This window comes from Rattus norvegicus, chromosome 11, assembly GCF_036323735.1.
Source record: "Rattus norvegicus strain BN/NHsdMcwi chromosome 11, GRCr8, whole genome shotgun sequence".
In the NCBI taxonomy this organism is placed as follows: domain Eukaryota; kingdom Metazoa; phylum Chordata; class Mammalia; order Rodentia; family Muridae; genus Rattus; species Rattus norvegicus.
In genome coordinates this window covers 43,451,780-43,575,327 of record NC_086029.1, presented here as the reverse complement: position 1 = coordinate 43,575,327, position 123,548 = coordinate 43,451,780, and the positions used below count along the sequence as shown (strand labels likewise).

At 46.9% G+C, this 123,548-nt stretch overlaps 3 protein-coding genes across 8 annotated transcripts; 2 read left to right on the top strand and 1 right to left on the bottom strand.

Moving 5' to 3' along the window:
- Window positions 1-23,929: 23,929 nt before the first annotated feature.
- Window positions 23,930-84,695, top strand: Urb1 (URB1 ribosome biogenesis homolog). Of its 3 annotated transcripts, NM_001191661.1 has the most exons (39): window positions 24,012-24,153; window positions 28,107-28,246; window positions 29,159-29,310; window positions 30,257-30,389; window positions 33,679-33,775; window positions 35,769-35,854; window positions 37,274-37,408; window positions 38,350-38,474; window positions 41,281-41,476; window positions 42,693-42,830; window positions 44,989-45,162; window positions 45,838-45,967; window positions 46,624-46,740; window positions 48,011-48,123; window positions 50,752-50,871; window positions 51,999-52,115; window positions 52,701-52,839; window positions 54,060-54,230; window positions 54,683-54,876; window positions 56,365-56,583; window positions 57,580-57,759; window positions 59,010-59,862; window positions 60,445-60,643; window positions 61,132-61,318; window positions 64,412-64,470; window positions 66,682-66,875; window positions 68,173-68,283; window positions 68,390-68,453; window positions 69,292-69,463; window positions 69,719-69,827; window positions 73,927-74,087; window positions 74,561-74,672; window positions 75,829-75,935; window positions 76,383-76,526; window positions 78,033-78,142; window positions 79,697-79,894; window positions 81,014-81,255; window positions 82,610-83,212; window positions 84,047-84,695. In NM_001191661.1, exons 1-39 carry the CDS (start codon window positions 24,012-24,014, stop codon window positions 84,238-84,240), a joined length of 6,837 nt encoding a protein of 2,278 aa, NP_001178590.1. In that variant the 3' UTR covers window positions 84,241-84,695. The 3 variants fall into 3 exon arrangements, with proteins under 3 accessions (XP_038944355.1, XP_038944356.1, NP_001178590.1); XM_039088427.2 differs by lacking the exons at window positions 73,927-74,087; window positions 74,561-74,672; window positions 75,829-75,935; ... (4 more) ...; window positions 82,610-83,212; window positions 84,047-84,695 and adding an exon at window positions 70,658-73,918 and having other exon boundaries at window positions 23,930-24,153; XM_039088428.2 differs by lacking the exons at window positions 64,412-64,470; window positions 68,173-68,283; window positions 68,390-68,453; ... (9 more) ...; window positions 82,610-83,212; window positions 84,047-84,695 and having other exon boundaries at window positions 23,931-24,153; window positions 66,682-66,866.
- Window positions 84,696-86,209: 1,514 nt separating this feature from the next.
- Mrap (melanocortin 2 receptor accessory protein) lies at window positions 86,210-97,946 on the bottom strand. 4 transcript variants are annotated; one of them, XM_063270431.1, is made up of 3 exons: window positions 96,465-97,946; window positions 88,619-88,713; window positions 86,210-86,761 (listed from the first exon to the last, which is right to left on the bottom strand). In XM_063270431.1, exons 1-3 carry the CDS (start codon window positions 96,734-96,736, stop codon window positions 86,523-86,525), a joined length of 606 nt encoding a protein of 201 aa, XP_063126501.1. In that variant the 5' UTR covers window positions 96,737-97,946; the 3' UTR covers window positions 86,210-86,522. The 4 variants fall into 4 exon arrangements, with proteins under 4 accessions (XP_063126501.1, XP_038944142.1, XP_038944143.1 ...); XM_039088214.2 differs by having other exon boundaries at window positions 88,614-88,713; window positions 96,465-97,944; XM_039088215.2 differs by having other exon boundaries at window positions 96,517-97,933.
- A 10,224-nt stretch (window positions 97,947-108,170) lies between these two features.
- Mis18a (MIS18 kinetochore protein A) lies at window positions 108,171-121,199 on the top strand. The gene is made up of 5 exons (NM_001127523.2): window positions 108,171-108,500; window positions 111,111-111,177; window positions 115,636-115,758; window positions 119,907-120,000; window positions 120,715-121,199. Exons 1-5 carry the CDS (start codon window positions 108,194-108,196, stop codon window positions 120,793-120,795), a joined length of 672 nt encoding a protein of 223 aa, NP_001120995.2. The 5' UTR covers window positions 108,171-108,193; the 3' UTR covers window positions 120,796-121,199.
- Window positions 121,200-123,548: the final 2,349 nt, after the last annotated feature.

Below are 123,548 nucleotides of genomic sequence, written 5' to 3'. Positions count from 1 at the left end.
CAGTTTGCATAGTCTTGGGTCGGGGAGATGGCTCAGTGGTTAAGAGAGCTTTTCCAGAGGACTCTAGTTCAGATCCCAACGCTAGCAGCTTGCAACCACCATGAATCCCTCAGCATCAGGGGACCCCAAACTAGTCTGGCTTCCTCAGGTGCGTGCGGGCTAACACACACACACACACACACACACACACACACACACACACACAAATCTTTTAAAAAACAAAGCCTCAATAATCATGAGATATAAGTTTAATATGGGGGCTGGAGAGATGGCTCAGTGGTTAAGAGCACTGACTGCTCTTCCAGAGGTCCTGAGTTCGAATCCCAGCAACCACATGGTGGCTCACAACCATCTGTAACGGGATCCGATGCCTTCTTCTGATGGGTCCGAAGACAGCTACAGTGTATTTATACATACATAAAATAAACAAATTTTTTAAAAAAGTTTAATATGAACGTCTTACATTGGGGAAAACTGAGGCTGGGAGAGTAGGTAAGGTTGCTCAACTCATAAAGACCGCTGCAGAAAGAGTGTGCAAACCTCGGGTCCCTGTGGTACTTCTATCTTATCCCCTCATCTAGATATAGATTGGCTACAGTGTGTGCAGATTCTTTGGCAGGGCATGAAGATGCTGGCACCGGAAGGGAACCATGCTCCCTGAGGGGTGGGGACAGGAAGCATTGTGCTGTTGGGGCTGGAGTTTTCCAGACGCCGCTGACACTGTGAGTGCATTCCCATGCGTCCATATTGTCAGGCTGTGATCAGGTGATACAGCAGGGGTGTGTGAAGCATCCTGAGACACATAGGGGGTGTTCAGTCCCTAAGCGTCACTGCTATAGGCAATAGCATTGGAAGACAATGGCTTGGAGCAACCACACTGAGTGAATGTCACAAAAGTCAAGAATCTGGAAGAGCTCAGGGGCGTGAGAGGCAGGCTGGGGGCGGGGCGTGTAGACATTAGGGAAATGCTCATCACTAGACCCATGAGAAAGACAGGAAGAGCTGACGACAACATTCAAGACAGTAAGACCAGCAATCTGGAGGTGAGGGACACCTTAGAAAGAGGAGCTTGAGCTGGAGAGATGCTGGTGGCTAAGAGGGCATACTGCTTTTGCAGAGGACATGAGTTCAATTCCCAGCACCCCCATCTGGCAGCTCACAACTGCTTATAACTCCAGGGAACCTGACATCTCTCTGTCTCCTCATGCATATGCATACATATACAGGTATATAATAATAATAATAATAATAATAATAATAATAATAATAATAATAATAGTGAGAAAAAAGAGGGACCACAGGTTAAAGTCTGAGATGGGCGTGTCCCCACAGAAGGATATAAAGTGGAAAGTCTAGGGTGTCTGGAGCAGAGAAGTTGGCAGAGAAGATGGAAGTCTCCTGCCTCGGAGACTCTGGCAGGCCCCAACTCAGGTTCTGCAGGCTTGGCTAAGCATGTGCATGTCTACCTGATGGGTATGTATGTGGGGTTCACATGTTGTGCATGCACATGGGGGTCAAAGGACAACGTGTGGGGTGGTTCCCCAGGTACCATCCACTTGTTTTTCTTTTTGATCCAGGGTCTCTCACTGGCCTGAAACTCACCAAGGAGGCTAGGCTAGCTGGCCAGTGAGCCCCGCCCGGGACCTATGTGTCTTTATCACAAGTTATCTACCTCATTGTGCTTTTTCTTGAATGCGTTCTGGGGCTCTAACTCACATGTTCATGCTTTATGAGCGGAACCATCTTCTCAGACCTTAACGGGCATCTCAACGTCAAACTGTCAAAGGTTTGTGAATAGAGAAGTAGGGTGGTCGGACATCTGTTGGTAGAACTGTCACTATCGATAAGGCCTAGGGATTAACTCAATGACCTTTGCCTAGATTATTCAAGTCCCTGGGTTTGATTTTCCAACACTGGGTGGCGGGGGAGGGGCTCTGTGGCAGATGAGTACAAAGGAACTGCAGGCACCAATGGTTGATCCAGCTCGATGTGATGTGCATGCCTGTCATCCTCAGGAGGCTGAGGCAGGAGGATGGCAAGTGTGAGTCAGCATAAGAACACAGTGATATCATACCTCAGATAAAAGGGGGTCTTCATAGAAAACGCACCACAGAGAATCAGAATTAGTGACTGAAGTAGATAATTGCGCACCAGGATTCCTTCCTCAGAGTAGCCGGATGGCAGAAGTGGTCTACGCACCAGTCGATGGGTGAAGAAGGCACAACAATGCAGAATTTTATTTGGCAGTAAAACGGTGAGACGTTCTGGTACGTGCTGCAACATGGATGAACCGTGAAGACATTATGCTAAGAGAAGTTAACCAGACGCAGAAGGACAAATGAAGTTACAGGCGGTGTCTAGTCTGCAGGGTCAGAGGGCAGAACATTGACTAGAGGCCAGGAGTTATTGCTTAATGAATAATTGAACTTCTTTTGTTTTTTTTTTAAAAATATGGGATAACAGCATAATTAAAGGTCTCTTGAGTTATATGCTGGAAACGAGTTAAAATGGAAAAAATTATATAAGTGTATCATAGCTTTAAAAACATAATAATGTAATATACTCCGAACCACTGGATTGTACATTTTAGACAAGTGGGTTAATAGTATGTAAAATATCTCTCAGTGAAGCTGTCTTTAAAATCATATGGAAATGGTGGATCTAGGGAGTTGGTCACAAGGAAAGCACAGAGCTGTACTTCAGGCTGGCATGAGAGAGTCCAGAGGGAAGAAGAACCGTAGGAGAGTTGAAAAGATTGTGTGTATTTGGAGAGAGTGTGTGTGTTCATATGGGTGCTGTGTGTATGTGTATACACAAGGAGGCCGAGGTCAGCCTTGAGTATTGTTCCTCAGGCACCATCCACCATTTGTTTTTTGAGATAAGGTCTCTCCTTAGCTTGGAGCTCATGATTCAGGTAGGCTGACTACCCAGTGAGTGAGCACACACACACAAACACACACACACACACACACACACACACACAATTTCTGGGATAAAGCTTGAGAGTGTTCACACTTACACAGCAAGCATTTCATCAACTGAACTGTCTCCCTAGTCCTGTGAAGAGTTTTATGAGGATAGATGATTACACATGGGAGGAGGCAGTCGTGAAGAGGAAGAGGAGGAGGAGGAGGAGGAGGAGGAGGGAGGGGCTGACGGTGATTCCCTGGCTTCTTTTGCTTTGCCCCTTAGCCTTTTTCATTAAGATGAGATATTTCATTTCCTTTTCAAGAGGCTGGAGATGTGGCTTAGCAGGTAACAGCAAGTGCTGCTCCTGCAGAGGGCCAGAGGTTGGCTCACAACACGCATCCTGCTGCTAACAACTGCTGTTTCTTCAACTCCAAGGCATCCAACGCCCTTTTCTGGGTACTGTGAGCAATTGCACCTACACTCAGGAACAAACACTGAATTTGTGTTAATCATAAATAAATCTTTAGACAAATTAAATTTACGTGTGTGTGTGCGTGCGTGTGTGTGTGTGTGTGTGTGTGTGTGTGTGTACATGTGCCATGGATACATGTGGAAATTAGAGGACAACTCGGGAGAGTTGGTGTTCTCCTTCTACTGTGGGAGTCGTGGTGATTGAGCTTTTACCCACTAAGCCATCCCACTGTCTCATGGGCCTTTCTCTTGACAATGGTGGACATCTGTCACAGGGCAGCCCTGGCCATTCCCAAAGGCACCAGTGTTCAGCTGCTCTTTTCTAGACAGGGAGACAGCCAGTCTTCTGTGTCACCTGTGTGAATCCCAAGTGGGCCAAAAGGCACGTGTGAGCTTCTAACCAGATTGTCTGTTCATGGTTCCACTCTGTTCATCCCCTGTGAGTGACTGCCTTAGAAGAAGGGACCACAGCCTGGGGCAGCACAGGAGTCTGCCTACTCTCTGCCTCCCTAGGTTACCAGGCTAGCCCTTGCAAGAAAATGAAACTCCATCCATTCTCTAGCCCAGCTTCTAGTTTTCTCACTCTGCTTTCTGCATGTAGTTGAAGATGTGACCCTTTACCTTCTCGCTCTGACTACCTGCTGTCATAGCTCCCAGCGGTTTTCAATTCTCCCTCTGGAACAACAAAGCAAATAAACTCTTCAGTAAGCCACTCACTTACAAATAAGTAAATAAATAAACGAATAGCAAATGAAAGTGAACATACATATAAATGAAATAGCGAGATACCACTCCCCCAAGCTCTTTCTTCTATGATAGAATTTGGAAGCTAAGAAATGGCTACAATAGTTTGATTATCCAGCCAGGTTGCAGGCACTGGAAGCCACATTCATTCAGTGTGAAAAGCAGGGGCTGTATCTCAGGGCTACAGCACTTGCCTACGGTGCACAAGGACCTGAGCTCCACCCTATGGTTGGAGAGAAGAAGAAAAAAAAAAGAGTGAATGAAGTCTGATAAGGAGTGAGCTAAACTGTTCCCAACGCTTTGAGATACATAGTTTATAAAAGACGTCATTTATCAGTCCATTATAAAATGATAGATAGAGTCACCAAGGGTACTGGCTCACCCAGAGCCAGGAGCTGAAGGAAGCCCCCTGCTCTGAAAGGAATAGATAGCAACTTAACAGCGCCCCCTCTGTATGCTGTGTGCCATTGGGCAAACTCGCCTCAGACTGAATGAGTTTGAGATGCTACTTTGTATCTGACACAAAGGACCTTGTAAGTTGGGTGTCTCACTTCCTCTCTCCTGTGAGATCTTCGCTACTTAGCTCCACAGATATCTAAGTCTGCTTCAGAGCAGGTGGAGGGCTTTGAACTTAAACTTGAGGTCTCATAGAGTCTTTTCACCTGGGCTATCAAGTCAAGGCATCCAGTTTCCAATAAAGATGGGCTGTGACTCCTCTGAGGAGATTAAGTAGCCATTTGTCAGCCTTGAAGAAACCAACCTTTCAGCTCAGGAGAGAAAGGCCACATACCCTGCAGGCCTAAAAGGGCTTATTTTTAGAAAACAACAAATGGTGGTTTGTTTTTAGAGCTGTACCACATCAATAGCAGAGAGCCTGAGTAGTTGGGGACTAAGGAAGCTAGAAAGTACTAGAAAATTTGTTGAGGCAATGTTTAGGCCAAAAGACTGCTGAACCAGGTCTTGAAGAAGATACAGTCTGGGGCTGGAGAGATAGTTCAGCAGTTAAGCGCACTTTGGCTGCTTTTCCAGAGAACCTGGGTTCAATTTCCAGCACTCACATAACAGCTCACTAACATCTCTAATCCCAGTCCCGAAGGATCCAGAGCCCTCTTCCTACCTCTCGGGCACTAGGATGCACATGGTGGACAGGTGTACCTGCAGAGAATGCCCCTTACATGTACAACGAATGAACAAAAGGAAGAGCGTAAGTATGTAGTGGCTAACTGGTTCTTGCACCTATCTATCTAGAGTCAAGTGTCCAAAAGTATAGCGTCCACCGATACTCAAATAGCCCTTCTAGAGACCACCAGTGCAATCCCAGCTGTGACACTAAAAGACAGTCACCAACGGTGGGATCTTCTCCCGTCACACCTTGCATATTTTTTTTTTTTGGTTCTTTTTTTCGGAGCTGGGGACCGAACCCAGGGCCTCGCGCTTCCTAGGTAAGCGCTCTACCACTGAGCTAAATCCCCAACCCCCACACCTTGCATATTTAAAGGTGCAAAATGAAAGGTCTATTTTGGGTCAAGGTTGTGGTTCAGTTGGTAGAGTTCATGCCTACCCTATATGGATTTACTACCCAGCACTGCATTAAAAACAGAAGTGTGTGTGTGTGTGTGTGTGTGTGTGTGTGTGTGTCTATAATCCCAGCAGCCAGGAAGTGAATTTAGGAACAACAGAAGTTAAAGCTCACCCTCAATGACCAAGTGAGTTTAAGGCCAACCTGGACTACAACAGACTTGCTTTTTTTTTTTTTTAATTATAAAAATCCATTTTGTGGAGCTGAGGTAATGGGTCAGCAGTTAAGAACTTACACTGTTCTGACAGAGGATCCAAGTTCAGTTCTTAAACAGCCAGATCAAGCGTTCATACCCACCTGGCACTCTGGCTCCAGGTGATCCAACACCCTTTCCTGGAGATGTGAGTGCAGGCTCCTGAACTCACGTGTGCAAAGTCCTACATACAGATACACGCACATACAGGTCATGAAAGCATTGCTTTAAAGGGTTAGGGGCTGGAGAGATGGCTCAGTGGTTCAAAGCCCTTGCCACTCTAGGATTCAGGTTGGCTTGCCGGTATCCAGTTACTTTCTGTAACTCCAGTTTCAGGCAATCTGATGGCCTCTTCTGGCCTCTGAGTACACCAGGCACACGCAGAGTATACCCCCACGCATTCAGAGAAACATGAAATAAAAATAAACACATCTTTTAAAAAATTAAGGTGCAATATTATTTTTTTTCAGGTTTCGCAGGTCTTGAAAGCTGAAGTTGTGTTCAACTGGCATTTCAAAGAAAAGCTAGAGTCTAAAAACTCAGGCATGTCCCAGAAGTCTCTGTGACAGGGACGGTGCTGGGGAAAGGAGGAGACTGAGAAGTATCTGCCATGGGAAGACAGCAGGAGAGGAGGGAAGGGGAGAATTCAGAACCGGGAATTGAGAAGCAGGGTCAGGCAGGGTTCCCAGGTAGTGAACCAGAAAGACAACAAAGTCCCCGTGTCCAGCAGAGAATCGGGGCTGTTGGCTCACAGAGGAGCCATCTGGAAGCTGTTTGCATAACTGCCTAAGAAGAGAAATCTTTATTTGATCATGAACATTTGGGGATGTGGCTCAGTTTGGAGAGAGCTTTTTTAGCACTCACTAGGCTCTGGGTTCAGGTCACGGCACCACAGAAATAGAGTTAAAGGATGTCTGTACTCTTAGCTGCTGGGTTGTAAAGACAGGAGGATCAGGGGTTCAAGGTGTTCCTTGGGCTGCCCAGCAATTTCACAGCCTGCCCCAGATACCCAAGACCCTGCCCTAAAGAGAAAAGTAACCCCAAAGGTTCAAATTAAAACTAAATATCATCACATAAACAAACAATAAACAATAAATCTACAAAATGATTTTGTTCATCCCGATGGCTCCCCACATGGAAAGCCCCAACCCTAGCTGACTCCTTTAGCTATGAACTCTTTCCCAACCCACAGCACAAGGACAAGTCTTGGCAGAGCTCAGATTTGAAACTTTGTTCACTGACCACAGAGCCCATACCATCGGCCACTACTCTTCACTAAGCTGGCGTGCAGGGCAGGAGCCTGGGTGCCAAGAATTAGGGCTGCAGCTTCTGCTGTGGAGGGAGCTTACATCCATCTGCTATGCTTTCTGGCCTCAGAGAACTTAACAGGAAGAGTCCCTGGTCTCCAACCAGAGCTGGGAGAAAGGTGTAGTCAGAGGTCTCTGAGGGGCTCCAGAGGGCTCAGTATCTTAATTACTGTTTTACTGCTGTGAAGAGAGCACGCCCATAGCAACTTATAAAAGAAGGCATTTGGTTGAGGGCTGGCTCGCAGTTTCAGAGGGTGAGTCGTGAAGGTTATGGTGGGGGAGCAAGGCAGCAGGCAGGCAGGCATGGTGCTTGAGGAATATCTGAGAGCTTACATCTGATCCACAAGTTTGAGGAAGAGAGACAGCAAGACTGGTACACGTTTTTTAATCCCAACACCCGGGAGGCAGAGGCAAGCCCGGTCTACCGGGTGACTTCTAGGACAGCTAAGATGGGACAGAGAAACCCTGTCTTGGAAACAAATAACAAAAAAAACAAGACAAGCCTCAAAACCCACCTCCCCCAAGGCCATACCTCCTAGTTCTTCCCACATGGCTCCACCAACTGCAAACCAAACATAAGTGTATGAGCCTGTGAGGCCATTCTCATTCAGACAGCACACCTCTCTTTACCAAAAGTCTCTCGGGGCAGCCTCAGGGCTTCCCTTGGATCCTGATATTTCCCACCTCCAGAATCAAATCCTGCTCTCCCCTAGAATTAGATTTTACCATTCTGAATACCTGCAAATTTCCACACCTGAGAGTCCTGTGAATTAGAATCAAACTGTTTGCCACCCTCAAATTCATCCTCAGGCATTCTTTTACCAAGAAGAAAATACAATCCCATGCAATCCAATGGATAGCACATGCGGAAATTAACAAAAACGCACTCTTCCTTAAACTTTATGCGCGGGTATATACCCATGAGAGCAGGTGGCTGCAGAGGGTAGAGGTGTCAGATATCCCTGGAACTGGGGTTACCGGTGGTTTGTAAGCCAACTGATATGGGTGCTGGGAATCGAACCCTGGCCATCTCCAAGAACTGTGTGTACTCTCAATTGCTGAACCATCTCTCTGCCCCCCACCCCCCGGGGATATTTCCAATGTAGGGTTAATAGCATTAATTATATCGCCATGCAACCAGCATCATTATCCATCATCTGAGCTCTACTCATCATGCAGAATGGAACTCTAACCCACTAACAGTAACTTTGCTCCCCCTTGTAGCCTGAGGCAACCACCCCACACCCCACCCCTTCCCTCCTCTCCCACCCTCTCCCCTACTCCCCCAACTCCCATTCTGTCTTTCTATACACAACAACTCTAGTAGCCTCAGGTAAACAGAATCCATAAAGGGTTTGCCCATCCTTGGCTGTGTCGTTTCTCAGTTCACCCTGTTACAATGCAGGTTGGACTTTCTTTCCTTCCTTAGGGATGAACAATAGGCTCGGTGCTACTGATGATAGCCACATGGTGTAGGACTGCATTAATGGTGCAGCGACTGGTTCAGGCAGGATGCAGCCCTTGGAGATGGCTTTCAGGCCGGTCCTGCACACTCAGCAGGGACATGATGCTGTAATGAACCCCCAGTGGGGCTCTCCATGGGTGGAAATCTTAATCTCTGTCTCACAGATGTTTACAGTGACCACGAATTTAAAAACATACATGAAGGCAGCGTCTGTATAACATAAAATTATCCATCCAAACCCTTAGACGTGCATTCAGCCCGTCCACACTGAGGACCCAGAGCTACGGTCCACAGCTCTTCATCTCCCTAGACCTGTGGCAGTTGCATACACTACCTTTCTCCTTCGGGTCACTAAACATCTGATGAGAAGCAAATTAGGGATTATTTTAGCACACAGTTTCTCAGAAGAGAGAGCAGGCCGCTCTTGCCTGTGTTGCAGTCTGCCCTGACGAGCCCGTGGCCTGGCAGCTTGCGCTCACAGCTTTGGGATTCAGTAAGCAGATAGTTTGGGGGAATCTGAGCCTACCTCTAACTCTCAAGTCCTCGTCCAGTTTCTGCTGGGGAGACAACCCCCCATCTGAAAGGTTTCATCGCATCCCTAAACAGCACCACCCAAGCTGGAAACTGAGCGTCCAAACACATGAGTTTGTGGGAGACATTTACACTCAAACCACAGCAAGCGTTAAGTAATAACGCCATACCCCTTTATCCCCAGTCCCTAGTCAATACTTTCTATGTCTATAAATTTGAGATAATACTTTATGAGCCTCATTTAAATGGTTGTCCTTTTGCAAGTAGTCCCTCTCCCACCAAGTGCAATGTCTTCAGGAGCTATCCATTCTGTAGCCTACGTCAGAATTTCATTCTTTTGCAAGGTGGACAACAGCCGTTGCACACACACATGGTCTGAGAAACATCCCACGCATCTGTTACCCCACCATGTTTCCCACCCATCCCTCACTGGCAAATTGGGTTGTTTCTACATTTTGACCACTGGGACTATCCTGCTATAAAACTGGGTGTACAAAAAAATGTAAATTATAAGTGGTTGTTCTCAGCGTAAGACTTTAAACTACACAGAACGAAGTCAATCAAAGCCCAACAAAAGCAATTCAGAAGCAAACACGTGATCTCTGGTTGGGTAAAGAGTACAGAGCAGAAGGTTTCACATTTTCCCAGGTCCCATTTGCTCTTTGTGTCTTGATAATTCTTCACGGTGGCCCTGGTCAAACACACAGACACCCAATGACAAACTGAACTTTTCCTGTTTAGGAAAAAGATCCAAAGAGCTTAGTGAGTATTTGCGTTATAATAATTAAGTAGCAATCTGAAAAAAGTTACCACAAAGTAAATTGAAAGGAGAGATATTTTTATTTTATTCTTAAGTAACCATGGTTATTTACGCATGGCGTGTGTGTGCCTGTTGGGTTCGTCACGGTCCTACGGGGCAATACTATTTCCTGTCCCATGTTGACTTCTGTCTGCCCCTCCCTTCCTTTTGAATCACAATCACCGCTGAATCCCAGGTTTTTGAGTTGTGGCATTGCTGACCGGGAAGTAGTACAAGGTGTTGAAACAGAGCCAGCTTGGACCAGCAGTGTATGTGGGACAAAGAGACGTCAATAGCTATCGTGTCTCTTCTGATATGCACAAATATTTTAAGACACTCTACGTGCCCCCCCCCTCCGTGCTCAGGGTGAGAAGTAGAAATCAAAATTATTCGAATGTTAGCAAGGCCTTATCCTCCCCCTAAGATGCCATGTGAGCCTTCTCATGGCTGCTTCTCTCACCAACCTGTGTCAATAAGTGAGCTCTCAGCTTACATGCACCCCTGTCATGGGCTACCTGATTGGTGTTCCCCTGTGTAGGAGGCCCTGAAAGAATCTATGTAATGGTGGTTGGACTTTTAGTCCCCAAAACAGTTAGCTAAAGAAACCTCTGTATAGGTTATTCAGCCCCAAGTATTTTGTTACAGCAACATAAAACACACATTGGCCTGTGGTGTGCTGCCCCACTCTGTCATGCTCCACCTCAATGTCTTGTTCTCTGGGTTGCCATGGCCCTTTTCCCTAACCTACTTGTGGAGTCTGATAGCTGCTGGTCCTAGTTTCTTTGACTACGTTCTCTGTCTATAGAGTACTCATGGTGACCGGCCTACCAGCTCTATCACTCTTCCTGCATTTGCCCGACCCCCTGGAAGCACAGTTACGGTTGGACTTAGAAGTCCGGGGTTTCCAAACTTGATGCTATTAAAATATCAGTGCACAAAAGGGAAGCAGAACAGTAAAGACCGAAGTAAACACAGAGGATGATGTAAATACACGGGATCATAGTAATTTAGATAAATAAGCCAGGAGCATTGAAGGAAGCCAAACGAGAGATGCTGGCAGTGTTGAAGCTGGGGCCAAGCTACTCCTAGAGCTCCACAAGTCCAGGCTGCTCCTCTACAAGTGAGAGACATTACCACACCCTAAAAGGAAGAACTTCAAGGTTAAAATGCAAAGAGGTATGCGACCTGGTGGGAGGAATTTATGACTGCATCGTGCAGGTGTCCACAGAAACTTCTTTGGGTTTTGAGCGCTGTCCTTATCATCTATCAAACACCTGGAATGTCCTCCAGGTCTTCTCTCTTCTCAAATATGGCAAGGTTCCTGTCTTAGTCAGGGTCTTATTGCTGTGAACAGACACCAGGACCAATGCAAGTCTTATAAAGGACAACATTTCATTGGGGCTGACTTACAGGGTCAGAGATTCAGTCCATTATCATCAAGGCGGGAACATGGCAGCATCCAGGCAGGCCTGGTGCAGGAGGAGCTGAGTTCTACATCTTCATCCGAAGGAAGCCAGGAACAGGCTGGCATCCTCAGGCAGCTAGGAGGAGGGTCTCTAAGCCCACCCCACCGTGACACACATTCTCCAACAAGGCCCCACCTTCTAATAGTGCCACTCCCTGGGCCAAGCATATGCAAACTATCACAGTTTGCATCTTTGAAAGGGCTGAATAATATCCCATTGAATATGCCTGTCATTGTCTTTATACAATCATCCGGCCATTGACTTCTGAAGGCCTAGGTGTAAATGATGTTATTGTCACGAACCCAGGAGTACAGATATAGCCTCACGATCCTGATTTCTGTTCTTGAGTAATAAGCCGGCCACCAAAGGACAGCTACTGAATTGCCATTGTACCTACATGCAGTATTTAGAATGCTACAGCTCACAAAACCAAGAATAAGTCCATGCTTGATATAGTGACCCACGCTAGCAATCCCAGCACTCAGGAGTTGAAGCTGGAGAATTGCCATGGATTTGAGGCCAGCCTGTGATGCACACTGGGTTTCAGGCAAGGATGAGATGCTTGGGGAGACTGTCCTGCAGACAGAGGAAGAAATGGGAGCTTGTTTTGCGGTTGCTATAAAGTTGGGGTTATGAAAGTTAGTTCTAAAACTCCCGCAGCCCTCACCACACTCCAGGGGCACAGGGAAACTGAGAGGTGATGGTGACAGACATGTCTTACCTTGGTGGGGCCGATGGTTTAATGCTCAAACTCACAAATGTGTACGAGGCCACTATGTGCAATTTACTACGTATTGATTATACTTTAACAAATGATTCTGGGGCTGGAGTGATGATTCAGTGGTTAAGAGCACTGACTGCTCTTCCAGAGGTCCTGAGTTCAATTCCCAGCAACCACATGGTGGCTCACAACCATCTGTAATGAGATTTGATGCCCTCTTCTGGTGTGTCTGAAGACAGCTACAGTGTATTCAGATATAATACATAAATCTTTTAAAACAAATGATTCCTACGAGTTGTCCTCTGGTTTCCACGTGCAAGCCATGACATGCATATCTCCCTACAAATACATACAATAGATAAATAAATACAAGCTATAAAAAGAGAGACCATGGTCTTCTACTGGGATGCCACTGTTCCTAGGTCTACCAAACCAAAAGATAACGTGCAATGGTCATAGACCTAGGCAGAAGGCATAGCTGTGTTTGTTTCTGTCTATTCAGCTCTAGCTATTTTCAGGTGAACACAGGGCCACCATACTGAATCTCTCCTGTAATTCAGTACTAAAGGGTTAATTCCAACCTTGCCCTCTGGCTCAGGTGTGTCTACCCAAGTGAGGAGTAGGGCTCTCTCCACCCTCCAGTTGTTGACTTAGTTTGTCGATCTCAGGATACATGGCATGTTTCCAAGTCATGAACCCACATTTCCATGACGTCATGTCTATATTCTGTTCTTTTGAACTATTTATCTTTTCTTTTACCATGACATTCTAGCTGCATGGTTCCAAGGCATGTATGTCCTCTTGCACGAGAAGGCGAAGATGTCTTTAACTCTTTTGAAGTTGACTTGGGCCATTGATAAACCTTTACTTTCCCAGATAAGTTAAATCAATGTCTTTTGTTTCTTTACTTTGATATCGATATGGCTACGTTTAGGTATATGATATGGCTGCATTCAGAAAGAATTTACAGGTTTGTAATGTGGAGACGTTTTCCGTGAATGCGGTATGTCTTTCTAATCAGGGTTTCTTGTACAATTTTCTCTTTATAAGTGGCGCGTAGCGTTCTTAAGTTTTAAGTTTATAAGTCGTGGCTTTCATCTTTTGTAAGTGAGTCTTGGTTTCTATCATGCTTTTATAGTGTATTTATTTTTGGAAACCTTATTTATTTTTATCTGAGGCTGGTGTTCCAGGAGGTTGGGATGCAACTCACCTAGATGCTGAGAACTGAACTTAGGTCCTCTGGACTGTAGTCTAGAGCAGTGGTTTTCGAACCCTAATGCCCCACCCTTCAATACACTTCCTCATGTTGCACTGACACCCAACTCTACAATTATTTTTGTTGTTACTTCATAACTGTAATTTTGCTACTGTTATGAATTATATATGCAGGCTATCTGGTATGGGAACCCCCCCAGAAAGAGTCATTTGACCCCCAAAAGGGTCTTTCTTGACCCACAGGTTGAGAACTACTGATATAAAGGCATCACTACTAACTTTGGAAACTTGACCTAATATGCGACAACTTCGATGAACTCTCAGCTTGTGTGGGGACAGGAGATGGTTCTGTGTCTTGGTTCTCTCGAGTGTCTCTCTTGGCTTCTCTCGTTAGCTAGGATGGCTGGCGAAAGGCAGTAGCGTGGGCCGTATACAGCAGTGTCTTTTCTATTCTTTCCAATCCTAACTCAAGTGCTTCTCAGGAGTTTCTGTTACTCGTGACAGTTGCTTGAACTTGGGGACACAGAATCACATCGGAGCAGAGGAAGCTCCTCTAACCATTGTCCTGTGTGGGTTCTGAAAACAACCATAAGCAGTTTTTTCAAATGCTCATCTTCGTAGCCTCTCAGTTGTTTGTCTTCAGTTCACTAATGTGGTGAATTATATAAACAAGATATTAAATCATTCTTCTGTTTCTAAAGTGCAGTCTTGGACTCGGTTAGCTAATGTTTTATTTATACAAATTTATGTCCATCGTTGAAGCAAGAACATCTTTTTTTCTACCTTGAATTTCCTTTAGATGATTTTTAAAAATATATATAATGCTTTGATTAATTCTTTGAGAACTTCATAAATGCTTACATTGTATTTTGATCATTTACCACCCACCCCTCCCCTAACTCCTCCGAGATCCACCCCTGCCCTGTAACCCCTCCTGACTTCGTGTTCTTATTTGGTTGTTTTGAGGTAGAGTCTCATTATGTAATCCTGGCTAGTCTAGAACTCACTGTGCAGACCAGGATGGGCTTGAATTCACAGATACCTGCTTGCATCTGCATCCCAAGTGCTGGGATTAAAGCATATGCCATTCGTTGCCCTACCTGCTCTTGTGCCCCCCCCCTCCACCTTTCCCTCCCTCATTCCTACCTCCAATCCGTGCTGCCCAGATGAGCATGTGTGAAGTGGGCTATTCACCAGAGTGTGTAGTGGGTGGGGCTATTCACCAGAGTGTGTAGTGGGTGGGGGCTATTCACCAGAGTGTGTAGTGGGTGGGACCTATTCACCAGAGTGTGTAGTGGGTGGGGGCTATTCACTAGAGTGTGGCTGAGCTACCAAGGACCACACCTTTAACAAAAACTGACTCTTTTTCTCCAAATGTCAATAGTTTCTCAGGGGTGTGTGTGTGTGTGTGTGTGTGTGTGTGTGTGTGTGTGTGTGAGTGTGTGTGTGTGTGTGCACGCATGCACATATGCATGCGAGTGTGTGTTGTGGGTGTCATGAATCCTGTTCCATGTAGGAATGCTAACTGGTGATCTTGGGCAGCTAACCACAGCTGCTGAGAGATCCTCAGTGCAGAGATTCCTTCAGGTCCAGGAGATACGGTTTCACCTTGGTCCTCACCAACCTCTGGCTCCTGCAGTCTTTCCAACCCCTCTTCCTTCATGGTCTTAGGGGAAGATAATTAGTGCAGTTATCCCACTTACAGTGGAGCACCCCACTTCTTATCTGCACTTCAAACAATTGTGAACTTCCGCATTCGCAGTTGCCGGCTGCACAAAGACGCCTCTCTGATCAGGTCTGAGATCTGCGCCACAATGTAGAGATATAAATCTAGAGGGAGTTTTGATACCAAATCCTTTTAGCGGAATGGAATGTTCACCCCAAGGAGCCTAAAAGCTCTCTAGCCTTGAGGTCTTAATTCGATTTTAGTCAAGTTCTAGTTTGAAGCATGAGTTTCCTCTAACAGAGCAGACCTTAAATGGGATCCAAAAGTGATTGGTTATCCTCATAACCTGTGTGTCATTATTACCCACGGCAACACTGGTCATTGCTGCAGCTCATGGGGTTGACTGATGGGAAAAACCATTGGTGACTTTTCTCTCTAAGCAGCTAGCTTTGTAGGGTTTTTTTTCCAGTGCTGTGGATTAAGTCCAGGTCCTAACCCTTGACGAATAAATGCTCTACAACTGACTTACATCCCCGACCATTGGTGTAGCATTTAGGGTTGTGATGCTTTGCCTGCTTTCATGGAAGAAGCTGAGGGAACTAGGGACTGTGAATTTCGTTAAAGATTGTTAGAAATTTGAAACATCATCAGTGTCTTGGGGAAGGTTTATTTTATAATTTTAATGTCTGTGAATGTTTCCAGTTGTTCTGGGTTCTTTTTAATGCCCACTTTGGGATTTTTGTCCCTTCTAATAGCGTGTGCATTTCTTTCAGCTTTAATATTTTTGAGTAATCATTTGCCATTTTAAGGCCTATATAGGGTTTGGAGAGGTGGCTCAGTGGTTTTAACCACTATTAAGGACTGACTGCTCTGGCAGAGGACCGGGGTTCAAGTCCCAGCACCCACATGGCATCTCACAGCTGTCTGTAACCCCAGGTCCAGGGGATTCCATGCCGTCTTCTAGCTCCTGCAGGCACTAGGCTTGCTCATGTTGCACAGACACACGCAGACGAAACAGCCACACCCATAGGACAAAATAGTGGTTTTAAATACCGATGTTGTTCGTGTGCTAATTTCCTCATTCAGTCCTGCAGTTTTTGTAGTCTCTCTCATTTTATTCTCCTAATTAATCATGTCACAGGTTTGCATATTCAACCGGCCTCCTTGTAAGCCTGTGAATATTTTTAAGATGTTTGTCCCCTCCCCACTTTATACGTCTCCTTTTCGTTTACCCATTCCACAGTCTTATGATTTGACCCTTTGTCACAGTGCGCTCATTTCCAGTCTTCCCTGACTTTCAAGGTGTGTTTCAAGGCAGAAAGCATTCCTGCGTGCACTCTGCTCAGTGGATGTCACTAAGGTTCATTCACTGTATTCCAACTCACACGGTTTTCATTATGTTTCCCAAAGATGACGTGGTAGAAATTGTATCCCTCACCCAAGACTAATGGGATTTAAAAAAAAAACTCTTATTATCAAGGACTAACTTTTATTGGATGATGGTTAGAGAACATGGCCTGTTATGATGTGGGTATCCTGGAATTTATGAAGCCTCCTCTGTGGCCTAAAATGGTCAGCTTTTTACGACCATTCCTTGTTCACTTAAAAACAACATGTATTCTCTGTGGGTAAAAAAACCCAAAACTTTTACAATCTATTAATTTAAAAACTGTTATTTATGTTCCTTGCGTTTTTAAGATTTCTATCTAATAATTAAGATGTCAGCACGGTTTGTGTAATAGCTTTGAAATGTATCCGCTCTTTTAATCTCTAAGCTCACTGCAGCCTTTGCTATGCTTTGGCGTTCAAAGACTCTGTCCATGAACTCAACGGCCTAGCGTTTCTGAGCATCCCTGTCTAAGACAATGGCCATTGACAGGATATGTGTTAGCTAAGGGCGTAGCCTTCAGAAACGTGGATGTAGTAGGATACTTGTGTACTTTCTGAATGGATTTTAAAATCTGTCTTTGAAAAGTCTCAAGATCATAAAAATGTAATGCGTGGACAGAACTCAGGTAGATGGATGTCAATGTTCTAAGTTGTTTTTCTTCATTGCCCATGACCAGGCTCCTCATTCTCACCTACGCCTTCCCTAATGACGCAGCGACTAAAACACACTTGAAATTCACTGGGGTAGTGTGCTCCAAATGTTCTTTTAAAGTATAAAAGTAATCGTGAATAGGCTTCAAAGGGTACTGTGCTCCTATACCTGATGGTGAACATGCCAAATGACCCTATGTTCTGATAATTGTCCCAGAGAACTTTTATGAGGGAAGAGGTTTTGGATGGGGGCCGAGGAAGAAGGGGTGTGGGGAGGACAATGCAGGCTCAGCACTGGAAGGGAGGTGGAAGCAGGAATCATCCAGGCACAGTATCTCCACAGGAAGATCAGTTCTGGGAAAGCTGAGTCAGCTCGACTCAGATAAACAGGGCATCTGGAAGATGCTCTGTCTGGGCAGAGATGGGTGGGTACTAGAGTCCTGGTAAGCTTTCACTGTCAGGTTGGCACAGCCTAGAGTCACCGAGAAGACAACCTCAGTTGCCTTGGTAAGAATGGCCTGTGGGCAGGTTTGTGGGGAATTGTCTTAGTGTTAATTGATGTAGGATGCCCCAGCATCCTCAAGGAAGGTGGCCCTGGGCTCTATAGAGATGCTAAGTAAGCATGAGTCTGTGATAAAGCCAGCAGGCAACATTCTTCTACAGCTTGGGCTTCAAGTTCTAGTTTGGGTTCTTGCCTTCGCTCTCCTCAGTAATGGACTGCGGAACTGTAAGTGTAAGGCAAACAAACCCTTTCTTCTCCTAAGGTGCTTTGGTTCAGAATGTTTTATCACAGCAACAAGAACAAGTAGACAGCAGACTTGGGGGCAATCTAAGATCACAAACTTCACCTACACAACAAGTATTTTAAAACCAAGACTAGCTTCACGTAGCTATTTTATTCTACATTGAATAGTAGGAATATTTTCTATTCTTCCTCAATTTTCTTCCTCAGAGAAGGAAAAAAAATCAACAAACTCATTGTTTCTGCTTTTTCTCTTTTTTACTACCATTTCAGTAAGATATCGGTGATGAAATAATCTGGAGTTTATAACCATGATGCAGTCATTGCCCAAATATTTTATTTAATTACCATGTGGCCTTTTAACTTCTCACCTTGGATTCTCGGTGTAAACTGTCTTCACTGAACTTGTCAGATGTGTTACATCCTTAGTGACCCTTGAGTGGGGTGAGTGAGCTGTGTTATGCTTTCTTGAATGTTTTATTGTTGATTATAAAAAGCAACGCCCATGGCTGCTATTGGTGGATGTTGGCCTTTTGTAAACTTGAACTGAGTATCCAGATGCTTGCTTCCCATTTCTGTCCGAGGTGTACTGTGTTCTGCACTAGAGCTTGAGGTTACTGCCTTCGAAATAACACAGTGTTCCATTTGCTCATGGTGCAGGAAATTCAATTGTCCTGATCTCAGTAGATATTGCACTAAGACACTTATCAACTGAAGAAGTTAGAACTGGAATCAAAATGAAGAAAGGCATTGTAAGACTCAAAGTGGGCCTTAGCTACCGGGAGACCCCCAAGTGAGACTCGAAAATGGAGTTCGATGCAATACCAAGAGGTTTATTGTTCCAGCACCCTGGGGTCGTCCTGCACCCAGAGTAGAGACGGCCCCTTCTCTCTCTTTCATAAGCTTTTTATACATTTTTTGAGGACAGATTATAGCAACAGCAACTTGTCACATAATGATTGGTGGTCCTGGTAACCTTTACATTAATTGGCTGGGCAGGGAGGAACTCATGGACCTTCCCTAAGGCCTGGTGGGAAGTTCCAAGTCTGGGCTTTCTCGCGTTCCCTCCTTTTTCTTGTGAGTATGAAATCTTGGAGTGATTAACCACATTCTGTTGACACATGGGTAGAATCATTGAGAGGTATATCTTCATACTGTTGTCTAAGTATCATCAGCTGTACTGTATTAATTTGTTCTCCAATAAAAGTAACTAAGCAATTTAAAATGCAGGGTCTAAAGGTTAGCAGCAAAAGTAGGATAGTCAAGGGTCCAGCTAGGGTCCACACCATGGTAGTTAACCATGGGGAAGAATTAAGCCAGAATTCAAACCATCCCTGGCTCTGTTCTCTTTTTCTCTTTCTTTGGGCCAGCTCCCCTCATACATTAGTCATTGAGTCTTTAACTACACCTGAGTGGTCTATGTAGAAACAGCATACCTCATTGAGTGCAGCACGTAAACCTCCCTGTTGAAGGAACAATAAGTCTAACCTCTTATGGTTCTTGTCTTACTCAGGGTTTCTATTCCTGCACAAACATCATGGCCAAGCAGCAAGCTGGGGAGGAAAGGGTTTATCCAGCTTACACTTCCACATTGCTGTTCATCACCAAAGGAAGTCAGGACTGGAACTCCAGCAGGTCAGGAAGCAGGAGCTGATGCAGAGGCCATGGAGGGATGTTTCTTATTGGTTTGCTTTCCCTGGCTTGCTCAGCTTGCTGTCTTGTAGAATCCAAGCCCACCAGCCCAGGGATGGCACCGCCCACAATAAGCTGGGTCCTCCCCACTTGATCACTAGTTGAGAAAATGCCTTACAGCTGAGTCTCATGGAGGCATTTCTACAACTGAGGCTCCTTTTCTGTGATAACTCCAGCTTGTGTCAAGTTGACACACAAACCCAGCCAGTACAGTTCTCAAACACAACTTCTGAGAGGGAAGTGAGTGAGTGACTCCTGGAGATGAGCGATGGAAGTTTTAATCCTCTCAATATCTATGTCTGTCTTTTACTGTTATAGTTCCCTCTCTCTCTCTCTCTCTCTCTCTCTCTCTCTGTTAGCACAGTTATCTCAGTGCCCACCAGGGCTAGCCCCAGCCCTAGCCCTAGAATTAATGTTAAAATCAAAGAAATAGGGTATGTGGGGCACCAAATGAACCAAAATACAGAGCCCATCTGGGGTAGAAGAATTAATAACCACCCCATTCATGCAAAGGGGTCAGTCTTGTCGAATAGGTCCACTATGTCTGTTTTGAGGGAATAATCTGTTTAGAATAAACTGTGGGAATGGTCCGATTGTAGAGGTGTTGATGTGACAAGGGGACTTTCCATAGACAGATACCCTGTTCCAATACGGTCTGGAGGGTTAAAGGTGGACCTTCCTGTGACCATCTATATGTAGAAACATATTTAACTATTAACTCAATGTCTTCATAAAAGGGGGATATAAAACACACAGTACATATAGTTAGCAGGGACAATAGACTTGGTCAACTTTAACTTGAGGGGGTTGGTGTCCTTTTGAACCCTCCATTTTGGTACAACTGGAGCCAAGTAGTCTTCTTTACTGGAGAAGCAGGTCTGGTGTGAGTGTAATATACCCAGGCAGTGATTTTATCCACTTTGATGGCAGTTGGTGTGGTCAGCGGGATGATGTAGTGTCTTTTTTACCTGGGTTTAAGTGCGCCTTGGTGGAATCTCACGTAGATCCAGTCTCTTTGACCTGTGTGGTTCTAGAACTGGGCCTGCTTCATAAAGGGCACATAATTTAGGCCAAACATATCCATGAGCCCATTGTGTAGCTCTGACCCTAACTATTAAATCTTTCAGTTCTGCAATAGCTTCCGACGGTAGGCTGGGAATTGAACTCAGGATCTCTGAAAGAGAGGTCATTGCTCTTAACCTCTGAGCCATCTCACTAGGCCTAGAGTTGATGCTGCCAGCAAGGACGGAGCTGGCTGCTGGGCTGGAGTAGACTCTTTTTGCTCCTTGTCACCTTGTGGCCATCCCTGTTGATGAAGAAGTGTTAGCAGGGGGAAAGAGGGAAGATTTTTGAAACATGGTAACCTCTACTGCTGGGGAGATAAAAGGTGGCCATCTAAAATCAAAAGCGGGCCACTCAAAGTTGCAATAAGTGGTCCTTAGCCCTAACTTCTTTAAAATGAGTCAGAATAAGATTAAGGCGAGAATCAGTCTGTCCCATGTCCAAAAATTATGCCAGTCCAAGTCCAATAACACAAAGAGACACAAGGAAGACCCAAACAATCCATCCTTGCCACGGACAGAATAACCCAGTACAGATGACTTGGCTGGCTTCTGCCAGAATTGAGTCTAACAAGATCCCAAACGGAGTGGGGTGTTCCCGACCCCCTCGGGGTAACGGAAGCATCCTCCATACTCCCTGAGGTCATGCTGTTAAGGCACATCTGCATCCTGCAAACCACCACCCAGACCAGACAAACCAGAGGGTTCTCTAAGCCTTTCTGACACTCTTGAACAAACCGAAAGAGAGACAGAAGACACGCAAAGACAGACAATTGCAGTAACTGACTCTAGGCTCAAGCCGGACATTTCTCTGACCACCGACCACAGACCCCTGCTGTCACTGGGGGTCTGACTTCCTAGCCAATGCACCAAATGTAAGACTCAAAGTGAGCCCGAGCTACCAGGGGACCCTCAAACGACACTGGAGAATAGAGTTCAATGCAAAAGCAAGGGGTCGTTCTGCACCCAGAGGAGAGGCAACCCCTTCTCTGTCTTTCATAAGCTTTTAATACAATTTTTGAGGGCAGATTACAGCAACAGCAACTCGGCACATAATGATTGGTGGTCCTGGTGACCTTTACGTTAATTGTCTGGGCAGGGAGGAACTCACGGACCTTCCCTAAGGCCTGGTGGGAAGTTCCAAGTCCAAGATTTCTCTCAGCATCACACCTCTGATTTCTACAATCTGACTGTGCCAATGAGCTCTTGTCAGGGTGAAAGTTCAAATTATCAAGAGAAGTTCAGCTCAGGGCCATGGATGTAGGTCAGTTAGTAGGGGTCTTGCCTAACCTGCTTGACTCTCTGGGTTTGAATTCCTGAGCTTCAAAACAGCAACAGTGATAATACTGTGATAGCATTCTCCTGTGGGTGGTGATGCTATGATTCTCTTATTCTGCATCCATGATAAACAGTTTAATATGAACTTGATATGGATTCTGACTGAGCAGAATTCAAATTTAAACCAAGGTGAAAACATAGGTCCATGGATTCATTCATATTCATATCCATTCAGATACTTATTAAACATTTGTTGGCCCAGTCTGAGTTCCAGGCAATGGAAACAGAGTGTCCAGCTTGGTGTTGCCATGTTTGGTGCACATTAACAAAGACTATTCTGTATCACCAATAGGTAAGAAAGGTGAAAACCAAACAAAACAGAGGATGGTAGAAAGCTAGAGCGAAGAATGGACAAGGAGTGGGGTAAGTGAAGGTCTGAGCTACAGAAGGAAGGTCAGGCAGCTAGTACAGAGAATTGGTAACTTCCCCCAACATCACATAAGCCAAACTCAAGGCTTTTGACTGCTTCTTACATCTTCCTGCTGCTTTGTGTGGGTCCTGGTAAGTGTGGATGATCGTTATTAATCAGCAAGGAGGGCCCACGTGGACAGTTGGTCACAGTCTGTCTTTATCCTCTTCTTAATATTATTACATGGCTTCAGTCATCTTTATTTTTCTGACAGGCCTATGACCTAGGGATTTCCACCGATGCTGTTGTCTCTGTAGACTACAGGATCAGGGTCAAGGGTAAATTTTTTTTTCCTGTTAGGGACTCTAAAATCCTAGTAGCAACAGGGACCACATTTTTTTTCAGAGCTGAGGACTGAACCCAGGAAAGTGCTCTACCACTGAGCTAAATTCCCAACCCCCAGGGACCACATTCTTAAATGCTTAAAAGACATTTGCTTTCAAAAGAGTACCTCACTAAACTAGAAGACTATGACAGAGGATTTCAGAAACCATCTGAAATAGTTACCCAGCTATAGGCTAGCTTGGAATTTTAAATACATACCCAAGTATTGATACAATCTGTTTTTTTTTTTTAATGCAACTAACTGCCTGTTTTTACTTTCCCACATTTTGCCAGAGCATTTAATGTAGCCTGTAAATCAACAGCTTACAACCAATAAAAGAATCCTTATGGTACTCTCTGTCCCCTTAAAGCAGTTCTTTTTTTTTTTTTTTTTTTTTTTTTTTGGTTCTTTTTTTTCCGGAGCTGGGGACCGAAACCAAAAGCAGTTCTTTAAACATTACATTACTTGCTGTTCTCCGGCCCAGGTTTGGGGAGAGCAGACTTTGTTGTGTCCTTTTTAATGAGGGTGCTGAGACGTGGACACTGTCCCAGGGTTTTTTTCTAAATGTTTACTTTCTTTGATCTCCCATGGCCTTCAGCACCACAGGAAGGAATGCATCTAAGCTTGGGGAACCTGGAATGGAGGTTATTCGAAGTCACATCTAACCAGCCTAGGCCTTCTGGCTAGAGTTAAGGACACCTGATCAGCCTGGGACCCACATTCTCAAGCAGTAAGTCCACCTGATGTCAGGCCCTCGTGAAATCACCCGGTCTACACGCATGGGGATTGAACTGAGGAAGTATTAATCCCATGAAGTTGTTCAAAGGACAAAATTAAGGTGCCCAGAGAGTTTAAAAAATCTGAGCTTTTTGTGCTGCTCTTGTAGTCGTCTGGAAGTGGCCTTCGGGAAGCATCTGAGAGTTCTTCCCGCTCAGGGACCCCAACAGCGCCGCTGGGACAGGAGAAGTGCATTGATCGATCCGCCCTAGATTGTTGCAGCTAAGGGCGTGAAAGTCTTTCCAGAGGTGATTTTTCTTTGCGGAGAGCTAGTGGGGAAATCCCAGGCCCTCCAGGCCCCGCCCCGGCACCAAACCACGCCCAAACCCGCCCAGAGACACGCCTCCCAAAGACCCCGCCCCCAGGTGTTCTACCTTCTCCACGCCCCTTTCAGATGGCCCCACCCCTTTCGCTCTTTCTCACCCGAAGACTGGCTCTTTTACCGGCTTCCCCTCTCAGGCCCCGCCTTTTCCTCCAGTCCCGCCCCTTCCTTGCTGCCAGTGTTTCCGGTCGCGTGGGTTTTCCGAGGGCGCCGTTTTTCTGGGCCGGTGGTTTGGACCATGGGGGTCCCCAAGAGGAAGGCCTCAGAGAGCCCTGGCGGCGCGGCGTCCCCCGCGGGCACATCCAAGCGAACTCGAGCAGAGGAGTTCACTGGCGTGCGGTTCAAAACCCAGCTGAAGGATGCGCAGGGCCCTGGACCCGGTGAGTGAGAGCGGCGGGCCGGGAGGAGACAGAACCAAACTCAGCTTCGGGACTGTAGCCGTCACAGCCACGCCTCCGGGAAAACAGAGGCTCCGACGATTGAGCGTACAGGGTCCCCAGGACTGCATGTCTGTGCTTTTGCGGCCACGCGTTTCTCTTCCGGGCAGCGACCCCTAGACACCTCCAAAACCTCTCGGCTATCAGGAAAGTAACACTGCAAGCGTTTACCGAGCCCTGGCTCTGAGTTAGTCTAGAATGGTTCAGTGAGACAGCTTGCGTGAGCTGTCAGTAGCCGTTCCCATAGGCACTTGCAAACCAACTGTCAACCCTGATAATGCCAGATGTCACGTGTAACAAGTTCCATAAGGACCTACCACTCCTTGTCAAGTGACTAGGATTGTCCGGGGACCGGTGACTGAGATGGACCAGATTCTGTAATTTAATTAATTTCACTCTAGGCAGAGTGTGACTACAGGTCACAACTACTTATAATCGTGTAAGGGGTACATTGGTTGTCAACTACAGTTGAACCTGTTACCGTGTTCCGACGTCGACGCTGTGGTAAAACAAGACAGTGAACTATATTTCTCTCAGGTTAACAAAATTACTAAGTTAATAAGCTATCACAGGGCTTGATGGTACATGCCTTTAATCCAGCCCTTGAGAAGGAGGCAGAGGCAGGAGGATCTCGTGAGTCGGAGGCCAGCCTTATCTACCTAACAAGTTCCAGACCAAGTACACCTTGACTTCCTACACTGGAATTACTAGAAGATTAAGGATAGAATTGGTGCTGTCTGGACAGTGTCAGTGTTGGCACTCCTGACTGCTGCTGTTGACAGCCCCAAGAAGAGTAAGCTGTCTGTCTCCCTGAACTACCCCAGGCTAACTCACAACCAAGGGACTCTATAAACACTATAGTGAGACCCTGACTCAAAAAGTATTCTCAACTAATCTTTTCTTACAATTTTTATTTTTAAACATTTGGTGCCTAGCCTTGGTAGTTTGCTTGGAAGAGGATGCCTTTGTTAGCACAGAATTTAGCGCCCCGCGCATTTATTTGATATTTAATCACAGCCTCGATTTGCTAGGTAGAGACAGAATGGGTGAATAAATCCTGGCACAGGTCTTGCCTTTTTGAGTCTGATAGTTTGGGAAAGCAGAAGTCACATAGTCAAAGTCTTCCAAAGGAGCCAGGTGTCCATTGTGCCTAAGGGGCCTGGGGCCTTGATCTGTAAAGTCAAAGAAGGCTTCCCCAAGGAAGCAGGTTGTCAAGAGTTGTGGAATGGTGTGGGGAGAGGAGCCTCTCTGGCAGAAGAGAGCTAGCTTGGTTCCTGAGAAGCTTCTGTCTGCATTTCAGGACAGCTACGTTGATGGGCACATGATTAGTGAAGTGATTGAAGGATGTTGCAAAGCTGAAGTCTGTGGGTAAATGTGGGAATTTGGAGATTTTTATTTGAATGTAATTTCAGGATTTTTTTTCTCCCTTCCCTCCTCCTTGGCACACACTGAGTTCCTGTCATGGAAATACTATCAAGGATGGATTGGTGGGTGTGTGTTAGGAATCTTTGGTGGCTACTGCTGTTCCCTTGGTGTAGTGGAGAGGAGCTTTGGGTTCAATTGCAGAGGATGCTCAGCTGACCAGTGTCAGCATTAAAGTGATGATCGGTGAGTCAGAATTCTAGGTCAACAAGGATCTGCCTAAGTCCAGTTTTTGAAAATGTTTGCCCTTCTCCAGTGCCGGTTAAATGTTACCCGTTCCTCATTGCAGTGCCAGGCAGGTCCAGTCACCTAAATGTTTCTCCAGAGCCCTCCTTGTGCCTCAGTCACCCCTTGACTCGGTGGTCCTCCATAGTCACTCTCATCCAGGCACCATTAGTCTTTCTGTGGTGATGGCCAGAGCTGCCAGGCTTGGTCTTTTCCCTACATTTGTTTCCTTGCATCCCATCATACACGCAGTATGAGGTGATCTTTAAAACGGCCAGTCTGCTCATGTCACTTCTCTCAGGGCGTCCTTTGGTGTGATCCTACTAATAGCCAAAGTCGTCACCCCCACTAGTTCATCTTGCCTTCCTACTCATTTGTCTCTGTCTCAGACCTCCTCCCCATCCCAAATACCATCCATCCCCTTGTACCTACTCACACCCTGTTCCCCCTTGCCTGTGACTTTTCACATCAATAACTTGAAGCACTGTCTCACCCTGCCCCAACTCATTCTTTTAGCATTAGGTGCAACCACAGAGACACCTCCCCAGGCCCTGGTCAAAATCACATTGTACAGTTATAACGTCTTAACAACCTTTTCTTCCCCCTCGTGTGTGTGGTGTGTATCTACTAAGTGACTGGTAGGTCCAGAATACATATCTGTGTACCTCTGCATTCCATTGGTTGTACCGTGTTGGTGGAGACCTTTTCCAATTCATTCACCAGCACGTCCCAGGTCTGCTGTGTGGTAAGAGCTCAGTCAGTAGTGAATGAAAGATGGCTGTAGAGCTGGCAGGTGTAATGATGGATCAGCAGTTCCCACTTTACAGTATCCTGCGCTACCTAGAGTTTTAGAGCTTGGCAAGTGCTTCTTTAAGGAAGTATTAGCACTACTCTCTCTGCAGTGGCAGGCCTTACTGTTTCTCGGATTCTAAGCTTGCTGTCTGGAAGAGGGGTAGGTATTGTGAGTGACTCTTGGAGACCTGAGGGATAGAGCCACTGTGACACTGAACCACCTCTCTCAGGTGCCATGGCCCTTGCTTACTATTTCTCTGGGCTGTGCTGCAGTGCCTAGGGCAGCAGCACCACTTGAGAATGTTTAAGGAGCGAGTACAGTTGCAGGGGAAATGCTTCCCTCACTATAAAGTGAAGTTGGGAAAGGCGTTGTGAGGTTAGCGAGGTTAGCAGAGGCCAGAATGTGAGCAGATGCCACCTAAATGCAGCTGGCTTTGAAGGGCTTCCTTTGTGCCGTATGCAATACCAGAATTAAACTTTGTATAAGCCCTGTTAGGTGGGTTCCTGCTCCTGCTCATGTTCTAGATAAGGTATCAGAACTCAGCATTCAGTGATTTGCCCACCACCATGGAGCTAATAGGTGGCCACTCTAGGATGTGGGTCCAGGTGTTTGCCACAAACATGTTTTGTTTTTGTTTTTGTTTTTTTTTTGGTTCTTTTTTTCGGAGCTGGGGACCAAACCCAGGGCCTTGTGCTTCCTAGGTAAGCGCTCTACCACTGAGCTAAATCCCCAGCCCACAAACATGTTTTTAATTGGTATGTCCTTACTTGATGTGTTCATAGTGCCCGGCCTTGCTCCTTGATCCTCATACCTGACCAGATGTTACAGAACGGCTTGAGTCAGCCACATAGAGCTGCTGTCCAAGGCGTAGCTGGCTCTTAACAGTTTATGGCTTTCACCTGCAGAATCAAGTCCCCTTCTAGGGCCAGAGCCAGGATTGCAGCAGGAGTTCACTCACCCCCAGCTTCTTTCTTACACTGGGCTCATTTGAGTGTTTTTATAATGTACACGTAGGTTCATCTGCCCGGGGCTGCTGTAACTAAAGACTGTATACTAGATGCTAAACATTTATGTTCTTGCAGTTCTAGGTAGAATGAGCCCAGTGTCATGTACATGAAGGCTCTCCCTAAACTCACACAGTTGCCTCTTGCTGTGTCCTCATATGACCTCGCCTCTTCCAAGGTCTCTCTGGTGTCCCTTATTACTAGGACATCAATCCTATGGACCTGGGCCATCAACCTGATGACCTCACTCATCCTTGTCTCTTAGAAGTGCTGTCTTCAGATAGTTTTGTAGGAGTTACAGCCTTAACATGAACCCTCAGTTCAGGGGTTCTTCGCCTCTTTGAGTACATTAGAGGTGTGTGGGAGACACTGGAGAAGGAAAGTGTGGTGTCGTAGTAGCTGCCCTGGTTTCTGAGGAGACTGTCCCCTTGATCTCTTAACTCTTATTTCAGCTTTGGAAGCCTTTGTCTCTGCTGCCAAGCAGCTGCCACAGGAAGACATGTGCGATGTTGTCGAGGGCTACATCAAGATTTCCATGGAGTGTGCAGAAATTTTCCAGCTCCTGAGTGGAGAGAAGCGACCCGAGAGTGAAGTAGGTTGTCTCTTACTTGCATGATGACAAGAAGTCAGTGTTGTGTAGCAGTGAGCTTTGCCAGGTGTGCTGTCCATATCTTGGTCAGTACCAGCTTCCTTCAGAAAGTGATCTCTTACTCCAGTGCTTTGCTTCTGTGGCCTTTGTTGGAAATGCAACTTCCCTTCAATAGTTTATAAATAATGTCATAAGTCAAGATTTTTAAAAAATGTTTATTCATTTATTTTTATGTGTGTGAGGTTTTGCTTATCAGTGTGTGTGTGTGTGTGTGTATGTATGTATGTATGTATGTATGTATATATGTATGTATGTATATGTGTACACCATATGCATGCTTGTTGCCACAGAGGCTAGAAGAAGGCAGTGAGTCCCCTGGAACTTGGTTACAGACAGTTGTGAGCTACCATGTGGGTGCTGGGAACTGAACCCAGGTTTTCCGCACGAGCAGCCAATTCTTTCAGCTGCTGAGCCATCTTTCCAGCCCCGGGATTATAGATTCTCACAGTACAGCCCCGGGATTATAGATTCTTACAGTACAGCCCCGGGACTATAGATTCTTACAGTACAGCCCCGGGATTATAGATTCTTACAGTACACGAGGTTTGCTTTAACGAGGGAAATGCTATGTGTTACAGACGCAGAACACATATGGAACTGGACTTTTGTAGAACTGAATGTCTTCAGAGCACTGAATTTCATACTCAAAGTTTTGTCCTTTGCTTTTGTCTTGTAAAACTAAGCAGCCTCTTGTCTGTTTCTAAATCAGAGCCTGGGTCTTGCTGTGTAAGGCTGGTACACGCTTGCCTACTTCCCTCTCGTTATTTTGGCTCAGGATCTGGGGAAGGACTAATGTCATAACTCTAGCTAAGTCAAGGATGAAATGATTGACAGGGTTCAATTCTGCCTTTGCAGGTGCTGTTAATATTTCAAGCTTTTGAGGCCATATTACTGAGGACAGCCAGTGATCTTACACATTTCCACGTGGTGGGCACCAACATTGTGAAGAAGCTTCTGAACAACCACATGAAGCTCCTCTGTGAATCCCTGTATGCATCTGGTTACAGGTGAGCCATCTGCCGTGTGGCCCATGACCAGCCTTTACGTTGACTTTTACCAAGATTTTTCAGCAGGGACCAACAGGGACCATGGCTGACTTCTTACACCAAGTGTCCCTTCTGCTCTAGCCTGCTCTCTCCACTGTCCTGGGACTCAACCTTGACTTGCATAGCCTGTTCTGCCCAGATGGTTCTTTTCTCAAGTAGTCATGGTCTATGTCTTCCTCAATACTTTGCAGAAGAAAGGCCTGTATGGTTGTCACTGACCTTCTTAGGCAGGTAACAATCCTACTGTCCTTTTCTGTCTCCATGTCCCACTTTGGTTTTCTTCATGTAGACAGTACCTGTGCACTTGACACAATGGTCTATATCTATTGACTTCTTCCCTAATATGTGTGCAGAGGATCATGGATCTTATTTTCCAGCATCTAGAACAGTGTCTTGCATGGAGCCACCAGTTCTGGCAAGCTCAGAGAAGAAGGCTGCCAAGAGGGCACTGTTGGAGACACCTCTTTAAAGTTGTCCTTTATGTCCCCAAAACACAGTGACTGTCACTGATGGTTACTTGAGAGATAAAATTTTTGTCTTTAGTACTGGGCATGGTAGCCTTAATCCCAGAATTCAAGAGGCAAAGGCAAGCAGATATCTGTGAGTTCAGGGCCAGCCTGGTCTCTACATAGTGAGTTCCATTTCAGCCAAAGCTACATACACAGTGAATCTGTCTCAAATAATAATAATATTAATAATAATTTTTTCACTTCTGTATTATAATCTTTCCTTGGCTTTTTAGTTTCTTTTAAAGTTTTGGTTATGCTTTAAAAGAAACCTGAAAGAGAAGGACATTCAGGCTTTCTCGTTTCTGGTTTTGGGTAGCAAATCCTACAGCAAGGTGTGCGCTGGGCTCCCTGACAGTGCTGCCCCTGGGCCTGATCCTTGGTTTCCTGTCCCTATGCAGGATGGCTCGAGCCTGCCTGGACCTGATGACTGCTGTGGTGACCCAGGGCCCTGAAGCTGCCAGAGATGTGTGCAGCTGTTTTGATTTGAATAAAAAAGCCTTGTATGCCCTGGTAACCAAGAGGGATTCAAAGGTGAGAACCCCCAGTGTCACCGTGGTTGTCCACAGCTCCATTCCCTTTGGGAGGCTTTGGTGGTGGTTTTTCCTTCTCTCTTCCCTTGGTCCTCACACAGCTGCAGAAGTTCATGCCTTTGAGTAGGGCAGCAGCCTTTCTCTCACCCCACATCCCCTCCAGTCTGCCTCTGATGGGGCCAGTGACTCAACAGAACCTGAACAACTCCGTCCTCTGAGGAGGATCTGGACCTATCCGGTATGAGGTTGTCTCAGAGGCTTTGTTCTTGGCCTAAGTGGATAGGCTTATCTCTCTTCCGAGTGAATAGGAGAGCCCCTCTCTGCCTCACAGCTGTGAGTTTATACAGCATCCCTGTCCTCTTTTTTCCGTTCTGCCCCCTTTAGGGAAATCCTTTGCAACTCTAAGCTCCTGGGGCTCTGTGCTAACTGACATTGGCTTCTCAGTTATAGCCTTCAGTGGGTAGAGGCTGAACTAACCAGTGAGAATGGGAGCAGGAATGCTTGGAGTTCCGGAGCTTGCAGGAGTTCATGGGTAGCTCTAGAGGTAACACTTGGGTTTGGAGAAGAAAACACAACAAAGATGTCTAAGCTCCCAGCACAGGGTCAGTCATGGGTCTTGATAGCACCTGTTCCTGCGTGCCAGATCAACTCCTAATGGTGCTCAACACTGTGCACAGCCAAGGCCTGAGTGCTTTCCTCTGAGGATAGAGCACAGTGTACACATATCACACCCTGGGTGAAGTGGAAGACTGTTCTGTGCATCTCCTGTGTGAAAAAATGAACAGTAGGCTAGCCCTTGTCCTAGTATGCCTGGCGATTAAACTTCTTAATTGTTAGGAAGTAGTCTGATGGGTTCATAATAATGCCATAAATTTTATGGCTCTTCAAGACTAGCCTGGTATTAAGGGCTTATAGAATTACAAAGATGGCAGTGTCTGAGGGAAGAAAGTCCAGGTCTCAGTGTTCCTTAGATGCTAGACTTTATTAGCACGTCAACAGACTCCCATCAGCGGATAAGGCTTTGAACATGAAATACACTTATAGTCAAAAGAGTTATCCATGCTGTCTGATGTATCCAGGCTGCCCAGGCCCACTAGGGCTTTCCCTCCCAAACCCTGGCTACAGCAGCTGCTCCACCCAGGCTCCCAGGGGATGCTGTTTTACCCCTGGACTCTGTAAAGTGGAAGGCTCTGTCCCACTGCAAGTGCTTATACTTTCCTTGTGTGAGCTGCATAAGCCCCCTTAGGTATATTGTGGTCAGTGACATTAAGGTTTTTCAAAAGTCAGAGGCATTAAAAATAGAGCAGCACAAGGACCCCACGTTCCAGCTTCAGCTGGCATCAGCCGCCTTCACCCACTTAATAACATCCCACCATTTCAGTTGACTTTTACAGCAAGTCTCAGAAGAGACTCATATTTCAGTATAAATATTTCAGCATGTACTCTTAGCAGAAGAGTGTCTTTAAAAACGAAACCGCAATGGCATTATGACACTGTCACCTTTAATACTTTCTCAGTGGACAGCCAGTTTGGTCCTTGGGTCTTCCAGTCTCAAAAACATTTTATACTCTTGGTCTAAGCCTGGGTCTAAACAAGGTCCATATGTTTGTTGTATTTGGTTAATAGGTTCGTCGGTGTCTTTAAATATCTCGAGCGTTTGAGTTTCCCCTTCTTTATTTCATACCCTGAAATAAAGGAAGGTTGGAGGTGGAGAATCATTTCTGTTTTGTAAATATATTTTAATGTTTTAGAAGAAAGTAGATCATGTCTCTGTTCATGCAGCCAAAGAAAGCATTGTTAAAATCTTGTACCAAATATCAGCTTTGCCAAATGTTTCAGTCTATTTTAGAAAGTACTCTTCAGAACAAGTTTAGAGAAGTCGAGGGATGGCACCCCTGTGAGGCCATAGGGTAGGAATGAGGAGTAGGCACAGCTGTTCAGTGGGAGTGAGGTGATTTGAAGAGTAGTCTGGAGACGGAGGTCTGTGGTGGCTGGCCTAGGAGGGCGGGTGCCCTTGTCTCAGTCTAGTTTCTCTGCAGTGTGTCAGACCTGGGATTTGGGGTTGGTTGGGGGATCTAGGATAGGGACCAATAGATGGTAATCAGATTCCTTTTCATTTAGACATTCTTTGTGGGAAGATGTTACAGGAAGATCTTGTCCAGGTCTACTATGTACTCATAGTCTAGAAGATTCTAAAGTGACAGAAATGAGGATTAGAATCCCAGGCCCCAGACTACTTCAGTGGAAGGGGAAAGGGTGGGGGAGGGGAAGTCTTTTTCTAACTCATTTGCAAAGTGTGAGTGCCCCCACCCACATGACTGTCGAGATCTGAAGAAGATGACAGTGATTCAGTGTTCGCCATCGTGCCTACCGCCATTGTCATCACCAGTCACAATGACTGCCGCCACCTCTTCTGTTACTATTAAGTGGGCCAGGGTGGTCTGGAAGGCAGGGATGCTGACTTCTTGGTGTTGCCAGGTTCAAGACCACGCTTTCTATCCTATTAACTTAATTCTTGCAATGCATTCAACTCCGGGAATAACTGGGAATTGGAAAGGTTTTCCGTCTGAGTGCTGGAGGCTCTAAGTACACATTCCAGCGCTGCAGCAGCTGTGGTGACCCGGGCCTTCACTTCCTTGTGTTGAGACGAATGTATCTTAATGCTGGGAGGGAGAGCTGATGAGATGGCTCAGGACTTCTCCAGAAGTATGGCTGGTAGTCATGGCCTTTGTGCCCGCCTCCCATGGTCATGCCAGTGCCTGTAAGCTGTGACCTGGGATGTCCATGCCTTTGTAACATGAAGCATCATCTGCACTTTTGTTTTCAGTGTGATGTAGTAACTTATTTACTATGCCTAATAAAAACCAGATATCACCACATTGGCCTCTCATCAAAAGCAGCACCGTGTCTCTATTATCTCTGGCTTTTCTAAAACACAATAGATTGTTTGCATTAGCAAGCAAGAGGGGATGGATTCCAGCAGGGCTAAGGTTCTTTGGCCCTGTCCCAGAGTGAACTGAAGAAGCTATGTCCTAAGTCAGGGGAGGGGCACAGCTGTTTTCAGCCATATGTTTCCATTGAGAACGGACTTAGACAGAAGGAAGCAGAGAAGACCCACAGAGCTGGGGTGCAGAGAGAATGTGCTTTCCGTAAAGCACGAGGAATCACATGCCAGTCAGTGCTTGAGGTAAGGCCAGGCAGCTGTTGGCACTGAGCTGAGAGGCATACGGGCCTTCTGTGTTCTTTTCTGTAATGGCTGATGTGACATGTGAGTCTCCTTTGTCCTACAGGGAGTGCATGACGTACGGCTGGCCTATATCCAGTTTGCCCTTTCCTTCCTCATTGCAGGTGATGACAACACTATAGGGCAAGTGCTGGAGATAAAAGGTAGGAGTGAGTCCCTTGTCCCTTGTCAGAGAAGCCTACTCGAGTGTTTCTTCCAAAAGCGCCTGCAGCCTCTAGCTGTAGTGCTCAGAGCAGGTGTTTGGGGCAAGGCTGTGAGCAGTCGTGTGCTGCTAGCACTTATCTGGAATGCTGAGCACAGCCTTGAGTGGCTGACAGGAAGCTTTATGGCTTTCGTTCCAAAGCACACAGATTCACAGCCCTGATTCTCTTTGGTACTTGTATTTTTAATTTTTAATTATTTAATGTATATGGGTGTTTTCCCTGTTTGTATCTATATACCACATGCTTGTGGCACCTATAGAGGACAGAAGAGGGCATCAGATCTCCTAGGACTGGAGTTATAAACAATTTTGAGGGTTGGGGATTTGGCTCAGTGGCAGAGCGCTTGCCTAGGATGCGCAAGGCCCTGGGTTCGGTCCCCAGCTCAGAAAAAAAAAAAAAGAACCAAAAAAAAAAAAAAAACAAAAAACAAAATAAACAATTTTGATCTGTTAATATGGGTGCTGGGAATCAAACCTGGGTCCTCTGGAAGAGCTCCTGATCCTAACCACTGAGTCATCCCTCCAGCCCCAGTAATTGCATTAAAAAAAAAAAGTATAAGGGGTTGGGCTGTAGCTCAGTTGTATAGCACTTACCTAACATAACAAGGAGTTTGATTCCCTGCATTATGATAAGTAACATAGACAGATACATTAATGGCCATCATGGCTGTACTCCATGTTATCAGGATACGAAGGCACCAGGGAGCTTCAGTTTGACCACCTTCTGGTGACTGCCTCCTTAGAACAAAGCTTGTCTACATTGTTAGGAGCATTAGTGTTTTATCCTATGGTAGCATGTGGCAGTTGTCAGAGGTCCAGAGTCATACCCTTATGTCCTGGGCTGAGTCCTTAGGGGAATCCCCATGTACTGGAGCCTAAGTGGCTGGTGACTAACTCTTCTGTCTCAGCCGGGACAGGGGAACTGAGCTTCATGCTGCAGGTGAGGGTGCGAGGGGAAGGAGACTGTACGTGCCAGCCTGGGCTGGGTTGTGGGGTGGGGGGGGCGCCGTTGCTGTTGGGCAGCGCATGACAGGAGGAGATAGACTGTTTGCATAAGGTCTGCATTAGGGACTTTTCTTTTTGCTGTAACAGGTACCTACAGAAGCAACTTAAGGATAGGATGGACGGAGGGGTTTGTTTGGGCTTGCCTTATTTTAGGGAACACTGAAGGCAAGGAAGGGCAAGGGTGACACTGAATCCATGGTCAGAAGTAGAGAGAGATGGATGTAACAGCACCATCCCGTGGGCTGGATCCCTGACTAAGTCATAGTGAGGAGGCAAGCCCACTACCAGCCTTCATCTTCCTCCACCTAACCATTAGCAGGGCTGAGGTGAGCCAGTGGGGTACTGGGTGTCAGTGCACACTGAGTGAGTGAGTGAGTGACAGGCGGGTGAGTGTAGAACAGCCTGAACGTCAGACAGCGCATGTGGCAGAAACCAACAGTCAACTCGGATGGCACGGTGTTTGCTGGTGAGTAGAGGATTATGGTTGACTTGAAATTTATACTTTGACTTAAAGAAACAGAATGCGTTGTCTTTGTAGACTTGCTGGAGCCAGGGAGCTGATTGGTGAGCACTCTGCCGTGTCACCTCTAGGTCTGTAGCTGTCTTCTTGTAGAGGAAAGGGGCAAGTCAGAGAGAAGGGCAGACTACTGCCCTCTGCACTGTGCTGTTCAGAACCCACGAGCACCCTAAGCTTCTCTGAGCTCACCCTATCCTCCCAGCTCCATGTTGCCTTTACTTCATGTAAGGAAACAGGAAGTGGGGATTTCCGTGGTCATTTCACCCTGAGATGCCCTTGACTCCCTGTGCCATGGAGCCGGTTTACTGTTGAAAACTTGTATAATTGGTGCAGAACCTGAATCGGGGTGGCGTTATTTGCTCTACATTTGAAAGTACCATTGACTTTAATTCTTTGCAACATTTATTTTCAGAGTTCATCCCCTGCATTTTCAGCTCAGGCATAAAGGAAGATAAGATTTCTACTATCAACATTTTGTTGTCCACTCTGAAAACAAAGGTACATGCCTACTGTCTAGTGTCTGGTATGTCTCTGAGAAAGCGTGAAGGCCAGCCCCACCCTCACACCCAGGGTGTTTCAGGACTCAGCTTATAGTGCGGTCATTTGGACAAGAGCTGCTTAGGCTTACACTTTGGATTGGTGGGGAGTTAGTTTTGGGGCTGCGGGGTTAAGGAAGAGCTAGAGCTCAAGCAGCCTGATCCTTTTGCTACTGAGAGAAAAGCTGTCAGCCTGCAGTCCATGGGGACTCAGCTGCAGTATTTCGGACTGTAACTTACAAGTGATACTTTACAGACATGCCCAAGTGTTATTTGAGTCATGTTGCATATTCTGCCCTTTTCAGTTATCTTAAGAGACATTTTTAAACTTGGTAAAAAGGATCATGGATTTTATATGCAGATACTTTCAGTGGTCAGTGAACAAACTGACCCTCTGAAATGAAAAGTTAGAATCCAATGCTTTAAAACAGGCTAAGAAGCATGGCTGACATATCAGGTAGTGTTTATGTCAGCGATTCTCACTAAGGGTGACTGACCCATTCTCCTCTAGGGGAGAGCACTTGAAGACATCTGAAGAGATAGTTTTGATTGTCATGGTGGGATGGTCCCACTAGTCCCTTGTGGATGAGACCAACAATGTTGGAACACATCCTTCAGGACAGCTCCCAGGATAGAGGTTGAGAAACCCTTAACCTAAAGTACTATGAACTTAGTACAGTAGTACCCAGCTAGCAAAGATGAGCAGAAGTGAGGGCTTTCTTGGAGAAAGTGCTGAGCCTCGAGGCATGCTGCGTCAGAGTCTGGTGTGTATTTACATGTTTATACCTGAGCTTACGGTGGGTTCATTGTATTATGTGTTCAAACCACCCAAGGATGCATTTGGAATACAATTTCCTGAACCACAGTAACAGGGTAGCCCTGGATTGGGCTGAGATCTTGATGTAGGTCCTATATATAAGAACCAATGCCTGCCCCCTAGACAGAAATGTGCTTAAAAAACAAAAAACAAAGAAACTTGTAGCCAGAAGCTGGTCGTGCCTTTACAGGGAATAGCGGAGTGTGGGATCACTTAATACACACACTGCAGGAACCATGGCATTAGTTATGGACCAGTCAGAGCACTGGAGGGCATTTAGCTCTTCAAAATGATGCTCTTAACAAAGCTAAACTGTGTAAATAAAAGAAACATCCAAACCATAAATAAATATGATCAGTGTGCATTGTGGGTGTAGGTAGGAGGGGCTTAAAAAGAAACACACCAAAATACTAAATGGGTAGTCTAAGATTCATGGGAATTCCACAGAGTCTCTATTTCTATTTTTCTTTGGTAAATTATCTTCTCCTGGCATGCGTACTTTCATAGTAGTAGAACATAGATATGATTGACTTCCGTTTTTCTTTCTTGTCTTACTGTATCCAGGTGATTCACAATAAAAACATCACAAAAACCCAGAAGGTTCGTTTCTTTACTGGGCAGCTTCTGAACCATATAGCTGCCCTCTACAACTGGAACGGGGTCTCAGATATTGTTCCAGAGAACCCAGAGAGTACGGAGGTGAGTCCAGGGTTTCTCTTAGCTTTGTTCTTGTATGACCTCACAGTCAGGATAAGCAAACTTCTGTGCCCTGCCTCAGACCTCTAAGGGAACACCATCTGATCTATTCTGACTTATATTCATAGAGTTAAATTAATTCTTTGCCAGGTATAATGCAATTCCTGTAAGATTTTTATTCTGGTCTTGGAACAATGAGTAATACTCCTTTTGTTTTTAATGAGAAAATAATTATCTCGTGGTGGAGTGGCACTCTGCCTGGCCCTGCAGTACCTGACTGGTAGGTTTGTAGGGCTCCTCCGGGCTGCCGCTTCCTCCTCTTCCCTTGGCTCTTTTCCTTTTTATGATATCTAGCTTTTGCAGTATAACTTTCTTATTTCAGAATTCTGTCCAGAAGACCTCACATTTTGCTTATGTTGTGATTAATTCATGAGCTAAATTAAAGCTGCACCCTCCCATTGGCGAAAGCCTAGCTTTCATTTTGGTTTTCATTGAATGCTTCTGAATGTGGGCTCTGCTAGCCTGGTAAGGGCTGGGCTCAGTGTCACTGCTAAGTTGATGGCCATCTTGAGAGCCTACTTTGGCTTCCTTCCATCTTGTCCTTGTTCTTCTGCTTTAAACATTGTTGTATGTTCCTCACCAGGAATCCCACAAGCCAACAAAGGCAATCATAATTGTGGGCTTTTATTCAAAAGCACAAGACAAATCAAGTCATTTTTAACCTTTTAAAGTTTAAACGTACAAGCTGAATCTTCTTAGGAGTGTTCCTTGGTCCTGATCAGTGTGTATCTATTGCCTGGGGTTTGCTTGTTTGCTATTGAATTGATCTCAAGTATTTGATTTAAAGTACATCCCTAGTTACAACATCAAGTGTTATTGCCCAGTTTTTATTCTGTAGCTGTCACTAAGGACCTTGGAATTGATAGTTTATTAACCCCTTCTAGATGTCTGCTGAAGAGGCAGGGAAAGCCATGGTGAGGGACCTCGTTCATAACTTCCTGATAGACCTCTGCTGTTCTCGAAAGCATGGGATTAGTTTTTATGACGCCTCTTTGGGGACTTCTGGCAGGTGAGTGCATTGATCTGGGAACGTGCGTGCGTGCGTGCGTGCGTGCGTGCGTGCGTGCGTGCGTGTGTGTGTGTGTTTCCTAAAGGTTGGTACATCCTGACTGTCCAGTGGAAACCAGCTAAATGATGGATATTGTAGTGCTTCAAGTCAGAATCATGGACCTGGCTGAACTCATTTAGGGGAGATTTGGAGAGTCTGTATCTATCAGTGCCCTTGGAGACAGAGGGCTCACAGATGCAATTCAGGCACACAGATAAAGGTCCCTTTACCAAGGGAGTGGTAGTGCATGTGTGTATTTATAAAGACAATAGTGTCCCAGGATCAGAGAAAGAGCTCCCTGCTGAAACAGGCTTTATAGCAACCCTGAGCTCTGTTAGCCCAATTTTACATAAGAGAAAGGTAGCTATAGGCCAAGGCACTTACCTTGTGAGTGGCAGAGGTTCCACTGGGTGCAAAAATCTGATTCCAAGGCTGATTGATGTAATGGCTAAACAGCCCCTGCTCCTCCAACGTGCTGCCACTGGGTTGGACTTCAGAGTGGAGTTTTGAGGTTTGTATTTCCTTGTTCACAGGTACAAGATTTTATCAGTAAGGAAAGGAGGACCAAGCCTAATGGTATTAATTTTTTTAAAAATGCTTTTTTTTTTAAAGGTTTATTTTATGTATGTGAGTACACCATCACTCTCTTCAGACACCAGAAGAGAGAGTCAGATCCCATTACAGATGGTTGTGAGCCACCATGCGGTTGCTGGGAATTGAACTCAGAACCTCGGAAAGGGCAGTCAGTGCTCTTAACCGCTGAGCCATCTCTCTGCCCCCCCCCCACATTTTTTTAAAATGCTTTTTTTTTAATTAATTTTTTAAATGTATTTGTGTAGTCAGATAACTATAATATATATGTCCATATTTGTTTTGCCCCACCTCCGTTCAGTAATAAAAGATGAGCATGCTTTCTACTCCTCAGTGCTTTATTTCCCTCCTCCTGATTGCATAGCATTTCTTTTAAAACTTTAGCCTGGGTATGTCTTTAGCCTGGTAGCATGTCTTTAATCCTAGCATCTGGGAGGCAGATGGCTCTCTTGAGTTCAAGCCTAGCCTGGACTACATAGTAAGTTCCAGGACAGACTCAGCTACATAGTAAAGAGACTCTGTCTTAACAAACAAACAAACAAACAAACAAACAAACACAAAAGAATTCAGTTACTTATAACTGCTAACTGGAGCAGCTGCAGGGACATAACTAACACCTTCAGCATGGTGGCATGGTGGGAAATCTGCCTATGAGTATAGATTTGTTTTAAGGTTATTCTGATTAATTTACTATATTTATTTCACCCTTTACTATTTATTTACTATTTATTTTTATTTTATTCTGTGTGGTAGGAATGAGCTCTAGGGCTTTGAGCATTCTAGGCAAGTACCCTACTGCTGAGCTATATCTCTAGCCCTAACTTTTAAAAAACTTAATTGGAACCTTTTTTTCCTCATCAGAATGAATTAATTTTCCTGTTAAAATGCAACTTAGGGTTTTAGAATTCAGTACAATGTTAGAACTGTTAGAAACCTGTTACTGACATGCCTTTAAGCAATTTCCCTTTTATTACTACGCCCCCAAAAAAGATGGTCACTTAGTAAGCATTAGAGCATCAGTTGATGTGCTATAAGTTTGCAAAACGCTGTAGTTAATGTGGAGTTTTAAAACCTTTGGCAAATACTAAGTGTTGTGTTTAGGAGCTGAGGGGACAGTGTGCTTGCTGTTCAAAGTGGAAAGGACTGAGGAATTAGAAGCAGGGCCCCGACAGTCATGACACTCACCCCCTTACTTCTGCTCCCACACAAGTGTCAGCACTTCAGGGAAGCTCACCCTGGTAATCCTTGTTGCTCAAATAGCCCCTCTCTTGTGTGGCAGGCTTCTGTGGCTTTTCACCACCATGCAGTTATTTCTTTGTTCACAGTCTGATTGGTGAGAAGAGCAAGCAGAGACTCCTTATTGTCTAGGATGGTGGCTGCTGTCCCCTAAGTAATCACTGAAGACAAGGGGCCAGCATAGAGCAAGGGGTGGCAGCCTTTTCTGTGAGGGCCAAGTAGTAGACTAAGATTGATAGGCCAGTCTCTGTGACTACCCAGCACTGCTGTTGTGACAATGAAGTGACTATAGATGAGGACAAATGACTATAACTGCCAAATATGACTTTAAAGCTAGGTGATAGCCCATAGTATGGCAACCTAGTAAGCCAGTCAAGAGCAGATGGCGAAGCATGATTGCATCTGGATGCTCCAACTACCCAGGGTTAAGCAGATGTGGAAATAGCCTTATGGCTTTGGGCAGATGAAGCACAGAGCCCTGGAGGAGCTTCAGCTGTTGAGATCCTGGGTTGGTGCTTCCCTTTGAGGTTTTATGTCAGCAGGGTTTTTCTGCTTGTTTTTGTTTGTTGCACAGTCTGGTCTAGAGCTTGCATGCTTAAAACTATCTTCCCACTTCAGCCTCCTGAACAGCTTGAGTTTCAGGAATGTGTTACCATGCCTGGCTTTCCTCATCTTCACTTTATACTTGAAGATACTTTGCCTACTTGGGGACACCATGGCTCTTTTCCCATAAGATTCCTTCCCTAGGGCTCCAATTGCCAAGTGAGGTGAAATAGAGACCTTTTCAGCCATTCAGAAGCAGAGGAGGGAGATTGCAGCCCCTTGTGTGCCCTCAGGCCAAGGCATACCTGTGGGATACCCTGGAGTCGTGTGACTCCAGTGCTCAGTGTATTTGAACTTCTCTTGCTGACCTTTCTGGTCTTGTCTCTGTTCCTAACAGAGGAGGCAACCTGACACTCTTGCACTTCCTGTTGAGTTTGAAAACTGCAGCAGGGGATGAGCTGGTGGCCTCACTCGTGGTAAGCATCCTGAAGGTGTGCCCAGACCTGCTGACCAAATACTTCAGGGAGGTCACATTCTCCTTCCTCCCAAGAGTGAAGTCCACTTGGCTAAACAACGTGAAGCTGCTGAACAAGGTACAGGGCTCAGCAGAGCTGGTGTGTGGGCCGGGTGCGTCTGGCAGGTGGGGCCAGCGGGCATCTGCTCTGCCGGGGTGTGCAGTGAAGCCCGTCTCGGGGATGGGGTATTGTGGACCACACGATTGGTGGCCTTACCCTGTGGTAGCATTGGTTTCTCACTGAGCTGGATTTGGAATTTTCCCTTTTGATTCAGTTGAGCTCATTTCTGATCCTTGGGAGTCACAATTTAGGCTGATATCAGTGAAGTCTGAACAGAACAGTAAAACTTGTAACAAAAATGTTTGCGTGATGTGTGGATCAGATAGATATCCCATCCTGAATGCTTGTGACCGGGAAGGTTTGCATGAGTGGGGTGGGGTAGGGTAGGGTGGGGTGGATTTTGTAATTTTGTACAACCTCTACAAGGTTTTTGGAGGCATGGTGACCCTCCTGTGTCTTCCCACACACACCTGGGGCTGCCCAGTCATGCCTGGTATTTTATGTAAGTCCTGGGTGTTGAGCAAAGGTCCATATACTTATGTGTCAAGTGCTCCTACTCACTGAGACAGCTCTGCTATGTGAAACTTGAACATCATATTGGTACTCAAAGAGCTGTGGATCTTGGATCTGCAGATCACACTTAACTGTAAATAAAGTAAACAGCTTTAGCAGTGACCATAATGTAGCTCAGCCTTCTCTCAGACTTATGGTCTTCAGTTGGGTACATTTCTATGATTGTTGGCTTATGCCTCAGCTCGTCCTGGGCATTATCTGTAAAACCAGCTCTTTTGATTCATACATGGTTTTCTTAGAGCACATGTGTGCAGGCCTTGTGAGTCCTGTGAGAAGCACTCACCTTGGCCATGTGTAGAAAAGCTGCCATGTGCCAGCATCTGTCCTGGGAGCTGCTTCTATTGCTGTCCAGCCCCATGCTGCTGAAGGGGCACTTGTGTGGTTTTATAGTGTGGTGTGAATCCTTATGGTGTAGCTTGTTTACTGTGAGGCTGGTCATCTCATTGACGTTTGACATCTGAGCAGCACATTTGTGTGTTAAGTGTCTGTCTAAAGGATTTTCATGAAGCTTCAAAGGGATTGAGTGAGTGGTTTGTCAGTAACCTGTCAGGGGCAGCAGGACCGGGTCTAGCAGGTTGTGTAGTGATAGGTAATGGATTTGGGGGATTTATACCTAGTACCTCTTCCATCCATAACTCAATCTCTTTCTTCCCTTTTGTAGATCTATGAGGCCCAGCCAGAGATTTCCCCGGCCTTTTGGACTAGAGAGTTTATCCCCTTGCCAAGGCTCCTGGCGATGGTGATGGTGACCACAGTGCCTCTGGTGTGCAATAAGATCATGTTCACTCAGGCATTAAATGTAAGTCACAGGGAAAGAGATGACTCAGTCAGAGAACTGAGTTAATAAGTTCCTAGCAAGTATTGGCTTACAACCTTCTGTGACTTCAGTTTCAGGGGATCAGATGCCCTCTTGTGGCCTCTGCTGTTTGTGTGTATGTATGTGTATACCATGGATCGATCGATCTACTTATCTATCTATCTATCTATCTATCTATCTATCTATCTATCTATCTATCTATCTATCTATCTATGCTGCACAGACATACATGCATTTAGGCAAAACATTCACACACACACAAAATAAAATTTAAAATGTGAAAACAAAGGTAAGTCATACACACCCAGCTTTCTTCTGCTGCCATCTGCAGCATGTGGTCCCTAAAAACACCTGCTGATGGTGTCTGACTGTTTTGTCAGACAGAGCTTTGCCTTGAAGTCACTGACGAGGACAACTGTGCACCTGGGGTTAGCCATTTCTTCTGGCAGTGACTAGCATGGTGTCTTCAGCTCTGCTTCAACATTCTGTGGGGACCCCAACCCTGTACATTTCTGTAGGGTGTGTGGGTGCCGGAAAATGTTAGGAAGGGAAGGTATTGTGGTAAAACTTCACTCATTCAGGATATCTGGAAATAGCATCAATCTCTTAATTCTTTGAAGGGCCTTATGGACCAGGTGTTAAGATTTACGGGGACCATTTATATTGAGGGTAGTGTTTGAGGAAAAAGTGATACTTATTATATTTTCAGGTAGTGTTGGAGGAAAAAGTGATACTTAAGTTTTGTATCCTTATTTGGTGGCTGAGAGCACTTGCTTTTCTTCCAGAGGACCCAACTTTAGTTTCTAGCACCCATGTTGGGCAGTTCACAGCTGCCTGTATCTCCAGGACTTCTGATACTGTCTCCTGATGTCTACAAGTACCTACATTCACGTGCATATACTCACACTCAGACACACATACCACACACACAAAATAAACTTCAAAAAAAGAATTGATATCTTATCTCTGGTAGAATTCCTCATATCCCATCAGAAACATCATTCTCAGGGTTCCTTTTTTTTTTTTTTTTTTTTTTTTTTTACCACAGTGTCCTGGGCCCATCCTGTTTTTGCTGATAGGACCTACAGGTCCTTGAACATTACTCAGTCTCTGAGGTCACTTAGGTCCTTGACACTCTTCTTGGTTGTTCTCTAACTGAGAACTCTGGGTATCAGAAGTCTGTGGTGTGTGTGTGTGTGTGTGTGTGTGTGTGTGTGTGTGTGTGTGTGTCTCCGTGTGTCCATCCTTTGTCGCTATTCCAACACTTTAAGTTGTGTACTTGTGCATAACTTTAGAGGCTAAAAGTCCAAGATTGAGTGACCTTGTGTGTTTAGGCTTTAGTGAGGCCCCACTTACTGTGCCATGAGTAGCAGTGGATGAACAAAGAGGCTACAGTGTGTGAGCAGAGTGGGCAGGAACACATGGTGAGGGGCTGGCTTACTTTTCTTTGATTTCTTGATGGTCAGGTTGGCCTTCAACTCATGATGATCCTCCTGCCTCAGTCTTCTGGGTGCTAGAATTATATGCATGCACCATCAGCCCTGGCCCAGGATTTTTGGTTTTTGTTTTTTTGTTTGTTTTTTGGTTTTGCAACAACCCTTGCTTCTAGAAATCAACTCATCCCGTGAGAACGGACAACTTAAGCCTACTCAATAATCCTACCCCCTAAATATTCTGTCACCTCTCACTGCCACCGTTTTGGAACTGGGCGTCTAGCATGTAAACTTGGTGGGCAGATTTCATCTAAGTTACCAGAGTTGCTTAGTCTTTATAAAGGTGCAACCTTTCCTCACAAGCAAGCTGGCATGTTTCCTTGACGTCTCACTATCTTACTGCATGTGAGTGCTTCTTATGGGTCCTAAGTGGCTGCTGGGCAGAGATCCTGTGCTCTCACTGCAGATAATTTGTAATAGCTGAGTGGTTGTCAGGGAAGGCTGACTGAGAAGTATGTGCAGAGCAGTCTACCATGGGACTCCGACAGGATAGATGTCTATGGGGAAGGTCCCCAGGTCACCACTTCTCAGTAAAGAGTCCTGTCAACTCTTTGGCTTTTCCCTAATAGTAACGAGAACAGCAGGAACCTGTCAAGCACAGCTGTCCCCGAGAGACACATATGATTTCAGTTCTCTTTTCTTCCTAGTTGGACAGCATACCTGTAAAACAGTCAGCATTATCCCTTATTTCGATCATTTTGAAGAGAGCATTAAAAACAGTTGACCACTGTCTGGACAAAGAGATCTGGCAAGATTCAGACGTGTACACAGCTGAGATGATGGAAGAATTTGTTCAGCTCTTCAGAGAAGCCTTGAGCAAGGTAGGTGCATGGCTAGGTTTAAGTTTTCACTGCAGACCTGGTCTCCAAACACAGATGAGAGAAAGTGTTTTCTTGGGACATGGGGTGGGAGCTGAGGGATGTGCCCTCTTAGCTGCTGGATGGCGGAGCTAGCAGGCAGTGTCCTGGCACAGTACTCAGGAGCAGCAAATACGACGTTTGCTTAGAGATCTCACTTAGAACAGATCTTTGAGTGAGCTAGGAGTCAGGCTCTGACTTGCCTTTGCACAGAAACAGTGGATTGTCGTTCTAGTGGGGCCTGTGGCTTATTTCCCCTAACTGTAAATGCACACACACACTGATGGGACTGTGGCTCAGGTTAGACGGGAATGGCAGTTGGAGGCTGGTAGATATCTGCTTTCTCCATGGTTAAGTCTGCATACTGGCCAGCAGTGCGGAGCGCCCTGGTGGTCCTTGGCAGATTCCTGGAGGTGTTTCCAGGAAGAGGCCCTCCAGTCCCACCACCTGGGCTGAGTGGAAGACTGAGTGCAGTTCTAGGATGTACCGCAGGAGCGAGCTTACAGGGATGAGCTATTCTCCCTTAGGTTTCCTCTCTGGGTTTGTTTTTGCTTTTTCCCTGTCAGTACGTCAGTTCATTGATGTCTTTCCATGCTTCAAATGACGAATTTGTAATCTTTGCTTCTCTTTTTCACCTAGATTTTGCCAGATCTGAACACTGTTATTTGGGTCTGGCAATCATTTAAAAAGCAAGAGATTAAGGAGAACCATGAGAAGGGGAAGAAGAGCAGTAGCAAGACTCCTGCTGCCTCCAAAGCTGTCCATCGTGGTGAGGGCTTCAGCTACCTCTGCTCTTGACCTTGGACAGAGATGTCAGGCAGCCAGGATGGCTCCTCAGAGGATCCTTAAGCAGTTCTGTGTCAAGGCCCCTCTAGCCATGAAAATTCTGTATCCTTCTTTGCCTAGGGAGAAGCATTAGGTGGAATTGTACATTTTAGTGAGTTTTAATATCAGAAATACTTTAGTGTTTGTATGCCAGCACCATGTCTCAAAAGGCTTGACTACCCATGCATGCTGTATGAATGGGTGAGGACTCTTGGCTGCTGTACAGATAGGGGTGGGCTTACCAGGCCTCTCTTGTGTTAAAATTTGGTGTTGGCCAGGTGTGGTTTTCCATATCTAGACACCATAGGGCAGTCCTTACTGTGCATCCCTGCTGTTCGGATGAGGACAGGAAGCCCAAGATTGGTAGGCAACCTTGGCCTGAGCAAGCTGCAGCAGTAAAGAGTGCTTAAGAGCAGGTCCATGGGACAGCATCAACCCTGCTACCACACTGACCCTTCAATGTGCTCACTATGTCTTTTGTAGCCTCAGTGCAGAGGATGCAGTTGGCTGGGGCTAGTTGTGTAGGGCTGTGAATGCTCACCTGATCAGGGACAAAGGACAAATATTTGTCCTAATGCATGTTGTCTCCCTTTGGTGCAGATGATGCAGAAACAATTCTTCTGAAATCCGTCCTGCTCCAGGTCATATGCCTCTACCAACAGGTTGTTCCCCATGTGGTCACGCAGTACAACTTTGACTTCAGCAAGCTCCTAAAAGGTGGGTCTTAAGGGACAGCAGGCGAGGGCTGGAGAGATGGCTCAGCAGTTAAGAGCACCGTTGCTCTTCCAGAGGTCCTGAGTTCAAATCCCAGCAACCACATGGTGGCTTACAACCATCTGTAATGAGATCTGATGCCCTCTTCTGGTGTGTGTGAAGACAGCTACAGTGTACTTACATATAATAAATAAATCTTTAAAAAAGGAGGGGGGGGGACTGCAGGCGAAGCTGCTTCTGTTTCTGCCAGTGGGGGACAAAGGTCACTCCAATAAACTACAGCAGAGTCTAGGAGCAAGGACCAGGAGGGGTAGATGGGCAGTTTATCAGCAGATGTAATCCACCACCATGATTTATTTGTACCACTATTGTCTCTGACAGTGAGGCTCCCATATTACTTACCTAGTGAACACCTAGGACAGCAGTGAGAGGGCAAGCTGCTTGGGCATGCTGCTCAGGGTTGTCCCCAAACCAGGTCATTTGGTACTTATTCCAAGACAAGGCTGCAAGGGGAAGAAAGGAGAGCCCTGTAGAAGGGACATGCCATCCTGTTTGTACAGAGGTGCAGTGTGCATGGTTACGTTACGTTACCCGAGTGAGTCAGCTCAAACCATCTTGTCTAAATTATCATCATGCTGGTCTGGATACGGTTCCTTGATGGTCAAGTTTGCCTAATAAAATCGATTTTATAATTGGCCTATAGTGACTTGCAAAAATACCATTCTTGGAATTTATATAAATTCTTGAAATAGTTATTTCTCAAGACTTATAATTAGCATTTTAATCATCAAGGGTGAAAAGTTGCCTTTCCATATAAAGGCCATGTAGGTCTTAGGAGCAGTAGCCTTCCCAAGCAGGGGAGGACTCTAGAGACCAGGCTAGGGAACAGAGTCAGTGGTCAGGCTTGGTGCTCGTAGTCTCTGTGTACAAATACTTACGGCCTGGCTAATAGGCCTGCTCTCTGCATGGTATAATGGGGGTGTAAGGTTCATGAGTTTGGGACCATACTTTAAGGGAGTGGTATATAGTATGGTGACCAGTTATAGGACAGGCTGAAATTGGCTAAGGGACAAACAAGGGGTATTTTGAGCTTGTAGAATTGGACTTTTGTTGACAAATTCCGATAGACATCAAATGGGGGGTTGTCAAGAGAAGTATGCTGCTCACAGCCTGAGTGAGGGAGCATGGAACACAGGGAGCAGTCTACGTCCTTCTCTGTCCTTTCTCTCCCCTATTCTGGGTAATATTGTGTTTTCCGGATCTCTGGCTGCAGGCATCATCTCTGAGCAGGGCCCTGCTGAGGAGGCTCCTCCCATCCTGCAGCACCACATGCTGAAGGTAGCCCTGGAACTGCCTGCTAACAAGTTTTTGTGGCTAAAGGCACAGGTAGGAATTGGGCATCTCCAGTCTTCTGCCAGTGTGCTTGACTTTTCTCTCCATTCTTTCCCAGTTCTTGTCAGTGAACACATTTGGAAATAAAGCACATGACTTTCCCTTTGTTCTCACCCTGAGAGAACTCAGTACCCAGAATGGGAGCACCACCGTGCTAACAGAGAGCTGAGGCTGGGAGCACCACCGTGCTAACAGAGAGCTGAGGCTGGCAGATACTGGACACAGTGTCTGCATGCCTTCAGCAGCATCTTCTAGGACTAGCATCTTCACTCATGCAAGGAAGGTCAGCAGGCACCAGATGTTCGCCTGTGTCCTAGGTGCTGTCCCTCCTGTGCACTGAAGGATGACTGACAAGGTTACATGTGCTTTTGGGTACCTCAGATCACACAGTGACTTGGTTCCTACAAACCTTTTTTATATGGAACCAGGGCATGGAAAGGCATGTTGACATTTACACACAACATTTTCAGAATTCTCCTTCTGAGTTGAGGACAATTCATAATTGCATAAGGACTTACAAGATGGCAGACTGCACAAAGGGTGCTTTGACCTCTCCACCCATACCATGTTGGGCAGGCTGCTGGGGTCAGAGAGAGTTCAGGACACTTCTGCAATGCTAGAGCTCTGTGGTGGGCCCAGATAGTGCTGTCCTGAGCCCTCCTCTCAGCCTTCAGCTGTCTCCATCCTGAAATGGCATGCTATATGTTGGTAATTTCATTCCAGCTGGGTTGGGCCAGTAGCTCTTGATGATATACTCGGAAAGTTAGAAAAGTTGTCCTTTTCCACACTGGTGCAGGGCATAGAACCTAAAGCCTGTGTGTGCTAGTTAAGTGCTCTACCACTGCGCCACTGAGCCACCTCCTTCACACTTTTCTTTTTCTAAATGCAAGAAACTTGGGCCTCATTAAAAACCAAGCAATCTAGACCATAATACGTTGTGGGGTAGCAGGAGTGGGTCAGAGGAATGCGAAAGTTTCCATGCACAGCAGTGCAAGTGCATTGCTTAAGATGGCAAAAGAAAAGATAACAATAGCTGTCATTCCAAAGGAGGGAATACACACCTGGATATGTGCACATGTGCTTGTACATTCACAGCTATTCACACACGTATGTGTGCGTCGTTACTAAAAAGGCATGGAAACCAGGACACCAGCTATCCCCAGGAGGAGAAGTGGAGGGTGGAAGAAGGAGGCTTAGTCCCTGTGCTTGTGTTTCCCGGGACAAAGGCAAACCTTTACAAGTGAAAGTAAAGGTGAACAGTCCTCCCAGAGTACTGTCACTACCCAGTAACCGCCATCTTATCTGCACATCAAGTCAGCATGCACCAGGAAGTTCCTGCTGATGGGTCACTTGTCCAGGTGTGTTCAGGACAGTCTTTAAAGAGTGACAGAAACAATGGAGGCCGAGAGCAGTTTATCAAGTAGAAGGGACAGCACATGACACACTGTGCTCTGTAGTTCTCCTTTGGCACTTTATGGCATGACACTGTGAGTGCTTTTGGATCCTGAGTGTCACAAGAAGTGTCACACTATAAGATATGTTTTCCACACAGTCTTTGTCCATGAAAATTTGCCCAAAAGAGGCCACTTAATGTGAAAGAAATGGCAACTCTAAGACATTGATTGACAGCCTGGAGGCAGTTGGCACAGGCCTTTAATCCCAGCACCTGGGAAGCAGAGGCAGGTGGGTCAGCCTGGTCTACAGAGCAAGTTCCCAGCACAGCTAGGGCTACAGAGAATCCTGGGGGTGAAGCGTAGGGTGGGACTGCACACACGACATTGACATTCTGTGCTCTACCCATTTCATGCTTCTGAAGTTCGTCTTCTATGCTGGTATTGTGTACTGGACCAGGTTATCCCCACTAAGGGCCATTGCATATCAACAGACTTTACAGAATGTGGGCTCTGTGCCCGTCTCTAAGACAGAGGTTTCTCAGCGTGTGGGTCACCCAAGACCATCAGAAATCACAGATATTTACATTACAATTCATAGCAGTAGCAAACTTTCAGTTATAGTAGCACTAAGTCCTTTTGTGATTGAGGTCAGCACATGAGGAGCTGTATTAAAGGGTGCAGCACAGGAAGGGTGCAGACCACCGCTCTAAAGCATGTGTTCAGAGTCCGGAAGCGGTTTTAAAGGCCCTAGTATGTGGCTGGTGAGCTCACACGGTGTCCTGATGAAATGCAGCCCATGCAGCTGAGGTGGACAGCTCTGGGTTGCTCTTCACTGCCCACTTGTGTGCATGGCTATGCCAGATCTTGGTTTCCAGGACATTGTTACCTTCTGTGTGAGTCAGATAGGACAGCAGCTCTGCTGCTTCCTAGGTGAGGGGAGGATTCCGTGAGCCATATACGTGAAGACTTGAGCTGTGGCCCCAGAAGTGCTTATGTGCTGCTCTGTGGCTTGTTACCATCTGCTGCTGCAGGATCTGAATGAGTGGCCTGCCTTGTAAGGTTTTCTGTGTGTAGCGTCCCTGTACTGCTCTCCGATTGGTAATTAAAGTGAGATAGCATGTTGAACCTGGCAATGTGCTGAGCATGCAGTCAGTCACACGTTTGCTCAGCAGGTAGTGGCCTTGGTTAATTGTGCATATTAACAGTTGAGATAATGTCCAAACTCTAGGAAGGCCCTGAGGCAGAAATCGTTGGAGGAGAACGCTCGGTGTTTTACCTGTTGATGAAGATGTTTGTGAATAGTAGCCATTTACAGCTCAAGTTATCCACTCAGCGTCTGATCATGAAGGTCAGTATCTTGTAGCAGTCTCTTGTCTGATAGGAGGTTGCATGGCTTCCCTATGGTGGTGACTTAGAATGTTTTAGGAGTATGTAGAGTTTTGTGAATTCTTTTATTTGGAATTTAAATTTTTTATAATGTACTTGTTTATTTTGTGTCTGTGTGTGTGTATATGTGGGGACTGGAAAGGTGAAATATGAAAGTCAGTCAGGACACACACTCTCCCTAGGCTCTGTTCCCATGGGAAACTGTTTCAGAGCTGTGGCTTGAACCTCCTTCCCACACTTCCCTGGGCCTCTCACTTTTCACCCTTGTCCATCACCCCCATCTCAGTTGTTCCCAGAGTCAGGTGCAGGAGTGAGGACTTGGTCCTCTTGTCTTATCTCTTGGATGTGGCCCTCACTTCTCCATGGGCACTTGACCAGCCAGACATGTAATACAGTAATAGGTACCTGTAGTCTAGACTAGACAGTTCTGAGGCCACATTTCCACACCCTGTCTCAAAAACACTAATGGTGGCAGTAGGTGCCAACATGAGACTTTGTGTTTTTTTCTGAATTTTTCTGCATTTTGAGCTTCTTACCTGAGCAACTTGAGACTCACCCTGTTTTAGTCCCTGCTGGTGCAATCGTGTCCTTACTGACCTCATAACCGATAGCCACAGAGGTGCAGATTACAGTTGTGGGAAATTTGGTGCACACTGTTGCAGGGCTCTGTGGTATAAGGGCACTTAGCCCTGAGCCTCCCACACCAGTGGACCATCTCATCCCAAGCTCAGACCCTGGTGGGAACGGTGTGCTTCCTACCTAGACTTGGAGGTCCCCATGCTGAAGGTGGAGTCGCACATGCTTATCGGGTCTTTGTGGAAATCCAGATAAAAACGAGCCTCAGAACCACCTGGATCATTCTCCTTACCAAGAACTAAGGCAGGAAAGGGAGTGCACAGTAGTGAGAAAGGTACCATGTTGTCCCCAGTGGGGGATGGCGTGATCTCCGCTCTGTGTCCTCAGCAGTGGGTTTCCGTCCTGGGAGAAGAGCTGGTGTACCTGTACTCTGGTACGTTGGTTTGAAACGTGTGCAGCTGCACAGAAAAAGTAACTTCTGTTCTGACCTTTGCATGGCTCCACTGCCCACAGATTCTTCGGGACACAGGCGTGTTCGAACACACGTGGAGAGAGTTGGAGCTCTGGCTGGAGCGCCTGGACAGCACTGCAGAAAAGCACAAGGAAACCGTCATTCAGTTCCTGGAGCGTGTGAGTGCGGAGCTCCGTGGAACAGATTGTGCTGGGGGCAGCTGACTGGGCCACACTGCCCAGTGTGCATTTACACCTGAAGGGCTCCTGTCTTCCTAATCTTGCTGACACTGAGAACCCACTCCATGTTAGCCTCTGAACAGCATACTCTACTGCATGCTTCTTGATTTCATTTGGGAAGCTTGTTTTTTTCATGAAGGAATAAATTTATCCAAAAAGCAAAGTTACAAAACTGTAGAACAGAAGAGATACTTTTAAAATTGTATAACAAAAAAGCTTTTAAAATCTTTTCAGTAGGGGTTGGGGATTTAGCTCAGTGGTAGAGCGCTTGCCTACCAAGCGCAAGGCCCTGGGTTTGGTCCTCAGCTCCGAAAAAAAAAAATCTTTTCAGTAAAATTATACTACTACTACTACTACTACTACTACTACTACTACTACTACTACTAATAATAATAATAATAATAATAATAATAATAATAATGGCGGTTAATATTTTCTTACTTTATTTGATTTAGACCAAGGGCATTTTGGGCTTTTTTCTCTTGTTGCCATTTAACTGTCTTCACCTGCCTCTTTTATGTTCAGATTTTATTGACACTGGTGGTGAATCCTTACTCATACACAGACAAAGCTTCTGAGTTTGTCCAAGAAGCCAGCACCTTGCAAGGCGCTGTGGGAAAGCAGGATGCAGATGATGTCAGCATTCCCATCTCCCATATTGATGGTAGGTTTCATGCCCAGAACCTGCATGTGTTCTGCCTCTCAGGCCACAGTTAGACAGAACAAGACTTGTGCAAAGGCTTGGCTTAGAGTACAGACAGCCCGTTTCCTCGTGTGAAAGATGAGGCCTCTCTGCAGATGAAGCCATCTCACTTACAAACTGGACCATGCAAGAAGAATTTAGCTGCTCTGTATGTGTGTATGGTCTACTGTGTACTGGCACTGTTAAATTCACAGATCTCAGAAACCTCATTAACAGCTCTAAGGTGAGGAAGGATTGCTTTCCTCCTTAGTATATATATATATAGTTCAGAGAGCTGGGAACAGAGAGACCAAGTCACTTTGGCTATCACAAGTGCTTCCTTGTAACTTCAAGATTTGAACCTGTTCACCCAGCAGTTGATGGAAACAGATGTAGAGCCCACAGCTAAACATTAGGCAGACCTCGGGGAGTTTTGTAGAAGAGAGGGAGTAAGGATTGAAGGAGCCAAGGGGTCAAGGCCTACATAAGAAAACCTACTGAGTCCATTAATCTGGGCCCATAGGGGCTCACGGAGACTGCACTATAAACCAGAGAGCATTCGTGGGATGGACCTAAACCTCCTACACATATGTACCAGATGTGCAGCTTGGTCTTCATGAGGGACTCCTACCAGCAGGAGCGGGGCTTGTCACTGACTCTGTTGTCTGCCTTTGGATCCCTTTCCCCTAACCAGGCTGCCTTGTCTAGTCTCAGTAGGAGAAGATGCACCTAGTCCTATTGCAAATTGATATGCCAAGGCAGGTTGATAGCCAAGGGAGGCCTCCCCTTCTTTGAAAAGAAAGGAAAGGGGATAAGAGGAGGGTAGGTGAGAGGGAAGGACTGGGAGGAGAAGAGGGAGGAGAGAGAAGGTTTGAACCTAGGTGCCCAATTACTGGTCTGTGCTATAGCCCTCTCAGATGTCAGCTTGTCTGTCTGAGTATGGGGTAAGGTCCTTGGGCTTTAGTTACCACCTTAGCAGAGTAGCCTGCACTTGTCAGATCCATAAGAACCATAGGCCTCATCGTCACCTGTTCAGGCCCAAACTCCGGGAAGCATTTTTCCCCAAGAGAAGTTTGAGAATTTTTGTTGGTTTTGTTTCTCTCTTTCTGTAAACATTCTTTAGCCTCTCCCTGTCTTGGGCTGTCTCCAGTGGGAGCCTCTGATGGCCCCTACTTAAGCTGGCCTCCCCTCCTCTGTTGCAGATGTGCTGGACATGGTGGACGTCCTGGTGGAAGGCAGTGAGGGCCTGGATGAGGATATTGGGTTCTTGTTAAATGAAGACATGATTCTGCTCACCTTCCCCTTCAGTGCTCTGGTCCCTGCAGCTCTGGAAGCCAGGAATAAGCTGCTCCTCGGGACAGAATGTGAAGCAGGTACCTTGTCATTGACCAGTACAGGCCTGATGACTTTTCTGATGGCTGTCTTCTGGGAAGTGGCCCAGGGTTACAGGCTCTTCCTGTCTTACAGCCATGCCATCTGAAGGCATGGTTTCTATGATACCTGGGCAAGGCAACCATGCTTACCCTAGAGGATCTGGTCAGGCAGGGAGTGCTATACCTGGAGAGTGACTTGGAGAGGCCTATGTGCCAAGGCAGAGGAAGGGACAGGAACATCACGTGCAAGTCTTTGGCCTAGGTAGTTTTGGTCTGGCCGTGCAGACCTGAGGACCTGATTTCAGACCATGTGCTCTCCCAGGTGGGTGTCTGACCCTTCATGGAGCTGGTACTCCTGGGTCTGATGTGACTGACTATGGAGGGGCATCACATCAGTATCTCAGAGGCAGTCTTACTTTTCCCTAACCCTGCCTGCCTCAATTCCTTTGCAGGGGAAAGCATCGTGGCATACATGACTGCAGTGTTGACTGACATTCTCCATACCCAGAGGGACCCCCTAGCCCTGTGCCTTCTGCTCCAGTCTTATGACAAGTTCGAGCCTGCTAGCCTGCTCTGCTGTCAGCAGCTTGCCCAGTTTCACAGATACTACAGTCTCTGGATTCCTGAGCAAGCCCAGGAGGCCTTGGTGAGTTACACTCACTGCTCCCTGAAGTGTTTCTGCACTTGTAGCTGGACGTGTAGCTGGAGGGTCCCGATACTGTACAGTTTGCAGAGCCAGGGCTTAACCTTCCTCTGTCCTCTGCTGAATAGAGGAATGTCAGTCATGTTAGCGCTGCTCAGCTGACGTGAACGGAGTGGCTCCCTTAGGACAGAAATTGTCACTGCTTCAGCCTGGCCTCTTCCTCTCTTCCCTTCCCAAGTAAATGGAGTGTTTATCTCCACTCTTCTGCAGACCTTGGTGTTCTCAGCTAGCATGTCTGCTCCTCGTTATACCCCATGGGCTCTACACCAGGAGAGGAAATGGGTGATGGGGAGGCTCTGTGTAATGGCATTCTTGTTCAGATGTTGTATGTCTAAACACTGCTCTGGATTTGTGTAGATTCAATCCAGTTCAGCTATGCTTAAAAATGCAGATAAAGACTCTTTTCTTGCGATGGTAGCCATGTTGATGGTATGCCATGTTGATGGTATGCCATGTATATTTTAAGCCATTTGAGCCACTACCTCTGAGAGGTAGGTCAAGAGTCTGATCACCCGTTATCACACGTGCAGAGAGCTTCCACCCACAGTTGGTGGTGGGACAGGACTTGGTCAGTCTGTTTCCAGAGCTAATGTCTAAATCAGTGATTGCCACCTTCTTCTACAAAGAGGCCTTGGTCACCAACAGTGCCACTCTGCCTGTGCACTGGTGTTGGTGTCTGCTCCTAGTGAGGTGGGTCATAGTTGGACCCGTCCTTTGTGGTATTTACTTAAACCTGACTGCCAGGCTCTGACCATCATTGTCACCTAGCTAGCGGGTATGGAGTGGAGTGGGATCCTGAGACTCAGCCTTGTCCCACTGTCTCATGTACTGCTGCTGCTGTCCTTGTCCTCAGACCATGCTTCGAGAACCACTGAGCTTCCTGACACAGTGCCTGAGCTCTTCAGCTGAAGGAAGCCATGTGCTCTGAGTCACATGTGTAGAATTAGATGGTAGCCTGGTGGTTATAAGCAAGTAACTTGTGTTTGGAGCAGGACTACTCTGGATCCTTCTTTTCCTTTACCTATCCCCCTACAACCCACACACCATGCTCCCTTAGGCCTTTGGACAAGGTATTCTGGTGTGGACAGGTAGCTTGCAGTAGGCCTTTGCTTTGGGTGGGATGCTTTTCTAGTTTGCAGCAATTTGTCCTGGTAATATAGTAGTCACATGCCGTGTCTTGGCAGTCGGCTCCTCTCTAGAAGGTGTGTGTGTGGTGAGTGCCAGTGCCTATGCATCCCTTCAGCAGACACACACTCTAGGATGATCTCTGCTGTCAGTGTTGGGATGGAGCTCCCTAGATACAGTGCCACACTGCCCTGCGTGCTCAGTGTGGAATGCCCTTCATTACACACTACCACAGTTGTCAGCAGTGTGTGTAGCCTTTGCTTCTGAGGTAATTTTTTTCCTGTTTTATCCTTTTTGATACCTCAGCCCTTGCAGGTGTCTGGCACCTCAGGACCCTATACGCCCCCCTCATCTGCCTGCTTTTCCACCTTGCTGCAAACAGCGTATGAAAGCCAAACACTTGGGGATAAGAATGTCCAGGCAAAGCTTCTAGCCGCTGTCCCGTGCCTACCTCTGCAGCACATGCTGCGCTCAGCCAAGCAGGTCCTGCTGTACCTTAAGAGCACCGTGGAGAACTTCAGCCAGGTCAGTTCCTTTCCTTCTCCTCCCAGCCCCCACATGCACAGCATGTGCTCTCCTGAGTCTGTACCACAGGGAGGGACAGGAATCCTGATAAGGCCACAAGGCAGACCCCAGTTCTAGAGCCTGACTCTTAGCTGTGCAGTTCCCGTGCTGGAGCCTCCTGGAACAGCTGTGCAGAGGCAGCAGTACTCTTCTGTCTGCTGGTGTATGCACTCAGGACAAGGCCCTTCCTTTGGTCGCCTGGACACAGCAGCATGGCCAAGTCTTGTCTTTGATGGTTTGTGAGTCCAGTAGCTCACTTTTGAACCTTGTGCTGATGTGCTTCTACACTTCCTTACTTTAGGTTTGGTTATTGACCCATTTCCCTTATTTTAAAAACAAAGCCAGGTGAGGTAGCACATGACGTTTAATTCCAGCACTCAGGAGCAGAAGCAGGCTGATCTCGGTGAGTTCCAGGATAGCCAAGGCTACACAAAGAAACCCTGTTTTCCTGAAATCAACACCACCCCTTCCCCCAACCTTACTACATTTATTGATTTACTTATTTTTATTTATGTGCACATGTGGAGGGCAGAGGCTGGCATGTAGGCGTTGATTTTCTTTCACAGTATAGATGCTGGGGACTGAACTCAGATTGTCATGCTTGGTGACTAGTGCCTTTACCCTCCTTACTTTAGCCAAAGTTACCATTTGTATTTCCCTGAGGTTTAGGACAATGAGTTTCCTTTATCCCACGCTCCTGTAAATATCGAGTCCATACCCATGTGCTCTCTTGTCTCAGCATGGGCTCATCTGGGGAAGAATGGTGGGAAGGGGAGATTGCCTTATAGTTCTGGAGGAAGCCAAATCTCACATGTGAAAGAAACTTGGAAACTGCATACAAGTCTTCCCTGGTTTGCCTAACCCTCTAGTTTTCTGCGGTGACACCATGGGGCCTGGCAATCACTGCTCTGTGACGGGTCAGCCCTGCCTTGTCTGAGAGTCATGTGTTTCTTACAGCTGGGCAAAAGTGTGGGCCCAACTCTCCTTCAGTTCCTACTGGGTCTCCTTAAGCACCTGGTTATCCACTCTGAGCAGCTGGACACCCAGAATCAGCAGAAGTTGGAGGCTGCCCGTGCTGAGTCTGATCTCTTTCTGGACATGGAGTCTGTAGCTTCACTTGAGTTGGCTACTGACAAGGTACTCCCCTCCCTCCACCACTCACATTCAGCCTGTTACCCTTTTCCCACAAGGTTGCAGATACTGGCTAGTTCTGAGTTATATGGTCACTGTAGGAAAATAGAGAAATGTAGAAAACTATACCTGAGATGTTGCAAGCCACCTATGACCTCTGCCTAAGGAGGGCTCTCTTTCCAGTCAGTCCTTTATAATCATGTCAGCCCTCAGCTCTTGTTTGTGCCTGTGCCCTGAGCCTTTTCAGAGCATCAGAGTGGGGGTCAGGCAACTGTCCTGCTGACTGGGGCACATGTACGCAGCAGCATTCTTCTGTCTGTAGTCACCTGTTTCACTGGGCCAGATGGCTATTTCTGTTGTAGTTTGCCAGGAAACTCCCAGTGGGCTTGGGGAGAGGTATGTTCTCATTTCGTAGTCTTATGAAATAGGCTGCTTTCTTCCTTGATCTCCACATTGACTTTGTGGGAGATGTAGCTCTGGTTTCTGTTTGGCAAAGCCTTGTTGGAAAGGGGATAGGTTTCTTTCTTCCTTCAGAAATAACCATGGTATAAGGAGCTTGTTTTCTTCCCTGGGAATTAGCAGACCATCTTCCAGGTCATGGTTGGTAAGGCTATGAGAGATATACCCAGACTACATCATTCCCTATCCTGCCTAGGAGTTGTGGTCTGGTCAGTGTGTAGAAGTCGCCTGGGCCAGAACTCATTTCTTGGGGCCACCTAAAAGTGGAAACAGGGTTGACTTTAGTTCTTAATTGTGCCTTAGTCTCTGTCCAACTTCCCCAGGGACATTGTCTGAGTATAAACAACTGCCCCGTTTGTTAAGATAGACCATGGCCCTCTACCAGATCTGTTCAGTAGAGCAAAGCCACCAGAGAGGCACTAGCAGGCAGCAGGTGGCTCCTTTTAATCCCTTGTTTTTGCATGGCCACCCAAACGACAGGAAAAGGCAGTTTGGCTGTATTGTGTCTGCTCTGCTGGGTAATGACATGCTGGTGGCTAGGTGGGGACAAACTGTACCCCAGGTTGGTTGTCATTGTTGTGCAGGGAATGGATGGGAGGTGCAGCACACCCTGGAGGACTGTAGTGTCCTGACAGCCCAAGTCAGGAGGTGGCGAACGTGCCTGAGAGTGTCACTAAAATTTGGGGCTAAGGATAGAGCAGGTTTGCAAAGTGTTCCTTGCTCTATTTCACTGAGAACACAGAATGCTAGCTGTGGCCTCCCTTCATCTCTGTGTGACGCACAGCTTTGTCTTTCAGACAGTAGAGGAGCTGCTGGTGGCCATCCTTAAACACCCCACACTGGAGACTTGGTTCCTGGCCCTGGAGCAGAAAGCCTTACCTCCACACACACTCAGCCCTGTCCTTGTAAAGCTCCTTGCAGCCCAGTTCAGTGCAGGGGTCCTTCAGCTACTGGTGGCAAGTTCCCCAATTCTCCATAAACTGGGTCAGTTAGGCCTTCTGGCAAAGTACTCAGAAGCCATCACTCAAAGTGTATTGAGAGAGCTCCGCACTAGGACTGTGAACTCAGCCATGACACCCAAGACCCTGCCTCAGCTGGAGGCCCTGCGAGAGCTGCACCCATACATGGAAGGTGTCCAGATCCGAGAAGTCACCTTGGCTCTGCTGGGACTGCCAGAGGCCCACCTGCTGACCCAGCAAGGCACACAGTGTCCCGGGAAGGAGAGACAACTGAGCAGTCTTGGAAAGACCCTGGTACAACTGCTGACAAGCAGCCATCAGAATCGGCTGCAGAGCAGTGAGCTACTCTGGTGTGCCGAGTATGTGCGTGGCTTGGGGGCTCTCCTCCCCACTCTGGCTGAGCAAGAGCTGGACACTGTATTCCTTCAGACTCTTCAGAAAGACCCTGTGCTGGCCCCTGTGGTGCCAGCTGACCTACTTGAGTACTGCCTGGTCCGACGGACGAAGGCAGCCCTGGACATTGCCAGCCTCCTCCTCCAGTACAGCAGTACGCACCTACTGAAGTTTGAGCTGTGGTGTGGGCAGCCTGGTGTGGGGCCCAGCCTGCAGGAGCACCTGGATGACTTCTTCCCCCTTATCCATGTGTACCTCCAACACAGGATGCAAGGAAGCTTCATGCGGCCAACAGAAGGTATGGGAATAGCTGGCTTTGGGCAACTTACAAGTTCCCACCTGGAAAGGCAGAATAGTTGCCATCTTAAACCCTGTCACTCAAGTATGGGTACACTACAGTCCTGTTCCCATCCTCACTGGAATCTCTTTAGGCTGAGAAAGTTGAGATGTCTCAACGTCCTGTCTCTTGCCCTTAGTAAGTGAAGTGCGGCCCCAGGTGCCTGCCTGTCCATTCCTAATTAGAAAAGCAGGGTGGGGTGGGCAGTCATTGGGGTGGTCTGGCTGTTTCTGATTGAGCTGAAGTAACTGAAGGCTGATCTGTCCTTCCCATCACACTGTCCCATCCCTCAGGAAAGTTGTTGGTAAGTTCATACTGAGTCTGGGCAGCGTGAATCCAATTCTCTCCCCCTGCTGAGCCTCAAGTCTGGCACCAACCACCTCCAACTTAGTCATTTATAGTAAACATAAAAGCAATTCCCCTATTGCTTTGTATGTGTGTCCGTGGTGACAGGTGCTTTCTGAAGGGCGGCTCCCACAGTCACCCTCTTGTTCATAAGTACTCTGCATTGTCTACAGTGACTTCTGCTTTGTGTCTACCTAGTATCCTCTGCTGTCACTCCTGTCTTGAGAGCCCTGTGGAGACAAGTGCGAGACAGGTTCTTTCATATCGCTGGGCCTTCCAAACATGCGCTGCATCTGGAGGCCCTGGCCCAGCTCATTCCATTTGCAAGAACCAAAGATCTGCGTGTCCTCATGGACCATTTACCCAACTTGCTTCGGACTCTGAGTAATCACAAGAGGTATGAAAACCAAGGCCATTGGGTGCTTTCCCCCTTCTTGCTGTCACTTGTCTGTTTGGCACACAGAATGAAAGTTAAGGGAAAGCAGCATCTGACATCTCACTGCATCAGTAGATGCACCAGCAGCAGGTCTGACTAGAGCAGCCATCGGCTGGAGAAGTGCATCTCTGCATGTAGATGGCTGTGGTTGATGCCCTGAGAGCAGTGTTCTACTAGAGTGGCCTCCCCAGAAGCTGTTTTGCAGGGTCTAACCAGCGTGAGGTGATGTGGTTTCTGGTCTCCAGAGGGTGGAGGGGACAGAGTGCCACTAAGTGTTTCAATAGAACAGTCTTCCAGAGAAAGCACCAGGCTCTGTATGTCACTAGTGCTGAGGTGGGAGGCCCTAGTTAAACCTCAGTGGAGAGACCTGTTGTTCCTGACGGTGTGATGCTCAGAATGGCCAGTGCCCTTAGCAGTGTCGTGATCTGCCACCTGCTCTCCTGCTGCAGTTGGATCGTGGCGGACTCTGTTTCAGCAGCCTTGGCAGAGTCAGCAGAGGAGCTGGCCTCCTGGAGGAAGACCCTCCTGCGGTCCTGTATACAGTGGCTGGCTGTGTCCTTCAGTGGCAGGGAGCCAGAAAACGAGAACACCCAGGAGCAGGAGAAGACAATGCTGCTCCGATTAAGCGAGTTGTTGGTAAGTGTCTCTCCTTAGAGATCTTGGCTGCATGCTAAGGGGACAGCAAGCCAGACGAGCCAAACTTCAGAGGTGCATTTCTAGCTGTGTGCTGCGAGTGTGGCCTCATAGGGCATGAGAGGAGCCACAGCCGGGGCAGAGCTGGGGTAGGAGGGCCCTGAATCTGTAAGCCATCTTTTATCAGGAGTGGCATCTACTGAGATGTTATAGTCTGTATCTTGATTAGTCTATTAATAGGGTGGTTTCTATTAGTTAATGGCTTTGTTAATAGGGTGGTTTCTATTAGTTAATGATAAGCCAGCCTTGCTTCTTAGTGCATTATTGATGTATATTGATCATAATGTATCAACCTTGCTCTGTCTCTTGGATTTGCCTTGCTAATGAATGTGTTAGGTGTTGTTCTATTGTGCATAAGGAATGGCTGTGTTTCATGTGGCTTTACTGGAGCGGATGCTTCTGTGTTAGGTAAGGCAGGCCTCATGGGATGAGTTGGGGAAAGTTTTACTAGGTTTGAAATTCAAAGTTGACAGTTTAGTATTTCCTTAACTGTTTTATAGGAACTGCTTTCCTATCTTCTGGATCACTTTGTTTCTAGGAAAAAACAAAAAACAATCTGTTACTCTTACCCTCACTCATCAGTACATGTACCCTTTCCTGTGGCTGACTTCAGGGTGTTTGAGAATGTGGGTTGAACAGTTTGCTTATGATAGCCCCAGGCCTTTCATCCCTGGTTTCTGAAGCATTGGCTTCAGTGAGCCATTTAGTCTGCAGATTGGTAATTGTTAGAGAATTTAGAAATGCTCCTTGTTTATTCCCCTCTATTAAAGCACCGTCCCCTTTGAGCTGCTTGGTGGTGGGTGGTGGGTGGTGATGGTAGTGGTGTGTTTTGGTTTTTTATGCAAATAGCGTCCCCAAAGTTACTGTTAGCTCCAGAGTGTGGCATAGAGTTTCCAGGCAGGTACCGTGTATTTGTCCATTGTAACCCTGAGCAAAGCTCCCTCTTCAGGAGTTGAAGCATGTAGGGTTTTGGTCAGGGCAAGTGTTTGCTTGAGTGGCCACTTCAATCTAGCTGTTGTGTTTTTATTCATGAGTTTATTACAAATCATCAAGTGGTATACATCACACAAAGCCCGCACACGCACGTGTGCCTGTGTGTGTAAAACTTACAGCCTGTACTTCTGACTTAATTTGTTATGTCATAGGTTTGTGAATTTAAAGTAAAAGGAACCCAAAAAAGGCATAACTTCAATGTGTGTTCTTCAGTGTGGCTTCTCTGGGTTAAATACTTTGTAGGCATGAGAATGAGTAACTAGGCTTTTGTTTCTTAGTAGTAATCCGTGTGTGAGATGTCTACCATCCTTTTCCTCAATCCCATGATGAAAATTTGAACTTCCTGGGTTTTGTGATCATAAAGCTAACAAATGACCATCCCTGCTTAAGAAACCAGTGGTGCAGAGCTGGGAGGGAGCCGAATGGCCGAGGGCAGGCTTAGCTCCTGTGACCCCTTAGCTCCATCCACAGCCCCCGCTTCCTCCTCTAGGAAAACCAGCAGTGTGAAAATAAGAAAGCACTGTGAGGCCATTCCACCGTGTTATGTGAATGAATACCCTAGAGAGGTCATGGATCTCTGCATGCATGTGTTTGCAATAACTAACTTTAAGTGTTAATGGAGCTGTGTGCATGTCATGCATAGCCTGCATTTTCAGGCATTGGTTTTGTTTTGTTTTTAACATGATAGCATATGTTCAAGGCTTTCCCCCCACAGCAGTGTCTGTGGACACATTTTGGTGTTGGCAGTGGCGCTGACCTCCTAGTGAAATGTGCTTAGCACACACTGTTGAGACCTGTGCGTGGCTTTCCATGATTTTTGCTGTTAAAAAGAGTGCTGTGATGAGTCCTGCGTGGCTACATGGGTGACAGTAGCAGGCTCTGTTGGGCTCTCAGCCTATAGCTATAGCCCATGCAAAGAAGGCAGCATGACAGGAACGCATGGCTACCTCTGTAAGGAGGTGGAGATGGGTGAAGTTGTGGGTTTAGCCAGCCTTTTCCATGTGCGCACACTGGGACCCATGGAATGGACCATGCTGCCCTTTAGGGTGAGTCCTTCGCACCTCAGTTAACCCAGAGTAGAAACTCCCTCACAGAGATGCCCAGAGGTCTGACTTCTAGAGTATGTAGATCCCGTCAAGGCAGCGCTAGCCATCGTCAGTATGTGTAGGTGAGTTCCTGACGGGCAGCTGCTGCGGCTAAGGATGGATGGCTCAGAGCGGTCCCTCAGTGGAGGCGTGCAGTGCTCTGGAATTTCCTTCACAGCCTTGGCACTGAGGCCTCGTGTGGCTGGCCTGGTGGAGGAGACAAATGTGCACTGTACTCAGCTGGTGCCTCAGGGCCAGCATTGAGACTCGTGTTTCACAGACATCTTCCCTTTGAACACTGCTTCCTGGGTTGAGTTAGAGAATCCCCTGAGTACTGTCCGCTGGTTCCTCAGTAAAAGGCTAACTGCAGATCCACCTGTGCCCTCTGAAAAGGAGGCATGAAGATGTAACAGGGTCACTAAGGAAATGTCCTTTTGCACGTTAGATGTACATGGGCGTGCTAATAAACCATCTGTGCTACTTTTTAAAAAATATCAAAACAAAGGGTTGTAGAGAGCTCTTGCTCAGCTGGTACACCAGCACTGAGTAAACAGAGCCTGGTAGCCCACACCTATAATCATCACTCAGGAAGAAGGGCAGGATGAGTAGAAGTTGAAGCTAACTACATTTTGGGATCCTGTCTCAAAGCGGGGTCTGGTTTGGATATTTTGTTTATATTTGCGGTAACTTCGAAGTCTGTGTGAGTTAGTCTTTCTTTAAGATCATTGTGCTTTCTCTGCCCTCTTAGTCTCAGCGGGAATGGTTGTAGGTGGCTGGGGCAGCTGCCGTGAACTGACAGACTTAATAGGAGGGATGGCAGGGTTCTTTGTGAGCCTGATTCAGAGAGTTGTAAGAGGGACTGGAGGTAGCTCAGCTGCCCCTGGAGACTCAGGGTGGAGCCTCCATGTTTTCAGCTCACTGACATGTTCCGTGTGCGTTTTTGCTTGCCTTTTTCTAGCATGCAGTTAAGGAGGTTGACCCTGGTGACTGGCAGCAGTTTGTGAAGACAGGACTCAAGTAAGCTGATTTCATTTCCTTGCTGCGGGCTTATAAAGATAGGGGTGTTCTGACCGTGCAGTCCTTTCCCTTGTCATTAGCCTCAGTCAGAGCTGCTGTCAGCCTTGTCTGTGAGAAGGAACATCTTAGAAATGGGAACATGGAAGGGTATGCTATGCTTGTTGTGATGCAGCATTGGGGGGAGATTCAAGCCCTCCCCAGCTATACAGCAGGTTCAAAGCCAGCCTGGACTGAGTGAGACTTTATCTCAAGAAAGCAAAACAGGCTGGCAAGATGCCTCAGTAGGTAAAAGTGCCTGCTGCCAAGTCTGAGCATCTGAGTTTGTTTCTGGCCCAGGATGCACTTGGTCTTCTGGCCTTTATATGCATGCTGTGACATGTGCACACCCACATGCAAACATACATTGTAAGTAAAACTGAAATAGAAAAAATAGATTATAACTGTACTCAAGCATGATGAATGTCACAGATGTCTGTCATTCCTAATAATTTTTCATCTGCCCGCCCCACATTTGTCTCCTTCCAAATGTGCTCTGCTTATCTTGTTTTATTTATTTGTTCTTGTGGTACTGGGGCTGAGCCTCTGACCCTACAAATGCTAGGCAGTATTTGATCCACTGAGTTTTATGGCAGAGAGTGTCCCAGCACAGCGCGTTATTGCGTGCCTGTGTTTGACCTCTTGAACACTCTTGTCATTCTTCTACACTCAGCTGTTTCTAATTTAAAAATCTATAGATCTGAAAGTCATCAGGCCTCCCACTGAATAGACTCCATCTTTAGACAGTATGGTGGTTTATTTCACAGTACCCTGCCTGCGCACACCTAGGCTGTTCCCTAAGCCATCTCCACTATTGTGGCCCCTGCAATGGCTCCCACATGTCTGTGGGTGCACACTGATACCCATTGTACACACATGCTGGGGGACCTGCTGACTGCTAGTACCCATCTGCACACTGACTGCCACTAGGTGAGCAAAGTTGGGTGACTTTGCGCTCCCAGCAAGGAATGTATAAGAGTTCATGTGACGTCACTCACACTTGCTATGGTTCAGTGTGGGTGTTCAGAGAGTCAGGAAATTGTGTATAGTGCCTATAATCTTCATTTCCTGATTACTCATGGCAGCCAACATTCAGAGAAAATGTTACACAGGAGAGTGAAGTGAAGGGTGGTTCCAGGTTCTAGCTCTTCTACTACTACTACTACTACTACTACTACTACTACTACTGCTCCTGCTGCTGCTGCTGCTACTACTACTACTGCTACTACTACTACTGCTACTACTACTGCTGCTGCTACTACTACTACTGCTACTGCTACTACTACTACTGCTACTACTACTACTGCTACTACTACTACTGCTACTACTACTACTGCTACTACTACTACTGCTACTACTACTACTGCTACTACTACTGCTACTACTACTGCTGCCACCACCACCACCAGTACTACACTACTTCTTCCCCTCTTCTTCTCTTCTTCCTCCTCCTCCTCCTTGTCATTTTCTTCTCCCTCCCCTTTCCTCCCTTCCCCTCCCTTCCTCCTTTTTTTTTTTTTTTTTTTTTTTTCGTAGCCCAAGCTGCCTCCAACTCTGATCCCTCATCCCAAGTGCTGGGATTACAAGCGTAGGGACCTCCTAATGCTCACACAGACTGCAGGGATTACAAGCGTAGGGACCTCCTAATGCTCACACAGACTGCTGGGATTTCTATAGTGGGACTTTTAGTGGGTTGGAAGGGATTTAAGACATAGTTTGGTGTAGTTCAAATGGCTGAAGGACCAAGGCTGACCTGAGGGTGTCCACTGCAGAGGAGCGTCCTCAGACTCGGTTCTGCTACCTGCTGGGTCAGCTAAACAAAGAGTTCTTTTGATGTCTGTCACAAAGATGATTGAACCATGTGCCACAGAAGATGGTCTGGTCAACGACCGTCTGTATGCAATGGTGCTCCCACATGAGGTTGTGGCTCCTAGAAATGTAGCTGTCTTAGTCCATTCAGCTCATTCTGTGATGTCTGTATCATGGCAGAATGTCATCATGGTGTAGGTTAGTGATCCCTGTCGTGGTGTACAGATAGGACTGTGATGAAACAAGTACAACTCGTGTCACTGACAGAACCAGGTGAGGAGTAACGCACAGTGCACGTTTGTCTCCTGCTCCTTTCTTAAAACCAAACTCACCTTCATGCACTCTTTCTCTTTGACTGTCTCCCAGGTTTCGGTACCAGGACCTCACCTTTTTGAGGACCCTGCTTGATGCCACAAAGCTCCTATATAGTCCAGAAAGCTCTGGGCACACAAAACTGGTCCAGCTTTCAGTGATGCACATGATGCTCACCCAGCATTCTCTGTTCCTGCCAACCATGTTGACATCTAAAGAAGAGGAAACTCCAGACAGTCCAGTAAAAGGTGACCGCACACTCCGCCAGCTCCGCTCAGTGGTGGCTGCTTTCTTCCACTTTTATCCACACAGCCGTGCACACAAAGTGGTTCCCCCATCTGCTTTCAGAGTAAATACTAGAATATCTGTCTATGAAGCCAGGGACGAGGCATGCTCCTGTGTCTTAAAAATGACCCAGAAGGGGTGGGGGATTTAGCTCAGTGGTAGAGCGCTTGACTAGCAAGCGCAAGGCTCTGGGTTCGGTCCCCAGCTCCGAAAAAAAGAAAAGAAAAAAAAAAGTGACCCAGAAGTTGCCACCTGTTTTGAAGGCTTTGCTGGTTTACAGAGGTTGTGGTGGCGCTCATGTGGTCCTATCAGGAGCTGGTGTTAAAAGTCTGGGAACTGGGGACATTGAGAGCGATGGGAAACAAATGTGGACATTTGTCCTGAGAGGAGTGGATTACCTACAGTAATGTTGTAGGGAAGATTGAACCTGAGCTGCAAGGGCTTAAACTTATGGAGATAACTCATTCTATAGAAGTCTTTTCAGGGACTGGAGAGATGGCTCAGAGGTTAAGAGCACTGACTGCTCTCCCAGAGGTCCTGAGTTCAAATCCCAGCAAACACATGGTGGTTCATGACCAACTGTAATGGGATCCGATGCCCTCTTCTGCTGTGTCTGAAGAGAGCGACAGTGCACTCACATACTTTAAATAAATAAGTAAATCTTTAAAAGAAAAGTCTTTCCAGCTAAGTTTGCACTGTCTCCAACTTCGTTGGCTTGCGCTTTGTGCTCACAAATCCTGAGTGCAGCAGAGTAGTCTGCTTTGAATGTCTGATGACAGTTCCTGCCCACTCACAGTAACACTGTTTAGAGAGAAAGCCCTCACCCCCAGACCTTACACATCAGCATGGGGTTGATATGTCATAAGCTACTAAGTCGAAGACAGAAAACTGTTAGATGCAAAGTATTGGTACAGATAGTTAAAAATGGGCTCCATGCTCCATGCAGGCAGTAGTATACATGCTGGCGACTGTGGTGGGATAACTGGGGAGATTCTTAGATTTTAAAATCTTGGGTTTCTTAAAATTGGTGGTAGGGGTGCTGGATCCTGAGCCTGTGCCCTGTGAGTCCTAGAAAGACGGTGATTGTGAAGATGTGTTCATTATAAAGGGTGCCTATGACCCTGGAGAGGAGGCTGGGTGCTGGATGGAGGCCCAAAGCCGAGCCTTACTCAGAAAGGACAGTTCAGCTCCCCGACTTGCTGCAGGCACCCCACTCTGTGAGACTGACTCCATGGTGCTTGTCCCTGTTGTTTCTTGCAGAAACCCTGCTGGACCTGATGTCCACAGTGGTGAGGATGTGCCCTTCTGTCTGTGAGAGCAGCCACTTTGCTGTGCTCCTTGGGACCTACAGTGCCACCCTCAGCATCTTGGGTGAGGGGGACCTGATTGCCAGGCTGTGGGCAGGGCTGGTGGGGTGTACCCTCTTGTTGAGTTGAGATGTTCAGCTTCCTGAAAGAGGCCTTTATTTGCCCTCTAGACCAGAAGATATTACTTCTCCTCCGTGCATATGAACAGCACAGCCTCAGTCTCATCAGTTTCAGGTGAGCGTTGGGTTGACAGGCGGGCATGAGGAGCAGGGCACTCACTGGGCACCCCAGGCCCACCCATGCAGCCCTCGCCACAGAGTAGATTTAAGCTTCAAATCCGAGACTTCATTTCTTTTATTGTTGTTGTTTGAAAGTTTTATTAGCATTTATATTTCCTTATGTTGTATGCATGTAGGCATATGTGTGGCATGTCCATGCCACAGTGCACACTTGGGGGGTCAAGAACAAAACCTCCTTGTAAATGTCAGCAGGAACCAGACTCACAGCATAGCACCTGCTATGTCTCATGGGCCTCCGTGGGGAGCTGTAGGGGAATCTCCAGGCAGGGTTGACTGAAGACCTGTGTGGCAGTCCGATGTGCGGGCAGCAGGAGGTCAGGATCCTGTAGCTGCTTTAGCCTGCCTGAGAGCCACATACCATCACGTAGAATCCCGGCTCTTCTACAGCAGCCAGCGAATGGGTGGCCATGCAGCTCCCCCAGTCCTTCCGGTGCCCCTTCTCCCCAGTGCACAGGACATGGCTGTGTAAGCTATGGGACCATTGCACAGATTAGGTAAATTAATGCATGCACATGGGCTCAGAGTCTGCCCACACACATCAAGAGCCTGTGTGGGTGCTGACTTATGCCAGCACTAGCGGTCCCTGCACCCTCAGCAGCACTGTCAGCATGCTGATCTCAGAAGCTGTGTTGGGGAGAAGTGATAGAGCACGCATGCTTACCCAGAGTGACCCTGGGCATGAGCTGTGTACTTAGAGTACATGTTGGGGTGGTTCTCGTTAGTTCTGTCTCTGCTGAGTCCTACAACCAGTCTGCTTCCCTGTCTGGCTCTAGGGTTCTGCTGTGGGGTCCAGCAGCTGTGGAGCATCACAAGACATGCCGGAGCCTGGGCAAGTCGCTTTGGCAGCAGCCAAGCGTTGGGGACATCCTCCGCTTGCTGGACCCAGACCGGATGATGCAGACCATCCTGCACTTCCCACAGTACCGGAGGCTGCTTCACACTGAGGTGGGATGCGCTTTTCTCCCTTCCTCCTTGCCATTCCAACCTTTACAGAGGTACAGTGTTTGCCCAGTGTCCATCCCTGAAGCCGGGTCACAGCAGTCACACTGTTTCATTTATTACCCCACAAGCTTGAAGCAGCTGGCGAAGATCCCATTATCGTGTAGAACTGCTTTGCTCTATGAGCTCTGACCGTGGGGTCAGCATTCAGATGATCAGATCCATCAGGTGATGGCATGCTGTTGGCTTGGACTGTTTCAGGACACCGGGGAGCCACAGGTGTTTAAGGACAAGACTGCCAGAGTGGACCTCAGCGGCCTCTATGACCCCTGCTTTCTCCTCCACCTCTTTGGGGAACTGACCAGGCCAGGTGAGTGTGCTGCCTTCTACAGTCAGGTGGCAGTTAGTTGTTGTCATGGCCCCCAAGTCAGTCCTGAATCAAAAAAACATCCTTTTAGGCTTTGTGTCAGTCAGTCTGTCTGTCTATTTGAATATATGACTGGGCTCTTTAGTACTAGATCCAGGGACACAGTGGCACAGTCCCCCTTGCCATTCGTAGGTCTCCAGCCCTGAACTGAGCTGCTTTCTCTCCCTTTCAGTCATTATAGACCTTTGCTGGTTCGTTGGTTGGTTGGTTGGTTTTTAATTAGTTGTTATTTCCGTGCATGGGATGTTTGGCATGCCATCACAGCACACATGGAGGTCAGTGTCCAGTGGCCTGTCCCTAGGTTTATTTAATGTTATGATCAAGGTCTTTATCTGTACTTAATTGGAAGAACAGGGGAAATTGTTCTATCCCCCTCCCCCAATTGAGAATTTAATTATTTTTAGTGTTGGATAATGCATTCAAATTTTGGAATTTAGGTGATAGAAGAAATAATTTAGGGCACACAGTAAAAGCTTCTGTGTCTGACTTCTAGACGTGGTTTTCTTTTTATTTACGTTATGGGTGTATATATGTGCATGGGTGTAGTCCAAGGCCCCTGCAGTCTGTTTGCAGTTCCCCAACAGACACATATTGCTGACTTGGTCCTGTCAGGCCCCGGATTCCTCTGTCTTGCTGCTGCACTTCCAGCCCTTTGTGGAGACAGGAACCTGTTTTCATAACCTTACTACCTCCCCTCTTTAAGTCCTTGGCCAAGAAACAGGGCCAGCCAAGGCTGTTTGCAATGTCAGTGACAGATGTTTTTTCCACAACAGATCTTGTGCTAGACAGAATAGGCCTGCAGTCTGCAGCTCCTGACTCATATCTGCCAAGGCAGCTGGCACAGCGTGATGTAAGTGCCACTGCCAGGTGCCCTGTGTACCAGCCGTGAACTCAGCTCTGTGAGGAACCTTCTACAGTTCCTGACTGGGGATGCCATATAAAAAGAGGCTGAGGACCACTTCCTGGTGTTCCTGGGGCAGAGCCACAGTACCATCTATGTCTGCACTACACCTGGGTGCTTTGGTCATTGTCTTGGCTAAGCCATCTCAGGATTTTAGAACTGGTTTTAGGTCAAACTACTATTCAAATGGTTCTTAAAACAGAACAGCCTTTATCACCACTTTTAAATAGCCTGTTATATTTTCAGCCCCCAAGGGCAACCCTTTTTTGTAAGTACAAAGCCAAGACCATAGAGCAAGTCACAAAATAGGAAGTTGATTTTTCCTCATGGTCATGTGGAAAATTCATTTGTCTGAGAATGTCTGTAGTCATTAGGATTATCCAAGCCATCAGAGCTCTAGCTCTTCTCATTAAGTGTAAATTAAATGTTTAGACTGTTCTGTCTCTCAAGTACATTCCATTCACGAATATGTGTTAGGTTCTATCTCATTTGTTCTCCAAAGCGGTATTCGTTTTATCTGCAGTTTGATGCTTTAAAAGTTTTTAGTTCTCTTTCTGCATCACAATTCATCAATTGTTAGAAATTGGGCAGTTGAGTCCATAGTTACTGGAACAGTCACCTGATTGATCTTTTCCCAGGCTTTACTTCCAGTCTGCGCTTTAGTATCAGGTGGGTTGTGGTAAGTGGTGTGCCCTTACCTTGGCTCTGGTTTTAGCTGGCGCGAACGCTCTGTACACTTAATGAAAGCATATTTGTGATTCAGCTCTATCTTTGCTAAAGGGCTCATGCCAGACTGTTTATCTCAGTTACCCTTTCAGCCAAATGGTTTTGTTCATGCCCTGGGTAAGAGGCTAACCATAGTACAGAACATTTCTCCCTTCTCGGTGTCTGTCTTAGGTTATCTATTGCTGCAATGAAACACCATGACCAAAAGCAACGTGGGGAGGAGAGGCTTTGGCTCCCTCTTCCATGCCACAGCTCATCATTCAAGGAAGTCAGGGAGGGAGCCTGGAGGCAGGAAGATTGTGCAGAGGCCATGGAGGGGTGCCGCTTACTGGCTTGCATCCCCCTGGCTTGCTCAACTGGCTTTCTTATAGTTCTCAGGATATCAGCCCAGAGACCTATCATGGGCTGGGTCTTCCCAATTTGATCACTAAGAAAATGCCCTACATATAGGCTTGCCTACAGCCTAATCTTATGAAGACATTTTCTTTTTTTTTTTTTTTTTTTTTTTTCTTTTTTTTCGGAGCTGGGGACCGAACCCAGGGCCTTGCGCTTGCTAGGCAAGTGCTCTATCGCTGAGCTAAATCCCCAACCCCATGAAGACATTTTCTGAATTGAGGTTCCCTCCTTCCTTTCGGATGAGTCAAGTTGACACACAGCTATCCAGCATACTTGGCTTTTGTACTGTTGTTAGACCTTTTACTGCCTATAAACTTCATGATTGTTATTTTCCCTCAGTTTTTCATAGTTTCCTTTGTCTCTCTGCCTGTGCTGCTGGAGCTCCTTGGCTGCATACAGTCCAGCCTGGGTCAGCTTGAGGGAAGCATGGCCCTTGTTTCTGCAGGTTCTTCTTAGGCCTTAGTCACTCCCTAACCTCCTGCAAGTTCCCCTGCTGCTAACAAGTCATCATGGCTTTTCCATGATGGTTTTCCCACTGCATTTGGGCTCAAATAGTTTCTCTTGCAGCCCTCTGAGTCACCGATCTATCCTTTGGTGTCTGATCTTAGTCCTAACCCTTGTGCTTTCATGTCCAGCGCCCCAGCTGCCGCCTCCCGAAGCTGCTGGGATCCTCGCCCTCTCCATCCTTGTCTTAGCATGCACATGTTCACTTCAATTTCAGTGTTACATTGATGACAGTGACCCGAAGAGTGCTCATATACAGCACTCATTTTGGTTTGTGTCATTAGTTCCTGATTGGGTCATGGGCCATTCAGTCTAAAAAGCATCTTTATGGGGAATCATCACCAGGTTACTCATTTTTTCAGCAAGAGAAACAGCTCTCTTCTGGGGTTCTTGGACAGAATTACTCCTGGGGAAAACCCTGAGTTCCCATTAAAGTAAAGCTGACAAGGTGTAGTTTTGTTGGTGAGGGTCAAGCTCTGAGCTATTTGGATAGATTTTCCTGTGTATGTGAGCTGCCTTAGTTAGGGTTTCATTGCCCTGAAGAGACACCATGACCAAGGCAACTCATATAAAGCAAACATTTAATTGGGGCTGGCTCACAGTTTCAGAGGTTCAGTCCGTTATCATCATGGCAAGAAGCATGGCAGCATGCAGTTAGACATGGTGCTGGAGGAGCCAAGAGTTTTACATTTCAATCCAAAGGCATCCAGAAGCACAGGAGGCCTCAAAGCCCACCTCCCCAGTGACACACTTCCTCCAACAAGGCCATACCTCCATAGAGTCACTTCCTGTGGGCCAAGCATAGTCACACCACCACATGAGCCAACGTCTTACACTTTCTCCTGGCAGTTGGAAGGGCCTTGAAGCCTGCCGGATAGCAAATGGATGTCACCCAGCAGGCTTTCCCTACCACGTCAATGCTGGGGGTCATCCCATAACTTTGTGTGTGGTTGGCAAGGTGTCTGCGCCTTAATTATGTCTCGGCCCCAGCCTCAGCAGACGGTTTCCACTGTTGCTTTTAAGCTTGGAGAACCACTCTGCAGGTGGGGGTTTGCTGTGTGTTTAAAGAATAAAGGAGCAATGTTGCCCCAGTGGAGTTGGGGAAACCCTCTGTAAACTGAATGGGCCCAGGCCCCACTGCTTTGCTCTGCCTGTTCCTTCTGGTACTTATACATGGGAGGCTCAAGCTGAAGAAGGTAGAACCTGGAAGCCAGGGCCCTTGCTGTGTCCCATTCTGTTTATGTGCTGAGATTTCATGGTGGACCTTGGTGTTACCCTCACTTTCTCAGCCTTGGGGGCATTTGTGGTTAGAACTGACCAGTGCCTTAGAAGGTAATGTTTGCCACAGCAGAGAAGATACTCTTTCCTATCTCAGCAGCCGGGGAGACACTTGCTTTCTGTGTCCAGCTTGTGCAGCTGGCATTGGTAAGATGTAAAAGAAAGTGAGTCCTGTAAGTTGTACAAGAATTATAAGACTTGGATGGTATGTTTAATGCTATAATTTACTTTCTGTAGAGTTTGTGGTGGATTGTCGAAAATTTTTGGACTCAAATGCTCTGGGTCTAACTGTGGCAGCCCTCAGCAGCTATGACCCCCAGATGCGAGCTGCGGCGTACTATGTCCTAGCAGCCTACTACTCACACCTGGAGGGAGCTCGCTTCCGGGAACAGTCCCAAGTGAGTAGGAATTGGAGACCTGTGGAGATGAGGGTGCAGCTGGGGTAGGGGTGGGGGGCTCTCATGGAGAACTTATAGTGAGGGGGCACTGCCGAGGCACAGCCCTTCATATTAGGAGGCTGCCCTCCAACCCCAAGGCCCAGAGGAGAGTGGGGAAGGCTCCCCTGGACACTGTTTTCTTGTGACTAGACAGAATGGCTTCCTTCTGTTGAAAGTGTCTTTGGTGTAAACTCAGTGGTAAAGGAAGCTGTCATCTGCACTACCTGACCCCCAGGAACCCGTACCTCATGGTGGAGGAGGGGAGGGCAGGACTTTCAGGGCATGGTGTTAGGCTTCTCTCTCTCAGCCCACCGTGAGGCAGAAAGCATCTCTGTCAGGAAGGCACACAGTGTCCTTCCCGCTGTGGCTTCCTGTTTGTCCCTAGGGTGGCAAAGCTGACCCCTTCTGAAAACGCTTCTTTCCCTTCTGCTCAGGTTCTGTACCTGCTGGACGTTGTCCGCAATGGGATTCAAGCTCCAAACCTGAGGCTCCCTTTTACTGTGGCCCTTTTCATTGCCAAAGCAGCAGCGCAGATCTTGAGACCAGGTACGCTGACAGATTCTGCTTGAGAAAAAAACAGTTTGAATGAATGATGTTGTGTGAGTCCAGGTGGGAAGTCAGACCCATGAGCTTCTTGACTCTCCAGCACCCCTGCCTCCAGGATTCCTGTAAGGGGCAGAGGAATTGCACACTTCAAAGCCCTGCAGGTTGCCTGGCATTGCATGCGTCTGATGGAGTTTGCAGCTTCTTGTCTGACACTGGCTCACTGATCTGCACTTAGCAAGGGCTGCAGTGTGTGTGGTTCTCAGTGCTCTTCTGAAAAGCATATAAGTTACTGTGTAAGTTAGAACGCAACTCCTGAGAATAGGGTCACCTCAAGGGGACATGCAAGTCACAGGGCTTGACTCACCTCAAGGCCATATCTGGGATTAATCAGAAAAAAAAACAGTAGAAGATTGGTACTGTTGGAGACCCCAGGGCTCTGTTAGTCTAGCAAGGTTATAGTCTCAGCTGACAAAGGACCCAGCTGATTCCCCCACCTTCTCAGCAGCTGAGGTTCCTGGGGATCTAGCATTTCTTAAGCCTGTCAGTGCGTAGTCAAGTTGCTCCAAAAGCCAGACATGCTGTTCATCTATTCATATCATTTATGACAACTTTCCCTGCCTTAGAAATTTATGGAAGAAGCAAAGTAATTCTCACTTTGCCGACTTTAAACCCTGTTAGGAGAAAATGCTGCAGAGAGGAGATGTCTGTGGCTGTGGTCACACTGAGTCTGAGGTGCCTGGGTATAGCTGTCCATCTCAGTCCTTATACCACAGGTCTGTGTTGGGGACCGGTGGCATCCTAGCTGAACTTTGAGACTGTAGCCGGAAGAGTATACCCTCCCTGCCTTGTCTGAGCCTTCTTCCTGGGTCAGCCCTTTTCTAGAAGAGGCTAGAAGCAGACAGTGTGGGCGCTATGCTCTTGTCTCTATGGTCCAGTCCAGAAATGGTGTCTAAACCAGGTGGGAAATCCCTCGTGAGGGAGTGGTCTCAGGTATCCAATCAAATCCTGCTTCTCGGGGACAGGTGATCATGAGATGGATACAGAACCTCTGCTGGGTAGAGATTCATGTCCAGTTTACTGAGTGACCCCATCCCCCAGTAACACACTGCCAGGCTGTCCCACGAGGCTATCAGTGACCATGTTCCTGTCTTCTCAGAGGAGCACATGTACTGGAAGATCAGCAAGTTCCTGCTGTCCCATGAGAACTTGAACATGAACAAACTGCCAGGCTTCTACCAGTTCTTCTACAGCTCTGACTTCCAGGTAATGGTCCCCAGAGACCCCTGAACAGGCATACTCAGCCACACCGTCTTCTGCTTTCTTGGTTATACAGCTTACTACCCTGTCCCATTGCACAAACAGTGCAGAGCGAAGTCAGACAGGAACCATTTGTGCTGCCCCACATAGCCAGACACACTTGCATGTCCTGGCACTTCTTAGACTTGACTTTAGAAGTCTGTCTGAGTCCAGAGACCTCCAGCGTCCGTCCCTCTTGTGTCTCCTCGATGAACACCTGACTCAGTATTGCATACTCTTCTCTAAAAGCCCCGCCCACTTACATGGGGCTTGGTGTTTCACTGGACTTGGGTTTGGATTTCAGGGCCGATTATAAGGCTGGAGCTTTGAGCCATCACCCGAAGTCAGTGGTGTTTGATTGTCCAGTAAAAACTCTGACTTATTTAACAGTACTTTCTTGTTTGTCTGGCCTAGCAAAAAACTGAACAAGAATGGGTGTTAGAAATTCTGCGACAGGGGATTAGAGACAAGCACTGCTATGAGCTGTGCTCCAGAAGAGGGGTGTTCCACATCATCTTGTCCTTCTTCAGTAGCCCCTTGTGTGACGAAGTGGCTCAGGTGAGCGTGTTCCCCGGTTCAGTGCACAGAACACTGTGTTCTCTGTTGTCCCTCACAGGCTTAGTGGGCGACATCTGGTTTTGTTTCCTGAGAGATGGTTTTCTTTACAGCCTCCTTACCGTGTCCAGGTGATGGGAAGAAAGTCCTCTGCGTCTTTATCAAGGGAAGGGAGCTAATCAATGGTCACAAGCCTGCAGACAGGGCCAAAAGCCCCACATTCATGACAGGAGCCCTCTGCCCCAGCTTTCCGTGTAGCATCTGGAAGTGTAAGACCTTTGCAGAAGAATCCCAGCCCTTAGGCTGAGGCAGGAGGATTACAAGTTCAGGGCCAGCCTGGGATGCATAGCAAGAACCATGTTTCAACTAAACAAACAGTCACACTGTGTATTGTTTTATTGATTAATGCCTGTTATATTATTTTTGTGCAGTTTACTTTTTGTTTTTGAAACAAGATCTTACTTTGTAGCCCTGGCTGGCCTAAACCTGCTCTTCATGTGGCTGGCTTTGAACTTAAGCATTCCTCCTACCTCTCACATTTATAGGCATGGCCAGACTTGCAGTTGACTCTAAAAGGTTTATATGTAGTCCCTAAAGTAATAAGCATTGGACATGCATCCTCTTTTGTTTTTGCAAGGTCATAATTTACCATGTCTTTTCCTGTCACTATGTGGAGAGTTGGGACTGCACACACTCAACTCACACTCACACACACACACACACACTCACATACACACACACAGCACACCATACACACACACACACATTCTCTCACACATCACACCATACACACACACAACACACCATACATACACACACACTCATCAGAAACCAGTGACTTTACCCTTGTCCCCAGGACCGAGAGCTAGTTTTTATGTTTCTAAATACACAGACTTTTGGAAGAAGTAAATGGGAAGAGGCCTAGGTGTCTGGCTTAATTCTTAGCCTGACAAAGCCTTGCTTCTGTTTATGTAAAATGTGGAGGGGCATAACCAGGATAACAGTAAGTAATTCTACTTGTAATAAGTGGAATTTGAGTATGGCTTCTTGTTTTCATAGTAGCGGATTCTGAGGTACTTGGAAGCAGTTAAGGGTAGTCCTGTGTTGATGGCTCCCTTCTGGGTGGGGTGGACAGGACAAAATGGATGACCAGTAGCTCACAATAGCTAGAGATTCTAGGGTCTGTGCCATGTCCTAGCTGGACCATCATGCATCTGATCTGCGTGGTTTCCATGGTGTATCTCTGCTGTGGGTCAATTCCTTGATGGATTATCAGATGTGAGGGCTTCCTGACTTGACTGCTGGATGTTATTTGCATGCTGATACATCTTTGAAATCACTCTTTTGGAACTGAGCCTTGTGGCTAATGCTCCCAGACCTCGAAAGTCTAGGACCATTGTAATTCCCTGTCTAAGAAAATATTAAAAGTTTAAATAGAGTGAGAGGGAAAGTCAGTTTTGGTCAAGTAAGTTCGTTTTTCACTAAGAAGTGACTTCTTGGGCTTTTCAGAATTGGATTCTGGAAATCCTACAGAATGTCGCCCACATCCCCAGATCTGCCTATGAAGTCATACGTGACTATAGCCTTTTAACGTGGATTTTACACATCCTTGAGAGCAGGTAAGTACCTTCTAGATGAGCTGTCAGCTCATGATTCCTCTAAAAGATTAAGTATGATAGACTGTGCAGTGGTGTTCCCTGATGCTCTTGTAAGCTTGCAGTCGAGCTTCTGGTAATGGCCAGACGCCTTTTCTTGGATTCCCTCCTGAGATTCAGTGTCTGCTCTGCCTCACACGGAAGCTGCGTCCACACTGGCGAACCCCACTGGCCTTCCTGTGTGTGGCGTGCGTGTCACACCCTCCACTGGGGTCAGCCTCTAGTTCTAGACGGCTTGTTGAGTGCCCAGTGACCTGCATGAATTCTCCACACGATGCACTGGAGGGATTGGAGCAGACGATTCCTTGTCAGTCCTGATAGACTCCATCACTCTGGGTCTCTGAGAAGGCTGCGGTTCCTGACACAGCAGCATTACCACGAGGCTCTGCCTGTGAGAGTGCCTGGACCCCGTCACAAGAGGTCTGTGGCATTGCCATTTCATAAACCTGGTGTTGCAGAACATGGCTGCTCGTTCTCTTTAACCAAAGGAATCAAACGGTCTTTTTCTCCTAATAGAAAAACTAGCTGTTCATACCTGGAAGTAAACACCATTGGACATTGACATTTAGAAGGGCATCTTCCTAAAATTTCTTTAGCAGAGTCAGTGCTTGGTTCTTATAGTCACTCAGGAGGCTGTGCCAGAGTACTTCAGGGCGTTGGAGGACAGTCTGGGCTATAGTGCAAGATCTTGTTAGAAAAACAGAATAAGATCGAAGAGGAAATAACAGCTTAAACCTTGCCTTCCAGCAACTTCAAGACTATTCAGATTTTTTTCAGAAGGCATAATTGGCTAGTCGCCTGTCCACTATAAATTTGTTTATAACTCAAATTGCTACCACAATCACAATGCTATGCCTACTGTACTGTGGGGGCTTGAGGTAGTTTTCTGCTTAGAAAGTGGTCTGGCAGGGGTTGGGGATTTAGCTCAGTGGTAGAGCGCTTACCTAGGAAGCGCAAGGCCCTGGGTTCGGTCCCCAGCTCTGAAAAAAAAGAACCAAAAAAAAAAAAAAAAAAAAGTGATCTGGCAGCCTCATCCTGGCTTGAGGCTGCATTTTTACGTCAGGCACTGTCTTAGTTAGGGTTTTACTGCTAAGGCAAATCTTATAAAAGAGAACATTTAATTGGGGCAGGCTTACAGGTTCAGAGGTTCAGTCCATTATCATTAAGGCGGGAACATGGCAGCATCCAGGCAGTCATGGTGCAGGAGGAGCTAAGAGTTCTACATCTTCATCTGAAGGAAGCCAGGAATAGACTGGCATCCTCAAGCAGCTAGGTGGAGGGTCTCCAAGCCCACAGTGACATACTTCTTCTAACAAGGCCACACCTTCTAATAGTGACACTCCCTGGGCCAAGCATATGCAAACCTTAACAGGCAACATGTCTTTACTTACTGGATGTGCTCTGTGTGAGGGATGAGCAGGTCGGATTACTGAGGGCAGGACTGTCACCAGAGTTATGTCTTCTTTGTGGTCCTTGTCTCACCAACAGTGATCTAGGTGTTGCCATGTTTGGTTTCAGATTTATAGAGACTCAGTTGCTCTCCAATGTGATCTCCTTGCTACACACCCTATGGGTCACCAACCTGGGCAGCAGAGCAGCGGAGGAGAGAAGCCAGCTACCTTGCCAGACTGACTGCCATGAGTCTGAGAAGACGCTTGCCTTGCACATGGTCAATGAGTTCCTGTATGTCCTCGTTGCACTTACAAAGCATCTAAGGTGAGCCCACCCCTGTCCTGAGATCCCCTACTGTGCAATCCAAGGCTGTGGGGGTTGTTGCTGCTCACTCCTTTCTGTCACCTGAGCTAAGGTGTGGTATGGATCACGGCAGAGGGCCTTGTCAGCATCAGGACATCTGCTGTAGCAACATCTTGATTGTCCTTTAAGCCTCCAAGGTTCTCAGGGAGGCCCTGAAAACTTAGCCAACTGTTAAAACCCACAGTGCATGTGCTAGGGCAGTTTTAACATCTGGGTTGCAACCACCTCAACTTCACCGTGCTTGAACAAAATGAAGACACAGAAAGGCATGTATTCTGTGAGCTTAGCCTTAGCCAGGGTGCTGCAAGCTGTCCTCATACCTCTCCAGCCTCCAGAGATACACATGTCAAAGCATTTCAGCCCTGTCAGCTGATCTTGGAATCAGGCTCTTGGTTTCCTCTAGAGAGCTAATTTCTCCTCAGATTCATTATTGGAGAAAACACTATGTATTTAAATTTTCCATGCCAGGAATTGACTTGTGTCAGCAGGGTAAAAGTTTGACTTCAAAAAATGAGGCTCTGAAGGTTTTTTTGTTTTTTTGTTTTTTTTTTTTTTTTTTTTTTTTTTGATAAGAAAAAGCAACTTGTTTCCTGTTGTCCTAAATTAACTTAAAGTTCTGCTGGGCAGCCGTACCTCTTCCTTTGGGGTTCTCTGGCACATTGCTGTCCAACATTTGGAAATGACAGTTTGGTGTTTAACCTTGTACTGTAGCAAGTGATAGTAAAAGATCAGAAAGCTCTCTTTCCCCCACTGAGCATCATTAGGGCTTTGCCTGTCAGGTGGTACTGAACCGGGCCTGCCGGAGCTGGAGAGGAATTGGCGTCCTAGGGTAGAAGAATACCAGTTACTGCCTCAGTCTTCCTACCTGGCATGCCTCTTGAGCCTAGCTTCCCAAAGTGGTTTCTCTCCTTCCAGCACAGAGTTCAGATTCTAGGTCTCTCCAGAGTACCTCACTTTCCTGTGTCCTGAGCCCTCACTTGTTGTCTGTTAAAAGAAGTGTAGTTTGTGTGACCCAGACTGCCTTGGGTTGGTCAGGACAGGGTCAGTGTCTGCTCCGTCTATAACCTTGACTTCCAACAGGCCCACCTTGGCTTCCACCCAGCTGATGGACTTTTTCTGGACACTTGAGTCTGTGCTGAGCTATCGGGCCACTGTCATAAAGATCTTCAAGGACATGGGCCGATTCACTGTGAACCAGGTGACACTTTCTACCAAAGATGTCCTGGTCCTCTTACATAAGTGGAGCCTCATTGAAAGAGACACAAAGCTCCAAGGAGAGCTGAAAGCAATCATTGAGCAGCACCAAGCCAAGGACCTAATGAGTAAGTCAACCTCCTTGCTGCCCCAGCCGCCTGGCTCCCCCTGGAGCAGCCAACATGCCTGTCCCTTAGCTACAGTTCCAGGGCTGACAGTGTACAGACATGGAAATGGGGACCCAGGGAGAATTCCAGCCTCATTGCCTAGGGGCCTTTTTTGCCTTTAGATAAGTCAGTACCCATGTGTGCTAGCTTCTTGTCACTGTGACAAGGTTCCTAAGAAGATAATTTTACTGGATCAAAGGTTTTATCCTTTGTGTGTTTCAATCTGTGGTTGCTTAACCCAATGACCCGGGCCTGTGTCAGTGTAGAATGTGATGGTGTGGATCCTGGGAGAACAAAGTTGCACACGTCACAGCAGCTAGCAAGTGGAAAGAGGGAGGAGAAAAGGGAATCTGAGATCAGATACACCCTTGAAGGGTGCACTGCCCATGACCTACTTCCCAGTTTCCATGCCTGTTAAGCTATGATTTCATAAATGTTTTTAATCTCTCCACCCTCCACAACCTTTCCCTTCAACACTGCTGCGTTGGGAGCAAAGCAAAGACACAAAGGCTTTGGGGATGTATAAGGTCCAAACCCAATATGAGAGTGTGGAGGTGCTCCCTATAGAGCATGGAGGTGCTCCCTATAGAGCATGGAGGTGCTCCCTATAGAGTGTGGAGGTGCTCACTATAGAGTGTGGAGGTGCTCACTATAGAGAGTGTGGAGATGCTCACTATAGAGAGTGTGGAGATGCTCCCTATAAAGTGTGGAGATGCTCCCTATAAAGTGTGGAGATGCTCCCTATAAAGTGTGGAGATGCTCCCTATAAAGTGTGGAGGTGCTCCCTATAGAGTGTGGAGGTGCTCCCTATAGAGTGTGGAGGTGCTCACTATAGAGTGTGGAGGTGCTCACTATAGAGTGTGGAGGTGCTCCCTATAGAGTGTGGAGGTGCTCCCTATAGAGTGTGGAGGTGCTCCCTATAGAGTGTGGAGGTGCTCACTACAGAGGAGTGCCTACCCTGACTTGTCTTCACCGAGTCCTGTGCTCTGCAGTCAGAAGAACAGGATGGGGAGGCCTGGCAGACATGAACGCTTCCACAGTATTGTCACATGTGCCGAGCACCTAAGCTGGGCCCCAGAGCACCCAGCTGAACATGGAAGTGTGTTCTTGGTCCCTGTGCTGGGCAAGTGAGCACAGTGGCTCCCTGGGGCTGCTCAGCCAGTCTGGCCAGATGAGTAAGCCAGGTCCACGTGAGGCTCCTGTGTCATGACACAAAGGGTCATGCTCTCTCAGGGCCAGACCAACCACGCTCACTCAGGAGCGACTGTGTGGATGTGGCACCCTCCAGCCTTCCTCCTCTTCCCTGTGTTCACAGAAATGCTCAAGGATAAGCACAGGCCGCTGGGAGCTGCCCGTGCCAAAGGCCCACGGGGCCGAGAGAAGAGGCGTAGAGAGCGGGAGGAGGAGACTGCGGAGCCCCAGCTGGAAGCATCTACTTTGGAGAAATGCAAGGACCTCCTGAGAGCCACACTGACCCACTGGGGGCCAGCTGTCCCCTTGCCTGGACCCACGCAAGAGTCTGTGGGCCAGGCAATCCCCAAGAGTAAAGCACTGGGCTCTGCGCATGCCGCTGTTTCTTTGGTGGCCGGCTGGGTGCTTCGGTCATTGGCCGAGCGTCCCCTCAGCAGGGCAGAAGTCACAAGACTCCTTGACTGGCTCAAGAGCCACATACTGCCACAGCCCATGGTCGTGGCTGACCTCCTCAGGGACAGTGCTGTGAAGACAGGCATCTTTAAGCTGTACAGTCGTCACTGCAATGCCCAGGGCCTGGTGGGGCCGGCACAGGATGTGGCCTGCAAGTTCAGCATGGTCATGCTGCAGTTGTTGGTGGCCCAGGGACGGACACCTAGCCCTTTCCACTCGGTGGCAGAGGCCCTGTGCCTTGATTCTCTGAACGAAAAGGATGAAGCCAAACGAGGTAAAGTGGGCTGTTTTATCACAACTGGAGACATGTGCAGGGTGGGAGAGGTGGGGCTAGAAAAGTGTTCAGCTTGGCACTCTGACATTTAGCTGGACCCTCACAAGACAGAGTGACAGAGTGAGTGTAAAGCGAGAGGAGGTCTTTCTCCTTAATGACAACCGTGTTTATGATGATAGGCACCTTAGAACCTTAGGGTCCTCACAGGACACTCCACCCAACAGAGCAGAGGGACTGCTGTGCCCACAGTGAGCATGCATGGGTCCCCGCATGAGCACCCACGTGGGCAGTTGTGTTTGGCATTCAGCTGGCATCCGGAGGCTTGGATGCAGGACTGAGCCAATGGGTGATCTGCTCTGGCTTTGGTGGCTGAGATGGAGTGGCAGGTATGTCGTCATGGGGAAGAATGGACTCTGTCACACGGAAGGAGAGGCCAGCAGGCTGGACTGTGACCTCACCCGACAGCAGAAGGAGCCCTCACTTTCTCAGGCAGCTGCCTATAAGCCTCACCTTTTCCTGAGTGTGCTCTTTGAGGTGCCAAGTTAGGGATGGCCCCAGGCGTAGGACCTCAGACCAGGATGCGACTTGGAGTAACTTTTTTTTTTTTTTTTTTTTGGAGTAACTTTTTTGTAAGGTGTATATACAATCATCAGAGGAAAGTAAGCTTAAAAATGATCAGAAAGGATTGCAAAGTGGAGATCCATTTGTATCCATATGCTTACCTATGCTTACACAGGTTTTGGCAGTTGTGCAAAGCCCTGGTGCATTGTGGGTGGGTGGTTTGCTTTCCAGCTGAGCAAGTGCACGTCCTAATGGCTTTGTCTAATCTCCCAGCTCCCGCAGCATTCCTGGTGTCTCTGTATATTAAGGACATCTGGCTGGGGGCCCAGCAGCCAGACACCTTCCTTGCTCACATCCAAACGGTCTGTGAAGCTTCAAAGGACATGGCACTTGGTGAGTCAGAGGCCTTGGTTGTGCTCTGCAGGGACGTGGGCTCCTCAGCCCAGAGCTTGACTCACTCCTGCTGAACGGAGCCCCAGCGGGTTTCAGGAGGCTTAAGCTGGTTCCGAGACATAAACTGATACATGCAATTATTTTCCAGCAAGAAAAGCTAAGAAGACTTTATTCAACTATCCAACAAGTTAAGCCCAGGTGTTGGCCTTATGGTCAGATCTAGTGACTGGGGCACTGCTAGGCCATAAGGCCTGAGGAGGCCTCAGATGGCCTCCGTCCTCTCTCCTGAAGCCCCTGACAGAGGGGCTAAGTGCTGCTCATGGATTGGTATTAAACTGAAATGTGAAAACTCTCATGTCTTCAATTGTACATGACATGTGTAAATTGCCTGTTTGCTGTTTTAAGAAGGTTGTATTAAAGTCCCTAAGGTATAAACTGCTACTTTGGGAAGACAGTCTATTTTTAATTATATTTCAAAGAGGATTTTTGAGTTTTATAATGTTTTGTTAATAAAGAGCTATTTTTGTGAGTTGCTTTTGTAGTTCGTTTCACTTTACAAACTATTTTTGTTGCAGAGAGCTGCATTCCCGTTCAGAATTTTAACTTTTATGGCTCACCGTTAGTCACTAGGTGTTGCCCCTGGTAGAGGCCAGTATGAAGTTTCGTGGATTTTCCAGATAAATACTTGTATCCGCTGGTCCCTCATTGAATGTGTGGTGTGTATGCAGCACTAGTAATGGCTTGGTTTTGTTTACACTTCTATGTAATCTGTGTGTCGCCGTGGTAACACGGACAAGCTTATGTAAAGACAGGCTCCTTCCTTGTCATTTGCGGAGAACACACAGGAAGCCTGAGGACACTGAGTTGGATAAGCTGCCTGTTGGCTATAGTGTCCTGAGACTGTCCTGCTTTATGGGCACCTCCTACCAGCACTCGGAGGGACGCTCGCTGGAAGGACATAATCAGGCGTGTGTCCCTGAAGCCTAGGCCTCTGAGAGCAAAGGAAAGGGTCACCCGGACTCCAGCAAGTTTCCACAGCCTGTCACAAGCTCCAGTCCTCAGCCTCTCCCGGTCCTGTGAGGTGAGCTCACGTGCAGTCTGATGGCACCAGCCTCCCTGCTCTTGACTCTAGGTCTGGGTGGGTCACTGGTCGTGCTCCCTCCTCTTCCCTCTCCTGGCACAGTCTGGTCAGATCACAGGAAAACACGGTTCACAGGGCAGTGACTGCAGAGCAGATCCGAGCTCAGTAGCCTCTCTTCTCTCCATCTTCCCTTTAACTCTACCATCCCCAAGTCTCGTGAGCACACGCCTGGCCCTCACCCCATGGAGAGTGAGTGGTACATGGTCCTCTGCGCACGCCCTTGTGTTACACGGCTGCCCTTCTAGACCTACAGTCCACATCCGTGACACTAAACGGATCACCTCTGTACTGACATGTGGAGGCTTCTCTTGTCATTCTGTAAGCAGTGCACTCACTGCATACCTTACCTTCCCACCGCCCTGGATGGAGGCAGTCCAGAGGAGCTGAAGTGTGCCAGAAGTGATGCTGCGTGTAAGTCCTGACATTTTACATCCGAGTTTCGGAATTACCCCACTCCCATCAGTACCAACATGCTGCCCTAGCATAACTGGTGAAAAGAGACAACAGTTATTAAGAGGTGCACCTGCTGGTTTTCAGGGCCTTATGCTGTCTCTCTTCAACCAGGCCTTTGGTACCAGACACCTAGTTTCAGACCCTCAGAGCCACAGTCCCACAAAGCAGCATCTGAAATGGGAAGCTACTTGCTAGCTTTGAGAACCCAACATTCTGGGGCAGTGCCGAAGGCTGGCTGGCTCCCTCAGATTCAGGCCCTGCTTCTGAGAAGCTCCTGGGGCCCTGTCATGAAAGGCTGTGGGGCAGGGCAGCCGTGATCTCAGTGAGCTGGCCTGGGAGGGTGCATACTGCTGGGTCAGTGGAGGGCACATGGGACGTCTGCAGGCTTCCCTGGCATCCTCATGGGAGCATGTGTACCAAGTGTGCTCAAACAGAAGGGAAAGCAAAGGTTTCTCTATCTGAATTCATGTTTTATTTTCCTGTGCCTCCCAAAGCAAATATAAGGCAGCAAGCAGGTTAAGCATGCTCAACAGAATCAGCTGTGTCTGGGGCAGCCTCACCGTGCTTGCCCCAGACTGTTAACGTGTATGGTGGTCCACTTTGTAAACTTGGTTTTGTCCCAGTCAGTTTCTTGCTACATTTAAGGCCATTGTAAAAGACACAGCCGTCCAGGTTGGTTTGAGTTCACCAGTTGGCTTGAGCGTGACTGCTCGTGGGCACCATCAGTTCTACAGTTGAGAAGTTCTGTCTCCAGGTTCACCACTACACACTGCTTGTGCCTGAGGTCAGCTGATGCCCTAGGACACCCATCCTGAACCTGGTCCTAGGGGAGAGCCAGGGGCCCAGCGGGCGAGGCAGAAGGACTCTGCTGCTGTAACCATTGGTCAATGCCAGCTCTACTTCCTGGCTCATCTGTTGTCTGCAGGGAGGCCCTCCGGAGACACAGGGGGAGGTGGAAGCCGTGAGTCCATGAACATACTTGGTAGGCTTGGGGACTATGCCTGTGAACAAAGCAAACAAGAAGCAGACATGAAAGGGGCTGGCTAGAGAATAGCACTTAGGCAGAGGGCTTCTCTGTCCTGAGCCTGTGGGGAAGCCAGGGGGCCAGAGTCACAAGTGTCAGGAGCCAGGCCCTGAGTCCTTCCCTCAGTGCCGCTTATTCATCTCTCCTCGGGCACCCGGCCACATAGCTAAGTCAGTGCCTTTCATGGCACACTAAGGGACTTCAGCTAAGAAATCTGTCTTCTCTGGATTTCCAGGCCCTGGAGGTGCTAGACAGTGGTCATGGCTGCCTGGGATAAACCTTGGCCACTGCTTCCCACCTGCACCTGCCTCGGATTTTAGTCCCAAAATGGGATGATACTGTGGCAGCAGGGGGAGCAGGGGCCAGCAATAGGCTGAGCTGGAGAACCATTCTCTGTATAGTTGCAATGCTAACACATTGAAGGCCACAGGAGGGGAGCTGCTGGGGGCTGAAGCCATGATCTATGTAAGTCTGTCTTATCTCTGGGTGGGGGTGGGGGTCCTCACACAGTGTCTCTGAAGCCTTTGCTTGCATTTTAGATTTCTAAAGTAAATCAGGCTTATGTGTGCCAGTGTAAGTCTATGCCACCCAAAGAGTCCAGAAGGGGATATGAGATTCCCTGGAGTTGGATATCAGGCAGTTGTAAACTGCCCACTGTACATTCTGGGAACCCAACTTGGGTCCTCAAGGATAGCAAGTGTTCTTAATTGATGAGCAATCTCTTCAGCCGTGTGTGTGTGTGTGTGTGTGTGTGTGTGTGTGTGTGTGTGTGTGTGTCTGTACTCTCCCAACACAAATACATACACACATACATACCCTAACTGGGCTAGAACTCTATGTAGACTAGACCTCAGACTCACAGAGATCTCCCTGCTTCTGCATTTCAAAAGCTGGGGCAGCAGTTACAGGGTGGAATAATATAGAAGGTCAATTACCCAGCACCAGAGAAGCTCCATACAGTGAACTAGCCTTACTTCACTGTCCACCTCTCATTTAGCCACCAGAGATCCACCATGAGAAGTGATCAGAGACACCTACGCTAGAGTCCTGTATTTCTATTTATTTATTTATTTATTTATTTATTTATTTATTTATTTATTTATAAGTACACTGTAGCTGTCTTTAGACATGCCAGAAGAGGGCATTGGATCCCATTACAGATGGTTGTGAGCCACCATGTGGTTGCTGGGAATTGAACTCAGTGCTCTTAACCACTGAGCCATCTCTCTAGCCCCGAGTCCTGTATTTCTAGTGAGCTCATCAACAGCATTTAACTGGTACCTGGGGTTGTTTGACCTTTAATTTCCTTTAACAGTTTTCTAGTACAAAGTCCATACACGCAAGATGTCACGCAGGGCTCCTTAATATACGTATCAGTATGCATCTGCCACCATGCTAATTTAAATTAATGACATTCCCAAGAAGACCCCATTATCAATTCCTACCTTTCATCTATCTTCCTCCAGGTACTAGGTGACTACCAGTCTCCCTCTGTCTCTGGCTTTGCCTGTTCTACCTAGATATTTCACATAAAGGGAAGGAGACAATATACAGTTTTGTTTGGTTTCTTGCACTCAGCGGGATGTTTCTGAGGGACAGTCATGGTTTACTGATGAGGACATGCTGAGAAGTGGGTCCCTAGGTGGTCTCTGTGCAGACATCACAGGCTGTGCTCACATAAGCTTGTGGAACCACTTCTATGTGTACTGATTGTCACTGTGAAGCCATTGCCTTCTCGTTCATGTCAGCACGAATGAGTGCAGGTCGTTTGGGCGCCCTACAACACTACCGGTCAGCATCTGTGTTTGTCCCAAGTTTGTCCTACTTACCTTACCTGTGGGGAGCCTGACCAGGACATGTAGAGCAGAATGAAGAAGAGGAGCACCACAAAAGTAGCCAGGCTCAACCACAAGGCAATGACAATGGAGTCTGCAGAAAGGAACAGAATCAGCTGAGTTAGCCAGGCAGCAGAATGGTCCTCTGCCAGAAGTCAGGCGACGATTCATCACAGAGCCAGCGACTCAATGGACATGGCGTCTCTGCTAGCTGTTATGATTGGGAAGATTTCCAGTAACAGCCTTGGGAAGAAGGGGAGTGTGCAAGCAGCTTCCCGTTGATAGCAAGCTAGATGTTCTCTTGGGCTCCCCAAAGACTTTTCTCCAGCTGCTACTGCTGCTTGGAGGAAGAATCCCTAGTGGTGACTTTATGACTTCCTTTTCTTGTAACAAGACTTTTGCTGAGTTTTGGTGACAGGCCCCAGAAGGGACAGCATCAGGGGCCACATTCCCAAAACCTAGAAGAACTACACGGGGCCTGTTAGAGGTCAAGGAGCTTACCCCTGTGGAGAAGTGGGCTGGCCCCTGGTACCATAGAGTGGAACTGGCTAGGTAACTCAGGTAGAGAAGCAACAGGCACTGTTGTAGCCAGCACCATAGCCGTATGTGTGGTTCTGGTCAGGAGGAAATCAGAAAATAGGCTTAATCTCTTCCTTCCCTGTGGAGGACCTGGCAGGCTCCTGGTCAGGATCATTTGTCAGGTAGCTGGGGAAATATTATGGGGGTGTGGGGTTGACTATCCATGGCTATGAGAACAACAGGGTGGCTTCAGAACAATGTGTCCAAGCTTGGAGAATCTGGACACCCCCCAGTGTGTGACAGAAAGAGACTATTGAAAGATAGTCGCTCAGCAAGTACTTACAAAGCACAGAGCCCCGCACTGCAGCATTCTACTAATGTGAACAGATGTTGAGGGCTAGCACAAAAGAAAGGGTCTCACATTACATCAAAACAAAAGGCTGTTTGTGAATACTATACAAACAAATTACCCTGTGAGAGAGGTGTAAGTTATCTACATAGATGGAAATGGGGCTCTGGGCATAAGTAACAGCATCCCTGCCTTCAGGAATCTCCAGCCATTCCAAGGCTAGGAGTACTAGGGAGGAGTGGGTAACGACATCCTCAGATGTTTACGTCCATTATGGAAGCCCACACCGTATGCCCATGTATCCTGCCCCATACTGCCACATCTTTAAATCATTGGTGGTTTAACATTCATACAAACAGCTGCTGTGCTCTGTAGGGAATGAGGGTGAGAGAAGAGTCTGTTTAGTACATATCTAATTTTTTTCAAGTAATTTCGATCTGTGGATATATAGCACTGGCCATATTTGAAAAGAAAATGACCCAGAGAAGCAGATTTGCAAAAGTGGATCTTGGACCCTAACAGTTAATGTCAAACTTGGGACAGAGGAGGTGAATTGGCCGGTAAAGAGCCTTCTGCACAAGTGTGAGGACTCGGGGTCAGGTCCCAGACACGCATGGAAAAGCTCATCTGTAACCCTATTGCTGGGGACTAGGGGTAAAGACAAGGGGGTCCCCAGAGATCACTGGCCGGTCAGCAACTGATGAACTGCTGAGCTTCAAGTTCAATGACTTACCCTGTCTTAGTAAAATCAGGTGGCAAGGGATCGAGGAAGGACGTCCAACATTCAATGGCACGTGTACACACATACACACACACACACACACACACACACACACATACATACACACACACACAAACACACACACACAGGGGTGGTGGTGCTGTACTTGGAAAAAGACACAAGCCCCTGCCTTTTTTTTTTTTTTTTTTTTTTTTTGGTTCTTTTTTTCGGAGCTGGGGACCGAACCCAGGGCCTTGCGCTTCCTAGGTAAGCGCTCTACCACTGAGCTAAATCCCCAACCCCAACCCCTGCCTTTAATACCTCAGTCCTTTATGGCATTTACACAACAGGGAAGCAAGGACAACAAAGATCCATTGCTGGCTCCCGTGTCATCTTTTTCTGTCCCTAAGCTAAGAAGCATGAAGCAATTTGAGAGGATCTCTGGGCTCCTGGGAAGTGGGAAGTCATAATGGATGTCCTAAACTGAAAGATGAAGATGTCAGGTCCAAAAGGAAACTCCAATTCTCCAACCCGCAAAAGGCAGTCCAGACATCCAGAAATGAGCTCAAGCTGGGGTACGGGAGGGTTTCTAGCACTGAGAGAACAGCCAGCACTCCTCAGGAACTTGGGAAACAGTCTCATCTGCCTGCAAAGGAGTTTCCCTACCTCTGGCAGATGGACTGTCTGTGGTGCCTATTAGCACATCAAAGCTCACGCTGGCCTCCAGCCTCCCTCAGTATCCCAAGTGCCCACTAGACATTTCAAAGTCCTCCCAGCAGCCTCGCCCTTCTCACCCACCCCTCCATAGCCTCCCTCCAGCTCATGGCTTCTCTACCCTCAGCTTCTCCTACTTATAACCTGCTCTTCCCACTGTGTTCCCGCTCTGCTCTGCTTCTCTCACTGTCTCCTCTATTCTCTGTCGCTTGTTATATCCCCACTCTCAAAGACTACCTGCCACGTCCTGTCTGCCTGCTATGTCCTGCCTGCCTGCCATGTCTGTCTGTCTGCCATGTTCAGTTTCCACTCTGCTCTGGACTCTTCCAGATGCCTCTGGCTGCTCTCTCATACCTACAGTAAAAGCCTTCCCCTTAGCCACACCATGGTCAGTTTATACGGAATCTTTTTGGAAACATCCCTCTGGCTATCTTAGCATGCCTTTGCCACATGCACACACTCCCAGAGAGTTAGAGCCTATTTCATAACTTCCGGGTGTGAGCATATGCTTTCCCAAAATTTAGTTTGGGATTTTTCTTCTGGAGGGTATTTCTGATTTCTGCAGACATCAATGCTCTCTTTTCCTCTTCATCAAAATGATGAAAGCTTTGGGGTCCCTGGTTCCTCAGTGAGTCCCACCAGCTACTCAAAGGAAACAGCTTCAAGCACTTAGCAGCCAAGAGCCTCCTTTCTCAGAACTGTCTGTTATCCCTGACACCGAGCAGGAAATGAGATGACCTCTTGCCTGGAACACATGGCCTACAGATAAGTGAAATTAAATTTTGTCAGACTAAAATGAGCATCGGTAGCCACCAGTCAATTTCTATGCTAAATCCACTCCCATCGTGCTCCTTTGAAAAAGAAAGCCAAGAAAAATAGTTCCTTCCTTTTCTGTTGAAAGTTCATGAGTACGCACAGAGAACATTTTGTTCTAAAAGCAAGAACCATCCCCCCAAACCCCAGCCCCAACCTCACCCTCCCCAACCCCAAATCACCCCCTCCCCCACCCGCATCTGAAAGGCTCTCACACCCTCGGGCTTGCTTTCACAAAGAGCCCCTGGCTGGGCTGAGGATGAAGCCAAAGTTGATGGAGAAACCCCAGCTTCCTCTCCCTGCCTTCCTGCTCACTTTTCTCCATCTTTTCCTCTCCCACCCTCCTTTCCTCCTCTCTTCTGCCCTTCCTCTCTCTCCCAGTTCACACTGTGGACTGTGAAGAATCAAATACCAGTGGAGGATTCACCAGAAAGGATTCTGAGTCCCGTACAGCATTGCCTATGTAGTCCCAGCTGCTTGGGGGCATGAGGCAGGAGCTTGGGAGCCAGGACCAGCCTGGCCAACAAAACAAGACCCTGCCGCTTAAAAGAAAACTTGTAGCAAGCATGGATGGCTTCACTTTGTGTTAGAGGACTTCCCTTATAGCTGGCCACACCACGCCGTGGCCAAGTCCCTGACACACACTTAAAAGGGGGGATGATGTATTTGGCTCATGGTTTTAGAGACCAGTCGTGGCTGCTTGGTGTGTCACTCTGGTGTTCTGGTGAGGCTAGGGGCTATGGTGTAGATGTATGTGACAGAATGGAACTGCTCACATCACAGTAACCTGGGAAAACAAAGACAGAGTCCCGGACCCCAATATCCTCTTCAAGGGCATACAACCAATGACCTAACCTCCTCTCACTAGGCCCCACCTCTTTTCTTGTCAACAGCACCTCAGGCACCGACTGAGTTTTTTACATGTGATTTTAGTATGGAGTTAAAACACCTCAGAGTATGCCTTCCTCAGAAAACGTGCTTCCTTCTGCACGGCTGAGGGAGAGCGAGTAAACCCAGCTTTTGTTGACGTTGCTAGCATTGGCTTCATCTACTGATCAAAGACTCAGAGCACTTCTCTAACTCGCTCCCAAGAACAAGCCTCCCTGAACACTTGCATGTGGTCGCCTCTCTCCAGACATGTTCCAGAGAGTGAGTGCCGCCGTTACCCAGAGCCAGCTTCAGATCACAGGGATCCGGGGACAGAGTCACTCAAGTGTGGCCACCCGAGAGGCCGTTTGACGAAGAAAGTTTATTTCAAAACGAACATTGTGACGTCTCTCTTTAACTGTTGCTTTCAGGATGTGGGCGGTGTGCGCCCGGTGGACCGTTCAACATCATGGGTGAAGTCTGAAATAGACTGGTCCTCGTGGGAGAAAGGAACTCTACTTAACCTTTTGTCTTGTGTTCGTTGAAGCCCCTATTGTTTTGGGAGGAGATTGATTAATGGTGTGTTTCTGCCTGTCTTCCCTCAGCTCTTGGAGCAGCAGGTGAGTGGACGGCATCATTGAAGCTGCCAGAGGCAGGGCAGCAGCAGAAGTCAATATGGACGATGACAGATTCTTCCTAACCCATAATTAAAGGGGAAGAGACATATGGACCCTAGAGGTAGATAGCAGAGCATTAAAGCCAGTACCCCTCAAGGGAAATCACTCTGTCTCGTGGTCTCTGAACAGGGGCACTAACCAGTCACTGGAGAGTTATCTTATTAGGATAATTTGCTTTGCCTCTGTAAGATTGGAACATAGGATTGGTTTTCTTCTTGGTGTGGCCCCCCAGAGGGGAACAGGCATGAAATCAAACCTCCATCTCTTTGAAAGCCATCTGCCTATTCTACTGTGCTAACACACTCCGTGAACAGATGCGAGCTTCATGGAAAACTATAAGGCTAATGTCCCCGTAAAGTGTCTGTGACAGAATCACACCATTTTGACCTGCAGCAGGCACAGCCTTCAGCTCAGTCCTGATTTCCTTTCTCCTGGGACAGGGGAGGTGACTTGGGAGTAAAACTGTTACATTATTCTTTGCAACATAGATAGAACTAATCTCATAAGAAACTAGGAGGTTCCGAAGCAAATTAATATTATGTGTGTATGTGATATATATGTGGGGATGGACGTATGCAAATGCCATGGGGCACACGTGGAGGCCAGGTGGGTGTTGGTCCTGGCCATCTTTATCTGATACAAGGTCTCATGGCTCCTGTGTACCTGAGGCTAGCTAGCCCATGTGTACCCACAGATTTTCCTATTTCTGCCTCCCATCTTGCGTCGGAGTTCTGGAATTACAGATCTGGGCTACCATACCCAGTTTTTATGTGGACTCAGGGTATCCGACTTCTGTTCCTTATCCTTTTGCTTTAAACACTAAGTCGCTTCTTCACCTTGTAAACTAATATAGTCTGTACAACATCGATTTATTGTGTGTGCACAGCCCAGCATGTGTGTGGAGGTCAGAAGACAACTTGAGGAATCTGTCTCCTCCCACCCGGGTCCTAGGAGTTGAACTTAGGCCATCAGGCAAGACTGAGCTCAGACTCTAAGCTGTCCTCCCACTCTCCAGGAGTCCTCCCACCCAAAACAATGGAGCAGCTTTATAGAGCAGGTGGTGACCAAGTAAGAAATCTTCCACATACACACACACACACACAAATGTACAGTATCTGAAGATCTCTCAGCTTTGCATCTGAATGGTATTCATTTCACAACAGCTTTTATAAAGACGAACCTCCATTTTGTCCAGACCGACATGTGTCCTCGGGTTCAGAACTTGCTGCAGTATTTACAAGCAGGTGCATCTTCCACCCACCCCACCATTTTCTCCACATCTTCCTCACTGTGAGTCATGTGTACAAAAACCTGCCCCTGAACTGCACAATTCTCTACCCTGCATCAGATGACACACAGCAAACCCACTGTTTCCACATAGAGCTTCCAAGAGTGCTGGGACCAAGGGGAGTCCTTAAGAAGCATGGATGAGGGCTGGAGAGATGGCTCAATGGTTAAGGGCACTGACTGCTCTTATAGAGGTCCTGAGTTCAAATCCCAGCAACCGCATGGTGGCTCACAACCATCTGTAATGGGATCTGATGCCCTTTTCTGGTGTGTCTGAAGACAGTTACAGTGTACTTACATATAATAAATAAATAAATCTTTAAAAAATAAAGAAGCATGGATGGACACCTGCATTTTTTTTTTCCGTAGCTGGGGACCGAACCCAGGGCCTTGTGCTTGCTAGGCAAGCGCTCTACCACTGAGCTAAATCCCCAACCCGACACCTGCATTTGAATAGTACATGTCGGAAATGAAACAGGAGCCTTGCCCCAGACGGTGTGCTGGAAGGCTGAACCCAGAGGATGTGCTGGAAGGCTATCCCCAGGGGATCTGCCTGGCCTTTGCCTACTTTCTTAAACGCTAGCATTGGTTTGTTTTGAGCTGATATATAACCAGTTTTCTCCCTTCCGTATGGAGAGCATTTCATCCCTTTGAGAAATGTCACTCGCTTTCTGATGGAGACATTGTGTGGATAGTGTGAGGGAATTATCCGCAGAACCAAGACTCCATGGAGTAGGCACAGGCAGCTTCCCTGGTGGAGAGCACTAACCCAGGGCTGTGCCTTTAGGCTCAGTTACTCGGCTGACCTTTGACCTTGACCAAATAGCTCCACCGATTAGGGAAGATCATTCTCCAAGGTGCGAGTTGCCCAAGAGATGAACAAAAGCAGATGAGCAAAGGGATGTTAAGTTATGCTGTCCTCTGAGACCAGGAACATGGAGCATCTGTTGGCAACTTGGCAGGGCTTATAACATTTTAGAGGTGGCAGGACTGTATCTCCCAGATCTAAATTTGGACAGTGAGAAAAAGTGAACTATGCAGTTTGAGGAAACCCACTCGCCCAGTTCTACTGGAGCCCCAAACAAAGGCAACTTATCAAGAACTGAACCTTGAAAAGAGAAGTAGAGGGGCTCTCGGCTCTAGGTTCAATCCCCAGCATCGCAGGGTGAGAGGAAAAGGGGTGTGAAAATGGAGGTCAACTATTTGGGAAAAGGAGGGACCGGGGAAAGGAGCTGGGGACCAGGGAGAATGATAGGGGCTGAGTATGAACAAAATCCTTAGTTAGCCATGATGATGCACACCTGGGGTCCCAGAACCTGAGTAACTGAGGCAGGTGGATTGTTGTGAGTATATATATATATATTGAGTTCCAGCTGAACCTTTCCAAAGAGACAGAAACAAAGAGATCACTGTCTACACTGTGTGTGTGTGTGTGTGTGTGTGTGTGTGTGTGTGTGAGAAAGAGAGAGAGAGAGAGAGAGAGAGAGAGAGAGAGAGAGAGAGAGAGAGAGAACATTTATGCATTCATCTTAAAAGATCACCCTGCTGAGTTAGCGAGAGGGCTCAGAGGGCTCAGAGGCTCCCAAGCCTGCCGGTTTCCATACCAGGGTCTCATGTACTGGAGAAACAGAACGACTTCCCTAAGCTGTCTTCTGACCTTCACAGATGTACCGTGGCACCCACCCCCTAAATAGTGTTTTTTTTTTTTTTTAAAAAAAAAAGGAATATTTGGCTTATTTTATGGCAAGTTAACCCAGCCTTACTACTGAAAGTAACAGATAACAATTTGAGTCCCATGCCTGATCCGTTTATATCTGTGTGTGCACCCGCCATATTATCACTGCCGGGTGTGTCTGCTGGAGCTAATAAGGGAGGGGTCAAAGCCAAGAGGGCCTCACCTAGGGCTCAGCCCCAGCCTCTGCCTGGCCGCCTTCCTGGGTTCCGACTTACGCTTGTTGGCTTTCAGCTTCTTCTCGTCCACAGGAATGAGGTCTATGTAGTCCAGGTAATATTCATAGCTGGTGAACGGGACAGAGGCATCGGTCCTGTTGGCCATGGCTGTGTCTGTCAGAGGCCACACACCGGGAGGCGGGCTGTGAGCCCCAGAGACACGATTGGGTAACTGATTTCTGTCGGAATCACCCGGGCTTGTCTGTGGGTCTCCAGGCATGCGGCCTGCCTACTTATCAGAGCTGCTTGGCTGGAAGGTCAGGGGGCTGTCCCCCTGTAGGGCCTCTGGTTCCTGTCTTTTCCTGGGAAAACTCCAAAGCAAGGAGAGCTGGCTGCTAGAGACACAGCGTCCTATTCAGCTCTAGCTTAGCTCTCCGTGGGAAGATGGGGAGCCGGGCAAGAAATCAGACGGCAGAGCAGAGAGTGACTAGCAGTGCTACACAGAGCCACCCTTTCGCCTCTGATAAATGGTTAATGAAACCTCAAGGAAAGCCTGCCAGCGGCCTTGACTGACTCTGAGGCAGTTCTTGGGATTATTAAGCAACCAGTAGACCTCTGGCTTGGATTCCGAAGGGAGGCCCTGTACTCTGTCATGTGCACAAGCAGTTAACTAGGACCCCAAATCCCACTACTTGGTTGAATGTGGCCCCCAGCTTTTACCCAAGCTTGGAACCAGCTGGGTGCCCAGCGGTGTCAGTCCATGGGACTGAGCACAGGGATCTGCACAGCTCTTGGCTGACATGGGGTGTAAGGAGGAATCCAGGCTTCCATGGTGTCTCTCCTACGTCACTCAGTCATTCCCTCAGTCCCTTGATACCACGCCTAGAATAAGAAGAATCCTGGACAGAGCAGGTTATCTGTGAGGTGCCGTGGGATTTTCCCTCTGGGAGCTACTCACTGATCCTGGGTCTTTCCTTCCTTCCTTCTTGTGTTTTAAGTGTTGACTCAGATCCCCACTGCTGGGTATCAACAGGTCCACCTCAGTCAGCTTGAGCCCTGCCAGGTCTGACCAGCCTGCTATACCATGGCAGCTGTTCTGCTGGGAGCTCTTTGAGGTCCTCAGTGGACTAGAAGGGAAGGATTTCCAAAGAGGCAGCTCACTGGCTTATGACTGAGCTCACTTCTGAGATCAACTGCCCAAAGTTGGCAGACCCCTGGGGTTATGGGCACAGTCCCACAGAATCACAGAATCGCATGCCTCTCCCCAAGGCAGCTGTTAATCCTAGACTCCATGTTGTCGCCTCAATTCTGACATTACTGGCTGGACACGGAGGATTCCACAAGCCCCTCCTCTGGTTGGGCCATGTGCTGGAACAGTTCCAGGATACAGGAGAGAGCAGTTCCTCACTGGATTCCTAGTGTATCCTAAAAGGAGACAACTCGGGTATAGTGAGGCAGAAGTTGTTTGCTACCAAACCAGGCCTGATTTGCACAACACAGAGAGTGCCAGTCTTCGGAAATGGTTTTTATAGCAGAGTCTTTGTGAGGCAAAGAGTAAGGACCCGGAAGCCTCAGCTCTGCAATCCTGAGGATAGGGGGCAGGGACACTTAACTGAGGGAAGGAAAAAAAAATGATGGGTGGCCTGAGCATGTGTCATCAGGTGTCGTGGCTTTTCAGAGAACACGGTGACATTAATATGCTTTATGGGTAATTTTGGGCTCTCTGACATCATGCACAGGAACAAGCTGGGGATCGGTGTGTCAGTGCTCACTGAAGACAGACAAGAGCGGCCTCCAAATTCTGAACAACGTAGGTAACTGTTAGCACATGGCGAAGGAGTCAGCTGGAACAAGGCCATGGGAGGGCGTTGCTTAGTTGTGTGATCACCGAAGCTGTTGCTAAAAGCATGTGACTAGAAGCCAAGGAAGACAAGTCGTTTACTTGTCACATCCCTCTGCTCGGATGTGTTAGGTGGAGGTAGGGAGCTTCCTGGCCTTCTCCAGGCACACACCCCCATTCTCACCAGCATACCCTGCACCCCGTGGCTACTCCAAGCTCCTTGTATAGGGTCTCAGGGTTTTAGTGCACAGAGGTGAAGGATGAAATCATTTGGTCCTGGTGACTGCTCTCCATCTCCAGGTGAGGTCTATCCTTCCCTCCCCAGAGACTGAAGTGTGGGCTAAGAGTTCCAGTTCTCTTATAAACATGACAGGATCCTCTGACAACTCCCAAGTCTCCAATTATCACCTCATTAGCATAAGGGAGATGGTTACTCAGGAACTCCACATAACACCTATGTTTGTGATCACAAAACACAGCCCAGCACCTTAGATCTCTAGCTTCCTCTGTCAACATGTACACCAAGAGATCACTGTGTCTTATCCCTACCTAGTGCTACAGGGACACTGTGTAATTCATTCTCCCACAGTGGTGAGCATTTGGATTCTTTTCAACAGGGGGGCCCTTGGATAGGAGCTGTCCTTGTGACTTGCTTTGGCTTTGAGTAATTGATACAACCACTAAGAGGTCTTATTGACCCAGGATGTGACTCAGTGGCAGAGCACTTGCAGAACATCTACAAGACCTTGGGTTTGTTTCCTTCTCAGCATTGAGAAAACAACCCCATCGAGACGTTGTGTAAGTTCCCGGACAAGGTCTCAAGGGTTTGACACACTTACATTCTTCGGCGGCACTGACGGCAGGGGCTGGCCTCCTGGGGAACCAGAGGCAAACTGCACAGTCAAGAGCCAGGTAAACACCCAGGTAAACACCCACAGCACTGCCACCTCCCTCTCCATGGTGTGGATGGCTGTAGATCCACGAGGAAGCAGTCTAAACCCAGAGATCACCCCACCCCCTCCCAGCCTGCTTTACACTGGCAGTCTACAGAGTTTTGAGAACTGGTGCTAAATGAAAGTTGGTGTGTGTTTGTGTGGAGGGGTGGTGGTGGTGGTGGTGACAGGCCTCCTGTGTCTGTCTGTCTGCTCTCTCTCTCTCAATCTCTCTCTCTCTCTCTCTCTCTCTCTCTCTGTGTGTGTGTGTGTGTGTGTGTGTGTGTGTAGTGGTGACATGCCTCCTTTGTGTGTGTGTGTGCATATATATATATATATATATATATATATGTATATATATATATTTAAAGATAGTGTTTCTCTGTGTAGCCCTGGCATTCCTGGAACTCACTCATGTAGGCCAGGGTGTCCTGGAACTGAGAGCTCTCTCTCACTACCTTTGCCTCCTGAAAGCTGGGACTAACAGTGTGTACCACCACCACCCAGCTACATAATTGTAGAGAGGCACATATCCTGCTAATGGGTCTCCAGGTAACAGCTGCACAATATGGATAAGATATAGTAAAGCAGGAATTCAGAGGCTCTGGAGAGGGACAGAGAGACACAAGAACAAAAGGCAGGTCAGCACCGAGAGAAGGAATAGCACAGGTGGGGTTTGTATTTATTGTAGTATACATGTATGTGCACATACATATACACACATATACATTTACTTATATGTATAACATACATATACTCATGTACATAGATACTTGCTTAGCAATAGTCCAGGCTCTAGGTTTAGTACTTATTCCACAGTTAAAAAAATAAAATCGGCCAACTCAACTGGGAATTGTGTGTGTGTGTGTGTGTGTGTGTATTTTATATATTGTATATATTATTGTATTTGTATTTATGCCTGTCCTGGGGACATCCCACAGCAGAAAACAAAACTTCAATAGGTTTTAGTAGTCAGGGGGCAGAGGTTGGGGTAGGAGAATATTGAAATGGGTGTTGAGTAGGGAATCTTAGAGGGTGGAAGGCCATAGTTAGCCCCATGATGTTTACCTTGTCAAGGGCTGAGGGTGTACCTAGCTCAGTGGTACTTGCTTAGCAACATTCCAGGCTCCCGGAATAGCCCCTCATCCCATAGTTTAAAATGTAAGATTCATCAAATCCTTCACTGAAACAGAGAATCAAAATGAGAGGTGACAGCAGGCAAAAATCAACAGTTGAAGGACAGTGACACACTCTGGTCTCCACATATCACATACAATGCGATGTCTTTCTTTAATTTTGTTGCTGTGATGAACACCCTGACTGTCTTAGTTAGGATTGTATTGCTGTGAAGAGACAAGGCAACTCTTATAAGTCCAACGTTTAATTGGGGCTGGCTTACAGGTTCAGAGGTTCAGTCCATTGTCATCATGGCAGGAAGCAGAGTGCAGGCAGACGTGGTGCTGGAGAAGGAGATGAGAGTTCTACTTCTTGATCTGCAGACAGCAGGAGTAGACTGTGTGTGTCACACTGGCACATTCAGAGCCTCACCTCCACCATGACAAAAAATATTGCCACACCTCCTAATGGCACCACTCCCTATGGCCAAGCAATCAAACACATGAATCTATGGGGGCATTTCTAGTCAAACTACTGCACTGACCAAATCAACTTAGGGGAGAAAGGGTTTATTCAGTTTATAATTCCAGGTTTCCATTTATCCCTGGGGGGAGCCAAGGCAGAAGGACTCAGAGCCTAAGTTATATCATGTCAAGAGTGGAGAGGAACAAACACAACCATGCTGTCTGCTTCTGCTCAGCTGGCCTGCTTCACTCTTATGTGGTTTGGGGTCCAGCCTATGAAACGGTATCGTCTGCATTCAGAGTGAATCTTCTAACTCGGGTTCAGAAAGGCAACCAGAAGGATTCCCCACAGGCTCTCACAGCTTGACCTTAGGGAGCCTTCAGTCAGGCTTGACGCTAGCTCATGCCAAGCTGAAGCTCAAAGCTGCCTGCCACATACAGCAAAACGACCACTCTACCTGCACAAAGGCTTCAAAAGAGCAAGGCATTCATTCCATCTGCAGAAAGTGAAGTCGAACAAAGCCAATTCTGAGATGATACAGATACTGGAATTAGCAGACAAGGCCCCTAAAAGTAACCATTAAAATTAAATAATTTTAAAGAATAAAAATATAAAAGTTTGGAAAGTTTGTAGTGTTAGTAGTAAAGGGCATGCCAAAGTGGTTGCAGGTGAGTCCATTAGTTGGCTAAATAAACACATTAGCCAAATGTGGCTCTTCCTCACACAATTATAGGATGGGAAGAAATAGAAAATCTGCCACTCGTACAATTCATCACAATTATTCGATGGCAAGACTTTGGTGGACAAGTGAAAAATTGATGGATGTCAAATTAGGTGCTAAAAGTTTGAGGAGAAACATTTGCCTAGTTTAACCAGAATCTCCAAATTGTTAATTACTAATCTGAACACCAATTACACAGAGTAAAACAATCACAGGAAAACTCCAGGTCCTGCATCTCAAGTCACGGACAAGCAATGATGACGCATCTGTCACTTAATATGTGCACTGAGGGATACATCACCTCTGTGGTGCTCTTGTTAGGTCCATGGCCCCAGTAATTCTTGCACATGACTTTTATTCCAGCAACATGGTTGCTCTGGTAAGGGATCACATCCAAAGATATGATCCAGCTAGAATACAGACATGCCCTTAGTACACACCTTTGATCCCTCTGGCTGGAATACAGACAGGCCTTTGGTACACACCTTTAATCCTAAACAATGATGTCTAATTGAGGGGCAGACAAAGTGTTGAATCAGAAAAAGATTTGATAGAATGAGTCAGAGATAGGATATGCCCAACTCTCACAGAACAGACAGGAAAGAGAGGCTACTTAAAAAAGCAATGAGGGGGGTTGGGGATTTAGTTCAGTGGTAGAGCGCTTGCCTAGCAAGAGCAAGGCCCTGGGTTCGGTCCCCAGCTCCGAAAAAAAAGAAAAAAAAAAAAAAAGCAGTGAGGGAGAGAGAGTCAACTGAATTTAATTCAGTCTGGGCAGTTCAGTTTAGTGCAGTTGAGATCAGTTCAACTCAGAACAGAGAAGTTGTGTTCAAAGCAGGTCGGTTTTGTGGAGTTCAGAGGCAGGTTTTCCAAGCAGAGCAATTCAGTCAGGAGCTGAGAGAAGACAGCTGACTAGCTGGGTCAGAACAGCTCAACTGAACCTGCCAGCCAGTGCTCGGAAGGAACTAGAGTGAGATATTTGGCAGTAAGTCTTGGAGGCTGCAACATCCTAGACCTGGGTCAACAGATGAAGGCTGGAAGCTGAAGCCTTCAAGGTCCAGGCTCGCAGAAGATTAGACTGCATGGAGGCAAGGAGCTTCCAGGTGTAGGCTTAGGGAGAGTTAGATAGAAATGCCCTGGGCTCAGGGCAAGCCACCACATATTTGTAGAGCTTGGGTATGGCTCTCGTTTCATCCCTTCATCTGAGGAAATAAAAGCGACATTTACATTTGCAAACTCTGATTAAAACGCCAGGAAAAGCTACATCAAGGGTGTCCTACAAAATGACTTCCTGATATCTTTCAGAGGAGTCCATGCTGGGTTGGAAGCTGAGGACATGCTAAAGATTGATGTAGATAAAAGAGACAGACTCCTTACAGAACCATGGCATTCTGGGTTGGATCTTGGAACAGGAGACAAGAACATTACTAAGGAATCTGAGGAAGTCCATGTTGCAGGGTATTTGATCATGTTGTGAACTCCTAGTTTGTGAACTGGAAAAAAAACCTGTTTCTTGTTGTGGTGTGGTTCAGCCCTAGCACTCTTGGGTTAACCCAAGAGCTTTCTGTAAACAAGAGTTAAATAAGGTCAATGATCGGTCAAGAGGCAGAGCAATCAGTTGACAGGGAGTGAACCTAGGAAAACCCAGGGAGGAGAAAGGATCTTTGAATCTAAGGGTATTTAAGACAGTGTAGAGAGGAGTTTTTCCCTTCTGGGACCTGTTGGTAGAGAAGGAGGGTCAGCTGGGTGCTTTCTCTGCTTGTCTGAGCTAGCAGGCCTTCACCATAATCTCTGTCTCCCAAGTCTTCATTTGGTAATATTTATTTTAAAAATAAGTCCAACTGGTTGTGGTGGTGCACACCAGTAGGATTTGCTGAAGGAGGCAGAGGCAGGAGGATCACGAGTTTGAGGCCAGCCTGGGCTACACATTTGGGCTGGAGAGATGGCTCAGTGGTTAAGAGCACCAACTGCTCTTCCAGAGGTCCTGAGTTCAAATCTGAGCTACCGCACAGTGGCTCACAACCATCTGTAATGAGATCCGATGCCCTCTTCTGGTGTGTCTGAAGACGGCAACAGTGTACTTACATATACTAAATAAATCTTAAACAACAACAAAAAAGTCCAGAAAAATTTATATTTGATTAATAAGTGGCATTTTGCTAATGTCAATATTTTGGTTTTATTGAAGCTGTAAACTCTTTGCTCCATTTAGAACCTTTCTGTAAGGAACATAACTTTAAAAAACACTTATGTGACTTTGAATAATTTGATGGCTGTGCGGCCCTTTTTTTGTTAGGGAGTTGGCTCCACTCGAAAATTGTTGTCTGCCTGAAGAGCATGGGAACCTGAGTTGAGCCCCAGAACCCATGTCCCTTTAGTGCTGCCTGGGCTTTGGTTTTTAAAGATGGCTTGAGGCTCAGACTCGGTTTCTCATCCCATTCTTGTACGGCAAACACTTTGCTGACTGACCCATTTCCCAAGTCCAGAGAAATTACTCCTCATGAGTTCTGTTCATCTCGAAGGTGTGGCATGATAGCACTGTGTGTGTGACTTGAAACCTTTCCTATGGCAAACTTCAGAAGTGAGAACAAGCCACAGGGCATCCTGCCTTTGGGGTATACGCCAAAACTTGGGGTAGGGACCAGAGCTCCTGGTTCAAGAAAGCTTTTCAGAAGCTTTGGGGCTTCCCTAAAACTCAGGTTTATTTAAGTTTATAGAAGTAGTTAAGTGCTTGTGTTGAACTTAGCAGGTCGGGTGGGGTGTAGGAAAGGATTTCATCTCTGTGTAGGTATTTTAAACTGAGTTATTATAGATATAAATATGATATGTAGATATATTATAGATATTATAGTTACTATAGATATGAATTATAGATCTTCCTTTCTAATTGAACATAATTTTTTTTCCTTTCTTTTTTTCGGAGCTAGGCAAGCACTCTACCACTGAGCTATTTCCCCAACCCCTAATTGAACATAATTTAAGTAGGTCAGTTTGAAGTTTTCCATCTAATGGATTACTAACTGTTAAGGCGAACTTATTGGTGTGACAATAGTCTTGATTTAAAGAACTGGGGCAGGGGAACAAATTAAACATCTCCTCTCACCTTTTGGCTAATATTTAAACTGATCTTCCTGGCAGGTCTATGCTTTGAGATAACAAAGATAGGTTTACCTCCAAGAACTTGACTACCAGCATTGTTTCTCTTTAAAATGGTAAGATCTGGACAGCAACATTGTTCTTTTCTAAGTGTTCCTGTGAGGTAAGGGGGCCGCTCTTGTATGTGCTCAATATTTAACAATCCGGGCTCTCTTCTTCTGCCAGTTGCTTTGGGTCCTGTGGTCTCTGACTTTTCCTTTCAGAATGAAAAACACTGATGGGGTTGGGGATTTAGCTCAGTGATAGAGCGCTTGCCTAGGAAGCGCAAGGCCCTGGGTTTGGTCTCCAGCTCCGAAAAAAAGAACCAAAAAAAAAAAAAAAAAAAAAGAAGAAAAACACTGATGAGGATGTGTGGGTTTCTCAGTTTCATTCTGTTACAGTTTTTCTGAAAAGCACATGTTCTCCCTACCTTTTAAAGATTGATTTATTTATTTTTATTTTTTTTTTTTGGTTCTTTTTTTCGGAGCTGGGGACCGAACCCAGGGCCTTGCGCTTCCTAGGTAAGCACTCTACCACTGAGCTAAATCCCCAGCCCCTAAAGATTGATTTATTATGCATACTATGTCTGGCCAGGAGAGGGCACCAGATCCCATTATAGATCGGTTGTGAGACACCATGTGGTTGCTGGGAATTGAACTCAGGACCTTTGGAAGACCAAGCCAGTGCTCTTAACCGCTGAGCCATCTTTCCATCCCACCCCCACCCCCTACTTGTTTTTAACATTCTGGAGATCCAAGGTTCGGTTGAGGACTAGGAGATCATGGGAAGAGAGAAGACACACTATTTAAAGAACACCCTGCCTCTGAGGACAATTTTTAAGAAGGTGAGTGTAATCAGTGGTTATTAACTTCTCGCTTTTTCCTCAGCTGCCAGTGCGGTCCTGAGAATCTATAGCTCAGGCTGATGTGGTGGCTTAGAGGGTAAAGGCACTCATCAGCAGCCCGAGTTCAATCCCCAGGAAGAAAACAAGGCTTTGAGTTGTCCTCTGACACCTTCATGTTCTCCCTTAAATAAGTGTAAATAAAAATGAATCCACAATCTGTTCAGCCAAATGCTCAAGGTCTCATCCGTTTGTTTTTGTCTACTTCTTTTATTCATTCTCTCTCCCGTCTTTTCCTTCCCTTCCCCTCCCACCACACCTAGTTCAGCAAAAAAAAACATGGATTCTAGAGTGTTTAGTAATGACTGCTCTTCCTGCATCTACTGGGGATCTTGGGACTTTGAAGGGAAATCCCTGGAAAGGCTTGGAGACTATACAGGCTAATTGAGGTTCAGTGACGTGGAGAGGTTGGAGGTTCAGAGCCCAGTGACTTTGGGTAACCTTTACCCAAAAACCTCCCCTCCCCTGTATGAGACCACAGCCTTGCGACTGTTCAGTAAATCCTTTGATGTGTACGAACAGATCCCCGGCCTCTGACCCAAATGCCGAGGGTCTGTCCTGATGGCACCAGGTCTTCGGCAGCTTGTTCCCATTGCTTTCCTGTAATCTGCCTGCTGAGGTACCTTCCAGGGTATCTGAAAAGTCTGTTGGTTTCTGGTGCTCTTTGCTCTGTTCAGTCTTGGCATGCCTCAGGCAGGACGGCAGGGTTCTTGGAGGTTAAATATAGGTCCGAGAAGACTTGTCATTTCCTTGCCTCTGGCAGAAGAAACACACAGCTCTCCCGTGGTTGCATATCAAAGCCCATGCTGGCCTCCAGTCCTGGCCCTTCTCACTTTCTTTCTTCTCTACCCTAGGGTGTCCAGGACTGTTCCTCCTCCTCCAAACTTGCCAGTACTCTACAAAACAGCAACATTTCCCAGTCTCCTCTGTCCCCCATCTCTCACACATATCCCTTCTTCTGCAGACAGCCCTGGCCATACCCAGTCTGCTTCTTTTCCTCTGTGCTCTGGACATTTTCTTCTTTTTCTCTGTGCCTCTGCATATTTTCTTTCTATCTACGATTAAAAACCTTCCCCATTAGTCCTTGAACGGCCATTTAGGTGGTTCCTTTATTGTGCTCCCTCACAATTAAAACTGATGCTACATTGGAACATGGGATTTGGGGACACCTGAATCTGTTTGTTCTTGGGCCACAGCCACTCATGTTTGGCTCCGGCATACACTCTCTCTCAGCCACTTTGAGGTGAGAGCTCTGTTTCTTACAAAACAGGATGTGTTCTCTGAGGATAAAGGACTTCTGTACAGGGATATACCACTACAGAATTTTAAGCATTGACCATAGAATCCCAAAGTCTGAGCCAAACAACTGCCCACTGAATTCCAAAGATATTATGCAACGTGCACAACTCACATAGGCTGCATTGTGCATGGGACACAGGCAGCACCTTCAAAAGCAGTAGAGAGAAAACAACTCTATGGGTAGACAAATCCTAAATTATTTGATGCATTTTCTCCTACTTGGAAGCTAATTAATGCCGTTATGGTATCCTCACACACATCCCATTGCTCAGTTAATAGTCCAGGAGGTTACTGACCATTTAATCCTGTGAAGAATCAAGACTCAAGGCTGGCTTGTAATCCTAGCACGTGGGAGGCTGATGCAGGAGGATCGCCGTGGGTGGACAGCTTGGACAAAAATGAATCAAAAGAAACAAAAAGTTAAAAATCACACTTAGAGAAGGCAAAGTCGCCTTTCCAGTTTCCGGCCCTTTACTACCTTGGTCAGTCAACTCGAAGGTTTAGGATTCGAAACTTTTTACTAGGGGCCTGAGATACGAAAACAGGTGGTTGCGTATGCTGAAGTTTAACGAAGCGAACTGCGAAGTGTGACTTGGAGGAAAATACGGTGGTCTTTGCGTGTTGTTTCTTACTTCTGCATCCAGGCTGTCCCTGGTGGCGTCCCTCGGCTCTCCGCCAGCCTTCCCTTTAGCCTGTGGTCTTCTGAAGTCACAGGTTGACTTTCTGATGACTGACCGTCCTTCCCGCCCCTACTGTACTCTGACCCAGACAGAGTGAGTGACACTCGCCCACTTTGTAACCACAGTAATGCTGTCCCCTCCAGCTTCTCGTACTTTTCCCTTGCAGTGCAAGCCTGCGTAATGCTGGGTCTTTGAGGCAGGGGGTGTCTTTGGCTCGCCATCGATCCCTGATTTTTCTGGATCTAGGAAAGTGGGTCTCCGGGAGCAGACAGACTAGAATCAGGGATGTGGCTAGCAATACACCACTTGGAATTCCATGGAGGTGGGCCTGCTTACCAGATCTGCTTACCTAGCACCGGCATGTCCATTAATAATGTGGAAGGACTAGGTGAGCGGTTGCTTGTTTAATTCGAAGCCCTTAACTTTCTCAACGGCGGCGGAAGGACCTCCAACAAGCTAATTCACCTGCCTTTGCTTAGGAAGACGCCAGGACGCAGGCGCAATGAGCTAGGCTCGCTCCAGCCAGATAGTGAGCATGCGCCTTAGGCCCTACTTCGGGCCTCACCCTCCTCGGCGGTGCCCGCCTCTTGCTCCTTGCGCATGCGCAGCTGTGCTATTTCCCGTGAGGCTCCGGGGCGCGGCAAATTCGTCATGGCTGGTACATTTTCTCTGGAACCCTGCTCTACCTCTAGTTCGTGTAACCACCAGGGCAAGCGGAGCGAGTCTTCGCTGCTGGAGAAGCGGCTGTCGGAAGATTCGAGCCGCCATTGGCGGCTGCAGAAGTGGGCGAGCATGTCGAGCGCAGACGCGTCGAGGACACTGCTGGAGAGGCGTGAGGAGAAGGCTGCCGCGGCGGAGAACCCGCTGGTGTTCCTGTGTACGCGCTGTCGCCGGCCGCTGGGCGACTCGCTCACCTGGGTGGCTAGCCAGGAGGACACCAACTGCATCCTGTTGCGCAGTCAGTTTGGGCCGGGGCCGTGGGACCGCCTTCCCGCGTGAGGGTGCTGCGGGAGGGGTGGGGTGGGGGTGAGCTGTCCCAGCAAACCGTGGCGAGGGCATTCCTGTGGGTGGCTCACGAGTAACAGGGCTTTTTCTGGGGTCTTCCATCCCTAGAAGGGGAGCGGTTGAGCATCATCCTGAACGTTATTCAGAAAGAAATATCCAAGCGTTTTTAGCAAGGTGCTTCCTTCAGGGGAGTGTTTTCACATCTAACGGATTCTGTCAGCTGCTTTGGGTACTTTGTAGGCCGCCGCTGCTGGACTTAGTTTAGTGCCCTTGGGCAATCTGTTCAAAGGCTTTTGCCTCAGTCTCCAAATTGAGGGCTAATACATGGGATAACGGGGACGATAAGTGTATGTATGGTATATGGCCACAGGATTAGGCGATTTCTTTACTGGATGAGCTTCTTGATAGAGTTTAGTTTGACTCAAGCATTGCCACCATTAATTAGGGTAGCCTAAAATTGGGTTGAGATTTTTGACATAGTAGTTTTTTAATGGCTTTAAAAGAAATAACGTGTCTTTAATTTTTAATCCCCCGTTTTTGTAGCTTTTCTATCTTGCTTTCTGTGTGTATTAATACTGTTGTTAGGTTTTAAAAATTTAACCTGTGTGGATTAGATAATTCTATTTATCCTCATGTTAGTACTTTTTACTGAGTCTTTTAAACAGTAGGAGCAAAAAGATAATTCCATTCACTGGAATTATCCCTTTGCACCTATTAAACAATGCAGAAGGGTGTAAAAGCTTTTTTTTTTTTTTTTTTTTTGGTTCTTTTTTTCGGAGCTGGGGACCGAACCCAGGGCCTTGCGCTTCCTAGGCAAGCGCTCTACCACTGAGCTAAATCCCCAACCCCGTAAAAGCTTTTTAAAAAAATGACCTTCCAGATTAATTTCTTTTCCCTCTTGCCCCAGTTGGAGTGTTTTATTTACCTTCGTTCACATTTATGACATTTACAATTTTTAATTAATTTTTTTCTGTTTTATAATGGGGCTCTTACTGTTTCCAAGGATGACTTTGAACTAATGATCTAACCTCAGCTTTCTAAGTAGTGCGGATTACAGATGTGCACCCCTATATCTCACTCAACACTTAACACTTTATTTATAGCCACAACATGGTGATTTAGCTTTACTTATTTTAAGATTTATTTATTAAGTATTTATTATTATATATCCAGTATTCTGCCTGCATGTGTGCCTGCACACCAGATCTTGTTACAGATGATTATGAGCCATGCTGTGGTTGCTGGGAATTAAACTCAGGACTTCTGAAAGAGCAGCCAGTGCTCTTAACCTCTGAGCCATCTCTCCAGCCTTTATAATGTTCTATAAATTAATTTCCGAACCCCACTAGTTTTGTTAACATATTAAAAAAATTAGGGGTTAGAGAGATGACTTAGTGGTAAAGAGCCCTTGCAAAGGGCCAGGGTTCAGTTCCCAGCCCTGCATGGTGGTTTACAACCGTAGGTTACTGCAATACAGGGCGTCTGCTGCCACAGGCACCACCCCGTGCACTTGGTGCACACATGCATACAGACAAAACACTCAGAAATGAATAAAATTTTACAGTTTATAATTTCCCATTCTTGAGTTGTTTAATTATCACAAGTGTCCCCAAGGAAATGTCAAGTTTGGGTGCTGGAAAATGTCTTTTTGTTACCTTTATATGCAAATGCTGAGTGTCCCCCACCCCGGTGGGGGGATGTTCAGGTAGTAAAAAGGGTTCCAGGTCAATGTGGCCAAAGTGTGGATAAAGACAAACCTTAGAAAGGGACCAGGGAATGAAGGGACTTTAGGCTATGGTGAAACAATGGGGGTCTACTGCTGAGCGAGGAGTGACAGGATTCAGCTCTTCTGGAACAAGCACAGAGGAAGACTAGCACCACTGTAGCTGTGTCACCACAGCAACTCTCCAGGGCTTGCTCTCACCATACCCAGAGCCGAAAGAACCAAACTCATAGGATACATCCCAGCTTCTCCTTTGAGAAACCACATTTTTATGGGCATGGGGCTTGCTTAGCTAAGGCACCGCGGAAGACGGTGAAGTCAGGAGTTTGCCCTGGCTGTCCCACTCTCTGACAGTGCTTCTTCATTTCCCTCTGGAATGTTTGGTACCGTGTTCCTGGTCCAGCTGCGATGTGTCCAAACACAGGATGTCAGACTGGGACCCTTTACTTGTAGAGAAAGGAGCTCTGTTGGAATCTGGAGGCGCATTGGTGACCTCCCTCGTCCGACTTGCTCTTGGGCCCACTTGCACTCTCTCTGGCAACTTTTGGTTGTAGTTTACAGTTTGTGATACTCACAGGCCAAGCCCTACCACTGCTCTTCCCTGGGTAACATTGTTCATTTATTAATCCCACTGGTTTTCAGAGAAGGACGTGAAATAACTCTTGTCCCACCTCTTCTCCCTGAAGGCCCCTGTCCCGTTAGTGTTGGACCACATGCACCCCATTCCCCACCACTCTTTGGGCTCTTTAGTCTTCTGAGTTCTAAAATATAAGTTAAAGTTCCTGTCTGCAGATGTGTTACAACAAACACACTAACAAAGCCTTGCGACTCTCTTCCCAGGTGTCTCCTCTAACGTCTCTGTGGATAAGGAACAGAAACTGTCCAAGTGCAGAGATGAAGATGGTTGGTAAGTGAGGCCTTTGTGTGAGTATGTCAGAGAAAATTTTAATTTTAAGGAAAAGTCTTCTGTCATTCTGTGAGATTGCTTGGAATATAACTTTTCATGGTAATTGAATGCATTTAAAAGAAGTAAGAATCTATTATTTGGTGGTGCTAGCCTCCCCACACCCTTTTAAGATTTATTTCTTTTTTTTTTTTTTTGGGGGGGGGGGGAGCTGAGGACCGAACCCAGGGCCTTGAGCTTGCTAGGCAAGCGCTCTACCACTGAGCTAAATCTCCAACCCCAAAGATTTATTTCTTATATAGAAGTACACTGCAACTGTCTTCAGACACACCAGAAGAGGGCATCAAGAGGGCATCAGATCCCATTACAGATGGTTGTGAGCCACTATGTGGTTGCTGGGAATTGAACTCAGGACCTCTGGAAGAGCAGTCAGTGCTCTTAACCACTGAGCCATCTCTCCAGCTCGGTGATAGCCCCTTTAGGTAGGAAAGTGGCAGTTTCTAAGATTTTGAAGATGTATCTAACGCTGACTTTAGGGCTTTGAGTTTGGTGCCAAAGAAGATGGAAAATAAATGTAGAAAATATCTATCGTAAAATCTCCAAGTTGAAAATGTCCTGCTCCAGTGCTGCCTGCCTTTTCCTCGTGTTGGCACAGACAGAAAATACGAACACAGAGCCCCACCCACACCTGACTCGGGTGTGCAGACCGGACACAACAGTCCTAGGTTCCATGTGGTCCCTGCTGGGGCCGAGGGCACAGAGAACTTGTCATGGCTGATGCCTAATGTCTGACCAGTGCTGTCCTCAGCACACTGAGTAGAAATTTCTGCCTTTTCTATCTGCTACCCCAGATAGGAGCTGTGTCTTGCTGAGGTGGAGAGACTAATTCAGGTTGTACTCAGAGAAGCAAGAGGTGGCACTGACTTGAAGGTTTTAATAATGGTTTTAGTAATATTCAAATGTCCCATTCAGATAAAGTGTTAGAGAAACCGGAAGGCAAATCACATTGATACAGATAAAGATGATGTGGGTGTGACAGATTATGCTGCTGGCAGGTAGATGATTACAGTTTGAAAATCTCAACTTCATATATTTTTAAATATGTATGGGTGTTTTGCAACTATGTACGTAAGTTCACCATGTGTGTGTCTGGTGCCCACGAAGGTCAGAAGAGGGCAATGGAACCTTGGGAGTTACAGACAGTTGTGAGCTGCAGTGTGGGTACTGGGAATTGAACCTGGTTCTCTACAAGAGCAGCCAGTGCTCCTAACCATTGAGCCATCTCTCCAGCCCAGAAATCTCAGCTTCAGATGATGTTTCATTTTGTGACCAAGGACAGTAATCCCCAGGAGAGCTCCTCTGGCTAGAGCGCTGATTCAGGACCTCTTACAGGGCTGTTGGCATTTGCCTTCCTGCCTCTGAGGCATTCTTTCTTTCGATTTCCCAGCTTGAGTCTTTCAACGTCACCTTCTCCATGTGTGTCAGGTCCACTGTTTATGTACTCATCTATGTTAATGGGAATTAAGTCAGCTTCAAGTTGAGAAGGGAACTGCTTTTTGAGAAGTCAGCCATCTAGATTTGAGCTCTTTACCTGCATTACCTATACCCATCATTTGTATTGCCTTAAATTGCCTTGGGTTTCACTAGGGCCCTATGAAATACTGTATTGTTTTGGGATGCTTATGCATTTTTCAAGGTCCTTTCTACTGAACATCTGGCTGAGTCATTGCTGTGGTCAATCAAGCCATGGGACGGGCATCAGAGCCGGGCTGTAGAGCTAGCAGTACTGTCTGTTTTTCTCATTTCTATCCTTTACCTAGGCTCTTAGGATTGAGCCAGTTCTTGTTTAAAGTTGCTTTATAGTGCCTGGTATTGCTTCTCAGTCTTGTTCAGTGATGGGCTGAATTAGGCCCAATGATAGTGGCCATCTACTCCCGACTGTTCCCCAAGGGTATTCTAGGCTCTGGGTTAGTGTGGACTGTGATGAAGAACATGTACTGGCTAGTTTATGTTAGCTTAACTCTAGCTAAGGAGGAGGAGGGAATCTCAGTTAAGAAAAGCCTCCATAAGATGTTGTAGGCAAGAATGTAGGGCATTTTCCTAATTAGCGATCCATGGGGGAGGGGCCAGCCCATGGTAGATTCTGTAAGAAAGCAGGCTGAGCAAGAGATAGGGAACAAGCCAGTAAGCAGCACCCTCCATGGCCTCTGCATCGGTTCCTGCCTCCAGGCTCCTGTCTTGTTTGAGTTCCTGTCCTGACTTCATTCAGTGATAGACTATGATGTGGAAGTGTAAGCCTGATAACCCTTTTCCTCCCTAAGTTGCTTTGATTATGGATACAATAGAAACGCTAGGACAGACAGATCCCTTGAAGTTGGAGTTACGGCAGTATGAGCCACTATGTAGATTCTGAGAACCCCACTCGGTGCTCTGCAAGAGTGGTTCTGCTCTTAGGCACTGACCCATTTCCTGACCCCAGCATGTATACACTGCTTTGTCTGGCTCTTCAGTGGCAAGAACAGTACTTAGTGATAGCAGGTCCCCTATTAAGGAGGAATTAAAGTACTTGGAAATATTAATCCATTGTGGTGTACATTTCAGTACTTTAATTAAGAGTAGACTAAAAATCCAATAATAATTTGGTAAATGTTGGGACTGTAATTTTCTTACAGAATGGTAATTTAAATACACTATTTGCAAAGGCTTTTGGGAGACATTGGACTGATTGTAAGGACATTTTAAAGATGTGAGTGGGCACAGAGGGAGAGCCAAGTCTGTGGAACAGGAGCTGAGAAGACTGGGACAGTTGTGCAGAGAAATAATGGAAACTGAAGTAAAATGCTGTGAGTCGCCTGTGTTGACCTATCTCTAGTTGATGGTAAAGTGTTTATGTCAAAGTACGGTGTAAGGAAACAAGGCAGGTCTAACCAAGACAGCAGATGCAGTCAGCAACTGAGTTACCTCCCTGGTTGTGATGACACACACCTATAATCCCAGCACTCGGAAGGTCGGAGGCAGAAGGATCAGGAGTCAGCCAGGAACTTGTCACAGCTGATCTCGCATGTGGCATCATCGCCCCACTGTGCAGAACATTTCTTAAAGTCTGCACACCTGCCTGCCCACTACAGCAGCAGAGCTGCGGACTGGTGAGTGACAGGGCATATTTTTGTTTATTTGTCTCTTGATTTTGAAGACAGGGTTTCCATGTGTAGCCCTGCCTATAGTGGGGCTTGCTGGATGAACCAGGCCAGCCTCATGCTTAGAGATCCTCCTGTCTCCCAAATGCTGGGATAAAAGGTGTATACCGCCATGCCTGGTCTGTGAGTCAGACTGGTTCTGTTGATACAGTACAGGGCTAATGCTTACACCAGACACCTGAAATGTTTGTTCTCTGTCATTATAGAGAAAAATTGCCTGTTTTCCTACCTAGAATATTAATGATGGGTTGGGCTTTGTAAAAGATATATGGAATCTTGTTTGGATTTGGACTTTTATATGCATCTTTATTTTTCTATCTATCTATCTATCTATCTATCTATCTATCTATCTATCTGTCAATCAATCATCTACCTATTTTACATCCTGCTCACTGCCACCCTCCTAGTCATCCCCTCCCACAATCCTTTCCCCATTCTCCCCTCCCCTTCTCTGAGTGGGTGGGGTCTCCCCTATATATTCCTGCCACCATGGCACATCAAGTCTTTGCAGGGCTAGGTGCATCCTCTCCCACTGAGGCCAGACAAGGCAGCCCAACTATAAGAACAGGATATTTGGAATCTTTCTGTTGCTTTTCCAGATTTTAAATAGTTTGTCTTAATCCCAGATCAAGGACTCTGTGTCCTGGGAAACCCTGCCTTGGCATTTGTTTACATTTCTTATCATTTGTTGTCCATGGTGGTGTGGCCTAGAGCTGTGCTTGCAGTTCTGCAGTCTTTCTGCCTTTGTTCTTTTCTTCCTCATCTATGTGACTTAATATGTCAGAGTGAAGCTGTGTGTGGCGATGCAGTCTTGTCACCCCAGCACTTGCCATGGGAGGATGGTGTAGGAGGGCTGGGCTACAGAGGAGACCCTGTCCCAAGAACAACAGAACAACAACAGCAGCAGCAGTGGTCGCAGTAGCCCCTGTCTACCTCAACTACCTAGGGGTTTATGGACCTTACTTAGTTTAAGTTCATTTTTACTTCTTTAAGTCACTCTGTATGTGTGTGTGTGTGTGTGTGTGTGTGTGTGTGTGTGTGTGTGTGTGTGTGTGTGTGTGAATGTGTGTCTGTCTGTCTGTCTATGGAGGTCAGAGTTTCACTATATGGGTCCTGAGATCGAATCAGGTTGTCAGGTTGTCATTGTCAGCAAGCACCTTTACCTGAGCCATCTTGCTAGCCCCAGCTCATGGATTTTAGCAGGGAGGACTCTTATCTTAGGGACTGCTGCTCTCCCCTGAGTGGTGGCGTTTCTCTGTTGCAGCATCCTTGAGACGTTGTACTGTTCAGGCTGCTCCCTCAGCCTTGGCTATGTGTACAGATGCACTCCCAAGAACCTGGATTACAAGAGGAACTTGTTCTGCCTCAGCGTTGAAGCCGTTGAAAGGTAGGTGTAATAGATAAGTGCTGCCTCTTGACTGGTTCTCTCTCATAGAACTAGGTATGCAGAGCTGTGTAAGAACAACAGCACTGGGGTTGGGGATTTAGCTCAGTGGTAGAGCGCTTGCCTAGGAAGCGCAAGGCCCTGAGTTCGGTCCCCAGCTCCAAAAAAAAGAACCAAAAAAAAAAAAAAAAAAAAAAAAAGAACAACAGCACTGTACTGTGTCAGCACTGTAGGGTTCTGGCCGAAAAGCCAGTGGTCACCCTTGACCCAACTTTGGGTCTAATTTATTTGGTATCGGAAAAGACAGACAGATTATAGGAGAACATGTGTGACCCCCCCCCACCCCTTTTTTTTAAGTAAAAATCAATTGAAGTTTTTGTTTATTTATAATTTATTTTACTTTTTTGGTTTTTGTTTTGTGAGATAAGATTTTTCTTTGTAGCCCTGGCTACTCTGTAGACCAGGCTGGCCTCACACTCAGAGATCTGCCTGCCTCTGTCTCTTGAGTGTTGACACTAAAGGCATGTACCACCGTTTCAGTACAGACTCTTAGCTGACTTCAAAGTTAAGATCTCCTTGAAGCAAATACTTCTGCTTTGCAGGTCTGGGATTGCATGTGTAAGTTTGCCTGGCAAGGTGTTTTTAAGCAATTGTGTGGACCAGTATGTACTGTCCATACTTTCCTGTCCCCATTATGAACTTCCTAGAACAGTGGTTCTCAACCTTTCTAGTGCTTTGACCCTTTAATACAGTTCCTAATGTTGTGATGACCTCCAACCATAAAATGATTTTCGTTGTTACTTCATGACTATAATTTTTCTACTGCTGTGAATTGTAACGTAAATATCTGTTATGCAGGATGTTTATGTGAAAGGATTGTTTGACCTCCAAAGGGAGGTTAAGAACCATTGCCTTCAAAGTTCCTGAAGAGGGGCTGGGGATATAGCTCAGTGGGTAGAATGTTTGCCTAGCATATATAAAACCCTGGGTTCAGAGCCCAGCACTGTATAAACTGAGTGTGGTGGTGCACACTGGGATCTCAGCCCTTGGGAGGTGGAGGCAGGAGGATTGGGACTTGAAGCTACACAGAGAGTTGGCCTGGAGATCCATGAGACCGTCATAGAACCACTCTAACTCCCAAAAAGAATGGCATGAGGAATCTGTTACTGAAGGAGTTCCTTTGATATTTTAGAAGACTAGAATATGAGTTCAGTTATTTACTGTAATAAGGAACTGTAATTTTTAATTATATTTGTCACCTTTTGAAACCAGCAAGTTTAAGTAAAAATTTTATAATCTACAAACCAGTTCACATGAAAGAATCACTAAGCAAGCAGTGCTCCATGTTACAACAGCATACGTGTGTGTCTGGTAGTCCATGTTTGATTAGCAGGCTGGGTCCCGGACAGGTGATCCCTTAACCTGTGAGCTGCTCATTAGGGTCAGCGACAGCGAACTGAGGGTGCACATGTCTGTAAAGGAGAGGGCATCTCAGCCATGAGTGCTCACCCTCCGGAGGCTGAGCAGGGGTGAGGCCAACCCTGGTTACCCAGCAAGATCTTCTCTTAACAGTAAATAATGATAAAATGGAAGACAGAATTTTAATCCAGGGGGATTGGAGCAAATCCCTCTCTGTTTTGTTTTGTTTTGTTTTGTTTTGTTTTGTTTTGAGACAGGGTCTTACTATATAGTCCTGGCTTGCCTGAACTTGCTGTGTAGACCAGGCTAGTCTTCAACTCAGAGATCCACCTTCCTCTCCGCCTCTGTCCCTGCCTCCACCTCCCAAGTGCTGGAAGTAATGCTGTGCACCATACCTGCTGACACTGTTTTTATTTTTAAAGAAGGAGTGGTTTCTTTGGCTCAGCCTTTGGGGTGCAGGGTGGAGAGGGTGTTCACAGCCTGAGGGTGCAGGGTGGAGAGGGTGTTCACAGCCTGAGGGTGCAGGGTGGAGAGGGTGTTCACAACCTGAGGGTGCAGGGTGGAGAGTGTGTTCACAGAGCCTGAGGGTGCAGGGTGGAGAGGGTGTTCACAGAGCCTGAGGGTGCAGGGTGGAGAGGGTGTTCACAGCCTGAGGGTGCAGGGTGGAGAGGGTGTTCACAACCTGAGGGTGCAGGATGGAGTGGGTGTTCACAACCTGAGGGTGCAGGGTGGAGAGGGTGTTCACAGAGCCTGAGGGTGCAGGGTGGAGAGTGTGTTCACAGAGCCTGAGGGTGCAGGATGGAGAGGGTGTTCATAGCCTGAGGGTGCAGGGTGGACAGGGTGTTCACAGAGCCTGAGGGTGCAGGGTGGACAGGGTGTTCACAGAGCCTGAGGGTGCAGGGTAGAGAGGGTGTTCACAGAGCCTGAGGGTGCAGGGTGGACAGGGTGTTCACAGAGCTGGAGGCAGCTGGTCACACTGCACCTTCAGTCAGGAAGGAGAGAGGTGGGATTCACAGCTTCTTTTTCTCATTTTAAGGTCAAGGTGGGGGTCTCACTCTCTGTCCCTTGCTAGTCTTGAACTCAATGATCCTCCTGCCTCAACCTTTGAGGGGCTAGGATGCCAGGCTAAAAAAAATTTAAAATGATACTATCAGTATAAAAGAAAAAAATGTAAAATATTTTTTTGTAGAAGATCACAATATTGAAGTTATTTTTCTCCTTAAGAATTGAATTTAGGGGGGCTGGGGATTTAGCTCAGTGGTAGAGCACTTACCTAGGAAGCGCAAGGCCCTGGGTTCGGTCCCCAGCTCCGAAAAAAAGAACCCCCCCCCAAAAAAAAGAATTGAATTTAGGGGGGTTGGGGATTTAGCTCAGTGGTAGAGCGTTTGCTAGGCCCTGGGTTCGGTCCCCAGCTCTATTAAAAAAAAAAAAAAGGAAAAAAAAAAAGAATTGAATTTAGGATCCTTGTTACCTTATGGGACAGGGTATGAACCCATGCTGAGGGGTCTGAATTTATTATAGAAGTGTTTGCCCGGTATAACATTTATTTACAGTTTAAAATTTTTTTAAATCAGTTTTTTTCCAGTTTATTCCTTTTTTTCTAAAGAGGGATTAATCACTGTCTATGGTTTTTTTACTATGCTTTTTTCCCCAGGAATATAAACCGTAGGTTTTCCAAAAGAAGACTTATTATTTCTTTATCATCTTATGTGTCTGGGTGTTTGCCTGTACTCATGTCTGTGCACTACATGGGTGCAGTGCCTGTGGAGCAGAAGTGAGCATTGGATCTCTGGGGGCAGAATTAGGCCATTGTGAGCTGCCCTGTGGGTGCTGGGAACTGATCTAGAGCCACCGGGAGAGCAGCCAGTGCTGCTGAGCATCTCAGCCCTGGACACTTACTGACAAGATGGCATGAAGTCACTGTATGAGGAGAAGTGGGAAGGAGTGTGTCCCTCCTCGTGTGGAGATTGATGAGGTAGTTCATGGGCCAGGCTGCTGCCGCTTTTTTTAAAAAATAAAATTGTAATACTTATTCAAACGATCATCCCCCGTAACCCTAGAGAGCTGTGTAAAACACAAATTGAGGTTGTCTGACTCTTACTTCTTAAAACTTTTCTTACTTTGTGTTCGTGGGTGTTTTGCCTGTGTGTATATGTGTGTGCCACGTGTGAGGTCAGCAAAGGCCATCAGACCCCAGAGCTGGAGTTAGGGAGGGTGAGCTGCCTGCCACGTGGGTGCTGGGAGCCAAATGAACTCAGCTCCTATAGGAGTGGCAAATGCTCGTAACCGCCACTGCCTGTCTAACCCTGAGGTTGTTCAGATCCTGGTACTCAGGGTCTGTCTGTCCCACAGATGTGAAATAGACACATTTCCTGTCTCTGGAAAGCCGTGTCAAGCAAGCAGTGGTCTCTTAGGTTTGCTCTGTTTGTCCTTGGGTCTCCAGCTGTCATGGTATTTTGCCACCTGACTACCTGAGGAGGAAGAGGAGGAGGCTTAGTCCAATAGTGAACTATTTCTAATAGAAAGTGAGAATGTGGGGCTGTCTGCCCAAAGCCACCCCAGGGAGGGGTGAGCTTATGTACTTTGGCCTCCTCCGGTCTCCATGAAGAGACAACGGCTGTGTTTAGTTATTTGGTGCTCAGAGTCATGGACTTAGAGCTGGCATTGTGAACTACTATAAATTTGATGTTTATTCCTTTTCTTACTTAACTCTGTAATGTACTATACCTCAGTTATACCTTAGGGTCCTCTGAACAGCAAATCGTGTCAGAAGAGGAATTTTTCAATCTTGAAAGCAGAGTTGAAATAGAGAAGTCTATAAAGCAGGTAATTTTACTCTAAGTTTATGCCTTTGAACGATTTTCCGAAGTGATAAAATGACCCCTGCACATGACCCCATGATGTCACTGGTTTTTCCTCTTAGCACTTTCATGGTGACACAGTCTCATGGCCTGTTAGGGAGCTGGGCTATGAGCTGTGGGATGTATCAACACTGAGCACATCCCACACCGAGAACCAAGACAGCGCACGTTCTAAAGCAGAAATGCACCCCTGAGCCACCAATATTTAAATTGTTTTCATTCTTTCTCATGTGTCTGTGTTTGCGTGTTTTGCCTACATGTCTGCATGGGCACCATCTGCATGCGTGGTGCCTGTGGAAGTTGGAAGAGTGTGTCCGATCCCCAGTCAGGTCTCAGGATTGAACCCAGGTTGTCAGGCTCGGCCACAGGTACCGGTACCTGCTGAGCTATCTGTGGCCTCAAGCGAATTGGCTGGGCTGGTATACACAGCTCACTGTTGAATACTAATATTTCCTGACACTGGCAAGATGGCGAATGCATGTGTGACTGCATGGTGGTCTGTGACTAAAGCTAATAAGATTATCAGGATGTGTCAGTCACTCTGATAACGAGTTTGGTAGAGCAAACATGTTTATGTCACACGTAGCATTCAGAGTGGCATGGCTTATTCTAATCATTAAACTCTGAGTAATGAATCATGCTTACACTTGTATTTCTCCCCGCCTTTTCAATGTGGTAGATGGAGGACGTCCTGACAGTCATGCAAGCGAAGCTGTGGGAGGTGGAATCAAAACTGTCCAAGGCTGGCCGGTACAGCTGAGCTGGCTCCGTGCCCGCCATGGCCACCCTGTTCCTAACATGCTGTTCCTCTGCCCTTACTGTAGGAGAAGAGGTAACTGGTGTCCTTATGTGAACTTTAAAGCCAGTTCAGGATACATGCTGGAATGGGATTTGGATGTTTTAATTTTAATATAAAAAACTGAGGTGATTTCCTGTCTTCTTTTTCTATTAAATATGTGTATGTGTGTGTGTATGTATGTATGTATGTGTGTATTTTTTGATCTTTTAAAAACTTTGTTACTTTAAATACTTTGAATATTTAAGAATAGAGAGAAGAGGGGTTGGGGATTTAGCTCAGCGGTAGAGCGCTTGCCTAGCAAGCGCAAGGCCCTGGGTTCGGTCCCCAGCTCCGAAAAAAAGAAAAAAAAAAAAAAAAAAAAAAAAAAAAAAGAATAGAGAGAAGAATCTTGTTTTTCCCATCTACTTTGTAAAATACCCTTGAAAGTTAGTGTTGAGCCTCTCTGAAAAAGCTGTCAGTTGACTTGTTAGAATGGTTTGGGTTTGTGTAGAATAAAGTACCATTGTGCCATGAGACCCCCATTTTGCTGTGTGCTACTTCCTGCTTAAAGTGTCTGGAGGATACTTATCCAAGCGCAATCTCTGTGGTAAGCTTTTAGTGGGATGTATTAGATTTTGATTTTCTATAATGCAATACTTTTATAAGGAATGTATTAATTTTTATAATAAGAGAATAAAAATTTTGGAAGTGCTTGAACATTCATTCGTTTTTTGTTTGTTTGTAAACTAAATTGATATCTAAGTGAGATTAAAAAAAATTCTGGGGCCTTGAAATTTCCAAACTCAGCAAGCACTGAGCTCTGCTCGGGCAGCCCCTTTCCTAGGTACAGATGTGGCCCATCACAGCACTCTGCAGGGCTGACTCTCTCGCAGTGTCTGATCGTTCTGAGAACGCCAGAGTGTATCTGGGAGCATGCCCCTAGGCCCTGGGAGGCTTTGGGGGCATTTCAGATCCAACGGGGATGTATGTATGAACTCTGCATTCTGTGGTCTTATTTAACAATTGGATGCACGCATCAAACAGAACTTGGGCCATGCAGGTGCCTGTGGTTTGCAGGAGCTGGCATCGGAAGTGGTAGCAATACCTGAGCTGCTGGTAGACCACTGGCAGCTTGAAGCTGGGCAGAGAGGGGTGGGTCTTACACTAGAGAAATCAGCAAGTACTGGAAATGGTCAGGCTTCCCTCTTCCTTCCCAGCGGGTTCCCCAGCCATACAATCTATTTCAACCCTGCTCTATAGCTTAACATTTAGAAGAAAATACTCATGTACGAAAGACCGTTCTGAATGTCTCATTTGTTAAGTGAAAAATAAAAATGTTTTACAACCATAGGGATTAGAGCTACATCCTACATTTCTGCCAGAGAAAAAGCAAAAACTTGAAAACAAGTGACTTGGAGTCTTACTAGTTATTGTCATATACACCATTCCGAGACAGGATTTCCCTGTGTAGCCTTGACCTGGAACTCACTCTGTAGACCAGGCTAGCCCCAAACTTAGAGATCCACTTGTTCCTGCTTTCTAAGCACTGGGACCAGGGGTGTGCACCACCTCTGCCTGGCACATGTTAAACCATTTTTATTCTCCCTGAATAAGGAGACATCAGCGTCTGCCTGTGCACGAACTGAGGAAGTGCTAACTGCCCTTCATCTAACCACACGTGTGGCTACTCATTAATCCTTGTAGTGACACCTTTCCCTTCCTCTGTGCGTGCTTGGACACACGTGTTCATGAATGTGTGGAGGCCAGAGATGTGTGTCAGTTGTCCTTTATCTTTCTCTAACTTGGTTTATGAGACAAGGTCTCCTGCTAACCCTGGAGCTTGAAAACTTGGCAAGACTAAGTGGCAGTGACCCCAGGGATTGCTCTGTCTCTGCCTCCAGCTCTGGGATTATGGGTGTGTGATGCTGTGGCCAACTTTTATGTGTGCAAGGGGGATGGCGCGGGAGGGATCCACATACAGCTTTCAGGAGTTCATTCTACTGTGGGCCCCAAAGATCCAACTTAGGTCTTCGGGCTCGGAGGAAAGTGTCCTTACCCATTGGGCACCTTGTCGTCCACCCTGTTGATCCGGCCCTGTGCGTTCGTCTGGCTGGCTGAGGATTTGCTGCTCAGGCATGTCTCATACCTGCTGTTTCCTCTGAGGCCCTGCGACGTGATGTCGTCACCGCAGGTCACTCATCGGTGGTTATTCCTCAATCAGTAAATCACTCACTTCACTACCTCAATTGATTCTGTATTCTACACTTGGGGAAACAGTTCTTTTAGGACTGAGATGTCCTCATCTGGCTTGAGAACCAAAGTGTCGGACCCTGGACACTGAATGGAGACCATTGAACGACAGTTTTTAGATGAACAGAGCAGATTTTATCCCATCCACCTGCTCATGAGTTACAAGTGTAATGGCACCGCTGGCCAAAGCTAAGCTGAGAGAAACAGCGTTGTCTAAAATTCCCTCAGTGTTTTAGAATTAACATGTAAGGATAAAAAGAGCTACCCCTAAATGAAGTGGTAGTGCAGGGCTTAGCATAAAACACAGCTATGTAAATAGGAATCTGTGGGAGGGGTTTACCAACCTCAACTCATTTACATGTCTAATTATTCCACCTGTGATCCTTCTACTGTTGTGTCTGTTCCGTCTTTCTCCTCCCACGCGGCTCAAAATACTTTGTATTAAAAACTTTTTTCCCCCCTCTAACCAAATACAGTGAGTTTTT

Bases quoted from the DNA above. Each gene is read 5' to 3' on its own strand.
- Urb1 (NM_001191661.1), top strand. From the start codon at position 24,012: ATGGGGGTCCCCAAGAGGAAGGCCTCAGAGAGCCCTGGCGGCGCGGCG. The intron at 42,831-44,988 runs GTAAGTCACAGG...TTTTCTTCCTAG, and splicing joins TGTTCACTCAGGCATTAAAT to TTGGACAGCATACCTGTAAA. The intron at 78,143-79,696 runs GTAAGTACCTTC...GTTTGGTTTCAG, and splicing joins TTACACATCCTTGAGAGCAG to ATTTATAGAGACTCAGTTGC.
- Mrap (XM_063270431.1), bottom strand. From the start codon at position 96,736: ATGCCTGGAGACCCACAGACAAGCCCGGGTGATTCCGACAGAAATCAG. The intron at 88,714-96,464 runs GTGAGGCCCTCT...TCCTTTCTGCAG, and splicing joins AGGCTGGGGCTGAGCCCTAG to ACTCCATTGTCATTGCCTTG. The intron at 86,762-88,618 runs GTAAGGTAAGTA...CTTTGTTCACAG, and splicing joins CCTGGTCAGGCTCCCCACAG to GCATAGTCCCCAAGCCTACC.
- Mis18a (NM_001127523.2), top strand. From the start codon at position 108,194: ATGGCTGGTACATTTTCTCTGGAACCCTGCTCTACCTCTAGTTCGTGT. The intron at 111,178-115,635 runs GTAAGTGAGGCC...TCTCTGTTGCAG, and splicing joins TGCAGAGATGAAGATGGTTG to CATCCTTGAGACGTTGTACT. The intron at 120,001-120,714 runs GTAATTTTACTC...TCAATGTGGTAG, and splicing joins TAGAGAAGTCTATAAAGCAG to ATGGAGGACGTCCTGACAGT.